The sequence below is a fragment of the Zosterops lateralis genome (genome assembly GCF_965231275.1).
Source record: "Zosterops lateralis genome assembly, chromosome: 6".
Taxonomy (NCBI): Eukaryota; Metazoa; Chordata; class Aves; order Passeriformes; family Zosteropidae; genus Zosterops; species Zosterops lateralis.
In genome coordinates this window covers 14,424,466-14,546,361 of record NC_139761.1, presented here as the reverse complement: position 1 = coordinate 14,546,361, position 121,896 = coordinate 14,424,466, and the positions used below count along the sequence as shown (strand labels likewise).

General features: G+C 42.0%; 2 protein-coding genes and 1 long non-coding RNA gene across 5 annotated transcripts; 1 reads left to right on the top strand and 2 right to left on the bottom strand.

Moving 5' to 3' along the window:
- Positions 1-11,971: 11,971 nt before the first annotated feature.
- SYNE3 (spectrin repeat containing nuclear envelope family member 3) lies at positions 11,972-77,529 on the bottom strand. 3 transcript variants are annotated; one of them, XM_083864500.1, is made up of 18 exons: positions 77,487-77,529; positions 56,574-56,731; positions 53,413-53,585; positions 52,679-52,988; positions 47,487-47,648; positions 46,431-46,775; positions 45,126-45,262; positions 43,055-43,202; positions 42,126-42,308; positions 41,738-41,881; positions 40,684-40,818; positions 39,555-39,716; positions 38,675-38,838; positions 37,653-37,779; positions 37,322-37,477; positions 36,482-36,631; positions 35,239-35,277; positions 11,972-22,957 (listed from the first exon to the last, which is right to left on the bottom strand). In XM_083864500.1, exons 2-18 carry the CDS (start codon positions 56,715-56,717, stop codon positions 22,760-22,762), a joined length of 2,877 nt encoding a protein of 958 aa, XP_083720626.1. In that variant the 5' UTR covers positions 56,718-56,731; positions 77,487-77,529; the 3' UTR covers positions 11,972-22,759. The 3 variants fall into 3 exon arrangements, with proteins under 3 accessions (XP_083720626.1, XP_083720625.1, XP_083720627.1); XM_083864499.1 differs by lacking the exon at positions 77,487-77,529 and adding an exon at positions 67,417-67,778; XM_083864501.1 differs by lacking the exon at positions 77,487-77,529 and adding an exon at positions 59,429-59,529.
- Positions 77,530-84,613: 7,084 nt separating this feature from the next.
- On the bottom strand, positions 84,614-86,518 carry LOC310910493. Its single transcript, XR_014590356.1, has 2 exons — positions 86,386-86,518; positions 84,614-84,744 (listed from the first exon to the last, which is right to left on the bottom strand). It is a non-coding gene; the product is annotated as an uncharacterized lncRNA (long non-coding RNA).
- Positions 86,519-87,653: 1,135 nt separating this feature from the next.
- Positions 87,654-95,216, top strand: GLRX5 (glutaredoxin 5). Its single transcript, XM_083864545.1, has 2 exons — positions 87,654-87,989; positions 93,836-95,216. Exons 1-2 carry the CDS (start codon positions 87,686-87,688, stop codon positions 94,012-94,014), a joined length of 483 nt encoding a protein of 160 aa, XP_083720671.1. The 5' UTR covers positions 87,654-87,685; the 3' UTR covers positions 94,015-95,216.
- Positions 95,217-121,896: the final 26,680 nt, after the last annotated feature.

Here is a 121,896-nt window from a genome sequence, read left to right as displayed (position 1 = left end):
AACAGCTGGGTTGAGGAGAGAGTATCAGAGAATCCACACAGGAAAGAGCCATTCTAAAGACTTTAACTGCAGGAAAAGTTTAGATCACAGTTAATGCTTTATTAGACATAAAAATCCACCAATCATTCAAGTTGTCTTTCCTGGATGAAGACCATATCCTGTGTGTAGTAAAAGGTAATCTGATTGAGCTTTTTTTGGTCTTGTGGACATTCATAAAGTCTTCGCTCACGAACACATGCTGCAGATTTAGGCTAATGCAGTTTTTTAAAAATAATCAACTACAAGATGCAAATTCATTTGAAAACAGGATCTGCTCCTTGTGATACTGATAGACATAGATACTTGCTTAGAAGTAGTTATAAAGCTCTTCTGTGGCATTTATTTTATCAGTACTCTAGAAAATATCAATAGATACTTTTAAATAGCCCTATTTTTGAGAGGGAGTATTTGTATTTTGGAACCAGAGGATTTGTCTCAGAACAATAAGACATTGATAGCAAAGAAATGAAGACAGTCCATATCAAGCAAGTCTACTGCCTTACCTTGGAAGACTATTTCTCCTTCAACATGAAGCTGTTTTCCAGGCCTAGAGAAAGGTGGAACTATCTCATGCTGCACTGTATTTTACCTCAGAAAAGGAAAACTAGGACACAGTGAGACTGATACCCTTGATTTGTCTGGAGTCTACAGGTGATCTGACTGAACCATTCCCAGGTCAGTAGTGAGACTGGAAAGACTCTGGGAGTCACATCTACAGAGACAAAGTTGCTGGGACATTACTAGTAGGGAAGAAGCTCATTAAAAAACCCCAAACATTTATTTTCCTATTTTGGGCACAAGAAGTATAACTTGAACTGAGGAAAAGAAATGAAAACACAAAGTGTAAATTCTTGATTTTTATGCTGTATTCAGATCAGCAGGGAGAACTCTGTGATGCATTGTTGGAGACTTGCTTGGCCCAATAAATCAGTGTTTCTTCAACATTTTGCCAGAAACCCTGCTCCTGCAGAAGCCATGGGGATTGCCTTTTAATTCCTTCAAGAGAGACAGATATCAGTTTTGTTTTGCCCATGGCTGGGGGAGATGCGGGTGCAGATGCAGCACGGGGGGCAGCAGGATTTGGCATCCTGGTGCCATATCAGGCATCTCCTTAGAGCACAAACTGCCCGTCTCTCTGGGGCAGCATTGGCTCCAAAGGGGTGCTGGGCTCAGGAAAAGCTCTCCTATGCCAAAAACTGGTTTTCTTGTGAAGGACCCATCACACCAGCTTGTCATTCTGAGCCCCTTGAACTGCCAGGTAACCCCCTGCAAGGTAGCCCATGGCTTCTCCTTGTTCCTCTGTGAGTGGGGACAGTGACACAATCCTTGAAGGCAGCCCATGGCTTCTCCTTGACCATCTGTAAGTGGGGACAGTGACACAATCCTTGAAGGGGATCTTCTCTCAACTATTCATGATTATTTCCAGGAACATAAGGAGCTAGACTTGGGTCACTCCAGGTTCTGCAAAAGAACTTTCTGGCCCCATCTGCAATAAGGAGTTAAGAACAGCCTTAATCATGCCAAAGCCAAATTATTTACTGAAGTGGACTGTTTGTCCACATCCAGCTTCATTTGTCCAGCATGTTGAGCAACATCCTTGACTTGTACTAAAACATACTCTGATTTTGCCCCCTTTCCATGTGTCGAAAGGATGGGTGGGAGTTGAGGGTGGAGCTGGGAAGAGCCATTAACTTCAGCCTGGTGATGACACTGGGCTTCTTACGCCAACAGAAGCATGAAACATCTAATGTGAGTACATGCAAAAGTTCAGCTTACTTTGTGTCAGAATTTGGGGAAACCACAAAATGACAAGGACAACATGACTTTCTCTGGAAGCATGGTGCTTGTGGGACAGCCATTTATGACCCTGGTGTGAATGTGGGGCACTCAGTATTTCAGCATGCTGGAGAGTTGATTGTAACTCACAGTTCCCAGCAAGAAGCATCTTTTCAAAAAATCAGAACATTTTCCAGCATTTCTTCAACTCTTTTATTGCAAATTCTGTTTCTTTTTTTTTAAATTTTCTTTTGTTGCAACCTGTAATTGTCTGATAGAAAATGTACCACACACGGATGGTTGGTATTCTGTTCATGGGGCTGAAATGCCTGAATGCTTTACAGCAACAATAAAAACCTGAGTACCATTATGACTGAATAAAATTTGGGACACAATAACAGTAGCAATTTAGATTTTTTTCTTAAATGAAAGCAAGTAGCTGTATTATTAAGAGTACAATTCCAATTTATGAGTTATTTTGAGCAAACAAAAGGCTCACTCTCTTAGCCAAAATAGTGGGTACTTGCTCGTTTTTAACAAAACCATAGTCTTCTATTATTGTATCACTAAGTATGATACAGCAAAGCAAAGCAAAGCAAAGCTCTCAAATCCAGGTTTTGACATCAGAGAACAACAGACTTACCTGAATTTGGGACTCTGAGACGCATTTATATTACTACTTTTTGCAGTGACCATTCCCACTGCATGGTCCTGTGGATGACCTGTTGGGATGGTCCATGGCCTTGCTGTAGTTGATGCCAATCAGCATCTTGTAGCTGGGCTAGAGGGAGGACTGCTCACAACTGTCCCTGAAGGTACTGGGGTGCACCTCCCCATTTCAGATTGCTTCTAGCATTTGGGTATTATTGTTATCATGAATTCTTGTTGTCTGATTTCAACCTGAAATTATTCCCTATCAAAGACCCAGGTTTCATGCTCTACAGTACAGCTGGCCAGGACGACTTTATCTAGGATGAATTTTTCAATTAGTTTCTAACTTTCTGAAGGGCTTGTCCTAAAAGCTCTACTTTCTTTTCATTGCTGATTTCTTGCAAAAAAAACACTTCAGATGGTGTGAATTAGAATAGCTCTGGAGAGACTTAGGCTCAAAAACTATTGTCTCATGCCTTCATGGCCTCCATGAAATTAACAGCAAACCTCAAATGTATTTTAGTGAGAGAAAGAGCAAGCCTAACACTTCCCTCACTGGGGAACAGGAAGGCAATTCTGAAAGAACTCTAAGTTTTGCTTACTGAAATAAATTTGACATGAACTACTGAATAAGCAGAGTACTATGACTAAAGGCATCCTGAAATGTGATAAGGGAGACAGAAGAGAACTTACTGCTTTTCAAAAGAGCACACTGGAACTACACAAGCAGAAAATGTATTACTTGATAATGGACACGCTTTTTGGCAGGAATATCTCATGAGTCTACAAGGTCATTTATGTTCTGCAATAGTTGCTTTATAACGAAGAGGGGGAAGAAAAGAGTAATTAGATCTCCATGCTTCAGGAAGGCAACAGATCCTTCTTTACTGGCAGATTTCAGATTCTTTTATCCTCTTGTGAGTGCCTAATATCCTCACATTTCTTTTATATTAAGATTCTTCTCCTCATCCCTTCCACCTTTTTTCTTACAGGGCAATGCACACAGAACTTTTATCTGCTTTTGTCTGAGCTAAGCAACTTGTTTTCATTTTTCTGTACTACTGACAGCTGTGCGTGACACTGCATGGTTTTGGAGTGCATGGAAAATGAGGACTCCATCCCACAGATTATCTGTGACACTCTCAAGAATTAAAGTAAACACTGTTTTGCTTTGCTATTTCAAACAAAGGAAGAAATAGCAGCTGGTTTTGGCTGGTTGAAACGAGGTTTTTCACGATGTAATGGAATTTAAACCCAAATGTTTCAGGCTGTGGTATAAAAGGGGCAGAGGAAATGGATCCTGCCACCTTCCCTTGGGGAGCATGCACAGCCTCGTGTGCATGCACACACATGTGCCCCAAAAGAGTTTCCCATAGCAACAGTGCAAATTAGAGATACAAACTAGGAACTCCATTGCATCCAAGGTCAGCACATGGGGCCTTTGAGGGAGGTCCTATCAGACATGTCCTCCAAACAGAAATCCTTAAAAAATCAGATAATCTCTTATTCTGCAGATCATAGTCCGTTCCCAGCTGCTGTCATTTTGCAGCCTTTTACTGAGTGAATGCCCAACACTCTGGAATTACCCATTTCTGGAAGGGATCTTCCCAGTACACAGACCTCAGGGACTTCTCTGCTTGTGAAACTGCCCAGCTTTTCTCACTGCTGCCCACCTGCCAGCCTCCTCGTGAGTGAGATGTGACACAAATGGGTTTAAAACCAGAAGTGATCCTTTTTCTGCCAGCTGCTGGCACTCTTACCTGCACTCATGTGAGCAGGGAATGAGCAGCATGGCATGCATGTCTGGCTGTGATTTTTGTTAGATTTTAGAGATATTTTAGGTGCCAGTAGGTAAGTTCTGGCTTTCTTCTCTCTCCAATATCAATAAATTTGCACTAATGCAAGAGCTGTCTGTGCTCTAACACAACTAGTGTCCATTTTTATGGAACCCAAGCTTTTCCTCAAGATAAGCAAATAAATCCAGGGCAATGTGCCATCCAGACAGCAATAACATGACACCTGTATTCATGGTAGCTACCTTGAGTTACCAGCTTGATACAACACACTCACTAGGGTGTTGACTTCTATTTTTCAAGGCTGGGAAGAAAGTGGTACCAAAGAAAACACTTACATTTCTCCTCCTGCTCATCCTCTCGACCTTGTTTTTGTCATGATAAATTAAACCCTTTTTGCTGTCCTGGGGGAATCACCCAGCAATGCACACATTAGCCATTCCCCTCCTGCAGGACCCATCTGCCAGCTCACAGGGTCATGCACTCTGCCATCTGAGGTGAGTACGAGACAGCAGTACCAAACACAACAGTAAATATTGTTGCACTGTGTCTGCTTCTTTCTAATTGCTGCATTTAGCTCTTCCCACAGCAAAACTAAGGTGATTGACTAGTGGTTAAAATGCTGTAAAAATAACTCAGACAAGGCGTGGCTTTTATCAAGGACAAATACAAACCATTTGTCACTGTCTGAAAGGGCACTGCACACAAGAGCGGGAATAGCTCTTATTAAAATCTGGTGCCAGGAAGACAGCTGTAGCCAAGAGTGCCCCTTCTGGGATGAAACCTTGTGCTTTTTGACTGCTCTGAAGCGAAAGAAGATACCCAGATTCTCCAGCTGACCTTCCAGCACAGCAGGCAGGCACTAGCAGTAGTTAACTACTTTCATACAGAAATTTACCCTGACTCTCCATCAAACCTTTCCCTCCAGCTTTCCTGAAAGTTTATCAGGTGCCCTCTGGAGAGGACTGTGCTGCTGGCAGGCAGTTGTGTTGCCCAGCACTGTCCAGGGTGGCTGGGGACAACCCAGGAGGCAGAGACACAGCGTGTGGGTGCCCTGTGGCAATGGGCGTGGGCAGAAGCCGATTTTGGTTGGTTTCTGCCTTCAGTACTGCACTGTCGAGGTAGTTTTGGAGGGAAAATGGTAAATGTAACTGGTGGTTAGAAGGATCCCTTGGTAGGGATGCCAAATGTCTGATGGAGATCACACTCACAGGTTCCCTGCCAGCCGGCCTGCACACGGGGCTGGGGCCAGCTGCTGTGCAGCCTCTGGCTCCTCTGCAGGGGACTGGGCATTCCCGTGTGCCAGCAGCACTTTTTCCCTGCCAGCTGCCGTAAGAGAGGTGGAGAGCCAAGCATAGCAAGAGAGTGAAAACGTGGAAGAAGATCAGTTTGGATCATTATCTATCTATCTATATATATATATCGGCATGCAAAAAAGCCTGTTGCAAAGACATAATTGCACTAACAAAAGCACATCTCAGCCAACATCTTAGTTCTCCACTGGAAAGTGAATTGTTGAAAAGATACAGTTCTGCTGGCATGTACCATGTCCTGTCACGGAATGTTTTGCCAGTATTGTATAAAAAAATACTCTCAGCATTGTGGGGCACTCTGCAGAGTATTTTATCTGCTAGAGATGAGAAGGTGTGAGCAAAAAAAAAATACAATCGTCATTTACTCCATCCCTAGTGAGCTGTGATGGTCAAGTTGAAAGCAGCAATGCAGCTGTATTAGCAGTATTTGGCTCACTCATCCCCAGGCAAGCACACTTGGCTAGCTTTGCTCAGCTGAGGAGCTGTGACTCCTTCTCCAGAGGCTGGAAGCTGTACTGTCAATGCTCAGCTCTTCCCCAGCCCTTGTTCACTTCAGGCTCCCCAGTGACCATGAGTCAGGCAAGGTGAGTGCATTTGCTAACCTTTGAAGAAGGAGGAAAATAAAGTGGTTGTGTGTGTCTTCTTCACTTCTGCACTGGCTCAGAAGAAAGATATTTGAGGGCCTCATGCATTAGGAGGAAAAAGTTGATGCTGGTTCCTACAGGTGCCGGGGGCTGCAGGTGAAGGGCTCAGTGCAGCACATCCCATAGATTTCAGACTGATGGCAAGGTAAGCTTCTCCTCCAGAGCCTTGCTCCTTCTCTTACCTTCACTTCTCTCTGCTCCAACAGAGCCACCTAATTACTGTGTGGTGGAGAACATTTTCCTCCCTCTGCCAGAACTCTTGATCAGATGTCTACAGAAAACAACTTTTAGAAGTTTGCAGCATTTCCCTCTTCTGCACAGTATCACTTTATGAAGAAACACACGAGCTGGTGCAGAATGAAGACCCTTCAGTGGGTACCAGCATGACCTGCAGAGTAAACATGAACCCTGCCAGCTGCCACGGACCAAACTCATTCCTGCTGCAGCTTCAGTGACATCCTTGGAATTACTCAAGGAGGAAATCTGATACTTACAGCTACATAACCAAATGTGGATGAGGATGTGTTACTAATTACAATTACTGAAAGTTAACAGCACTACAGAAATATTGAGAGTGCCCTATATAAAAAAAATATTTTTGTAGCAGCTAAAGTCATAAATGAATGTACTAATTTCAATTTAAAAGCAGAAGCCAAGGGTCTGTAAGTTTGCTGAGAGGCCTCTTGTGGTCTAACACAAATGAAGTAGGGGCTGCTGGCACTTGGAAAATAACAGATGAAGAAGAAAGGTAATTGCTAGTCCTGACCTGTCAGAGCTGCTCCTTTGTGCACCATGTCCAACTTCCCCTTACACTTCCAAGTTATCTACAGCAAATTTTCTTCCAAACTAAACAAAATCAGAGGCTTTTAGGAACTTAGAAATGTCTGCTTAATTTCAGTGTCGATAAGCCCCTGCTCCAACTCATTCTTAATGTATCAAAATTAAATGTTTTAAACATATTTATCTAGTTGCTATGGCTTTGCCTGGTGTGTCAGACACTTTATCCATCAAATATGACAATTGAATAATATTTTTACTTTTAGATATGGATCACAGATCCTTCTCATCGTACTATTCCCTTCCCCCTTTTCCCGAGTTTTGAACTCACTGGAAAATCTGTTCCATAATACAGTGGGTAAATGAGTTACAGTCACAGATGGCCTCTGGAGATTTCATACATGCTGCAATTCATTTATTTAGGAATGGAGGGGGGAAAAAAAAAGAGACCCTTGTCTTACGAGGGTATTATCAGAGACAGCAGCTCAGACACTGTAATGCTGCCTTGCACTCTGGATTCGACCCATTTCCTAAGCTTTTATGACTCGGCATTTACTATTCCTGGATTTGAAATTTTTAAAGACAAACGGCAAAATCCTCAATGAAAATGATAAAATGCAAGGAACTGTGGCCATTGCAATTTATTTTACAGTCCTGAGTGAAAGTATTGTATACTGTTGTAGAGAGATGCTCAAGAACAGCAATCTTCAGCCCTGGCAATAATATTTCAGCAAAAAGAACGTAATGCACAGATGACTGTTGAGAAGTAGTCAAACCTTGCAGTGGGCTTTGAGATCCTCATAAGGAAAATGCTAGAAGAAATATAATATAGAAACCAGTATATAATGTTACTGCTTGGGTGTCTTGTTCAGTGTAAGTCATAAAGCCTATTTGCAGGCAAGCATTAGGGTCAGGCCCCAAGACTCACTTCTGCCTCTGAATTCAGGCCAGCGATTATAGGAGAAAGGGATGGGGGGTTGATGCATCAGGCATTGGGGAAAAATTAATCCTGCAATAAATGCAAAGAATTTGCCTCAAGAGTGGATCAGACAAGCAGATTTCTGTTTATGCAATGATATAAAAATACTATGTGGTCAAATGTAGTGTGGTGTTTTAACCATCTGCACTGATACACTGCTGCTCCATTGCAGGGTCAGGCTGCAACAGGCTGAAAGAAGGGACCATTTATCTTTTCTTGATATTTACTCTGCTCTCATGAGACCCCATCTGGAGTCCTGTGTCCAGCTCTGGGGCCCCAGGATGCAGACCTTCTGGAGGGAGTCTAGACAGGGGACACAAAGATGATCTGAGAGCTGGAACACCTCTCCCATGAAAACAGGCTGACAGAGTTGGGGTTATTCAGCCTGGAGAAGAGAAGGCTCTAGGGAGACCTTTTAGCACTTTCCAGTACCTAAAGGGGGCTTATAAAAAGAGGGACAGGGACTTTTTATGTGGATAGAGAGCAACAGAATAAAAGGTAATGTTTTTAAACTGAATGAGGATAGATTAGATATTAGGAAGAAATTCTTTACTCTGAGTGTGGTGAGGTACTGGAAGAGGTTTCCCAGAGAAGTTGTGGATGCCTCATCCCTGAAAGTATTTAAGGTCAGACCAGATGGGCTTTTGAGCAACCTGGTCTAGTGGAAGGTGTGTCTGCTTATGGCAGGAACAAGGGCTGGATCGAAATGACCTTTAAAAGTCCCTACCAACCCAAACCATCCTATGATTCTATGAGTATGTAGCTCTTTCTGAGGGACGTTTCACACTTTCATCTCACCCTGCAATTAGGCCTCACAGCTGACACAGCCCACTGGGTGCTCTAATGAAGATATTTGTTCAAATGCCAGATAAACCAGCCAACACTGCCACTCGAGTGGAACAGAATCAGCCAAGAGGCCTCACTCTGTCCCTGGTGATACTTTGGGTTGGAAAGAAACCTTTCAAAACCTTCTTCCAGCATGTCCACAGACCTGAAGGGAGACTGCATATCCCCCAGGGAGACTCCTGACTCCCTCCCCACCTCTGCCCTGGGGATGAAGGTCCCTGTGTGGAGATGGGTCATCTACATCCATCCTTCTAGGACAGAGACAGGACCTGGTGCTGGAGATGCAGAGTGCCCACAGGAATGCCTTCACTCATCCACTTCAGTGGGAGTTTAGGGAACCAGGGGGTTAAAATGTGGGCTGAATCCTCCCAGGGCTGCCATCCCTCTCCTTGTAAAGAAGCAGCAATTTAACAGACTGGTTACCCTGAGGTTTAATGGATGGCTCTGGCTGCAGCGCTTGGGGACCCTCTGACAGGGCGCTGTGAAAGGGCAAAGGGGGACTAATAGCTGCTGTGTTTTCCAGCAGCCCCAGCCAGAGATAGCTCTGTATATAGCTGACAAGCAGTCAACGTCTGCTCCCTGTCTCTGTTTGCACTTCATCGAGTTATCTCCTTGCAAGCAAAGAAATCCCAGCTGATTGAACAGCACATTCATCATCTGGATTTCCCCCATATCTTTTCCTGTATCAATGGTGCCATAAAAAGCCCACCAGAAAAGTCAACGGAAATCTGCTCTATCTTCCATTAAAAGCTTTTGCAGAGATCTGAAGTAAAGAAACAAATCAAAACAAACCCCAAACTTTTTTTCCTCCCTGAAATGTCAATCAACGAACATTAAACAAAAAGATTAGTTCTGCTCTTATTTGTTTGTAAAACAAAAAGCATGAAATATTTAGCAGTATTGTAATGAGAAGCAGATGGGAATAATGCCGGCTTTCAAGGCCGCTGGTAACCACCTCCTTTTCATGCCGCGGCAGCAGCAGGACGAGGCAGGCAGCCCATTAGGACAATTTATGAACTGGACTTCCACAGAGGGAGTTCTAGCAAGAGGTCCACAGCTCGTACAGAGCAACCCTGATAACATCTGTTAGGGTTATTCATTGAAGAGGATTATATTACAATCCCTCTTAATACTACGAGTGCTACAGTAAAACCGGATGAACCTTCAGTTTCATTTGCTCCAGCAATATGTGTTTATCAGAGCATTTTTCTGAAGTTGGAAACCTGGGCTGCATTCATGGTATGTCACAGAATGAAGTTTAGAAAGCTTGAAATATTAGCCTAGAAAAAAACCCCCTCAGTCCCTGCTTTTAATCTCTCATGGCTGTATTGCTGAGCTTCTATGTGCAGCATCAACACACCATCAGCCTTTTTCCATAGAAAGCCACTCCCCATTAACTCTCCAGGGCTGAGATTGATTTTATTTAAATAGTTCTCACTCGCTAACCTTGCTCCATCCTTTATTTAAGACTTTGCTAATGATGTATTTTTTTCCCCTTAATTTACCTAAGCATATAATAAACGCTCACATCGGAAATGACCTCATTATACCAGCAAGGACTTTGTGCGGATACGATTTAGTGCACAGACATAAGGCAGAGAACTCTCTAAATGGAGAGTTTTTAAACATTCTGTAAAATCCCTGTTGACTACAAGCCAGATTCTTACTGCTGTAAATTGATTTAGTTCCAACAGCTTCAATGAAGCTACACTGATTTACTCCACTTGAGAGTCTTACCCTATTATTCTTATTTATTGAACTTGCCACCTTTTGCTGCTACAACCTAAACTTCCATCCTCTAGCAGCAGGGTTGCTATCTAAAACAGGTGTTTCTGCAGTAATATATGACTTAAGAGATTTATAACTACCTGGAGTATTTCATTGTCCTCTAAAAGTGTTTATAATAATTCTTGTTGACTGTCCCAACTCCCACCAATCAGCTGTAGAGTTGCTTGCAGGCTGAACCTGATCAACAAAATATTCATTCCCCATACCAGCATGAGCTATTTTATCTGTTCATAGGCACTTTTCCTCTCTGCTGGACAAAGGCCTTTCCTGGTCTCTGTGCAGTGTCTGGGACAAAATGAAGCCCCAAGTTTTTTTTGCTGGTTCCAGAAGAACAGGCTCGACACAAAGCAGGATACTTTCTGGCTCCACAAAAAACAAACTGCAAGATGAAAAAATGCATTGCAAAGGAAAAAAAAAACCTGTAAACCCAGAAATTTCTTTTGTGCACCAACTGTAGCCCTAGTGGGAATGTGACTGTCCCACCATAACAATCTGCTGTTCCTACAGCCCTGGGCTTGTTTTATCCTGTTTTCTCCTGGGAGGAATTCGGGCTGCTGCTCCAACCTTGACACAGCTATGATCAGCTGAGGTGTCTGCATTTGTACTTTTGGGGGTTTAGCAGGAGACAGCTCATAGGAACAGGATCACATGGTTCACATTCCTGAGAGAAGTCAAAGACCTGCATAAAGCCCTGTGTGTTCATAAAAGCCACAGGGAACCTAACCCACAGCTTCACCAAAAAATTGTAGTAGTTTTCTACCTGTCCAGAAATAACTGCCTGTGGAGCCTTTTGATATCAGGGGTACTGGCAGACTTTGTCTAATAACACAAGGGAAAGAAAGCAGCAATTACCTGGATGCTAATGAGAGTTGTGCATCCATACACACATGCTCTTCAGAGAGATCAGCAGAGTTTACACCAATAAACTGCTACCTCACTACATGTGATAGGTATTCAAACCCAAAGTTCACCAAGAAACTCTCTTTTGTCTTACCAGGTTTGGGACTGAGGAGAACCCCATAGAGAGTGTCAGGGGCAACACCATAAGAAATCATACTGAATCATAATATGATTTAGCAAATTCTCGTTTTCTTCAGGTCCAGCAGAATTATATTTAAATAACTTACACAAAAGCTAACATTTTCTGTTAAATCTCAAAGGACTAGAATGAAGTGGCTACATTTAGCACAGCCATCTTCCAGTGATATCTGAGCAGAGAGGTAGGCAGCAGCAAATCTTATCCTTGCTTCACTTGTTCTGGTTGTTTCTAGGTCAGCCCAAATACTCTGATGGTATAAAATGTGTATACGCCTCTGATGGCAGAGCAAAAATGTGTAACCACCACCCAAAATGATCTACTAGTCCTTAAAAAGAAATGCACATGTGTTTATTTACTGCATTATAACTGCAACATCAAATACAACTATATTTTCATTTCAAAAAAGGACACATGCAATAAAATACTCTGATTTTATAATCCAATTCAACACAGTTCATTGGTAACAGTGAAGCATCACAGAACAGGCAAGGGCTTGGGGTGATGAATTTCCAGACTCTTGATCCTACTTGCAAACAGCAAAACCACATCATATTTTATTTTTCATCGAGGGATAAACTTTTGGAATAATGTGGCTGGATCACAGAAGGCTCCAGCTGCCCCTTAACTCCCCTATGAGTCTTGAAGAATCAGATTTTTTTACTTGGGAAATATTATGCTTTGACAAGGATGAGGAATAGACAGTATTTTCCAAGCAGAGAGCAGAAATCCTTCCATGTTATACCACAGCTGAGGTACAAAACAAGGGTCTCTGCTTCACAGGTGCAAAGAAGCCAAGGCTGAGTTACTTTAACTATTGCTCTGAAGAATGAAATCAGGCCATTTTCTGCAATATTTCACTGCAGCTTTCCATTATGTTCATCTGCTCATGGGGCTTCAATCAATTTAATCTGGCATTTCAGCTATGGAATAAATCCACAATACACAGGAGGACTCCACAGCTCAGAAAAGAACACAAAAAGTTGTCCTGAAATAATCAAATCATAGCCTCTTAACTACTTAAAGGGCCCTGTTCTTCATTAGAAAAGGTCCTTATTCTATCACAGCTATTCACACATCTCAGACTCTTATTTTTAGTATTTTCCATGAAGTTTCATGGGACTAATTTTGAAATAAGGTTCTAAACTGTGTAAAGAAATTTACAGACTAAGGGCCCAAAGTGGTACCATTTCTAGCATAAACTCTCCTGACTTTCATCTGGGACTTTTTAGGCAGTGTGACGTAACAATGTCCAGCCTTTCAAAACAATGACCTGATTTCTTTCCGTACATCTTGCGTGGCATAACACTAAGGATGACTTAGCTCTAACAATTTACATAAAACATAAAGTCAGTCTTTTGATGCAGCTGTGTTTTTATAGAATTTCACAGAGTCAGTATACAGAAGCTTACAGCTTTTTGAGCTAATTCTAGCAAATAGGAGGATTTATCTATGAAAACAAAGAGTTCCAAAAGTACACGGAAATCTGTAGAGCAAAATATATATCTCTATATAATTTCCCAACACAAGCAATAGGCAGTTTAGAAAAATATGATTGTTACAGTCTTTCTGAACCAGAAAAGAAAGGATTTAAAAAATAAGTTCAGCTTTTCACAAAGCCATACTTTTAATAAGAAAATAGAGTGGTCCACATTTCCCTGAATAAGCCTGAAAGGTTAAAGAAAGGTCCAAGCAAAGCAAGGAGTCTGACTTGGACTTGATATCAGCTGTGATAACATGCACATGTACAGAAACAGCTGCTTGGCTCCAGTATTGTTTACCTTAGAAATGAGCCTAATTTATCACAATTGTATTCAAAAATCATAAATAACATGACAAAAGTGGAACTGGTCCCCGCAAGGCAAATAACTATTCATACAAGCAAAAAGTGACATCAATCCAGTTATTTTCTTGTGACAGTTAAAAGGTATTTTGTACCCAACTGTTACATTGTACAGCACATGTATAAACACAGATCATTGCAGACTTTGCTATCAGCTACTATACATAAACAAGAAGAGATGTTCATGCTGTAATTGCCTCTAAGGTTTTTGTTCTACTTGAATATTAACATTTACAAAAGCTGAGGTGGAGACCTAAATTCAAGCCAGGATTTCAACATGCAAAATGACAGGGTTCACAGGAAGGTTTTGTATCCTCTCCATTACTGACATTTGCAAGTGGATAGGAGCTCTGAAGAATTTTAAAACCATTCATAATATGAGTTTCTCTTGTGAACAGCCTTTGGTTTTCCCTGTGCCCACAAGCGGGTGATCTAACATGGGACATGCTGGTGAAATCTAGATTCACACCAATAAACCTCCTGTTAAAGAGAATTCACATTTGGGTTTCAGGTCACTTCTAAAAGAAGGTGGCAAAATGTACCTCAGATTAATTAAAAGCAGATAACAGTTTCATTGCAGAAACTTTGCTCCAGGCTGTTCTTAACAACTATTGAATTTATCAGTTAGAACTTCTTATTAATTCTGTTCAATGTGAGAGCAAATCCCTTCATTTTGTTGCAATTTGTGTGAAATAAATGGGATATTTACTCACCCTATATGGGAGTCTTAGCACATTTTTTTAAACTTTCTTCTAGCTTGAAACTAAACAAAAGCACAGGAACGGATGGAAGCAAGATTGATGGAGTGTTGGTGAAAGGATCCAAAACAGTTCAAAATCCAGGCTTATGAATTAAATTGAGCCCGAGACAGCCCACTGCTCTGAGGAGTGAGGACCCCTGTAAGAACACTGGACATGGGTTATATTGGCAGTAAACAGTGATGCAGCTTCTGGGTCTCCTACCACTTTTCAGTGTCAATGGAGAGTTATGTCTTATGAAAGGCAGTGACAGAAAAATGCAACACCTGTGTTATTGCTTGTGTAATTGCTTCACAGTGGTCCAGTACATTCAAGTAAAGAAATGGGAAGAAGGTATGCTGCTGAAAGGGAAGCTCTGACACTGGCCAGATAGAGTGTGCCCTCCTGGAATCACCTGATAAACTCAGTTAACACAAATTAAAAGGGGAAAAAACGTTGAAAGTCCAACTGATCAAAGGGAAAACATCTACTGAGGCAAAAATTACCATCAGGGTCTTGGAGCAAGACAAAGGTGTGTCTTTGCCTTCCAGTCAAGCCCATGTACAAAATGGAGGCTGGAGTTTGAGGACAGACACACACTCAGCAAATGAAACATCCAAACACCTTCAAGAAGAGCCAGTGTTCAAGCAATGCCTCCCAGGTTAAATTCTTACAGGGTTTGATCTGGGAATGTGATGGAAAAATCACCTTGGTGCTTTTCACCCTGAAGACTGAAACCCAAACTCAAAGCTTATTAGTTCTCATCAAAGCTCATTGAAACATGTACCTCTAAACTTTTCCAGCTTCCCTTTAAGACACGTTTTCTCTTAAGAGCTGCACTTAAAAGTTACATTGAAGTGGAATGTCACTTTTCTTTAAGTAGAACAATAATTATTGTTGGGAAAGATGGATGCTTCTACAAATTATGTTCCCCATCACATACATATACACACACACATATATATACACACATATATATACATACATATATGTATTTCATGGCAATGGAAAGTACCATACAGAGGCATTCATTCATATCTGCAGTGCAACAAAGTCTGTGGTGTTCAGTGCTTATTACACTTGACAAAAGAAATAACTTGATTTTGAAGATGGGAATCACTTCAGGAGGAATAACAGCTCCTACCCCCGAGTTCCAGGGGGAGGCCTCCCAGCAAAGTGCTGCCGAGGGCAGTTGCACTGCTCTCCAAACTCACCTCTCCCTTTTAACACACAGCTTTTCATGGAGCAAAAAGGAGCTAAAATAAATGGCTTGCTATAGGGTCTGATAAATGAGTTGTGAAATCAGTTTGTTAAAAGCGATCATTTTAGTTTTCTTTTTTTTTTTTTTTTTCCCCCAGGTCAAAAAAAAAGGGTTCTGGCTTATTTAGGGTCTATAACAACAACAGTGGAATACTCCTGGCAGCTCAAGGGCACAGAGCCTGGCTGAGCAGCACCTGGGAGCTCTCACCCCAGCAGTGACAATGTGAGGGTAAAAGAGCTGCAGCTGAACCCTCTGTGCTGACTGAGGGGCAATTTTCTGCACAGTAATTGGATTATACATCAAAACCTGCTTAGAGAGGAGAAGAGAAAAAGGCTCTGGGCAGGCTATGCTATGCTATTAGCGAGGCTTTCATTATTAATAACTGTTTGTTAAATGACACCCTCACACTCCTGTCTGCAGATGTGACTATTAAGGGCAGTCCCAGAGACAGAACTGAAGGCAGATGAGGGCAGGACATGGCCAGGAGACTTGGAAGAGATGGGCCAGGGCTAAAGTCCCTCCAGATTGTGATGAAGGCTGGTTTGACACAGGGGACAACAGAAACAGACAGAGCACCTGCAGGAGGAACTGCAAGGGAGGAAGAAATTTCTAGATTTTAAATTTACTGAAATTGGACCAGATATTTTGCTCTAGGTACTGAGGAAGAACAGCCACTGGAAACACTTCGGGTGATAGGAATGACCTAGGCTGTGGAAGAACTGCAATAGGAAAAGAATAAAGTACTGGGGTAATTTACTTTGGAAAGGAAGCAAAGCTGAATCTCCTCTGCTCTCATAAAAGAAAGAAAGAAAACATGGCCTGGAAAATGTAGTGCTGGTCTTTCTGCTTCCTTGGATTTAACACAAAGTGGCCAAAAGAACGAAAATCAAACCATCCCCACACAAAAAGCTTCTGATCCAAAACCAGTTCAGGGGAATACCTTTTTTACACAACTTGGAATAATGTGGAACTTGCTGATGTAAATGGCTCTGAAGCCAGAAAGCCACTAGCATTCAGTAAGGCACTGAATAGGCTTGCCCCCCAAATCCAGAAGACTAAAGACAACGCCTGACATTTACTTGAAAAGGAACAGAAAACCTCCCACTTCAGTTCTACAATGCATTTCTGCCTCCCGAGGATTGAACAGAGACCATCATGACTAGCTTTCTATCTATAACAGTATTTCCTGTATCTTTTCCTGGAGCACCAACACCCACTACCTACCATTAACCTGTCACTGAGGGGTTTTAATTTAGCAGTTTCTTCTGTATTTAATGAAAAGAAAAAAAAAAAAAAAAACCACTTCCAGGGCTCAAATCTCAGCTGGAGTGATTCACCCTGGGGGGAGCCTCCTTCCACAGTCAGGGACATGAAGCTGAACTGTGCTGACGGCCGCTGTCAAAATGTTGTCTGGCAGAGCAGGATGGCAAGTCCTTGTTCCTGTGTCATTAGTCCTGGACTGCTCTCATTCTGCCAGACCTACATGTTCCTCCCTTGCATCAGGATATCAGGCTGCCTTTGGAACAACTAATGTGTCCTGCTGCTCCCACTGGGATGAGGCACCTTAAGCTGTGCAGTTTCACCTTACTCACAATTACCAGGAGGAAGATTGTTATCTCACAGGTACAATGAGGTAAAATCTGGCATTTGCTGAAGCAGGTTAGGGAACAGAACTGCCATTCAGGCTACAGTTTGAACTGGTATATTCCTGATATATATTCCTTATTTTCCACATCTACTGATAACTCTCTGGTAGACACATATTCATATTTTAAATTGGATAGAAAAGAGATAATAAAAACTGAACTGTGTGACAGATTATTCCCTTCTGCTTTGTTGTTTTGTTTTTGTTTGGGTTTTTTTTAAATTCAAGAATCTTTGTTTTCTTTTACCATTTAACAGGTGCAACATGATCCCACAATTCTTAAATGGACAGGTACAAGTCAAAATGCCTTGTGCCTAAAGCATCCTGCAGTTACCCAATACCTACAACTAACCTGTTTATATTCCAGTATAACCAATAGATATCTTTTAAAAAATATGGCAAAAATAATAAGATTGATTTCTCAATGAATCATGTTGCCTGCCCCAGAAATATTATCTTTAGTATTTTAATAAACTGATTTCTGAGAGTTGCCAACTGCTGACAGATAAATTAATGCAATAAACTTGTAATGGCTCAGAGCAGGCCAGTGATCTGGGAATTGCTAAGAATATCCTGAACAGCCCCCAGAAATTCTGGCAGAAGCTGGTATAGGTTCTATGGACAAATTTGTTTCCAGCTGCAGTCTAGCAAATGATACTGTCCAAGGGGTGTAAAGTGCCCAAAAGCAGCTCTTACAGCCAGCTGGGTACATAACCTATGACTTGAAAGACATCTGTGATGCCTGGCAAAGACATGTTTATTGGAGGTTTTATACCAGTATTTCTTGAAAGGCAAAACTATTTTTCCTATGGTGGATAATTTAGTTTTAGTCTGTAATCTTTAGTTATTCCAAAAGGCTTTGTTTGGTCTGGGAACCTCTGTCACACAGCAGTTTTGGTTGGGCTTTTTTTCTAAAGAAAAGAGGACAACGTTTTCTCTTGTCGACACAAGTTAAAAGAATTATTGTACATTAATTCACTCTTCAAATCTCTTTAGTGCTAATGAGATGTCTATGCACATACATCAAAGTAAAATATTCCCTATTTAAAATTGAAAATTAGATCAGATGTAGCAAACTCCTGAGGTCTAGAGCAACTAAAGAGAAAATACTGTTTCTTCTGATGTGCAGAGAACACCATCTGTCTATCTAGGAATGGCCATGTTTTGGAGACATTTCTTCTCTGCAAGGTCTACAAATACTCCAACAAAAGGGATTAAGGAGAAGCATAAAGCCATTCTAAAAGCTGTCCAAATTATTCAGTGATCATTAGGTGGTTTTATTAGTTAGCCTAGTAGCTTTATTTACAGCCTCAAATGTTTGAGTTTCTAAGTCTCTCAGTCAGTACAAATAAAGTAGCACTTGGTAGAAATCATGACTGCTCTGGAGATCAAGCACTAGGAGAGGAATACAACATTTTTAATGTATGTGCTTAGAAGATGTTTTTCATACAGATATTTCTGGAGAGGGCATATAAAAATAATATTTAATACCATTTAAATTGCTGGCTGGAATCAGAGAAAGAGCTGTTAATAGACATGGGGCACAATAGCAATTTTCTACTTCAGTGTATTGCTGCCATGGAAAATTCTCAGGAAAGCATCAGGCTTCAAAATCAATTAAAGTTTACAAGTGAGGCTTGCTTTCATGCCAAAGATTGGGTTTGAAGTGTGCCTTAGGGTAATGTCTTACTGTAATGCATGGGCAATGGAGTGCAGGATTTTGCCTTCAGCACTGCAGGGTCATTAATGTGGTCAAGCAACTCCTGGGTCCAACAGTGCAGGCAAGAGCTTGGGCAGAGCTCTGTGAACAGGCTGGGTGTCTGCATGGAGTATAGGCCAGGTGCACAAACCACTCATAACTTCAGACATATTCATAAAACAGGTATGTTTTAGAGAGTTTTAGCACCCTTTGACTGTGGCTGCTAAAACCTGGATTGGAGCAAAACAGTAAAAGTCTTCAGTTGCAGACACATCCAGGGATCTGTGCATCCCATGTTCTGGCAAGCTAAGGCTTAAGGCAGTGGCCCCAGTGTGAACCTGAGCTATAACACATCTCAGTTACATGTGGATGTCAGAGATGTATGAGCTGGGGATTTTACAGGCACAAAAGTGAGCATATATGCACCAAATCATGTGCAAGCAAAGATGAGGAACTGGGTTCAAGATTTTAAGGACTGGTTTGGAAACAGGACGATTTAGTTTGTGTTTTGAGGAATCTGAGCTTTGTACAGTTTCCTGGAAGCTGGACTGAGCAGTTTGTTTTCATTACTCCAATTACTGACTTGATTAATATTTACACACGCTTCCAGGAATCAGTATCACAAGCTTTTTAGAAAAAAAACCCCAAAACAACACAAGAGAATAAAAAAGAAGTAAATTTCACATTTACATCTCAAGCTTACTTTTGTGATTTTTTTTTCTTTCCTTCTTTGCCAGAAAAATCTCATACCTGCCTTGGACAGGTGAGGTAAATGCCATTATGGAAGACTTAAACTGTTTTCAGTGATAGGAACAATAAAGTCCTGTGCTTTGGGTAGTTTTCATTGCAAAGAAGTAGAAATATTCATCACTTCTGTGAGATTTTCAGATTATTTAAGTTAATGAGAATGGATTGACTGAGATTTAAAGCAAAACTTTGCAAGATTACAGACAGGGGACATACAGAATAAACTGATTGCAAACCCAGCAGCAAAAGTGTGTTTCTAATTTAGTTTTCAGTTCTTGTTTTATAAATCTGCCACAAACTGAGACATCAAGGTGATGATGCAGTTCTTCTTGTAAGATCCTCAGTGCAGAATTTTTTTTCTCCCTGTTACACACTCCCATGGTGTCAAGTGCATTTGTGAACCCATACAAATCACCCAGATAGAAAGGCTTGGCAGAAAGAAATCTGATGCGAGATTTTGTGCTTTCATAGAAAAACCTTTTCTATTTCCCTACTGATTTCCATTTGCAGCTTTATTATTCCTCATTATTTTTACTTTCTCATTAGTATTTTACTTCCATCACCTGGAACAGCTCAGCAAAACCCAGAGAACTGCAATGTAGCTACGTCACAGAAAGGTGTGTGCACACCTACACACATCCACAACCACACAGAGCAGGTTTTGTTCCTGCCCCTCTTCTCCCACACTTCTTTTCTAAAGGAAGATTTAGTTTGACATGGAGGTGTGTGTGATGATTAACTCCTTGCTGGGCAGCTACAGGGGTTTCTTCCCTCAGGGCTCTGGCAGCAATTTTTAGAGGAATGTGCATGGCCCTTGCACAGCTAATCAGGAGAGGAGGAGATATGTCCTCTGCCACCAGAAAGAATGGTTGCAAAGAAGGAATTAATATGCCCCATTCTCTGACAAATTATAGCTCCTCTCCATCTGATTCCTTCATGAAAGAAATCACAGGCCTTCCTTCTCTTCCCAAAGTGCATGTCTTATTGCTCAGCATACATGGACTCTCCTCACCTTTCTGATTCCAGTCCCTCTTGCCTGCTCTGAGAGCTCTTCTGTTACCTCCTGTCAGTCAGCTTTTAACCCACATCAGCTCAGCTCCTGCTCCATGCTCCCCTTGCACTTTGACTGATATCTTCATCATCCCTGCTGTCTCTCCTTTAATTTCCACTCTTCTTTACACTTCTAGCAGAGTTTTGCCATTTTAATCCAACACTAGCAAAGCTGGTATAGTCAGAAACATTTTTAGGAGCAGGGTCAGAGTCCTGGTGGTGGAAGAGTCTCCTCAGAACACTGGTAGAAGCCCTGTTACTCACCCCATTTTAAACCTTGAAAACTGAAGAAAAGCTGTTTAATATGCTATAGTACCAATACTGTAGCAGGGAGGGGGAGCCAAAAAAGTTCTGAGATTTTTTTTCCTCCACAGAGCCTGTACTCTTGTCCTCTCTGTTAATTGTGACTGCTTTTCTAGGGCTTTACAAATTGATGGACACCTCTCCTCTCTATGTTTAGCTGCTCCTCTTTCACATTGCTTGCTTTCCTAATCCTGTGCCTAAATTGAGCTCTGTGCTGTTATGCCTCCTGATTCTACACAAGTTTGCTTCTTTAACAGAACTTTAATGATTTTATTAAATAAATGCCTTCCTCCTTCGGTCTGTCAGCTACAATATTATTTAGACCTTATGTGGAAAACAACACCAAGTACCCCATACTGATATGCAGAAGAGAAATTCCTCCTGAAATATAGCCAGGAGAGGGAAAGTAACTGTTTCTTCTGTTAATTTTTTTCCCCATGATTACTACTGTGGCTAAAACCATGCAAAAATAAGGGCTAGATCTCAGAAATGGCATAAGTTTTTAGAAATTACTTTTTCTCCCAGGAACTAATTAGGTAAAACAGCACTAAGAATGGCTTCATGAATCTGAAGTGAGAATTGCTTTTACATTAAAAGGCAATGTTAAAATGTACATTCAAAAATGTGATAAATCAGGCATAGGGTTAGGTAAATAGATTACAAGTTGCCATAATTTTACAGTTTGGATTAGATAAAAATCTATACTTGACTGTCTTTGATACAATCAGTTTACACAATTTCAATAAACCATTAATACAAAAGAATCCTAGGTAGGAATCTTGTTTCCAGGGTGGTATTATTAAAGTATTTCCAAGTTTTGCTTTACTGACACTGAGCCAGGCTGCATCCCACTATTCAGGCTTTATAGTCCGTTACCAAATGCCTCTTTATAAAGTAAAAAACCCAACAAACCAAACCACAAAACCCCATAGACACGAAAAAAAATAACAAAAACCCCACTCTTTTTTATAGACAAGATTGGTGATACAAGGTGTTGTTCAGTGCTCATAAATTTGTTCAGAAAATTATGACCTGATTTTAAAAGTTCTCTTGCTAGAGAGATGCTAAAAAAAATATATTCTGTTTTTTTTTTTTTTTTTTTTTCTAGCCTTCTTCCCACTGTATTCCACCTCTCCTGATTCAGGTGGGTTGGAGAATACAGTAATTGGAAAACTGGTAAAAAATAAGAACAAGAGCAGGTCCACCCCCACTCCTACTGAAGTCAGTAGAGATATTTCTGTTAGCTTCTGCAATCCCTGTATTGAGATACTGAAAAACCAGCTCAAGATTTCAAAGAGGATAGTCCAAATCTTCCTTGGGCTGAATGTCAACCACTGTATTCCAACATGATTCTACTGTGCCTGCTCTCCATTTCACACTCTGGTGGTGACCATATGTTCTCATACTTGCTCTGACTTCAGTTGTAAACAAAAATATGATTTTAAAAATCACCCAGAAAATCCCACAACAACACCATCCTTCAGTATTGCTTGCTGAAAGATGGCAGAAACATTGCAGAATTGTCCTTAAACAGATGATGAGTAGATGGTGGCTGTTAGTTTGACCACGGATATGCATTTTTTTATATATATATATATATATACATATACATACACAATCTCTATATACATATTATAAATACAATAATAAAAAATTGTAAAAATATTAATTTTGCTCAAATACCTGATTAGAGTGGATTAATCTTATGTTGCAATTATGTGATCTATCCAGTTGACATGATGGCCATGTTAGAAGCTCTAAAATCTACAACAGTGGCAATTAAAAACAAAGAGTCTGCACTTCTGCCGGTCACCTCGTGCCGCATCAAGAAATTACGTAGGAGGTGGGGCCTCGTATCTCAGCATCAGCTTGAAGGAGCGAGCGAAGTTGTTGGCCAGTGTGCAGCTGTGGGTCTCCTCTGCCAGGGGCAGGAGGAAGGCCAGGAGCAGGAGCAGCAGCAGGAGCAGTTGCAGTGGCAGCGCTGCCCGGCACACACGGTGCAGGTACGAGCACACGCCTCCAGAGCGCTTCTGCAAAACACAAACCAAAGAGCAGCTCAGAAGAATAAATTACTGGGGAGGTCTATTTCAAATACATCAAACTGCCAGGGAGAAGGTCAGAACAGCCCCTGTTATCCTTGGCCTAGGATCCAGCCTGGGTGCTGGGCACACTGAAGCTGACTGAAGTTAAATTATGTCTTTTAGGAGAATATTTCATTATTTTCAAGAACTCTCCCTGCTGGAAACTGTTGTTTTCTAGAAGGAAAACACTGCTGACTTTCTAGAAGAAAACGATTGCTTGCAAGCCCATTTTCCAGTTACAAAGTGGTGGTTACACATTCTCATGCCCAAGTCACTGACTGGTCCCCTCACAGCCACCACAGTGCACAAAAGGTCTGTGTTTGCTACTCTCCAGTCAGTAAAATGAGAGTTCTGGTGCCTGGAAGAGAGGAACAGCTTCTGCTCTCCTTCAGCACACAGGAACTTCATTTGCAGCTTATCCAGTTCCTAGTCACCTGCCCTCCAGCACCATGCATTGGCTTTGGGGTCTACAAGATTGGAGGTCAGAAAAAAGGCCCCACTGTGCAGTCTGCCTCAGTATACCTTATACCTTACCAGACCCAGCTTAAAACTGTATGTGATGCAAAAGAGTGATAGAAACATAACACTGATAGTGAAGGAGACATTAAAGCCACATCTATTCTTTGCAGCCCTGGGGGACACACATAAAGGAGTCCCATTGCACCTTTCTTTATGCTGGTGCAAACCTAGAGTAGCTCAGTTAACTTTATAAATTTGATCTGGTTTAGCATGACCAGGAGGGACTATAGCTATGGCTACAAAATTCAGAAAAGATTAATTAAGAAGGGAGATTTCCACTGGCAAGATTCCTGGGTAACTCCTGCCAATGAGCTGAACTGTGTGAGTTTCCAAAAAAAACCCAACCCTCTTGAAAAGAAATCTGATAAAAAGGGCTCAATAACCCACTTATTTCATCAAACGAGGATTTATACAACGAGCATAAATGCAGTGCTTAATCAGCTTCATTAGGTACCAGCCTACATCATAAATGTCAGCACAGAACATCCACTGAAATGGGACCCACATTTTCCACAAAAGGAAATTAATTTATTCAAGTCATAGGCAATATCAATCCTGCAGCAAAATTAGGGCTTCTGCCCACTATGAGGTGTTTAACAGGCAATGCCTTTGTCCCACTATAGCACTGTTGCCTTTTTTCCCAACCTGGAAATGAAACCTGAGATAATTTTAGCAAGAAGGTAATATAATGAACATAAATAGTCCATGGGAAACATCAGCAGAGAAGATACGGAGGAGATTGATGGTAGAAGAAAGTAATTATGCCTTTCACTATTTTTAATGATCTCTTCCACTGCTTTCTAAATTACTCAGTCCCTTGTAACTCCATATAAATGCTTACAGAATTAATTCAGAGGTAAATATACAGCTGCAGTTACACATCACAAGACAGTTGTGCTGCAAAATCCTTCTGTTGTAGTTGGTTTGCTTCCATTATATTGAATGGCTGATGAGATTTAATTATTGTGTCAGGCAGATGTAGAGGCAGCAGAGCAACATCTGCTTGCTCTATCATTTATGGCCCACAGTATCTGGGTTGTAATTTGTTCGCTGAGGCCAAAGAAAACTCAGATCCCTGGACACTGAAGTGTCAGTGGATAAAGTGTACATGCCAGGGTGTGAGTGGGACTGACTTAGTGCACCACTGGGCAAGATCCCTGGTACAGTGATTATTTACTCATGAAATCAAAGCTTCACCAACCTGGCTGCCTTGCAGATGTCATCTGCTCCTAATGTGACCTCAAAGTACAAGGCATAAGTAGCTGTACTAATGAGACTTTCCCTTCTCTAGTCTGGGCCTGAAATCTTTCTCCATGCCATGCCATGAAACAGCCACTTCTTGGTGTGTTCAGTGTAAACCAGTGCACAGTCATTCACAGCTCTGTTCTCATTGACCAAGATTTCTCATTCTTAATTCTCCATTGCATCCATAATATGCAGCAGTATGACAAATACATTTATCAGAGTATTCTAACTATAAGGAAAAAGACCAGAATCCATGAGCAAGTCTGTAGACTTTAACAGGTGTAACTTTGTCAGTGGAAGATCCAATTTGAGTTAATTCTGCATTGGGATAATTGAAACCATGCTCTTTGTCAGACCACTAAGCACAGTAAGTCTTAATGCTGATGTTGTTACAGGGTAGGATCCTGAGAGTGACTGCTCAATAGTTCATTACACCTGGAATTCTCAAAAATGTTCTCACAAACTCAAATTGGGACTTAGAAATCCACCTCTCACTGACATAGTTGTGAGGACCACCAGTCTTCCTAGCAACACCTAAAACTTTTGTTTTACTGCTGTGAATCCTTTAGAATTCGTTTTGAAAGCTACTTCAATCTGAAACTATTTTTTCATTGCCAGGCCAGCTGTAACACGTCTCTTCCCTCTTATGTCTTTCTGCCTATGAACTGGTGAGAAATGTGAATGTTTCCAGTTGTGCCTTGTCTCTGCTCCTGCCACAGCCCAGGGAGCAGGTATCTTATGGTCACTGTCACTGGTTTCCTATGATGACCACACTGCCAGTTAGCCACTAATATTTTTCCTACCCTGATTCTTCTACCAATCCAGCATTTGGTTCAGAGCAGTTCACTGACTCTGCCTTGATTTCTATAGCAAAGACTATTAATGCAACTCAAATAACATTTCAATCTCATCCTGTTTCTCAAAGTGCCTTGCTTTGAGAAGAAGCTGTAAAATTCTATTGCTTTTCACAACTCATCCTCCAGAAAGAATTAATGCAAAATGGATGTATTAACAAGCTCTCATTTGCTCTGCTTGGAGCTTTCTGCAGAGGAGGATACTCAGGCTAACCATAGCAGATCCTAGCATTAGAAAATCTATGGAGGGACAGTTACCTTGGGGTAGAACTTCAGAAAAGGAGAAATATTTTGTTTTAATCTGCTGCTTCTCTCCCATCTGCTTGCTGGGTTTATAGGTATTTGTGTTCAATGAACTTTTGTCTTTGATGCCAGCTTCTCTGTTTCGTTTGATCACACAGCAAGGTCAGAATCTTGTATTTTAGATTCCATTTGTTGTCATGGGAATGACTTAGCTACAGAAAACATGGTATTATGATGCCTCTGCAGGACTGAAAATGAGGCCCACACGAGCTGTGAGGGTTTGGTGTTTTCAGCAAATTTGCAATGATAAACCCTTAATAAATAAGGACCTCAACCTGCAAACACTGAAATCCACAGGAGATTTATCATTAATTTCAGTCTCTGCAGCAGGATTATGCACAGGAACAACTAAAAGTTAGGATCAGGAACTATTTGTCTGTGAAGGTCAGGTATCTTACAAATGGATTCATTACTTATATGCCCAAGTTGTTGTGACATGAAACCTATATTAGTTCCATTGTTTTGTGCTTGCTGGAACAATTGATGATTTTATTTTTTTTTATTTATTTTGTGGTAGTACTAAATCCATCACTATGACTGCTTCAGCCACTGCCCAGTAGAAACCATCACAACCTTCTGGGCAAGATATTGCACAAGTGAAACTTGCAGAACATTGATCCTCTCTTGACTGAGAGAAAAGGAGAGAGTGAAGACATGTAGAGAAACAACATAAAGACACCAAGGTCAGTAAAAAGGAGTCAAGTCCCAGATGAGAGGAGAATGAGGAGATGCCTTAGTCTTAGGCTGCAATTCTTTTGTAAGGCCATGGTGATGGGCTGTAATACACTAAAAATAGCCCTTTAATTCATGGAAACAGTATGGGGAGATGGAGTGCTCAATTGCAGATATGAGCAAAGGCATTCGTGCTGAAGCAAGTAAATGTTGAAGTAGCTGTGATCTCATGGGAAGCTTGAACAGAGAGAGGAAGATGAGAGCAATGAAGACCCTCTGCCCCCAGGGAAAGAAGAACTCTGTTCCCCAGAGATGATCTCAGATGAAGAGAACCTTTGCTTTTGAACAGCTCATCCTTAAAAATAGTACCCCATGAGTTTGACATAGCCCATGAATGCAGCTGTGGGGAGGCTGCATGAGATGGGAGGGACTTCACAAATGCAGACTTCTGGGCAGCTGTTACTCATGAAATTGAAGGCATGAGATTACTGTTTCTTGTAGAGAAGTCTCCATAACACAGGAAAAGAGACTCCTCCCTAAGTGAACTGATGAAAGACTATTTTAGAGATAGTAACTGACCTAAGTTTTGTCTCTGTACGTTGTCAGTGGGAAAGAAAAGCTTGTGGGGGAGGAGAAGTGTTCTAAAAGTTTTATTCTGATTCTTATTATTTTTCTCCTTTTCTTTCAGTTCTGTTTAAATAAAGTTTTCTTTTTACCCTTTAAAGTTGCGAGCCTGCTTTGCTCTTCTCCTAATCCTATCTTGCAGCAGAAAAGGAGTGATTCTAGTGGGTGCCCTGGCATTTGGCCAGTGCTCAACCCACCACATTATTTGGTGCATTGGCTGGGAAACTCAAACTGGAGAACCAAACCCACCACACTAATTTGGAATTTCCACCCAGTTTCAACCTGAAACTGCCACAAGGATAAAAAAGAATTGAAGGAGACACAGTAAATTTTAATAGGAAAGATGATACATGTGGAAAAAGCATGGAAAATTTGAGGCACTGAGTATGAAAAAAATAGCACTTCAATTTTAGTACGTCAAGATTTTTTTTAGATCTGTGATGTGAAAAAGAGATGCTTTCAGGATGTGGTGACCTGAGACCAAAGAGAAATTCAGGAGGCCAAGGTTCAAATCTCTGTTCTACTGGACTCAAAGTGATCAGAGTCCTGGAGTCAGGACACTTCCAACCCTTTAGCACATCATTCAGGATTAGCAAAGGAAAGCCTTTTCTAACACAGTTCCACCTTTGCAAGAGACAGTTTGAATATATCATTTCCATATGAGATGGAAGGTTGATGATGAGAAAGATGAGAAGGTTGGAACCACAACCCTTGCTGCACAGTGGAATTTCCCTTTCCCAATCACTCCAGCTACTGGCATCAGTACAGCTACCACCCAGCACCCACAGTGCCTGCAGTGCATGTGTCAGATACAGCATCCACTAAATATTCTGAAATCAAATCTTCCTCTGAGAAAAACTGGCAAAGCTCCAGTGAAGTCAACAGAATTTTAATTTCCACCATCTTAGAATAACAGCTGGAATACCTGGGTATGGAGCCAAAGTGTCAGAGACATTTTTGAAACACACATGGAAAAGGAATAGGTTGGCATTTAAAAAGAAAATATACTTTTAAAGTTCACCATCAAGAATAAATGTACTCCCCCTTCTCCCTCAAAATACAAGGACAAGCAAGGACTGTCAAGGGGTGGACGGCTGTGTTTTGTGTAATGCTAAATGCCTGCTTGCTCCAAATGAACTGCACTGGCTGTGAACATTCACATTTGTACATGATTCATCTTGGGGCGTTTGAATGACAAGCATCAGTTTAGATCTAGGGAGTCCTCAGAACTTAAATCTGTTTGCAGTTAATAACTCCTCACCAAATGCACCGTGAAAAATCACTTGGATGGGAAACAGCAGAAAAGCACTTTAGAACTTGCTATATAATATTCCTGTGTAAGTCGCTGAAGTGTTTTACTAAAAATCAGTGCCCCCCTTGGTTTGCTATTGACCACATTCCAGGATATAAGGAAACACACAGTTAATCTAGCTATTTGAGAGAGCAGAGCAATATAGCATCTTATACCAGCCTCATTAGCAGAGTTTTGCTGCTGCTTGTATGTCACCAGCGTGCTTGACAAAAATCATACCTGCACCACTGAGTCAGTGATCCAGCAGAGAAAAAATATTTAGTCTGGATTTATTCCTCTTACCTCAGAGTATTTCCTGAGAAATGCACTGCTGCCTGAAAACTCCTGCTCTACCTAGGGATAAAGAGACCAATGACTTGGTGTCCTACAGACATTACAGACACCAGCAGCCATTCCACTTTGTGTCAGGGCTGTACCCAGCCCAGTATCCTCTATTCTACAGCAGTTGGCACAGATGCATAAATAATTTCTCTTTAATACTCTCAGCCTCCAGCTACTTTCAGTTCAGGCAGTTTCCTGAGCCTGACAGGACTTGTTCATCTATTTAACATTCAGGGAATCTTTCTTCCAGATACTTGTCCAGTTTCCCCTTAAACCTACACAAACTGTACAGAGCCCTCAATATTCTTTAGCAAGGAGTTCCAGCTGGCACGAAGAACACATCCTTTATGTTAGCTTTGAACCTGGCTCCTAGTTCATTCTACAAGAAGAGATGAAACCCTAAGTTAAATGCCTAGGCAGGATCAATCCAGGCCCACCTCCACTGTGGGAAGGTCACAACATATTGGGCTTAAACTACAGCAACAGGAACAGAGGAAGAACTTCTTAACAGGAAGAATAGATAGGCCTTGGAAAGTATCACCTACATAGGATAAGGATTCTGCCACTTCATTATTCCTCTGAGAATAAATAGAGCTGCCAGGAAAGCTGCAACAGCTTGCCATATACATTCCTTTCATCCTGGATAGGGGTATGACTGGATAGGAGTATTAAGCATCACCACTTGTTTTGGTGAAGCAGCTGCCTTATCAGTGGCATTTTGCCTCCTAGAGGCCCTGTGTTTTTGCCACTTGAGATACCACTGGGTACTAACTCAGCTTTCACTCTCAGAGGCAGGTTATAGACAACAAGAAAAGATCAGTTCTAGGGGGATCACAGGCTGCTCTCTCAAACCAAAGCAAATTGTTTTTTTTACCTCAGTGTGAGATAGTTTGGAGCTGGCTGGGCTTCTCATCAGTTCCCAACTCAGAGCCATGAGTGTCTCTCTCCAAGATAAACAACACATTGCAAATCACAGCTGGCCTTTTCAAGAGGGAAATAATTTAGGGGAGTTGGATACTACTGTCACCACAGAACTGAGCATCCAACATGCTCTTGGGCAAAGCATAATTCCATAAACCATAGCAGGAACTAAGACCAGCCTCTGTTGATTAGAGGTTACGTGGCCTGTGCAAAAGGACAGTGAGACACGGAGTTCAGAACTGTATTTTCCTAAAAGCAAACACTGCCCAGGGTAGGCAACCAGCAGTGAGGAATGAGTAAGGGGGGCCTGGGACCCCACTGATCCCTGTGCTAACATTCTCCTTTGCATAAAGAGCTATCAGAATGAACCAGAATGCTGAAGAGAGGGTAACTGCAGTCATACAAGCAATTTTAGCTCTGACATTTTCCATCTTCAGATTGCTTGCCTTTGCAACCTTAATGTTCCTTTCAATTCTGAAGTGCATAAGCATATGCATGTAAATAGTTAAGTATACAGGCAAATTAAAGACTGTTTTCTTCCTTAGGGAAGATTCTGGAGTACTTCAACATGGCTGGGGGATAAGCTAGAATCTTTGATGGAGGCTTCATTTAAAAGAAACAGAAAACAAGGACCAGCCAGCAGTTCATATCTGAGGTTTCAGCAGCCACATATGGTGGATATTTCAGAATTTCTGCTGCAAAGTCACTTATAACTAAGCACTGCGTCATATACTACTGTGGCACACAAGGATGTATGAAGGTTAGCTTCTGTGTGCATATACACCATTACATGTTTCCATGAGAAGCATATCACAGCACAAGAGCTACAGCCTGATCTGTTAAAGTGGCCCTGATTTCTATAATTCTCCAGACCTAAGCAAGCAGAGGAAGACCTCAGTCTTCTGTATGAAGGAAGGCAGGAAAGTAAAACAACTTTTCCCAATTTCCAACTTCCACTCATCCTTGCAAGTTGAAATAAACTAATTAAAATAAGCATAGAAAGAATAAAGAATGAAAGAAAGACAAAATATTAGGAAACTTATAGAAGAAGTTACTGACATCAAGAGCTGGTTTATCATGTCAACAATGTACGTTTCCAGCTGCTTTGCCAGTGACTTCTCTCAAGTCAAGATCAAACTTTTCTTCTTTCAGCAGTCACATAATTTGAATATATTTGCATTTATTTAAATACTGTAAAAATGTGATGGCTTACTTTTAAATAAATAATAGGTATAAAAATCAGAGGTAATGATTAGAAGTGTTTTTCTTACAGTGCCTTTTAGAGTTGTGTTAAAAACATTTTTTCAGGTATATACTGAAAACTTGTTGCATTCTGCTATTGCTCAACAAATCTCTCCCTCTCTTTACCTTTCAGTTAAGACATAAAATTATATCTGCTGAGAAAATCATTCTAAACTATCTCCTAGGTGAAAATCTGCAAATACTTCACAACATGGCAGGCAGCTAAAGGACACATCTCTCTGCATAAAGCATGGAGCACAAACCACATGCCTAACTAATACCACATGAGCATGAGAAGAAAGTAAAAACCAGGTGTCCTGGGAAGCAGAATGTCACCTCCTTGCACCAGCAGAGAGCACTGGCAAGGCACAAGTGTGGCAGGACCAGATAAACAACAAACAAAAAGCCCCAGATACCTAACATTTGAGGACATTGTAATGTAAATTGGAAAACAACATGAAACCTACAGAAATAAGAGCACACAGGCAGGGAGTCTCACAGGTGCAGTAATGTGAAGAGAAGCTTGTGAGCCTGCTGGAAAAGAAAGGGGTTGCTGCTGCCGGGCTCAGCACACTTAACAGGGGCTCTGAGTTAGGAATGGGCAGTCAGGAGTTTTCTGGAGGTGGGGTGTTTGGGGGATTTTTTTTTAGTAAGTTTCCTTTCTGAGCAAACATCCCTATAGGGAGAAAATAAGTCTATCTGCTAATTTTTAATGCTAAGATACCCTTCTTCCTTTGTTTGGGTAATGGTATAATTCCTAAAACAGGTAAGCACAGGCATATAGGCAGAGTGATAAAAAAAAAAATAAGAGAGAGATACTATCTTTATCTATAAAAGAGGTATTGAAAACTGAGGAAAATACACTTTTTAGTAAGTCTTTCATTTTACTAAGACTGGAATTGTACAGATTTTGAGTGCGTAACACTGAGCAGGACTTGAGGAAAACAAATGGGCCACACAGTTTCAATAGAGAGGCAGCACTACCACAGGCACTAGCACAGAATGCTTTGCTTTTCTGCCAGGAGGAACTCCCATCATATCTGCACTTGGGCAGAGCAGACCACATTACTGTTTTCTTCCTGGCAAGCTGTGGCAGCTCTTGCTTTGCAGTTTCCTGAATGACTGCATTAATTTGATTGACTCCAGATCAATGGTGTCTCTAAATAAGATTAAATTACATGTTCCTTCTGTCTGTATGTTACAGCAGATTACTCTTAGCAGAATCTCAAAGGAAGCAATTAGCTGACCGCTGATGTAATGAATTCTAATTATTTTGTTTGTACAAACAATAAAGCCAGAGTGTTTGTTTAGCAAGGAATTGTAATTACTCTGAGCACTTGAGAAAATAAATCAAACAGCGCTACCTAGACCTGTAAATAATGAGCCTTCCACTTCCTATTTATGCTAAGAATGCTCATGGAATATTTTCAGGTAGCTGGGAGCCAACCTTTGAAAATAACATTTATCATAGTTATTATTGAGCACTTGCTTGATTATGTTCTTGAGTGTGCTAGGTACCTTGCAGAAATATCCATCTACATTGGCTGTCACTGGCACCTGCTAAAAATTCGCTGCAGCCAGTGCAATTTCCTGCAACTGTTTTTTGTTAATCAACAAGAAGTTGCTCACATCACAATCATTAGGCTGTTCTGCTCCTAAGGGCACCAGCGGCAGGGGAAAGTCCTCAGCAGTGGATGAATGATCAGAAAAAAACCACATTACTATACATGGAGCAGGCTTTGTTCTGTCCAACATTTGGCCATGTAGGCTAGAAATGGAATAAAATCAGAAGGCAATCGAATGAGAATGGTTACAGCTGGGTCTTCCCCTTCTCCATGCTGATCTGCTCCTGCTGCAAAATATTCACAGCTCAAACAGGAGAGACAAGCAGAGTCACTGGGGACCTTGTGCTGCAAAAAGCAGAGATCAGTCCAAAAATACCTCAACTTCTGCCACTTCTGCTGATTTTATGATTCAAGAGCACGAGGGAGCTGACAAATTAGATAACCTGATCCTATTTTATGCAAACTCACTGGTTTTTGCAAGCACAGTGATGCAGCCATCTGCACTTCCTGCAGACACCAACTCCTGAGATCAGCCATTCTCTTCAGGGTAGTCAGCTTCCTTTATCATAGCTTTGAAAAGATATTCATGCATACGGAAATATTTTGCTTAATCTTTCTTCCGTTTCTAGCCACATTTTAGATGCTAAATCTGAATTTAAAGTAAAAACTGCATAGCCTAGAATTCTGCAGTTGGCCTAGTTTTCCTCTTTTCTTAGGCCAAAAAGCGATATGCTCAAAAAGGATCAACATTATTTTCTGGCTCTCTTAAGGGGTGCTCAAAAATCTTATGGCAACACCATCTCACATCCTGATAAAACCTAAATGAAAAAAAAAAAAAAAAGACACTTCTGCTTCCAGCAGTTGGATTCTTGTTGCAGTGATACTGTTTAAATAGAGAATTAAAGCCCTGAGGTCAGCGAAACCTCACTGAAGTGAGCAGGGTATAAGTTACAGCAACATCTGTACTGGCTGAAGGGAAACTGCAAATCACTTGTTAGTGCAATGGGAGCCATTTCCCTCATGCTTATGAGCTATTTCAGTTCTTTCTTCAGTCCCTTCCACCCTGAGCTGTTTCTCTTTGTGCTCAGTAGCTATTAAAAACTCAGAGTGGGTTTTTTTTTTTGTGCTCTTGCTGTAAGCCTAATTGACAAATGTTTGCTGCCTGCCATTATGTTAAGCCAGTATCTTTGAAAATTAACTGAAGACTTTAGTCTAAGCCAGAGAATTTAAGGGTGAATAAATACCACGTACCCCAAGGCAGGTGAGGCAGATGAATTAAAAATGGCATCTAACTGTAGTGGAGACATGCTTATGCCTAAGGCTTTTGTTTTTCTCTACAAACTTGACCCAATCAAACAACACGAAATCAGAGAATTCCTTGGTCAGTCTTCTGGAATATCCCTGTGAGCCTCTTCTAGAGAAAAGAAGCACTACCAAATGTTTGGCTGCCTCTACACCAAGTATTAAAATGTCATACTGTTTTCCCAGCCTGAAAAATTCTGGTGACCTTACTGGATGAAACAATTAATACTGAGCCAGACAGGCAAGAACGGAAAGTCTTTGGGGGTCTTCAGGAAGGCTGAACTGCAGCCAAAACTATTGAGGAAAGTGTGAAAACTGCCTTAAAATTGTTCAGTACTTTGCTGGGTAAAAATACTGGAGCTGCTACTCCGCATTTGAGTATTAGAGAAATATCTCAGCAGAATGAGGAAAGTCTTGATTTCTAGCCATGCTTGACGTGCACCATACTGCACCCTTTAAATATTGGTCTCTTCTACAGAGGTGTTGCAACAGGAGAAATCAAGGCTTTGATTTACCTTAAAATGACTAAGTGATTATGATCCTGCAACACATTATTTATCCAATCTCCTTTGTGTTGGGAAATAAAGCCTTATTTTATTCCTTCTAAAAACAAATGGAAAGTGAGATGACAGTACAAAGTAGAACAGTGTCTATAAACAAAGCAAATTTTGACAGAAAAATTTGCTGACTCTATGAAAATGGGATAAGAAGTGCTGCTTGATTTAATAAAAAACTGGCAGTATTTTGTTTTCTTTTAGCTTCTCCTTATCATCTCCTGTACTGCTTCTGTTTCTTATGTCATCACTTCAAAAAGAAAATCCATCACAATAGGAATTCTATTGCTTAGAATAAGGATTTAATCTAATAGTATTAGACAAATCTCTTGACTTTCTCTGGCTTTCTGCATTAGAAAGAAGGTGGGCTGATTGATCCAAAGCATTTTTTTTTCAGAATTTTCTAAAGAATTTTAAGAAGTCCCATTTTCAAAATTATTTTAGGCACTTAACCGCTATATCATTAAGAGAGATATTTTGGCTCTTTTTTAGTCTCTTTTGAAAAATTAAATAAAATCATATAGCATATATGATATATATAAAAACTGAGTTCCCCTCCTCTCCCAGGAGATGGATATTTAGCTTCTAGAGATAGAGTAAGCCTAGTTCATAGCTCAAGAGTAAAAGCTCCGTATTACTTTTTTTCATTTAAATCTGGAGAAAATCAACAAGTTCTTTATGAGTAGCTCTTAATAAGCAAATTAATTTTAGGAATCTTTAGAAAAGTTTAAAATAATTTTCTGCAAAGTATCTGCTCAAACATTTTTTTTAGCTTAATAATAAGAAACTGTCTTGCCTTTCTGAATCTGTCTGGTTCCTCCAAAGATCCAGCACCCTGTTAAAGAAAAAAAAAAAAAAAAAAAAAAAAAAAAAAGAAAAAAAAAGAAGCATGAAGTTAAGATCCCAGAGGAGCCTGTAAATGAGTATTCATCACACAGGGACGTTTCTTTCAAATTCATGGTCACCTGGACAGAGTGAACCAGCAGGAGATTTTTTTAATGGGCTTTTTAACGACATTAGGCAGAAAGATGACATGTTTTTAAGTTCTTCACTACTTGAATCAGATGAGCAGTTCTCTCAGCAATAGCTTTGACTTTACTGACACCTATTGACTATGTTAATGCTTACAGAAGGTTTTGGTGATTACAATCAATGCCAAACACAGAAATATGCTCTTTATTAATAAAAGTCATGCTTACCTTCTATGTATTTTAAAGGATTCATGTTTAAAATAAACTTTGGTTCCCCAAGGCAGAAAATTTTAAAATGTCTCAAATTTCAGGTGTTCAAGTTTAGAAACCTTTGAAAGCACTTGTATATAGACAGTACCAAATGCAAACCTATAAATTCTAATCCTTTGATTACAGTGTCTTGAAGTTGCTCAGATAATGTGAGTAGTTAAGCTAGAAAAATATTAATTAATAATTATATATGTTTATGCTAAGAACATGGGAATATCTTTAGCATGCCCTGGAACATCTTATATGTGATGATGAATTCTGCCATCCTTAGCATGTCTTACAGAAACAACCTGGTAACTTCTTTAGTAATTTGCTTTCTGCATTAAAATGCCTCCTCTTTATTTCATTCCAAATCATTAGGCTATAAAGTTTCAAAAGAGACTAGGTCCTTCTGTGCACAGTCACTTTGATTCAGTTCAGTCAGTGACTATTCTGTCTCACAGCAGGAGACACAAATAATGAACAGTGAATATATTCTTACTGCAGGAACTGTCAAAAAATAACTCTATGGAGAATATTGTGTGGAGAAAGGGCAAAAAATAGAAATCCATGTGCCCAAAACCAGGCACATATCCAAAATATTCACACACAAACACCTCTCAGTTCCCAGCTGCATGAAGCTGCTGTTTGAAACTCCCATCTCAAGAAATATTTTGAGCATAGCTTAAAAAGGGAAAAAGCACACAACTTTAATTAAGCAGACACACATGTATGCTGTTGAAGTAAGACCAGCAATGTGAAGCAACCTGACAGAGCAATGGCAGAGCTCAGAGCTGTGGTCTGTGTGTTGTCACCTACCGGGGAAGTGATGGACTCTCTCAGCTTGGCTTTGTAGAGCATCCATTGGTACCGCAGCTCTTCCATGTCTTCAGAACTTCCAATGACAGGATGAAGATGAAGGAGGTCCTCAAAGAGACGCTGACCATGAGGCACACGAGACTGCAGCTCCTAAAAGACAAAGGTCAGCAGCAATTCAGGATTCAGGAAGGCCCCCTTTTTTAAAGTAGCATTTGAAAAAACAGTGGTTATATGATAGCACATTTATTTTTGTTATTGCTTTTTTGGCCTGAAATTATATGAAATTCACCTGCAGGACTCCTGTAGCCTTGGATATTTCTGTGTTTAGTATTTAACAAATCTAACAAATTGCCATGGCATTTGGCTATACTCAACAGGAAGAGTGAGACCAAATACTGATTTGATACTGATTTTAATCAGCTTCTTTTAATGAACACCTTTGCCATACCACACTGGAAATGTCCAGCCCAAGAGCTAAATGCCAGGTGGTCCCTTCCCTTCTGCTCTGGTTCTGGTAGACCTTTCTTAGTAGAAAGGATGAAATTTGTCCTAAATTCCTGAGCTTCATCTACTCATGAGTCTTGTAAAGCAGAGAGCATAGTGCTTGAATTTTTTTGTCTATTTGTTCTTGAGGATTTCTGGGATTTTTTTACGGGGTGGTGAGTTTTAGGTTGGTAGGTGGGGTGGTTTTGGGTTTTATTGTTGCTGGTTGTTTTTGGTGGTTTTTTGTTGTTGTTGTTTTTTGTTTGTTTGTTTGTTTTTTTTGTTTGTTTGTTTTTAATTCTGAAAGAATTTGCACTTATTGCAATATTTTTCTCCATTCACCCCCTGAAAACTAACCTCAAGCTTGCTATGGTGTGCCTTAATTTCCTCTGCAGAAGATGGAGTCCCAGCAAGAATTTTGGTCAGTTTGGTGTTTTCTCCTCGTAGCCATTCTTCAAAGTCATGTAGGAGCTTCAACTGGCTGCTTGTACTTTGCCCTTCTCCCATCTTCTCCTAGGATACAGAACAATAGGAACAAAAAAGCCCTTACTGTTATGTCAGACTTTTTTTCTGAAGGCCTGACTGTGAAATCTTAACCTCCAACTTTGTAGTCCACAATATCAGATGAAGGCAATGAAATTGTTCTTGTGAAGCCAATATGAAGGCAGACACAGAGTCCCCATCTCACCTGCTTATGGTTGGGATCAACATCAAAAAGGTGGAAAGCAGGCCTAGACATCCATCTGCTGTCCACAAATCCTCTTTTCTTCTTCTTGTCAGACACTGGTATGCTTAACTGCCACTTTTTAAGGAGGCTTGAAAACACAAAACCGGAGATATCATGCAGTGGACACCTACAATTTGACTGGGGCTATGGGAGAAGACAGCTCTGGGGAAACAGTACTATTGTTGTTATTATATCATTATTAATACTAATAAAACTATTACTATTGAAGTTATTCCCAACTGGAGTGTCTCACAGCTGCACCAAGACTCTAGGCCTAGCATTTCCAAGTGTTTTGTTTTCTTTTATTTAGGGGACTAAAAATATTACCTTGGCAATATAGCACTCTTTCTGGCTACAAGAGGCAGTGCAATCAAGCCTTCCTCAATCCTATAATTTAATTTTTGTGCCTGTTCTGACAGTATGTATGAATACAATCATACAGGCAGCACATCATTAAATATTAATACAGGCTAGCAGATATGAGCAGCATCTCAACACTACACAGTGGAGGCAAAATAAATTAAGTCTTCATTTCCCAGCTAAAGAGATTTTTAGCTCTGCTTATATTTCTGCAGGTTGGAAAAGGCACAAATCCCATTGCAGATACACCTTCCTTGGAGGCATCTCCAAGGAGAAGAGGAAGATGAGACAGAACAGCACAAGTCACCCAGTTTATGCCAAATTTACTCTGACACAGACTGGCAATACAAGAGTGAGCCAGGTCAGAAGACACTGCCTACTCCAACAGGAGGTAAAGGGAGATTCAAAGACACTGTGGTTCACAGAGTTTCAAAAAGGTTTTCTTAAGAGTAATGATTTTCAGTTTACAAACAATTAAATAAAATCCCATGTTGCTTCTAGCATTATGGTATGGCTCTTCTCTTTCACAGCAGAGAGCATAAAGCCTCAAGTGTGTCTGTTCTTATTGCAGTGAAGAGAACCCTGTGGAAAGGCCATAAAGGGAGACCTACATGAACACTTACCCAGTTGCCATCTCCTTCAGTGATTTCCATGACTCCTTCAGCTGATCCAGCTCTGCCTGGACGTGGGCAGTCTCCTCTGGAGAAGAAGTCTCCATGACCAACTGGCCATGAGCTTCCACAAGGTGCAGCTGGATCTCTTTATCTGGAAACTCAGCTAGCAATCTCTGAAATGCAAAGCCCTGACAATTACTCCCAGGTATCCTGGGTAAAACAGAGGCAATGTCAGACTGAAGGCCATGTTCAGTCCAGGACTATGCTGGTTCTGTTGGCACTAGCTAGAAGGTACCTAGCAGGGAAAAAAATATGCTGTGGATGCTTCCAAAGAGCCAACATAGGTCAAAGAGCTGATGGGAAAACTTTGAGGATGCAAGCTGTCAATGCATCTCCTTCCATAGCCTTCCCATGAAAGATTTTGGTCTCCCATATGAAGGCAACAGCTGCCAGCTAAGTATCCCACAAGAGTGAATTCAGCATGCAAAGTACTGCTACCCAGGGAAAAGCTGGCAGCTTTGGAACAGCTCAGTTCAACAAGTACAAGGCCAGCTAAAATGGCAGGAATGCTCAATATATTGATGAGTACACACAGGCAAAGGCAGGTTTTGTTCAGAGAGATCAGCTTGACAGGAACAGACCACCTATCCTTGGACATAACTTAATCCATCTCAACACTTCCTACTCATTTTCACTGCTCTTGTCTGTTGCATGGCCCCACATCCCACGACACAAGGCAAAGCAAAGAGGCAACAGCAATGAGCAGTTACTGAAGGAGAAACACACAACATTACTCTCCTAAACCAGGAAATCCTCACTAGAAATCCCTACTCTTAATGTCTAAATGTTGCTAAGTGAATAATTAACATCTTTAAGATGCTTTTCTCACCTCCAGGTCTTCCAGCCTGCCCTCAGCATTCTGGTCTCCATCAGCATCCTGGAAGGAGTCAATCTTCCCCCTGGTTACTGAGATCCACTGCTGGAGGTCAGATAGTTTGTCATTATACACCCAATGCTTCTGAATGTGGTCTTCACTCTGCTGGATCATCATCTACAAATGATAAAAATATGTCAGCAATGAAAGACAAAAAGCACTTTCTTTAGCAGCTCTAACACTATGATGGGCACAGAACCTCATGGGCAAAAAGGAAAAAAGCAGCTATTAATGGAAAACAGTAAACTCTATCTTTTTAGCATCAGTGGTGTGGAAAACACCTCCAAGCTCCTGCAGGCCTGAATTCAACCACACGGGGGGGTATTAAGAACTAGAATAGCTCCCTTCCTTCTCAGCTGAAAGAGAATAAAGAATGTCTGGGTTTTTTCTACCTCAGTCACTATCAAATACATCTTACACTCCATGAATCAGAAATTACTATACAGACTTCTTTGACAAAAGTTCAGTTCAGTGATAAATGGGATGATTGAGATTGAAACTAGAATTCCACAGTGCATGTTCTAGTAACAGTTCAACACACAAAATTTTATAGTGAACTATATAGCTACAGGAACTTTATGAGCTCTTCCTCTGAGATTGCTCTGGAGTTATGGGTATGTTTGCTACGGAGTTATAGGTATGTTTTCAGGCTACAAAATGCCTCAGGATAGAGAAAGTATTTATGCAGTCACAGCACTTTTCTCTCATTAACTTTTAGGTCACAAAGCCATAAAAACCCAAACCCTTTAGTACAAAACCCCTCTCCCATAATCTGTGAAGTGCAAGCACCACCACAATAATATAGGTTCTTTTGGTCAGAAATCTTAGGTGCACTCCGGAAATACTTTATACAGACATAAAATTTGTGTGGATGGCATCCTATCCCCAAGGGAAATCACATTAGAGATAATCAAGAAGCCTGAAAGAGTTATGAAAGTCGCAAGAATTCAGTGCCTTCTTCCCCTGAAATGAAAATATTTGTTGCTCAAAGCATGTAATGTCCTATGCTCAAAGATTTTTAAAAATGTTTTTAAACAGAAGCAACTGACAACTCCTCAGGCAACTAAAAACTTCCTGATGTTACCTCCAGTGATCTCTTCACGGCCTGAGAGTCAGATGAAAGTTGGTTCATTTCATGCCTGTGCGTGGTATTTGACTGAACAAGCTTCTCCAGCTCCTCCATGTGAATTGCAAGTTCTGCCAAGTCATCTTGGATCATCTGCAGAGGAAAAAACAGATTCCATGCTAGACATGGCACAGACTTTCACAAAACATACACCAAAAGGTAGCTCCATTTGACAGCTTGAGGACAAAAAACCCAGTAACAACCACTGTCATTAAGAAAACAAATTATTTCAATACGTAGGATTAAATGTTTCTGAAAAAAATAGTTGGATATCCTTTAGATGTTACTAGGAGATAATGAAGATAAGTTGCTGAGGAGTGCCAAAGAAACCAGGGTAAAACCAGCAAAGAACTGTGGTGATAACACCCCTGTGGTCACCAAGGATGAAGTGCCACAGTACAGCTGAACCATCACAGCTCACCATGGCAGTCATGTCCCCCCTCCCTTCTCCTCCTGCTCTCCTCTCCCAGATATGTAATCCCACTGTGTGCCTTGACTACGGCATGTTGGATCCTTTGCTGAAGCAGTTCAAAACACTAACCAAAAAATTATCATCTTTTTCTCTTCTTTTTTTTTTTCTTATTTTGGATAGCTGAATCAGCCCGTGGAGTAAATCCAGCAGTGTCACAGCCAAACGACAAGGTAAAGAGCAGAAAGAGGAGGATACAAAAGGAAGTAAAACAGTGGAAACTCTTTTGAGGAAGTTAACCTGAACCAATCTATCTTGTGCAGTTTCACTGCCAATGGGAAGTGTCAGGATATATTTTCTTTAGCAATTAAACCAGCTCAAGAAGGTACCACCAACAGCTTCCAACTCCTTCTTTCTTCCCTCAAGCTCAGTTTGCAGTGCTTCATCTGCACTGCTTTAATTTCATTCACTCATGCTATAAATGGGACCAAATGAAATTATCTAACACACAATTGTGGGGAAAGGTACAATGCTAATAAAATATGAATAAACAGGAAACACAGTTAGCTGGGGATAACACGACCAAACAACACTGTAATGTACCTGGAGTCTCTGGAGTTGTGTCTTTTTACCCAAGAGGTCAGGCTGTGGTTCCTTCTCCAGATCTAATTTGGCTTTGATGGCAGATAATTTCTTCTTCAATGGTGCAAAACCAGCATCAAAGTTCTCATGTTGCAATACCAAATTCTAGATGGAGAAATAAGAAAACAGGTCCATTATTCAACATATATCCCTTGGCATTATCTTTTGTCAATATCTGTTTGATATTCAGAACAAACACTGAGCTACATTATGCAACAGACCACAAATTTATTTGAATATTTGATCAACCTAGGAAAAGGGATTAGTACTAAATTTACACATAAAACTGGCTTAGTAAAGACTTGATCTTTGTCATAGGCAAAGACAGTATGTGGGTTTTGTAGCTCACCTGGAGTTTGCTCTTGCTTTGCAGCAGACTTCTGTGTAGAATTTCTCTCTCCTTTGAAGCTTCAGCTACTTCTTGAAGGAAAGATTCTGCTTTTTCCTCACCAAGGACATCATTTAGATAATCTTTCTTTAGCTGTAATGTCATCAACTTCTCTTTGAACTGGGAGCTTTCAGCTAGAGCAGCCTGAAGGAGAAAAGTTCTTCCAGTGAGATCATACCAAAAAAAAATTCATATAACCATATTATTCTCACACAAGTCACACAACCAAAGCAGTACGACAAAGTCAGGTAAAAACAGCATGCTGGCCCAACAAGGGGTAACAGAAGGTACCTGGACAGTGCCCAGTTAAAGGAAAAATCTTCCTGATAATGTTAGAGACACCAAGGCTGCATCCATTTTGTGAACAGAAAGAGAGGCAAGCTGTACTATGGAAAGAGTTGTCTGTGCAGAGGAGAGGCCTAAACAACCAACAGAAAGGACAGCTTGAATGCTCATCCTGAGGATAAATTCCATCCCTGTTCACAGACACATTTACTCTGGAGATCACAGGGATGACAAAGTAACAAACACACTTTGCTGGGCACATGCACAAATTGTGCATTTTAATCCCATGTCTATGTCACCACATAATTCTTTATAAGAGTCCACAGACCTCCCATCCAGGGAGATCTGAGCTAATGCTAGACAATACTATCACCATTGTTAAAGATATCTAGCACTTTATGCAGCCTACTCAGCTGACAACTCCAGTTAACCAAATGGAGAGCAGAAAATAAGACAATGTGCTACAGCTGGAGCTAAGTAAAGACCTCCATCCCTACTGTGGTTTTTCCTGCCACACTGGCAGGACCTTCCAGCTGCTGCTGCTTGGCAGCTGTATACAGGCTTGGTCAAACTTGTATTTCTGAACTTAGCAACAGCTTTGCTACCTCGATGTGAGCCAGTTCTGGCTCTGGAGTCTCCAGAAGCATCTGGACTGATGGCTTCCACTGTTCAAAACTTTGCAGAGGATTTTGGATGAGTCTCCTCAGTCGGGTTTCTGTATCAGTGCTCATTTTAGAAGCCTTGCCTCTAACACTGTAAGGATAAAGTGACAACCAAGAGAAGGATTATGAAGAAATCCAATCCCAAACATTCTATTCTTCAAGGCATGAATTAGCACAATACTCGGGTGTAAGCCATACACAACACAAAAGCCTCAGTCTGTTTTACTGCCTGAGCCTGGTGTTGCATACCAACAGCTGCTCTGTCAGTCACAGACATCTGACAAAACTTTATTTAGATGCCTTAGGACACATTTGTCTTTTGTGCAACTGTGTATCAGGAACTACTTTGCTTTTCTAGTAGCCAGCAGTCTTCCCTTTTATGTGATCTGTCACCAGTGTGATTTAACAAATCATATTATCAGACCAGTCTCACTGACTGATAGGAGGAACAAGTCAAGAGTGTCTAGAATGTAACTACAGTTGCCTGTAAAAAACAAGGTTTTGTTTCTTTAAAAAATTACATTAAAAAGCCTTTGTTAACCTTATGTTAACACAAAAAGTGAAAAATACATTTTTATTTCAGATACAATTCTCTTAAATTTTGCAGAACCACTAATACAATTTTTTTTAAATTTATATTAGTACATAGAGATGATTCTGATACAAGTTTTGTATTTATGTATATGTATTTACATACATATACAGCTCTATTATTGGAAAAAAATTAAATCAGTAAACCTTTGATGACTATCCAGGCTTCTCTGAAAAAGGCTTATCCCAAGCACAGCCGAGTGACAAGGCCCAGCAGTGACACACCCCATGCAGCTGCCTCCTGTTTTTCTCAGCTTGCCTGACCTCCCAGTTTGCAGAATTCTGCCTCATGTGGCAAAATGCAGCCCAAACTTTATGTTCATAGGAGAACAGTATCTTGCCAACCCACAAGACAGGCAGGGAAGAGCAATGCCAAACAGGATCAATACTGCCTTTCTACAAAACCAGAAACAACAACCTTACCTGTGCCACTGGGCCGTGACAGGGCGAAACAAAGGCAAGTTTGCAGAGGCCAAAATCTCCACAAATAGAAAGTTCTGACTTTACATGTCCTCTGCCATTTGCTCTGCGGCCCCTGCCAGGCTCAGTGGGAAGCTGCCAGACTTCCCAAAGAAGCTGTAGAGAGAAGCTGGCAAAGGAATAGCTGCCATTTTCTACTCAGAGGCAAGTCCCCTGCCTTCCTTGCTCCTCTTTCAACATTGCTTACTTGCTAGCTTTTATACTTAAATTCTTTCCCACAATTACCTATAACCCTTCCAGCAGGACAGCATACTGTGCACAGAGGGAAACAAGCTGGGATACAGGAAAAGAACTGACCTTCTTTTTTCCCTTAAAAAAATGATCCTTTCTTCTAGTTTGCAAAATTTGCTGCAGCTTCTTTACTTCCTGATTCCAGGCAGCCTGGAAACGGAAATACTGAAGTCTGGGAGAGGCTAAACTTTCAGAGTTTCCAACCCAAGGCAAGTTGAAAACAGGAACATGCACATAAGCTGCCAGGAGAAGGGGAATAAACTCTGCCAAATAATTGCTAAGGCTGGTGAGTCACTGCAACAGACTCAACAAGGGAGGGCCATAATTCTTCTGAACCGTTTACTACCACAGCTCCTGTCCTGATTTTCTAGTTGCTGGCATGAAAGGCAAGCAAAATACATAAATTATTATCATAAAATGCTAATTAGATCAAACTAACTGCCAACAATCTAATTTTCTTCAAACCATGCACAATATTAATGATGTAAGATCATTGCTTGAGAATGACCAGGAGCTTCCAGCTCCTAGCAAACGGCTAAAATTACAGCTTTACTGAAACACAGAGGCGGATGTAATTTGCAAAAGTTTGTTGGTTTTTTTTTACCCATCACCTACAATTGGATGGCATATCACTTTTTTCTTAGGCTCCTGACAACCCCTGAGAGAAGATTTCCCTCACCTGCCCACCACCATAATCAAGACTTCCCAGTACCTTTGATACTGTTGTATTGCAGAGACAACACTGTCAGCGTGTGGCTGCACATCCTGGGAAAACCGTAGCAGTTCCTTAAGCTGAGCCTTCAGCCTCTCAATCTTTGACTCTTCTGCAGCCAGAGCTGCTCTTGTTGCCTTAATTATAAAAATAGTTAACAGATCACACCTTATGTAGTGTCTGGCATAGGAAATGAAGAAGTATGGCTGTGTCTCAGGGTATGCACAAATCCCCTTTCAGTGGCCTTTTTCCTGGTTATAAGGAATATGGTCTTTGCAAAGACAGAAAACATTCTCAGCAACAGTTTTTTTTTTCCAGCAGGCTCTCTCTCCTCCTCTCACACTGCCCAGCCTCTGCAGGGTTCACTGTTTGAACAGAGTGAATCACAAACAGGACTGGCTTCAGTCACTGATTGCAGTATATAACATGAGCTGCATTTTTGGAGCAGCCTTAACAGCATCTGTTTCCCTGAAAGATCTTTCTCACAGACTCACATATAGAGAATGTTAATTCTAGGGTGACTCAGGGAAACAAAAACAATAAAAACCCATGCAAATGGAGCTGGATTAAACCAGTCTAAATTTTTTGGATCCTTTTTGCATATACTTTTCCCAGTTAGTCCTGCATAGTTCTAGACATGCAAACAGCAATGAAAGGCATTTTGCAAACACACAATAAATGCAAAACCAACCCTCGAGAGGAAACGAGTAGTAAAGATTCTTATCTACTTAATGCGTGACAAATTTTTTGCACTCATTTTTGCAGCAGAATGGTTTTGGTGTAAATACTGGACTGTTACAATCTTAGGACTTCTTGTACTGTGATGTGTCCGCTAGTTAAGGAAGAGAGGTACCCATCTTACAGAAATGAAGGATATGATATAGCAATGGTCTTATCAAATACCTCAGAAATATGTGTGGTCTTACCAAATACCTCAGAAATATGTCTGTGAATGTATTTGTGTCTGTGTATTTGTATATACAGTGAGGTATTAATTTCCTGCTTCTTTTTAAGTGGAGCAAATTGTGTTTGCTTTGTATTGTGCTCTTTTTGCATATGATCCCTTTGAACTCTAGGCACAAACTCCAGCACATCCTCCAACCCTGCTCCTTCTGTGCAGCATAAGATGAAGGTTGGGGCAGTTGATTCCATTGTTGACAGTCACATTTTCCTCAGTGTGTTTCACACACACTCATACTCTTTCCTTATTATCTCTAACCAATGGGACAGGCATCTGCTGGATGTGACTATGCATGTTCAGTCTACGGCTGCACTTGATCCTCCAGACAAAGCGTAACAACTTACATTGCACTTTCTCCACAGAGCTACAAACTCATCTTCAGTCTTTTCCCCTTCCCCAGGGTCCAGATCATTTTCAAGTCTCTGTAGATCTTTTTTCAGCTTCTGGATGTCTGCTTCTAATTGTCTGGCTTGGGACTCATAGGCACTTTCAGACTGTTGGATCTTGAGCCATCTCTCCTCCTCCTCACTACTCCGCAGTTTCAACTGCTCCAAGGCTTTTCTTAGCTCTTCAAGTTCATCCTTCAGTCTTGCAGATCCAAGTGGAGAGGTATTCTGAACCACCTCTGCACACTGATTTTCAAGGTGCTTCCATTTCTTTCCACCACTCCTAATGTCTTTGGCAATTTCCTGCAAAAAGAAATTTAATAAAGATTATCTGCAGGAATGGGAAGCTGAGGAAAAAGCTGAAATCAGTAGGAAAAAAGACCACCTCTTCTTGTGTATGTATTTTAGTTTTCACTTCTTATTTCAAAAATGTCTTTTTTCAAGTGACCAGGGTTAGTCATTTGACTGCCTTCTGAGTAATACTAATTGCCATTGATTCTGAAAATACTGGTTTTCATTAATGCTTATTAAGTGAGATCCCTGACAAAGAGAACTGGAGCTGCAGGCACTAGACATATATTAATAGCTGGATCTCAGAGGCTTTAAGCTAAACATTAAAAGCATTGGCACCAAAATAAAGGATATTGTTCTCAAGACTGGTATTTTCATTACCAGCTTTAAACTCTCAAAAACTATGAACTTCAGGATCTATTGGATCACGTTTACCAAATTTGATTTATTTAAACAAGACTGTCAAAGAATCACATAACTGTTGGAGATCTGGCTTTAAGAAATACAAACCAGACCAGTTTGTGACTCATACTGGAAGAGCCACATGCACAAACAGTTTCAGGACCTCACACAACTCATCTGCCCATGCCCATGCTAAAATCACCATCTATTTTCTATGTGTAATTCTTTTCTCAAAGACACCCATGTATGGTTTGAGCGACACATATGGGCATGAAAAACACAGAATCCTAATTCCTTGTAAGAGCTCTATTGTTCAAGGACCTTCAGTGCCTTTAGCTTGTCCTCTGCTGAAGACTTAGTTGCTTCTCCAATGCAGCAGTTTAATCTCTCTGTGACACCATTCAGCCATGATTGAAATTGGTGGACACTGGCGCTGTACTGCTCATGTTCCTTGGTTATCATTTCAAGCAGTTTCACTCTGTTCTGTAACAAGAGACATCAGAAGTGGTGAGGACTGTGCTTATCTGGCTCTTTTTCCTTTACACTGTAACCCACAATTTATAAACAAGACTCCCTTTTCACGAGCCCCGATAACACTTGGCCTCCACAGGAATTCAAAGTTTACCTCGAGAAACAGAACACAAAAGTACACAAAGACTTGTTCCTGTCTGGATTTTACTGCAGGCTCTCAATGTCTAAGTCTCCAAAAATACAAACTGCAAGGCCCTGCCAGATGTATTTATGGCTTTCCAAACCTTCCTACTCTCTCATTCAAAAAAGAAAAGAGACAGACATTTGTTTCTGGTTTTCACTTTGAGAGACAAGCAGTTATGTTCCTCCTGTGGGTTAAAAATAAAGATGAGCACATCTTCCTTATCTCTCAAAATGAAAATAAAAGAGAATGCACTACAGGCATGAAAATGGTTTTAAATCACTCATTATTTAAGCAGACTGCATGGAAAATGACCATCACCTTCAACTGTGTAGCCTTGTACTTTTTGTACTTACTTAGTAGGTCACAAACTATTCTGTGGTGGTATCACAGACTCTGGAAACAAATTCAAGCCAATGGAAAGCAGGCTTCATTTTTCAAGTTACTCCCTGTGCACCCTATAACCATCAATCCCAGAATTTACAAGGGCCTGCACGTCATGAGTTGCTGCCTGCTGATCCAGTCTGGCACTCCTCACAAGTCAGAGTCACCTTAGCTCATACTAGCCTTGTTTGCCAGCCCAAGTTCAGGCCTTTTTTATTTTGACACAAATCACCTGCTCTGTTGTTTCACTAGGATAATCTTCAACCTAAATATTATCTTCTGCAAAACCAGAGTGATTTTTTCTTGCCCTTCTCCAGTCGGCATGGAGACCAATTGAGGTACACTGTGGTTACATTAGATTAAAAAAAAAACATGCCTTGTGCAATCCATTTAGTGCTTGCAGCACCCTTGAAAGCACCCCTTGCTCTCACAGACAATGGGCCAAATTTCATTTTGTGTAATACAGGACACATCACTGGCCTCTGAGCAGCTGTCCTCCACAGCAAGTAGAATGACAGCTGCAAAGGTGGGTAGAGCTGAAAAGTCCGCTTTGCATTTCCCTTGTCCCTGTGAGGCTCTGGACAGGTCCCCACACCTGCCAACCTGCCTGAGGTGGCAGTGAGCCATCTCCATTCTGTCAGCCTGTTCTCCAGCCAGGCCAACAGGATCCCTCGTGTGCTGGGGGTGGCAGTCCCTGTGGGACTTTGCCCTTCACCTTTGGGACAGGTTATGCCCATGGTGCACTACAAAGCCACCACCCTGCAAGTGCAGCACCTCCAGTCTGTTTTTCACACTGTCACTTCAGTCTCTGCTGACTTTTGCAGAGCGACTCCCTTCAAGTTAGTTGACTTGCTGTGAGACAAAATAATTACAGCTAAGGGACAGTTGTTTCCCATGGAGGACGAAATGCTGCCCAGTTATTAGAGCACAACCTTTAATAGCACCAGCCATACACAGGTTTGGATAAACCCAAAAGGTAGAGTTATGACTGCAGAGTTCTGTGGCCAAGATGTATCCAGTAGAACACCTCACTTGCTAAATCCCTGTGTGTCAATTCTCAGATCTGCAGAGGCTAAACAATTCATCCTCCGACCTCTGGTCAAGGACCTGAAGAAAACAACCTTATAGCAGTGTAAAAGGGCCACACATCAAAGTGAATCAAGTCAGGCCAAGCTTATTGACTCTAGGAAATTAGATTAATTTGTTTTACTGGCAGAAGCTCCAAAAGGCATAAATCGTGATAACACAGCAGAGATGTTATTAAGCTCAAAAATCTTAGGCTGATATACAGAGGTTTCAAAAGGAAGTCAAAACAACCTACCCTTGGCAAGCTAAAACAAAGGCATAAGGAGTTTGGGTGCACTGCTGGTCTGTGAGGTCAAGGAATAGATGCCAGATCTGGACAGACTCTGCTAGTTGTCAGACAAGTCTTGCAAAGAGCTGGCTCAGCCCTCCTCCAACAAAGAGATCAAGCAGGAAAACTTTCCAGTGATGCAAAATAAGGTATCACTTGCTCCTGTTAGGTTAGCTGTTTGGGGAGCAGCACAGTGTGAAATGCAACATCCACATTCACTAGACTAACCTGAGGAGACATGAAGCAAGGACACGGCCCTGCAAAGAGTGAGAGCACAGCAAAAGAATGGGTTTGCCTTGGGCTGCAGAGAAAGGGATGTGTCCGGGCAGAATATGCCCAGCCCTGGGTACTCAAGAAAGGTGGACAGAGGCTTAGGAAGCCCTCTCCCCTAAGCTCCCTTCACAGTCAGTGAAGGCAAATGAGCCTCTTCTGGAAGGCAGTCTGGAATACATAAGGAGGTTCCTACTTAAATCCCTCTGTAGAGTCTCAAGGAGAGTATAGAAAGCTCCTGTAGCCCTTCCTGGTGCTTTTAGTCTTACCCTTGGGGTGCCTGAGCAAATTATTGTAAGTATCTATGTTTCAGAAACCTAGATCTATGTTTCTGAAATCTAGGTTAACAGAAACAACATGGACTGAAAATAATTTGATGTGCTCAGAAGTATTTAACATATTTCCTAAATATCAACATCCTGAATATCATAACTTTTCTTATCATCTTCAATCATTGTTTATGCTAAAACACACAACTATTTATTTCCTGGGCAAAGGAAAACATGTAGGAAATGGCTGCCACATCTAAAAATATTTCTGTCAACATAATTAAAAGATATGCTTTTAAAATTGGAGAATGTTAAAGAGACATCTTATCACGAATTAAAAAAAAAAAAAAAAAAAACAAAACACCTCCCACCATTTGCTCATACCAGAGAAGCAGTATCACATTTAAGATACACTGTTCAAGACCCTGCCTTCTGATAGAGCTGGACAACTGTACAGGGTCTAAAAATGCTTTTCAAACACCAGTGTAATCTACAAACACCAGCGAGCCTCTTCTGCTCAGCCATTCAGCTGGCATCTGTAAGTCACATATAGTCTGGCCTCTCATCATGTGAGGGGCCAGGGCAATCCCCTTACAACTCCTGCGTCTCTTTCATTCACTCCTCCTGCCCATTGGAAGAGGTGGCAGGGTTTCTCTAACAAGTGTTATACTTTCCAACACAATTCCCAAGGTGCCTGTAACCTTGGCATTAGATAATAAATCCCTCATTTACTTCAGCTGCAAAATCCAAGGCTTTCCAACTCCCTTCTTTGTTCCATACCTCCTGAAAGAGGGATTTCTTAGCTGGATTCTCTCACTCCATCCTTCTACGAAATGTGGTATTTATAACCAATGCCAAAGAAAAGCTTTTTCTAGAGTCTCAGTTGGCTGGAAACATAAAGACATATTTTGTCTAACTAGTATGAGCCACTTCCTGATCTCATTTACACCAGCACATATCCAAGCTGGTTAGAGAAATCACACTATGTAAAATCAGTCTCAGAGAGGTCACATTCTGGTTTTGAGTATTCAAATTACTTGTTTGAAAGAACAGCTTTATTAAAATAACTAATGACTGTCTTCGGCTTCAAAACCAAAGACAATTTTGGTGAGGAGGGAGTGAATGATAATTTTAAATGGCAATCTAGACAGACAACACCTCAATTCCCAGGAACCTCTTATTTGTATATGCAGATGCCTTGTAATCAAGCAATCTACCTTTAAAAATAAATAATCAGTGTTGAGGCCCAAGTCTGCGGGTGGTTTCTCTGTGGCAGCTGCAGCTACAGAATTTCCAAACATAGTCTAGATTTTGGAGAGACATTAGCAGTAGTTGTATATTTATGGCTAGAAAATATCTGAAACTTCATGCTCCCAAAAGATGGCAACTTAGGGGCTTTTTGTCACTTTTGGGGCTTGGGATATTCTACTTCAAAAGAGAAAATGTATCTATGGAGCAAGTAGGGCAATGGAACAACCATTCCAATGCTGTTGTTCTTCCAGTGTGATCTTAAGTTAACTTTGTACAAAGGCATCCAGGGAGGGAAAGCATCCATCACTGTCAGGCTCCAGTTCTGGACTGGTGTGTAGGTGTGGGAATTAACAGAAGGCAGCATTATAACAGAGGCAGACAGCAGAAGCAATGTAATGAAAATGGTTTCTATTTGCACCAGGTAATTCCAGCCTACAAAATTCCTGGAAGTCAGTATGAGCAAAAATTAGGCTTTAATTTCTACATTTGGTATAGATGTGTCTATATATATATATATATATTTAAAATATCCCTTCGAGTGTTTCTGTCGATTAGGTTAGTAAAAAATTGAGTTGTTCTGCCCTCCACAGATGTCTGCCCCTTTGCCAGGGTCTAATCCTGTCTTTATTTGAGTTTTAGAAGTGAAAAGTACAAGCATTCCCTGGAATCTTTACTCAGAAATGGGTGAAAGGAAATCACTGGTACTGAAAGATGAAGCAGGATGTCTTACACCAGCCCATCTAACAATTAGTCAAGCTGTAAGATTAAGATTGGGTAAGAATCAGTATCTCTGTGCACGAAAGTCTTTCAGATAGTGGAACTGACCACTGAGCCAAGTGTTGGGCCAGAGCTGACTGCCACCGCTGTGTTTCCCACTTTTGCAGGCAGGGAGGGCAGATCTGGGTTTCAACTAATGCTGCTTCCTCCAGCAAGGCTGTGCCCATGTAAAATTCCCTGGCTCCTGGAATGGGTGCTCTACCTCTGGTTATACATGAACCACTAATATGCTGAAAGATGAGGAACAACTCAAACTTTATACAGAGATGACCTAAAGCAATATTCACTAGGTCACAGGAAGGAGCCTGCAGTTACTTTACAGCAACACACTATAAAGCACCATGTAAGAGCACGCCAATTAACATCACCCCAGGACAACAGCTCATCTTGGGACTTGACAATTGTTTCAAACAGTCCACTGACTGAAAGGACAGGAGTCCTCAGCTCTGCACCCTTTTGTAATCCTACCAGGTAAGCCCCAGCACTCAAGGAGCAAGTAGCAAACACCACCATAGATTGGAGGAATTTGAACACCTCCCACTCTTTATAAGTGTACCTGAGCTTCTTGTCTGATTCCTTCATATTCCACCCTCATTTTCTTCTGAGCATCCTCATCAACGCTGGGGTCACCTATTCTGCTGAACAGTGAAGCAGCTTCCTCCAGCAGCGTTTCCAGCAGGACTGACTGATTTAGGACATCATTCTGCAAAATCTGAGCATGGCTCAGCTGCCACTGCTTCTCCTTTAAGCCAAGCTGCAACTCAATGTCAGGCTCCAAGGTCACCCTCATGTTGTGAATCCATGTGTAAAACTCATCTTGGGCTTTCAGGTACTCACTCCAGTGCAGCCAGACCCACTCAATGCGGCTGTTGGGGAGAGCAAAGAGGAGTTAGAGGAAATGATGATGGGAGCAGTGGAGAACAGCAACATCAAAAGGCCTTCAAAACAGTGCACAAGGTTCTCAGCAATTTTAACATGCTCTGACTTCACAGGATTTGGATTCATGTCCCAGGTCCTCGCTGCTTTGGGGAGGAAATATTCTGTATTTCCCATGCCTGACCAAACTCATCGTTCCAAACCATGAGGTGAGTGGGCCAGGTTGTGAAGGCAGAGCACTGAGGTCTGACTGATCCTCTCTCCCCACACAGTACCCAAAATGCTCATGGGACTGGGATTAGCAGGGAATTGCTATCTACAATCCAGGCAGCAGAGAGAAGCAGGAAGCACTTTATGAAAGCACTAGAGGAAACAGCTGCCTCAACACACCCAAGAGTATATTTGTCTTCTTACCTGTGGCAATGAGTAATGTATATGGCTGTCTCTTCCCATAAGGCTTTAATGTCCTTTAGTTTAGAGAGCACCTCATGCTTCTTGTCCTCACTGATGCTGCGAAGAGCAGCATCTGCCTTTACAAGAATCAAGTCCATTTTCAAGCTGCCTTCTGGTTCCAGGGCACGTATTTTCTATGAGAAAAAAAGAATGGTACTGAAAGCATGGAATGAAAACAAGGATAGTTGACGAAATGTAAACTTTGTTTTTACCCAGGAATCTTGAACTCACAGAATCATTTAGGCTGGAAAAGACCCCCATGATCATCAGTTGTTAACATTACATTACCATGGGATGGAAACGTTTCTGTACAACGGACAATTAACCCTTCCCACCCAACTCCTTCCTGCAGTTTCTCCTAAAATGGAAATAGGAACATTTTTTTCAGACATGTTTATTCTTTAACATCCTAAAAGACTGAATTTAATTTAGAACCACACAGCAGCTGAAAAACATTTAAGTTAGCTACAAAAAACAGACCATCCTGTATGAAATGCCTGTGGCTGTGTTTCCACTGCTGCTATAAGGTTACAGCACTGTGTTGCTACAGGCCAGCTGTTCTCCCCCACCTGCCAAGCACAAAGAGGCAAGCTCCACAGGCTATACTGCATCCTCTCAATTTTAAGCTATACTATCAGAAATCATGAAGCATATTAAAAAGGTTTCCTAGTGCAAATAAAAGTTGGCTTAGAAAAGAAGCCAAGAGAAATTAACTAGTGGAATTTTCTGCCTGCTACCAAATTTTGCTTTGACCCTGAATTGCTAAGTTATGAATTGGTGAAAATGTGTGTCTTACACAAACAGAAATGCCAGGAACTGAAAATGGAATAATGTAATTTTAAGTATCCAGAGATGGAAAAATCAGCACAAGTTCTGTACAATTTAACAGATTAATTATCCCCCAATTTGGATGCCAGCTTTCAACATTTCTCTATCCAAACTTCTGATAGTATCAAATTAGCTTTTCTTGCTGCTCTTCCATAAACTCTTGGCAAATTGCAGGCTTTCCAGTTTGAAGAAAAAGGCTTCTACAATGAAAACACCAAGATTTTCAAAATCAGCGATTACTTTGGTTAAATTAGTCCTATGGGATTTGATCATGTCAATTGCTGCAAAGGTGTGATAAGTTAAAAGCCTTTGGATCTCCAGTCTCTCATTCTGGGAAAAGCAAAGCCTGTTCTTTTGGCATGTAGGCAGCACACCTGCATGTGATGTCTCCAGTTGTTTGGAGAAATTATTTACTAAGAAAGGTGTGATTAATAGAATCCAGAGAAGCAGGGCAAAGGGCAGGGTAAAGCAAGAAAATACAAACTATCATCCAATAGGTGAAGTGTAGGAGTAAAGCTGTATTCTAAAACTGATATTTTTCCAGCAATTAGAAGCAAACAGCTGGAGAGAAAACAGTGGCTGTACAGTCATTTTTCTTTTTCAAATCTGTTTTTAACATGATTTGTCTCACTGGCTGACATTTTCATTAACAAATTAACAGAAAATAAACCACAGGAAGGAAGCATGAAAAAAACCTGGCAAACCAGGTGTAAAAAAGGAACTGAAAACTGATCACTGGATTTCAAAACAGCCAATAGGTGAAGCAGTGAGCACATCATCAGGACATCCGAGCTGGAGACAGAAGCCAGGCCCAGAAAGGAGGCAGGATGAAGAAGCAGGAGGTGGTTAAGGTACACACACAGGAAGAAGGAACTTGTTAATCTTTAGAATGATGAATCTCCAAAGTCGGAGTTCAGAGAAACTCCTAACATGACTTTTTGCATGTTACAGACCTCCTCTAAAGCCAACAGGAGTAAAAAGGCTTCAGCAGTTCAGGCCATGTCACATCAGCACAAATCTCTAGACCTTATAACTTCTTATCTCTGCCATGAATGTTCCCCCATTGCCAAACTATCACTCTTCTACTCGAGCTCCCGTGTTTCTTGTGTGTTTCTTCAGACTGTACACATCAGTTTCCCATACAAAAGAAAAGGGTGAAAATAATTTACAGTCAGAAAAATAAAATTATAGACCAAGATAAAATGCATCAGAGATTTTTATGACTGACATGCAAGTCTAGCCACCATCCATCACTCCATGAACATCCATCACTCCAGAGGCAAGATCCATCCTCCAATAAACCACAGTTAAGGAAAAAAGGCTGAAGACATCACTGTAATCTACCTTATCATCCACGTAAGCCTTCAACATGTTTTGTTAAACTTCAGAAGAGGCAGGCCAAATATAAGTAGACACACAAAAGGAGAGACTTTGGAATAAATAACAATGGGAAAGATCTTGCCATTTAAATTAAAGAATAGATTTCTTGGAATTAAAGGTAATAAAAGTATAAAAACAGTTTCAATGTTCGTCATAGAAATATCACCACTCCCTCTAATCATGAATGGTATAAATGGGACAAACAGGAGTGTTTCCTTCTCTGAGATTACAAGACCTAGATAACATCTAATGAAACTGAAGTTAATGAATGTGAAATTGCTGTAAGAGAGCAGGCATAATCTGCAACAGGATCTCTGTGAGAAGAGTTATACAACAGATTAAGTAAAACCAGGAAAAAATGAGAACTTTTTCCTTTTCACTAAATGGATCATAAAGGGGATCTGTAAACTCTGTTATTGTCAGGGTTATGGAAAAGGACAAAGGAATTATTCTAAAGCAGCCCATTACCAGGACACTGAAATCTTTTTCTATGAGTGCCAGAGTCCTGGAGGGGATGGAACCCTAACGTGATCTGATTCTCTTATAGTACATGCTGATCGTCTGCACATTACTATGGTAATTGCAAGCAGCAATCAAACTGTTCCAGGCTTGAGGAGACTGTAAACATTTTAACCTGCCAAACTTGCTGCTAGTGTTCCAAATCAATCTGAAAAGTTTGGAAGCCTGTGAAAGCAAATTGCCATCCTCTTTTCCTACATCTGTAAACAATTTGCAAATAGAAAATTTTAAAAGAATACTGATGTGATCCCATCCACCCAGGCCTAATTCTCCAAACAAGCAGGGGCAGCTGACAATGGAAATGTCAAATGGAAAACTCCTGAGCTCACAGCAGTAACTGCTGTAACAATGGCAGCAGTGAGAGCCACCCCCAAATTCCACAGCTCTTCCCTTACCTCAGTCTCTCTGAGTCTGGCTTCTAGGGCAGATCGAGGTCCTTTGGTGTTGTCATTGATCCTCAGTCTCTCCTGGATGGCCTTCATCCAGGCTTCTGCATTCTCCACACTACTGTCAAATTCATCCTGTAGCTGCTGAGTCATCGCATTTGCAGAAGCTGAAAGGACAGGAAACAGGGAGGTAAGCAGGTTTTGGGTAAGACCTGAACAGCAATGAAAGGCAATCCAAGGAGCAAGGGAGAAAAGCTGATGATGTTGTGTCTTTCCCTTTGAACAGTAACACCAAAAACTGCAGCAGTACTGCTGTTCAGTTGAGCAGAGAACATATTCACACTGCAGCTTTCCCAAATGAAAGCATACCAGGAAACAAAAAGAAGGTGGAGAACTGTGGGAGGCTCCAAGTAAACAGACTTAATTCAAAGCTTTTAAATGAGATTAATTTGGTGTTTGTGGTGTATTCCAGATTAGCTACACCAAACACAAACACCTTCTGCTTCTTTCCAGAGTCGTGTCAGTGTAAAACTCTCCCAATGCCCTTCCAGGCTCATGTACTGAGCACCTGACACCACACTAACAAAGTACTTTGACACATGCTTAACTCAGAGGTGTATAAACTGCTCTTGTAGAGGTGTTAAAACTGCTGAGAACAGGATCAGATGCTTAGACTGTTCAGTTAACTTTTGCTGAGACCATGCAGAGGTTACCTGAATGCACATGCAGTGTGTCTGGGATACACAGAGAACGGGAATTGGCCAGACTGCCAAGACAAACCACAAACAAGCATTCACAGGGGATTATCAACCCTGGTGGATGTCTTCTTTTGCCACCTCTTTTACTCCATACCAGGCTCCAAGCTTTTAATTTTCCTCTCCCCCTCTCCTGTTGCCCATTCCCAATCAGCAGGAACGTATGATGCTTGGTTGCTCTGTTGATGTCTCTGTTTAGAGCACAAGCTCTCCACTGCACAGACAGCCTCCTTTGTGCCTGTACAATAGAGCAGAGCCATCCTAGGCTCACCCCTAGGACTGCAGGACTAAACTTGACTAATAAGGACGAGCCATAACAAAGTACCCTGTAGGTCAGCTCCACTGAAGTGAACAGAACGAGAGCCACAGACATTCAATGGCTTTGGATCACGTCCTACAACTACTGCCAGCCAAGCAGCCAGTGTTTTGTGGAAAATGAAATATTCTTCCTCTTTGTTATTCATCACTGAGAGATTTTTTTCAGCAAAGTTTGAGACTTAATTACTGAACCCAAGTTTGTTATGCAGAATTCAGTTCCAAAGAACCCCTCAGTTTCCACGAAATGATCCATGTGGAACAAAGTGCTCAGTGTGAGAGCAGAGCACAGCTCCTGGTGGAGCTGGACCAATGGTGTTTTGCAACCACCACAGCTCTCAGCAGCTCAGTCTTTAAAAGGGAGAGCCACTCTTTTGCTCACAAGCAGCAAGCTCCCCACCATCCTGCCAATGTTCCTTTCCACGAGGTAAAAGGATTCATGCAATATTAGAGGTCCTTCCCTGCAGCTCCCAGTGAGTTTTCTTCCACATTAGACCAGAGGAAACAAAATGTCAGCATTCACAATGGTCTGAATTGCTGCTTCCCAGCTGTCAGCAGGCTTTCTACTCAACAGGTCCCATAACAGGACTAAAGAAAACCACCCATGGGGACAGCTGGTTAGAGGATGGGGTCAGACCTCCATGTGCAGACCAGCAGAGCTGCATTTGCATGAAGGAGGGAATTCCTCCCCAAGTGAGACCTGTCAAACAGGACAGAATTTAAGGCTGTAGCTCTCAGAACTAGAGAGTAGCTTTAAAAAGAGTGACCTCACCTTGAAAAGTTAAAAAAAAAAAAACACCAAACAGGATGTACTGGATTTAGCAAGGGTGATGTGGCATGGGGCAGCTACTCCCTCTCTCAAATAAAAAAAAGTATGACAGGATATATAATTAAAGCTAAAATCATTGACTTACATGGCAAGAGTCCTAAAGATGAAGCCAGCTAATAAAGTAATGTTTTTCTCAGTGGATTGCTAGATAGCTGTGTCCTTCTCCAACTATGACTGGTTCAGAACTGACATTTCTGAACTACAATAATCCAGTTCTTGGAAAAGAGTATGTATCTCATGGCAGCTGAGACACCAACTCATTTTCACATTAATATTTCTCACTGTATCTAGTAGTTGTAGAGGAACTGTCCCCTAAAACTCCCCTTGTTACACACATACATACATTTATTTCTAGGCAGTTTCTGAATGCTCAAGTATGAGCTGTGGTGATTCCAAGTCATGCTATTGTGAAACAAAAATTCCCAGTGCATTTGCTGGGTAGACTCCGACAAGAAGTGGCATTCATTTCCTTGGAGAGGTTTCTATTCCTGGCAACATCCATATCATATTTAAAATTGGCTTCAGTACTCCAGTCATGGAGTAGCCAATACAGAACATAATGTTATCCTAGTCCTATTTTTTACAAGAAGTTGAGGGCAATCTAACATGGTTAAGAAGCAGTGGAAACCTACTGTCTTCCAATAGGAAGAAAACCCCACTCACACTCTGCCCTCATGCTGCTGCTCTCTGAGCACAAGGAATTTCTGTCAAAACCTCACAGTAACACAGCCCTCCCCCAACCCACATACAGCCAATCCATGTAAGCATTAAGGAAGCCATAAAAAAAAAAGTTATTTCAATATTAAGATCACCAGTTGCAAAAGAAGAGAAACACTGCTACTCCAACTGCAGGCATAAAACATCATGGATTGATTTTGACCAAGCAATTCCTGTAACTAGCACTACAAGGATAATTAAATTTAGCATGGACTCAACGCCCAGGTGGATTTCATAGTAGTTATAACCTGCAATATATGTTGTGGATTTGGGCTGCCTTTTGAGACCTCCAGTCCTCCCTTGGTGCAGGGCAGCCAGATGATGGCTGAAGCAATCAGCTACAGCACCAGACCTTTTGTTCTGGAACCCTTCCCAAGCACTAACAGCACGATTTGTATCTGCAGGTAGAAGTATGATCTCTGCCTTACTGGAGGAAGAACAACTGCTGTCTATTTCAGACAAGAAACTGAAATCTTTAACTCCTTTGCAAGTTCTTCTAAAGCTGGGACTAATGATTAGTGGATAAAAGTTAACCAAACAATGGCATTCACCCCATTTCTGTTGCACCATTGGAACTAAAAGATTGAGCAATACTTCTGGAGATGAAATTGAGCAATACTTCTGGACCCTGATCAGTACAAAAAGGACGAAAGAGACATAGTGGTTCCTGGAACAGAGCTCAGCTATAGAGCTGTGCAAAGCCATCATTCACACACCAACCTGTAACAGGAGCAGATCATTAGGGACACCTGTACAGTGCTGCAACAGCCCCTATCCCAGGCTCAGTCTCAGGAACCCACTGTGCCAAGGAAAGTCTTCCCTTAATCACTGGTGAGATCCTTTGAGCAATTTGTACCAAACTGTTTTTCTCACAGTTATTTCCAAATGCATCCAGCTGCTCAAAACTGCTTTCCACTTAATGCCACTTGAATCACTGTATTAATTCATACTGTGGAAAGCGCATTTACACTGTAGAAATCACTTGGCATCTCTATACATGTTACTAAATGAGGGCAGTAACTATACATAAGAAATTCCCGCATAGATAATGACATGCTGAGCAAAACCAACTTTTGTTTGTCCAGATGCAGTAATAGTTTCTTGGTAGAGGTAATGAAGAAGCATATATCAGGGTGTTAAACAGAACTGACTCAGGACAGCTCCTGCAGTATATCCAAGGTTACAGAAAGCACATTTTAGGAACAGGAAAACGCAAGACAGATTGTCTGCAGAAACTTGTAGCTGAACTTCTGCCACAACACAACTCTTCCCACCTTCTCTGAATCACCCTCCATGACCCCAAGAACACCATTTGCCAGTGTCTGGGTAGGCACACACGTTTCAGTGCCACAGAGGGATGACACCTCAGCCCCTGCCCAGCTCTGCCAGACCCAATGGACATCCACAGCACAACTAGAGCTTGCACTGTTTTGTCTGAGGCTCAGTTCCATGCACGGGATATCTGTACCTTTGGAAGAAGGAAAGGTGAACACCTGACACAGCACACACTTGTCTCAAGTCAGCATCACTCCTCTCCCCGCTCTCTCATCCAAGCACAAAACCATTTAGCAAGGAGGGAAGTCAGATTACTGCAGCCAACCACCTCTTCCCCAAACCCTGGAGGAGAAGGGGCAGCTGGAGGGATGCTGGAGGGCACACATACTGTATCCCCAGCTCACCCACAGACTGAATACCCCAACATGAATTAATGAGATCCAAAGCAGCAGCAAGCTGAGTTTTGCTTTTGAAATCTGCTCCAATTGTGCTGGGCTGGGCTGAAGAGAAGCAGAGGCAGCTGTGATGGTCTTGGAGCCATCTTGCGGAAAGAGCAGATAAATGATTAGCTGATTGCTCTGCATTATAGCTCTGGGAGCCATGGACATGTCTGGGTTTCCACTGCAGACCCTGATACAGACACAGACAGAGTCACCCCTCATGGGACCCACCTGGCACTCGCTGGGCCAAATCTCTCTGAGCAGTTCTTCCCTAAGTACAGCCACTGCAGAAGCCATGCTAGTGCATCTAATAACTCTTCTGGGACATTGCAAGATTTACTTATTTAATATGTGTAATACCCTACTGAGAGCTTTTAAAATTATTTTGCAAGTCCAGTGTCTTTTTCTTAGGATTATCCTATTATTTTGCAATATTTCCTAATGTACTATTTTCTCTCTGCCAGTCATATTGGGGTTCAGTTATTTTTTAAAATTTAAATCTCTTAAAACGTTTCTTACAACCACTCCCATTTTACACATTCTTTTAAACCCTACATTTATAGAACACAGGCTTTTAAATGGTTTCAATATGTCTTGGATTCTTATATTCATGTACTACTTGACCAGTTTCCAGAACCAGTTCTTACAAAAATAAAAGTACAAAAATGCTCCAGGAAAATTCTAACCACTCACCATCAGGGAGACTATTTTCCAATTACTGAAATACTTCAGACTTTTCATAACTCTTTTCATTTGGTTCTGGGATTGAATGTGAAAAAAAGAAAAAGGATTTAAAAAAAGCCCACTGAAGTGTATCAAATTTTAGGCAAACGTATGAGAGTGGAAGCAATTTTGGTTCTGGGAATTGTATCTGGGATAATTTAGTAACTTTTCAGCTCCCCTAGATACTATAAAGAGAGCTCTGAGGAGGTGCAGAGCTGGGAGCTCTGTCTGCCCACTTCAGATTGGAGCAGAGGTCAGGAGTTGGCACAGACCACAGAGCACTGACCCTTGCCTTTCCAAAGCTGAATACTCTTGGTCTACTCCAGGAGGAGCTGCTGTGAATTTTGAATCCCACCACCCCTACCAACCTTCCTGAAAGCCTCAAGGACAGCAGCTGCGCCCATGGAGAGCCCAGTTAAACTGCCCGAGTAGGTGCAGAAACTCTCAAGGCTTCAAAGAAAAGGTGTCGGTATTTCCAGTGGCTCCGAACATAATCCTATCACCTTGGCCATCTTCCAACACAGCCATCTCCTGTGCCAGTGGCAGTGAATGTTTATGGCAGTCAGTAATTGTTTGCCCTAATTAACAAGCTAGACTCTGAATAGGCTTTTTGGAATAAACACATCCATATTCTCATTACAAGCATCCCCTTCAACCAAGGAATGCAACATTCTGAGTACTCACAGCACTCATCCATATCATAGCCTCTTCCTCTCCCTTACAAAACAATCCACGGGAAATCCATGGCTAATGCAAGGTGTTCTGCCACAACGTGATCACACCTGATAATATTCACTTTTTTACCAAAAACTGAAAACCAGAGACATGTTTTGTGCAGGCTCTCAAAAAAATGCCTGATTTTTTTTCAGCCATTTGTTTAAAACTAATTTCAGACTTTGGTGAGAGCCAGTACAAGTGGGATATATTTTTGTTTCCTAAGACTGCTGGGGAAAATATATAATTCCCAGGTCTAAAAAGCCATTTCCTTAAAAGAAGGCACTGAAATTTAAAAATAGTTTTATAGCCAAATGGAATCATAGCATACAAGTAAGAATTGGGTCCTGGGGCCATCTTCCCTTCTAGGGAATGATAATCAATAAATCTGATCACAGCATTTTTATTTTTTATTTCAATCTTCAAGTAATTTGAAAATTAAAAGAGTAAGTGAGGACTCTTAATTACAAACCTCTCCCCATTCCATACACTCCACACACAAACTGCTGCATTTCCAGGTCACTCTAGGAGACAGGTTGGTCTATCATGATTCCATTAGAGAAGTAAAATGCAGGGTTTAGTTCTGGTCTACAACTCTTTTTACCATCAAGGAGACAGAGTATCTGTATTAGACAGCTGTCTGGTTTAGATTTTGCTTTTCTATCCCCACATTATTGAGGTATAAACAATCTTCAGAGCATTTATTCATTCAGTCCTCCTGGGAAGTAAGACTATCCTATCCCTTTTACAGATAACAACTCGGGTTCAAAGGCACTTAGTTTCTTGCCTCTAAGCAGTAAGGAAATACTTGAAAGGACAAGAACAAAGTCGAAGATTCTGTTAATAAACGCTGCAGAGGGTGATTTTCAGCCTTTTCTAATCTGTACCACTTCAAGTGTCACTGCTGAGGTGCAGATATCTTTTTAGTGACTTCAAACTTAATGACAAGAGCCTTCATTTTCCTAGTTACCATTCACAGACACTTTAGTCTGGGAAATCACAGGTTAAACACCTCTGCTCTACAACTTCAGCAAAGATTCTTCAGGTCCAGGGAATCTGATGAGGAGATTACCCTAAAGATATCTGTGAGTTTGTCAGCAATCTACATCTTGAGCAGCTGGGGAAAAGTTCCCAAGTAGTATTGGTTTCAGCTTTTGCCAGCTCCCTAAGTTTCACCATCAGTCAGCCAACAAAAAAAGCCCTGCAAGCCAACAGCATTAGTTTCACAGTCTCTGGAGACTAGAATTTATGTATTCAATGATCTCCCACTTGTCCTCACAGACTGTATGATCCCCTAGTACTGGGTGCTAGTCTGATATACTGACCAATAAATCTCTGTGGGATCTGCCCCTTGGCTAGAGAACAATTCAGAGTGAATAACATATCTGATAAACCATTCCTCTTTTGCTGGTCATATTGTTGCGTGACAACCTAATTTTCTCAAAGGTGTGGTTATCTCTATTTGCCAAATATACTTTGCAAATTAGTTCTGCTCTGCAGACTATTCCCAAGTAACTTATCCTGGCAATCCTTAATACTCCAGCTGTGCTGCTTAGCTTTGGTTTGGCACCACAACCCTAATGAGAAATTGCCCATCTTCCCTGGCTAGCTGGGAACAGCTCTCCTTGTTTGTGTGCAGCTTGTCACATGGCAGCTCCCAAGGGCCAGAGCCATAAGCAGGACTCCAGAGTGTTAAGCCACACACGATGAGTGTGCTGTCACAGCACCTTTGGTGAGCAGAGGTGCCCTACAGTTAAAAGGATAATACCTCTGTCCAAAAGAGATTACAGAGGACAATTTGGAGGGGTTTGGCAATGAAAGCAAGGCATCAGTGTGTACTTAGGGACATGGAGTGATGGAGGGAAGAAAAGCCTGTCAGAGCCTTTAGCTGCATTGCCACTGCTTTGCGCAAGCTGCAGTGCTCCCACCACCCATGCCCTCCACTCACCTCTTGGAACCAGAGATACTCAGAGACCCTCAAGCTCAGCTGGAGCATGTGGCCTCAGCACGGGCTGGATCTCATGCCAGGAAAGAGGATTCACTGCACTGAACCACAGGCTGCCAGGGGGACACCCTGGGGTAGGAGCCCTGAGAATCCATGGGGAGTCAGTGTGAGAGAGGGGCACTTCCAGGCAAGGAACCATACCAGAGGTGGGATAATTCACCTTCTTCAGGAATCCCGTGTTTTGAAGCAGCCTACAGTTGTAATATGGATGCTCAGGGCTACAGGATGTCAGTCTGTCTGCAAGTCTGTATTCTTTCCTATTCCGCATCACTGTTTCCACATTTGGATCTGGGGGGTTTTTACACGTGAAATTTTTTCCCCTTACAAGAGCAATGTAATTTTTTTTTTTTTACTATCATATGACTATTTCCCCTCTGAGTGTGTAACTTGGAGCACTAAGCACACGGCTTTTAAACTGATAAATCTTTATAGTCAAGTATATACCGGAAATATTTCTTAGAAACAAAGTCACTTGCAAGTACTTTGCAAGTATGCTCTAAGAGCACAGGTCTTTTGTCCCATTTAAAACAGCTGAAGGACTAACTCTCCAAAACAACATTTCTCAGATATATCTTCCAAAACATTATCAGTTCAGCTATGCTAATGATATATTAATACAGTGAAAGTGAGACTTATGGAATTGAAAAAAAAGTAGCAAGTAGGACAATACTAATTTTAGATACTAAAGCTGTTGATTAAGAGTTATTTTCTTGGGATCAAATCATATGGCTATGGAAAAATCAGCAGATTTTAATTTGCATGGAATAGAAAGATCTGTTTACATAAAGAAAGAGAAAAATGACCCCTGAAAGAGATAACACTTGAAATGCTGTCAAGAACACACGGGAGGCTTTACCTAAACAGTAAATAGCTATACCTAAACAGTCAGCACTCTGTACATAATTAAAAGTAGTATTTGCATTAATCTGATAATGCCAGGCTTTATATTGCAAAACAGCACTGGTTTGTGTTCAGAGAAACCCACAGGCAAACAAGGCCTGCCTGTGTCTCAAACAAAATACACAATTAAAACCACCAGCAACCTCATCCCCAAGCTCAGAAACAAAGTAGACCACTGCAAAATGCTGGTTATAAATTAATTTCAAGCGGTTGAGAACATTCTTGGAATTGAATTAAACAGGCTGCATTCTCGTGACTCATTTTTGCCTGAACTATTGCAGTTTCCACGTCTCCGTCACCCTCCCACAGGGCGAGCCGGCCAGGCAGTGTGGGTTAAAGAGCACAGCCACATCTGGTTTGAGCTGCAGGGAGAGCACGGCCACATCTGGCTTGGGCTGCCCAGACCCCTCTGGCCAGCTGAGAACCGCCCAGCACCACCACGGCTCCGGCACTCTGATGGCTCAGGACTCCACAGCAGGGAGGAAGGAAGAACGTCTTTTTAGCAGTCCTTTATGCCTGATCTGGGACTGAAGTCCTGTCGTCTACAAACCCAGAGGAGATGGGAACCTCCTCCTACTGAGCTTCATCAAACCGCAAGCAAAGAGTAAAATGGCAGCAGGAGCCTGCAGTGAGGCACAGTTGTCAGCAGTCATCCATCCCACCGTGAGGAGGACCAGAGTTATTTACAGCTGTGACCACAGATAATTACAGTGCTGAGCAGCACTAGTAAAGCCAATGCTTCTTCTTCTCACACGTATCATCCACGAGCAACTGACTTTTAGAAATGAAGTACTACGAGAAACCAGAGCTCTTTTATTCCCTGCAAACATCTGAAGAGATCAGGCAGCTCCGTTCCATTCGGACGCCAAGGGGGCCTCAGGGTGTGCTGCTTCTCAGCAAGCTTGAAAATTCCACCCTAAATATTATGGGACATATCCCTGGGGCTGCCAGAGAGCTAACACAGAGATACATTTAGAGCAACAGGGGTCTACATCAGCCAAGGATTTGTACAAACACACACTGGGAGACATAGCACTGCCTATTCTCATGTACTTGAAAGAAGGAAAAGGTATAGAGCTATAGATTTGTTTAACCCAAGTAATATATAATTCTTCTACGAGGAGTAATAGACACCATGGCACAAACTCAACTTTGGTCTAAAAGAAATAAAAGTATCTCCCCAGTAGTCTCCAAGCTATCTTCTAAAGATAATACAAATACTTGCTGTATTTAAAGGCATTTCCTATCACTGAATTTTTTCTCCACTATTTCCCTTGCAATTTACAGATCAGGGCTCAGCAGCTAACTTGCAAAAGGTTGATTCGTAAAACAGGAGAAGCCAGTTATCTTCCTGAAGGGAAATATGTCCAGCTCTGATGAGGACAATTGCTGAAGCACCACAGAGCAGAGCCTCTGATGACCTTGTTTGGGTTCAGTGAGCACAACACAAGCAACAGTGTTTGTGCAAACTATGCTCCCTAGTTAAAAAATAAATCTGAATTTCTTTAGTTCCCTTCCTTACCTATTGCATACCCCCAGGTCATGCTTCAACAGTTATATATGTAACCTTAAACCCATGCTTCAGGGAAGGGATCTCAGCAGTCCCAGTTTAGCAAACATTTTGGGGCTGTAAAAGCTGGTATCATGTCTTGAGCACCAGCCACACTCCCAGCTCCCAACAGACTCTCTCTAACTTCACCGACTGTCCCTTATCTCCAACCCTTCTGGTGCACACTACAGTAGGAATATTTTGGCTTCCTTTCTCCTGCCTCATCAAGGAGTTCCCCATCCTTGCCTGCTGCTCACAAAACAATTTATCAGGCCTCATTGCATTGGGCCCTCCCAGCCTGTGGTGCTGGCAGCAGGCAGGAGGGGAGGCGTGGGCTTGCTCTTGAGAAAAGCGCGCGAATGGGCTGATCTTGGCACCCTTCACCAGCTGGGAGCTGCCAGAACCCTCTGTCATGGCTCTCCTGCATTTCTATTTCCCCTTCTCACTAGAATTCAAATCCTTGAAATTTCAAGGCATTTGATATCTTTAACATTTCCACGTCTCTGGAAAATTTGATGCAAAGCAGAAAATGAGTGCAAAAGTTCTTAGGAGCCAAAGGATACAGACATACTGCCTGTCACAACCATCTCACTACGTTATGAAATAAAAGTAACCTTGTAATAATCTTACCAAAATCCTGGGAAATCTGGTAAAAAGGGTAGGTAAAAGTCTGTGGTGATTCCATCAAAGTTCCCTGATGGGTTCCCAGCCTGGCCTCCACTGAGCGTTAGAACAGCAATCCGGCACAGTTGGCAGCACAAGCAAGTCTGGCACGAAGAGAAACCAGTGGCTTCCTCCTCACTAATGCAGGAGGAAGCACAGGACTTCCTCTCTGCCTCCTTCCGTGCTGCAGAAGTGAAAGAGGCGATGGCAATCCAGAGATATATCAGTGCAGAGAAAAAAATTAAAAAAAGAAAGAAAAGAAACCCCAAGCAGGGCATGCTGCCGCTGTTTAAAACGTAGGTGAGATTTAAATAGCAATAATCCCCAGAAACTATCTAGTTCAGGTCATCAACTAACAAGCTGGTTAATTCCTGTAAGGATTAATGCTTGAAATTATTATGCCTGACAGATGTTTGCTGAATGGGAACTAGTCAAGAATACACAGGATGAAGACCATCAAGAAGTAAAAGTGCAGACAAGTACGTCAGAGCTGCGATTTTAGGTATCATTATTTCGTGCTCTAACATAATAATAATTTTCCTTATCTTCCACTACTTTTTTTGACTCTCAAGGTCTCTAGCAGGAAATTCCCTTCACAGACTGACACACTAATCTAGATTCTGCTCTCAGTTACAATAATGCGAGACAAAAAGGAGGTTAGCTGATATTTTCAGGAAATACCTCTGCTGCACAATATAGCTGAATGGAATATACTTTGTAAGCATTAGCTGTCCCTCACAATGCAGCACATGATGAATTCTCCTAATTCCCCAAAACTACAGGAAAATATAAAGCAGCATTCTCCCTTGATAATTAGGATCCTGCTAGATACGCTTGCTTTTAGACATTCAGTAAAACCCACCAGTTTGGTCTATCTACCCCACTACCATTTGCATCATCCTAATGGTGTGGATCTAAAACACTCCAGGATCAAAAAATCCAAAGTCCATAAGGCCAACAATCTCTCAACTTTTTAAGCTGCTGTATGTCATACTTTATACTATGCTGAGCAGCATTTCTAGAATTACAACTAATATGGAGCAGAGGTGGAGAAATCAGTGAAAGAAAGCCAATCAAACAGAATTTTGTTTAAAAAAACCCAAGAGACAGAAGAGGAGGAACATCTTAAGAGTTAGCAATGCTGACTGTACCTCTAGAGAGGGAACTGATATACCAGCTATTTTCCAACTGTCTTGTTAGCCTTTTGCTAACGTGAATAGTCCTTAGAACTACATGAATATCTCAAAACACATAAACATGCAAACTAAACTATACAATGCCTAGGGGGTGTAAACTGGACATTGGTCCACTTATCTGAAAAGTCAAATCAGTTGTTTTAGAATTGTGTTTTTTGAATGGCGGAGTTTAAAATGCCTATAAGTGAACCCCTTTGCCACTTTTTCCTTGTTCTCTCTCTCTCTTGTGGTATATCCATAGTCACTGCAAGTTTGCCACAGTCCTGATTAAAAAAAAAAATAATTAAAAAGCACTGAAACGAGTAGTCTGAGGAAGCAGAACATATGTGGCTAACATCAGCTATGCAGCTTCTAAAACAAGGTAAGAATCAGTCTCTTTGGATGACTAATCTAGAAGGCAAAGGAGCTCCCCTGGTGAGTGCAGACAGCCACAAGCTAGAGGCAGCAATGAGAGGATCAAATCAGCAGTGAAAAATGCAGCATTCCCCAGAAAACTTTCTGTAAGTTAGTATCACAACGTATTTAAAATATATAAATACCACATTACCACTTGAGCATAATTCCCTTTAGGGTGGACTTGATTTTATATATTGCCATATTTTTAAAGGAAACCAGGTTCAGCAAAATATTCCAAATGCCTCCACAACATCTGACCTGCCATTCCCTTCTTTCCCATACAAAGAAGTCTATTTTCTGTTTCAGGGAGGGATGGAACTGCTTTTCCCACTCTTGTGGCCAACTATCATTTCTGTTATGGTAATGGAAAGCATTCGAATGGCCCCTTCTCTGGGTTGACAAGTCCAAGTTCAAACATGGATTCAGTTACATCTGTAACTGTGGTAACATCTGCTGTAGCTGTAACTCTTGTAACACATCTGGTGGGTGATCTTAGATTACCTGCCAGCCCGTGGCCACTGCCAAGGAAACATTTCTGCAAAGCCAGTGCAGCCCACAGAGTTAAATGACTACACTGCCCCACTGATTAATCTACTGTAAGTGATACCCAGGGCAGGCTGGCCTCATGGCCCACTAACAGTCTGCATCTTCAAGCAGGCAGTGCTGTATTTGTCCTCTAACTGCTCAGGAGACAGACACTGTCACCCCAGCAGGGTTGCAAGGGTTGTAAATTATTAAGTGTTTTCTGAGCCCTGACAAAGAGCTATGAAACCCCTCAGATAGGGAACAGAACAGCAGTATAAAATTTTTTTCCTCAACCATATCAATTGTGTTACATATTCTTACTGCTTTGCAGACCATATTTCTAACTATATTTTAGTTGTGAATTAGAATAACTTTGGTGTAAAAGGACTGTCAGTGCAAGTGCTTCTCACCAAAGAGTCTGGGTTGGAATTGCTGTGAAAGGACTTTTCAGAAAAGAAACACATCAAGCAATCAGGTTGTCCTAAGTATTGGGCTTGGAGGTATTGGCAGGGAAATCACACACAGGTGTCAAGCTCTTGATCTCTCTGGTTTTACGAAGTTTCGCTCTGTGTAAATAATGAATCATTATGAAGAACCTAATCATTATACACAGCCTAATGATTCAGGTGTCCTTCCTGGCAAGCTGAGCATCTTAAAGCTCTGGCTTAGGTCATCATTATGCTCTGTTCCATTCAGCAAGGAAAAACAAAACAACAAAAAAAAAAGGATTCTGATTTACCAGTTAACTCAACCCACACACCAAACCAAACTCTGAAAAATGTCAGATCTGACCTGAGGAAGACTGGTCCCCAGGTCAGAGGACCAAAAGAACCAAAAGGTTCCAAAAGAACCAAGAAGTGAGTTAGCTGCAGATACAGGTGCTTAACTGAGAAAAGCATCTATTTACAAATCCCCAAACTAAGGTGTAACCTGCTAGTAGCAATAACAGCACTTCACAAATACCTGTGATAGTTGACATAGGAAGGGCACTATAGAAAACAATTACCTGCAGAGCACTGAAGCACATCCAGGTAGATTCCTCAGCACTGACTAACTACAACTATTCAACAATAAAAGGAATTTTAAAAAAAGGGGGATGGGTGGAGGTGTGACATTTTAAGTATTGGGATTAAACATGTCGACATAATTACTTATAGAAATGGTTTTTATTAACACCTTCAGGTCTTTCATCAGACAGCAAACACTACTTCACTCTGCAGATCAGAATGATAGCACCAGCCCTCCTCCATCATGAGGTATTCACAGAACCACAAACGGCTGAGCTTGGAAGGGACCACTAGAAACCATCTCATCCTACCTCCCTGCTCAGTCTGGGTCTCTTAGTAAAGAATATTACTCAGGATGGTGTCCAGATGGCTTCTGAGTCTCTCCAAAGGAGACTCTACAGCCTCTCTAGGCAACCTATATTATCACAATGTGCAACAGCTGGACAAGCAAAGACCTGAGGGGAGAAATAAAGTAATGCTGAAGGCAAAAATACCTTTAGGGTTGCTGGTAGCTCCATCCCAAACAGGAATTTCTCTTGTAGAAAAAAACAAATAAAACAAAACAAACTAACCAAAATAACACCCTCTCAAAACAAACAAACAAAAAACAAACAAAAAACCCCAAACAAACAAAAAAACCCAACCCATAGATGCTTGAAATATTTTCCTTTATGTTAGGCTGCAGCCATTTTCTGTAGATTGGCATTTCACACCAGCAGCAAAAATAATGGAGTCGACTGGTTTATAATCTGAGAAGATGAGGGACAATCCCAGGCTCTGGTAAAGCCAAGGGCAATACTGTCACAGAGCCAAGATTTTTACCCTGACTCCTGTGAACTTAAAAGACAAGGCAACAAGTAAATTTTTCCTTGGGTGCTCTCTTAATCTGGAGATCTAAATTAATGCACGTCTGTGGTGTTTACTGAGCCAGTGTTATTAGCCAGTGTCAAAGTCTTGTACTTCACACAAAGCCTGTGCTTAACCTGCTGCACCTATAGACCAATTCTGCTGACTTACATAAGAAAAACATCACCTACATTTGCCAGCTGCTGTCATCTGCCATTCATATAACCACTACCGATGACTTGAGTGCTCATGCAAAGACTCTTGCATGAAAAAAAAAAAAAAAAATCAGTCATCTGAGCTAAAGGAAATGCACAGCCTGGGGAAGAACTGACAGCTTCAGAACTGACAGAAATTATTTCTTTCATTTAGTCACAGAAACTTTAAGGCAGGAGTATATTTTCTCACATGACCCTGTCTCTGCACCTACCTGACTTGAAAATGCAGTGGGTACATCAATGCTTGTGCACTTTCCACCTTCAGCTTCCCAGAACTCCTTCAGGCTGCACCAACAGCAAGGTACAGAGCCTGGATAAAGACCAGCTGTTACATCCCTCAAACTACTCCTCAGTCAGCAACAACACATGTTTTTATGACACAATTGCCTCATTATAATGGCAGGAAAATAACACAAGCATGTAATGCTTTAAATAACATATCATTTCTGTGTGAGATGGAGATAAAACGCAGCCAAAAGTAACCCCTACACTTTTTTCGCAGTTTAATTTATTATTGTTGTTGTGTCAGTCCAGATGAGTGAGTAGGCAAGTCAGTGTGTGAGATTATCTTTTAGGGTGAAAACTCCAATCTTGGTTTTTAAATAAAACCATGTACCCAAGTCCACTGTGGGTGGTTTACTGTCACACCTGTGACACCCTCCCACCTGGTACCTACAACACAGCTGCCACACACACCACGTGTACCCTCTGGGATAAGATATTAGTGTCCCATTTCACAGATGAAGACACTGGTGCTCTCAACAGCATCTGTCTCTCAAATTCAGCCTTTGACAGACCCAACAACACACAAAGCATCCAACATCACTGGCCCCATTTTAAACCTCTGACTGTACATGCTCCTTTCAAGATCACAGAGCAAACTTGTGGCAAGTCACATTAAGGGAGATTTAGACTGGACGTTAGGAAGCACTTCCTGCCTAACAGGGTGTTCAAACATTGCAATAGAGAGAGGTGGTCAATGCCTCAAGCCTGTCAGTGTCTGAGGCATTCAGTGCCCTTAATAATGTGCTTTAACTTTTGCTCAGCCTCGGAGTGGACAGGCAGTTGCACCAGGCGCTTGTTGTAGGTCCCTTCTATTCTTATTATAATCATAACCACAAGGGGAGCAGCACGTAGCCTTATGTAAAGTGTGTCTAGGATTCCCTGGTGACAGGCACTATATTTACTACGTAGAACAGTAAGTTCCCCAGCACAAGCTATCCCACGTGGGGCTCTCATTCAGCTTGTGCTCCCAAGTATTACTGTCACGTTTCTCAAAAGGTTTTCTGCATAGCACAGCTGTAACAGCAGCTATTTCACCTTTCAATGCCACTAAATAAACTCAAATCAAGAACAAAACAAACAAGCCACAGCTTAATACTTGAATTCCAAACAAATTACAATCTCCCGGTTCTCCCAGTTTCCTGCTATCCCTTAACTTCTTCCAGAATGCTTTTTTATGCACCTGTTCAGTGATAACCCAAGGCTGAGACTGCCCTGTAATACTCAGTCTGTTACAGTCAAGGCAGAAATTCCCTTGAAATTCCTTGATATGAAGGACTTCATATAAAGTCCATGTCTTTTGTTTAAGTGTAACATAGAAAAGAAGCTTGTAACAGCAGAGCCATTAAAAGTCAGTTCTGTCTAAGGGGAAGAAACGTTTCCACACCCCCCTGAAATCAATGCACTTCCCTTGAAATACAATTAAGCTGTGTGCACAGACAGAGACATCAAATATTGCTTGTTAGCTTGATATGGGGTGTCACCACCCCAGCCAGACCTACCATTCCTTCCTCAGCATTGAGGTGGGGCCACTTCAGATACCTGAAGTTAAATACCCCAGGGCTCTATTCTCTGAGCAGTTTTTCGGTCATTCAGCTAGTACCATCCTGTGATGCAATTTATCAACAATACAGGAACATATGATAACCAACATTTCATGCTACTTTAAGTCCATAAAGCAGTGAATCCACAGCAATGTCTAACAGACAGCATGTTGCAGAGTCATCAGTCCCTGTGGAAGGCAAGGACTGACTTGGAGCTCCAGCTCTGCAGAAGAGTGTGTAAGGACAATCCTTCTGTAAGGATCTCCACTTTCAGTTTAAAAGACTCCATTTCCTCAATACTTAAACTGTTATGCCCTCAACAAACACTGGAAAACAAACGAGAAGAATAAACTTTCAAACAAAAAAAACGAGACTGTGTTTAAGTTCATGCTGACAACACTGCAGCTAGTCATGGGAGTATTATAAGAAAAGTCTGCATATGCCAATATCAGCCTCAGGCAATAAAACTGTATTTCAGACCAAAATGCAAAATTTAAGGCTGTGACATTTGGGCCCTATAACTAATCAATACCAGGCTGTTTTGAACTTTAAACACTGCATTTGATGGCAACTGATGACACAATGACACTTTTCAGTTTTTCTCGTTCATTTCAGACTATTTTAACCAATATTAACTAAAGACACTAAATTCCCATCATTCAGTTGTTTGCAAAGCAGACTAGCACAATCAAAAGGGACCCTGACCACCTGTTTTGCATGTTTTAATTTCACGGAATTGCAGCCTGAAGAAGCTGAAACATTACTGATCATCAGTAAGCACAACCCTAAAAGATATTTTCCTTCAAGAGAATAGTATTCCACTTACTGCAGTCCAGAGACAGTGAGAAGGTTTTCAGCCAGATTCTAAGAGGTATTGAAGGACCTGGTATTTATTCCTGTTGATCTCAGGTGCCTAATACCTTTGTCTTCATATAGAAAACATGCCAAGCAAAAAACTCCCTTGCCAGTTACATCCTCTGTTAACATTCCCAGAGCTCAAGAATTTTTTCTGCTACAATGTGTTTTTCTCCTTTCACATGCCTGAATTACCAGGATTCACACTTGGCCCACATTGCTTAGGTGGACATACGCAATCCAGTTATAAGGGGACCCCTTCTAAGGACACCATTGCACCTGTCTCTATGGCAAAATAAGTTTGAGAGGACACGTCAAAGCTGTGCCAGAAAACCCCATCTGCAGCTGACAAGGACTAACAATTAAGAAAAACCAAATCAAAACAGAAATCCAGTATCTTGTCATTGCTACAAATGATCTGGGATTTGTCCTGCCAGAACACATTATTTTGAGTCAGGATGAATGGTTACTGGTTTTGCTTGGTTTCATGGGAATTAGGCTTATATGATGGCAGTCTTGAAACTGTTGGCCAATTTTGTCAAAATAAAATAAATAAAGACACTAGCTGAGATCACAGGCCTTCTGTACTTGTGCAAATGTGTGCCTGGCAGAACAAAGGCAGGAGCTGTGCCCTGGAGATGCAGGGATGTAAAAACAAAGCACTCTGTGACCAGGCCAACTTAGGAAACCAGATCCACAGACCTCTGTTCCTTGGTTGATTAAAAGTATACGCTGAACTGTACCAAGAATTTATGGTCCCATGTGCAAAATGCAATGTATCATATCTGTGTTATTTGTATTCTTTGAAGTTTTAAGGGAGATGCCAGTTTAGGGGCATTTACTCAGAAAATCCTTCTCCCCTTCTCTTTACAGCTTCATTTGCACCAAACACATTATTGCCAAAGGGAGGCTGTCAAATATGAATGTATCACTCAGTCACTGAGCTAAAAACTTGGGAAAACTAGCAAGTGTCTGATTTTAGACTTGCTTTTCCCTGTTGGCCTGTTTCTACAAAATTTGCAGGAACTTAATTACCTTGGAGCTGTTCTCCTTATGTCATACTTGGCTGAAACTGGGAAATGGCAAAAAAAATATTACATAAGGGACACATACCAAGACTCATGTGTTTACATATATTAAGTGATGGCAAAAAACCTTGTTTCCAACAGCTGCCAATTACCTTTCTGAAGCTGCAATGCAGGTGTGGAGCATCCCCTCAGGGAGTGGAATTGCTCTCCAAAGTCATGTGCATGCAGGTACAGCCACATTCTGAGGCCAAGCATCCACAAGTGTATACAATAGCTTTGATTTGTAAGCCACAGGTAAGTGGAGTAGCACAAAAAATGGCTTATTCCCAAAGAAAAGCAAGACACCCTTTTCAATGAGGTTAGTGCACAAAGGCCACACAGAGGACATATGTGCCAGGAACAGACCTGGAGGTATGGTACAAGATGAGAGGGAAAAGGGGGGCAGTGGAATATGGCTGATGGGAAGAACTAGAACCATCAGAAGAAATACAACAAGAGGCAAGCACCACAATACCACACCTTGAATGGTAGCTAATCCTGTTCTCCTTGGGAATCTGAAGGGACTCTGGATCTGATGATTCACAAACAAAATGGAAACAGCATTGGGTGTAGGGGAAAGCTGTTTTCATAGAGGGACCATCAGCATTGTCAGACTCCATTTCCTGACAACTGTGACTCACCAAAAGATGTTTGTTTCTTGTGGAACAAAAAGTCACCACAGGACTGAGTGCAATAAGTTACATTTCCTTGAGATCCAACTGGCTCACACATTTGGCAGCCACAGAGACTGTGCCAAGCTGATGTGCATTTCAGCAACTGCAGATTTGAGACACTTCCAGGAAAAGAAGGAAAACACTTGAAGGCAACCAATCAGCTCTTAAAGTTTTGTGGCATTTTTTAAATTCTTTTCCCAGAAAACAAGCACTACTTGTACAAAGATTTTCAGATGACATGCACCACGCCAAGGGCTGAAAAGTAACATCCAAAACTAGCAGCAAGGAAGTGGCCAGAGCAGCATAGTGATTTTAATTTTCAGGAATGATTCAAGACAGCCAGATTTGAGGCAAAGGAGAAGACAGGCATCCTTGCTCTGATGAACTTGCAAAATAAAGCAGTGTCTTGCAACCCTAATTTTCACAATTAGTAATACATACATGCACGATTCCTGCAAATTTCAGTCTGTTAACCTATTTGAGTAGGTCTATTTCTACAAATAAAATTTTCTTGGACAAAGATCTAAACTCACACAAGGCCAAGCCAATAAGGATGTGCAAATAAAAGAGATGGCAGAAAACAGTGTATGAAAAACCAAAGCCTTAGTACACCCTGGGGTGTGGGGGAACTTTACATATAGAAGTTACACAGAATGTAAGTTGCTCTTATAATAGAAAAACTGGGAAACTTTCTGTTTAGGGAGAAAATGCGAGACAATGTCAGACCCCCTTAAAGGGACTCAGAGCCAAGCTCGGATCTGTCCAATGGGTTTGAAGGGGAGAGAAGTGGGAACGGAGAAGAGGAACAAGGACCTTGCAAAACCGCAGTAGAGTCCTGGCAGTGGGGACATACAGATGAAGAAATGTGACAGTAACGCTGAGCAACCGCCTTTGGCCAGAGCCTGACACCTATCTGAGGGAGAAAAGTTACAGAATGCAGCTGAGTGCTGAACCGGGCTGGCGCTCGTCCGCAGATGCGATTTTCTGAAGGAAGCTAAATAAAAGGCTTTACCCGTTTAGCGTATATTCCACAGGGAGACACGCTGCAGTTACCGCAGCTCCGATACTGCGCGGACCGGGAGCGGACGGGGAGCTCTAAAGGAGCTGTCCTGGCAAGGACGAGCCCCGCCGGCGGCGCCGCTTGCCCCGTTACAGGGGCGGCCCAGCGGGGCCGAGCGGGCACGGGGCTGTCCCGGCGGGTTTTCCCCGGCGTGCCGAGCAACAGGAGGCGGGTCTGGAGCCGGGCGGGCTGACAGCGACCCCGCCGAGCCCGTGTGCCCCGAGCCGCGCTCCCGCCGGCGGCACGGACCGGACGGGACGGGACGGGACAGTGCAGTCCCAGGCGCCGCCGCCTCGTCGCTTCTCCCTCCCGCAGCCCCCCAGTACCCGCGACAGGCCCCGAGCGGCGCAGCAGGGCCCGTCCCACTCACCGCCGCGGCACCGCCGCCGCCGCCTCCCCCGCGGGCAGCCCCGGGGCCGCGCTGCCGCCGCTCCCCCGCCGCCTGCGGCCGCTCGGGCTCTGCCTCAGCCTCCCCGGGGCCGCCCGGCTCCGGCCCCGCCGCTCGGGGGCTGCGCGGAGGGCCCGCCCTCGGCGGCGCGGCCCGGCCCGGCCCGGCCCGGCGGGCGGTGTTATGTAACCCGGGCCCGCCCCGCCAGCGCCGCCGAGCCCCCGCCGAGGGCAGCGGGCCGGGCTGGCCCTGCGCGGCGGCAGCGCCAGGTGAGCACCGCGCTCTGCTGTTTTTAGCAGCAGGAGAGGAGAAGCTGAGTTTCCCCCAGTGTCGCGTTCCGGGGGACTCGGAGCTCGGGGAGACACCGAACACCGGGCGAGGAGCCCCGGGCGGTCCCTGCACGGGCCGGCAGCGCCAGCGGTCCCTGTCAGCACGTGGGGAAGGCTCCAGTGATTCCTGTGAATGGGCAGCCGGCACTCCGCAGTCACACGTGCATGAAACAGCCCCAGCTCGCCACTGGCACTGCCAGCAGGAATTCATCTGCATGCATGAAGTGGTATTTTAGGAAAAAAAAAAAAATCAACGAAAACTAAGGAAACAAAACCAGTTTCCATTGGAGTACTGATTCAGGTACAAAGTCTACTGTGTGTGCTCAATTATGGAAGAAAAACAAGCGAAAGGAGCAGCAGTGGAGGTGCATTGCTAGCCAGAGCGTCGGTTCTGTAGCCCAGTGAGAGAAGAGTCATTAACATCTTGTGCTCCATCTGCAGCATCAGAAAGTTGTAATCATATGAGGGCCTATGTACAGAGCCACTGGGAGGGAAGGAGGAAAGAATGAACAGCTTCTTCATATTTGAACAATAATGTAAACAAACTGAATGAGCTTGTGAAAAGCTTGTATTTCATAAAGCACTAAACCATCCTCTTTGGCAGGGGTTATATTGCTGCCCTCTGTTGCTGGGAATTTGGACAGCTCATTTGCCTCACGAGCAGAAATTTGTGATAAAAATCTCTGATTACACCTAACAGTTCTGTGGCCAAGAGCCTCGAGATACATAGTTCAAAAGTGAAGAAAGAGTGAGCTCCCCAGTTGTGCGAGCAGCAGGGGACAACAGCTCTCTAAGCTGGGTGGGTTGGCTGACTCACACCAGTGTTCTCTGCCCACAGCCAGCAAGGTATTCTGCCATCCATGTGCCAACACACTCTTAACTGGAATAGCTCTGTATTTATATTGCTCCCAAAGCATCAGGAATCCCTATCCCTCACCAGCAGTGGCAAAGGTCACAGGAAATTCTGTCAGAACTTTATGGCAAGGAGTGCAGCTTTACAGCTGGTTCTGACCTTGAAGCTTCGACTGCCCACAGTGCATACTGTAAGGGTACAATTTAGGGTGACTATGACCTTTTAAATTCTCACTGAGAGGGCAACTGAATGCTGTAATCTCTTTGTGTTTCTGGGCAAAGTTAGATGTTTCTTTCATCTAACTTGGAAAACAATTTATTTGGTAGTTTGGCATTGATAGACTATTTACTTGGAGGAAGTTCATAAAGACAGTGTGTAAAATTGAATCTATGCCTATGCCACTGCCCCTGCCCATGGTAATTCAGTGCTGACTATCTCTCAATGACCTTTGGAATAGCGTGAGGAAATGGATACAATCCAAAGGGGTTGCATTCCAAAGGAATGTGTCTAGAATAGGTAGATGACAGAGAATATAAAATCTTACTCGCGAATTTGTCTTAAGAAAGCAGGCTCAGTTATCATGGTGAGTAGACGAATTACTGTTACTGACAGTGATTAATTCCTTAGGAAACCACCCCCTAAGAAGTTACTTTGCATACCTAGACCTTTTAAACCCCTGTATTCAGAAAGCTTGCTGGTGGGGGACAATACATCACTGTATCTAAAAATTGCTTGAATGAAGCTCCCCTTGTGCATTTCCCCATGTGGAGGCTTTCATGGCTCTGATTTTACTCCCTCAAACAGTTTGCACATGCTGAGTTAAAAAAATCCCTACGCATAGGCAAACAGCAGGCATTAAGTAAATGAGCATTCAGTGCATTATCCAAACAATAAAAAGCTGCCCACAAACCACACCTAAATGACAGAGGAGAGGTTAGAATGACTGCAAGCAGTGCGGAAGGGTGGAGGGGCTTCTGAAAAGGAAAGAATTGCAGCCCTAGCTCTCTTTCTTTGGAAGAAAGGATTATATTTTTAGAAGCAGTTAGCCCAGCCTATAAACCAAACCGCAAGTATTTAGTCAGTGAATATATAGCATTTTCAGGCATTTCCTGTGATGAACAGAATGCCCAAGAGACTGGGTGGAAAGCACCAAATGCTACAAATGTAACAATGGTGTTGGCATGGTTTACTACAGGAGGGCTTCCATGATGTCTGTAGGGTATCTGAGAACCACTTAAAATGCTGCAGGGTAGCTGCTCTCTCTCATTAGCATAACACACCCATTTATTCATGCTCATAACTGATGACAAACTAGTATTACAAGATATTAGGATGTTTTCCTTTATGTTTGCTTGGGTACAGCAATACAAAATTGTTATTCAAACAATGAGTCACATACCAGTCAGGGTGGGAGGGACAGCATTTGTTGGCAGAGTAACATTTCTGTGCAGGATACCAGTGACATGTCTTAAGCATGACAGGCTTCAATATTGGAGCTTCTCAGAATTTTGTGTTGTTTTCTAGCTACTAGACATTGCACACTGCTTGACAGAGAGATGTTGTGGGTGGTGGGGGGAGTTGCTACACAAGAACTCTTTCCTCAGTGAGCAATCAAGAACTATAAACTGAAAATGCTCATGCCAAAGCAAAATATCCTCAGGAGCACTAGGCCAAGGACCACACTGGCAAACCAGGCTAACTTCCTGTGTTTTATTCACCTAGAGACCACATGGACTTAAACCCAGCATTTCACATTCTCCCTGCTGCATATGCTGGACTCTACCTTTTGTCTAATTTGACTCCATACCTGAGCACACACTGACTACTTCCACTGGGAAGTGAGACTATGTGCTACTGGATCAGTTCTGACACCCTGTCACTTTAACACTACAACCAATGTTTTTGTTGCATTAAGTTTGGCAGAAAAATAACACCCCTTTCAAATCTTCTGTGTCCAATTCCACTGGATGAGGTTTTCTTCCTTACTACTCTCCACAAATGTTTTGGTTTTTTTTAAACTACAGAAGTTGCCAACAACTAGTTTAAGAAAATATTCTCTGAAGTCCTCTGAAGAGAGAGCAAAGACAACTGTTGATATATGACATTCCATAATTAAAATTATTCCTTGGTTCTCTCCCCACCACAAATACAGTTTTGTTATACCAATTTCCCCGAGACTCAGTAGTCTGGAGCTACACTCTCATCTTTATCAGTCTCCCTTTTCCTAGACACGACAGGTTTGTAGAGCAATTTGTTTAGATCTAGTCTTTTAAGGGATGGGAAACACATGCTGCACCAAACAACTGTTGTATGCCAGTGTTTAAAAGACTGTCAGGTCTAGGAAGTCTTTAGTTTTACTTTCCTCCTTCCATGGCACACAGACCTTAAATCATTCACCACAGTAGTTAAGCATAAAACACAGCATAGATCTACTTACTCTAATTGTCTCAAGCTAAAATACAGTGACAGAAAGCAGCTGTGAGGGCATACTTTTGTCTCCTCCTGTCTCCCAGGACTAGCAAGGATGGAAAAGACCAAAAGGGCTACTGATAAGAAAGGGAGTCCAAGGATGATTCAGAGTGATCTGAGCATCACTGTGACAAGGAAACTGATTGTTCTGAAACTCAGAGCTTTTTCCCAGGCTGAAAATGCTTTTGTTTGTCTGTTTAAAATTAAGTCAAACCGATTATAAAGCAGGCCTTTATAGGAGACCAAGAACTGCTACAATTAAATGACACTCAACTTTCAGGGCCAAGTTCTTTATCCTGCAAGTTACTAGTTATGTCCAGGCTGGGGAGCAATCTCAGCTGCAGTAGATATTAGCAAGGGAAGAAGGCTACTCTGAAGTAGTAAAAGGAAACACTTAAACTACTGCAGGATGGAAACTTCAATCATTGAATTGCAAGAAATTAACTTAAAGGGAAGCATTAGAAAGCACACAATTATTTTAAAGGAAATTTAGGAAAGATGCATATGCTTGCATTTGTGGAGAAGCTGCCTGTCCCGTGAAAGAACTGCTTGCCCTCTAAAGCACATAGTTAATAATTATCCCCCCAAAAAACCTGTTTGCGTGATGGAGTTATGAGCAATAAAACCACTGCATGTGCACAGTGAGAGTAATGAAAATCACTGTATCTATATGGAGCATATGGAGCATGGAAATATTCTTTGAAAAGTCAGATTTTCAAAATATACACATTTTTGTACTTCAAAAACAGAGTAAAAACATTTTAGAACATCAATCCTCCCCCCCCCCCCCCCCCCCAAAATCCCTCATCTGTATATTGTTATTTCTGGTTTTACAAGTTTTTAATTAACTGCAGCAATCTAAAAATTCAAGCTTCTGGGCCCCCTTTAAGAATTTGCATTTTTACCTCCCACAAGAGATACTTTGACTCTGTTCTTCAACTCTGAGTATACACATTACAAATTCAAGTATGCCCAACACACCCACTCCTCCTCTTCCATTTTAAGTTTCTGCTCCATGTTTGGGTCTGATTTTCTTCACATCACATAAAAACTCTGCAGACCAAATGATAGAATATAGTCTTACTGTACTCATGCACACTTTTAACATGACACTTTTATATGACATCAATATCTGTGGTCAGCAGGCAGGGATTTAAAGCACAGCAAGTTCCAAGCACCTGCTGATTTCACAAACACACATTCCTAGAAAAAATGAAAGACTAAAGGGTGTGCAGAGAAAGAATCTTTATTGAAATATTGTAGTACCAAGCTTAAAAACTCTTTAAGATATTAAAAGACCCTTATCACTAAGATTCTTCATACCAATTCCTCCTACTTTACTAATACAGTGATGTGTGCAAAACTCTTGAATTTTTACTTGAGGAAATAGCTCATAGAGATGAGACTCAGATGTGATGACATGCTTGGTACTGTCTGTCTTCTGCCTCAGAGGAGATCAAATGGCCAGTGCTATTTATTAAAGCTGAGTTTTTGTAACGAGATGGATTCCTCAAAATTACATGGCAAAATACTGTCATTAAAAATGTGTGTATATATATAGGAGAGGTAAGGTAATTCAGAAGTGCTGAACAAGAAGGGATGTAACCACTAAGGCACCACGCAATCAGCCCTGCCCTTGTACCAGTGTGTAACTCCAGGCTCACCCAGACCGAAGCTGGCAGGGCCCCCTCGTGGTCACGACACACACGATAATCACAGGTGCTCTTGTGCCTCACTGCACCTGCACGTTTTTAAAATAAACTGTGCCAATGAAAACACCCCTGTCACCGCTGCTGTGACAGAGCGTGCCTGCAGACCTTAACTGGGGCACAAGAATCTTTCTTACAGGCAGTGAGTGCCCTGGGGTTTTCCCAGCCTTACTAAAGGCCAAGACACTTCCAGCAAATTACAATTGTACAAATTACCATCCCAGAGACCAAGACCCTGTTTCTGTGACACTGGACAGAAGTGAGCACACAGGAAGCAAAGAATAGGACATGCATATGGTTGCAATCCCATTGCCTAGCCTTCTATGGCTCAGGACTTGATACCTGGCAGATCAATTATTTTCTTGAGCTTGCCCAGTCTTTTTTTTCTAAGGCCCATCAAAGATTTTAGCACTCCTAACTCCTGGAAGAGAAGAGGCAAAAGGTGTTCTCATTAGAGGTATTTTTCAGTTCTGCATGGAAATAGATGCATATAAAATTATGCTTTCTCCATAATAATGAAAGACTCAAGAACCAGTACCATCTGCAAATCAGAAACAAGGATCTAACAGATTTTCCTATGCCAGAACAGTTGCAAGCAACTTGCCTATCCCAAAGAATAAATCTGCTCCTCTATTACAGAGGTCATACTACTTGGCCTTGCTTCAGGACAGTGTCACAACTCACAAAGCTCAGTGAGAAGAGTCATACGGTGATATCAGTGTCATTAAGAAATAAACTAAGTCTAACAAATGCCTCATTTAAAAGTCTACATTCATGCCTGAACATGATCTTCCATTCTATTTGGTAAATGTGGGGCCCAGACATTTCTCCTTGGATGATTATCATGACCCCTCTCTGCCAATGATATCTTTACACAGTTTAAATCAAAAAACTGCCTTAGGTAATGTTTATTTTGTAAATATTCTTCACCTCTCTCATTTATGAAATGGACTGTTGTATTTTAAGGCTAATGCAAACCCCCTCTTAGGAATATGCCATAAATCCATGGATACTATTTAATTATCTATCCAGTTCAGAAACAAACTTGCTTATAGACTATCAGGTTAGATCCAAAATAGGAACTTAGGTACAGTTCAGATTCCAAAATGTCTATTTCCCTATAAAACTCCTACAGCATTTCTATGTTTCTGCTGTTTGTTGCACAACTTTTTAAAACTAGTACATTTCCATAATAACCAAGAGCTTTTCACAGATGTGTCTTCAGTGTTCCCAATTTAGGCAGCCCAGAATTCTAAGTACATTTTAAGCATTCATAATGCTCTCAAAACTGAGGGTATGTTGGTGCTGCCAGATGTTATCATGATGGTACACTGAGATTATTTACCTGGCATGCAAAAACAGCTGGAGTTGAAGATATCCCACTTAAAAACTCCAATAAACAAAAAGCCCCCCCACCTAAATAGAGTTCAATTGTTAGGGCACAACAAGGGACTTCATTTTCAGTCACTATCACAACTCAGAATGACAGAGATATCGGACTTGAACATGAAGATGTGTCCTGTTCTGATAAGCTGAAAAGAGACTTTTCTTTCTCACTAGCTAACTTAGCCCTCCCCTTTTTAAAAACAAATAAAAACCATTTTGCTGGCAGTATCATTCCTGGATGTCCACCCCCTTGTACACCATGTGAGAACAAACCACAAATTTATAGCTCATAATTCTGTTTTGCAGCAGAATGCCTGAAGTTAACTCAGTTTATGACTGACTGTGAGTATTTAAACCCTGCAGTTTGAATACTGGTGCTTTTATTAGTGTTTTCAAAATGAGGTGATAGGTCTTCTAACAGGAACATCAGCAAAATGTCAGGAGTCTCATGGAAATCCCATTAATATTTCTTCTGAACAGATGATTTAAATTATCTGGAAAACACAAGAAGTTTCACTTAGACTAACAGAAGAAGATGGGACCTGGTGACATAATTATCCGTTTCTAGAGTGTACATGGACAAATTATCAGTAGGTAAAAGTGTTTTTCCTCTAATTGAGTGCTGCATATTGCATAATCCAAAAGCATTTCAGCATACTAAATATTTTATTAAAGAGCATTCTGTTAAGCTTAGTATCTCATAGGCTGATCTCATAAAACTACAGTGAGTACAAATTCAGTGTTTCTATTTAACCTAGTACACAAGACTTCTAAGAAGCTTTCCAGCATTTTATAGCAGTTTCTTCAGTGTTCAGCAGACTTTACTCTATTTGCTAAACAATATCAAACTGCAAAATTGCTCTTACTGTTGGTAGATCAATAATGACACGGGAAAAGTCATTATCTCCGTGGCAACAGAGTGGCATCTGTTGGAGGAATATTGCGCATGTCGCTGCCGCGCTCTGGCAGCCCTGCCTCGGCTTCCTCCTGCTGCTGCTCTCTCTGCAAGCCTGGTATGCCCAGGGTACCAACAACCAGGGGCACCTCTTGGACTACAGAGGATTAAACTACACCTATGGTTACATGATTTATGGAAGAATAGATTCTCACAAGGGTTTATGACACTTGACTCTGATGTCTTTTTTGTTACTTAGAAATAGCTAGGACAAAATTCAGGAAGGTAAATACCACAGTATTCTGTTCATAGCCCAACATTTCATTGGAAGAAAACATTTAGTTGTCTTTAAGAATAAAAAGATACCTTTCTTGTCAATCAATTTTTATTTAATTCCACTTTGACTTCCCAGGATTAAAAGTGGCAGGAGTATTTATATTTGATCGAAATGAAAAAGAGATCACTTGGGATATTTCATTTAATGCTTCTTATGGCTTTGTATATTGAAACAGTCCAACAAATAGGAAAACATAGTTTTGCTCTGCATAAATTACTGCAGTTCCATCTAGTACATACAGGACACTTTTTTTTTTCATACTGCACAACCTTCACTATGCTACTTATAACAGAAAGAAAACAGTCCTCTGTGTCTTGATCACCATGGCTGAGCCTGGCTTGTGATGTTTTGTTGAAAGCAAAACACACCAACTCACAAAACACATGGAGCAACACAACATATGAACTTTGCCGTCCGATTAAACATGGAAAGTATTTCCTCATAAATAAATCTGCTTTTAAATACTGCAGCAACACTGTTCTTATTCATAATTCATATGGGATGACAAAGGGCAAATTTGCAACAATTCCCTTTAGAATCTGTTCTTATTAAACTTAAATAAAAGGCAACAGAAGCGATGTTGAGGGTGGCTTCAAAAAAATTAAAACAAAGTCGTCACTCAAGCATCAGTCGGATTCCACTAAATACAAGAATTAGGCAAGCACTCTTCTGAAAGTTGAAAACAAGCTGGTCTTATTTGCAAAGCTCTCACAAGAACAGAACTGGATGGTAAAAGTTCTTTTCCTTAAAAATGTAAATAAGACAAATAGTCATTAACATACCGAAAGTCCAGATGCTACAGCTGCACTATAAATTGCTACTCAAAATACATAGTGACTTGTTATTTGTGATAGACTGTATTTCAGTAAAGAGGAAAACTATTCAACATTTTCTTCTACTTACAGGATGAGCCCTGCTGCTTTAGGAGATGGCTACGCTCTGCGCCAAGTTCTTGGAAAGCATACGGCATCTGCCCAGGAGACCAAGCAAAACTGGCTGCACAGACGGCCGTCTGCAGGACACGCTCCGAATCCAGCACTCCTCTGGCTAACATGAGGCAGCTCTGCCCTCCTCCAGCACCGACTGCACCATCCTTTTGCGCAGGCAGCCGGCCAGCCCAGCCTTGCTCTCATTTTCCCATCCCGCTGCTACCCCTGGCAGCCGCTCGGGTGACAGGTCAGGCCGTGCAAAACCACCCGGGTCTCCCCTCTCAGCACCAAACCCGACCGAGCAAAGCACGCTGCCTTCTCAGGGACAAACCGCCCGCTTTAGCCCATCAAAAACCAACCAAACCCGGGGAACTGAAGGCAATCAGATCAGTCCCCGGACATGGCCAAAGCCAGGAAGGAGACAGCCCCACGCAGCTCTTTGCCAGCTGCCCCCATACAGCCTCCGCCGCCTACGGGGACAGGAGGTGCCGACCGAACGGCGCTGCCCGCCCGAGAGCGGCCTCCCCGCGGCCACTGGCGCCCTGGGCCCGCTTCAGCACCGCGGCTTCGCCCCGCACAGCCGGAGACGCTCCAGCGCAGCGGCTCCATCAGCCCCTTCTCCACGGATTTCCCCTGACCCTCAGACAGCCCCGGCCTGGGGGGCTCCACCACAGCCTGTACCACCAAAGGGCCGGCAGGATAAATCCAGAGCCCGCCCGAGGGCCGGCGGCGCCGGCACGGCCCGGGGGTCTTCGAGGGCCCCCAGACCGGTAGGGAGAGACTGAGCACAGCAGCGGTCCCCGGGCTCGGCCCTCCCGCGGAGCCGACGGTGGGGTCGCGGTGGGAAGCGCAGAGCGGCCCGTCCATCCTGGGGATGGCGCCGGGCCCGGGCAGGAGGAGCAGCGGCACCTCACGCGTGCGGCCGCTACCCGGAAGCGGAAAGAGCCTCTCGCCAATCGCCCGCCCGAGCATCCGAGAAAAGCCCCCCCCCCCGGGGCAGCCTGGCCAATCACGTCCGCGTAGGGGGCGGAATTAACCCATCCACGTCGGATTGACAGGTCTATCTCCCAATGCAGCCGCAGCGGCTCCGTTCTCTCCACTAGGAAAGCGAAGCCACCCCAGGGTTGCTGGGCGGGACAAGTCCCGCTGTATCTCAGCGCTATTGGCTGTGGTTGCTGATTGGCTGGTCCCTGCGCCTATGCGGGGGAAGCTCTCCGGCGGCCCGTCGCGCCGTGCGCCAATGGGTGGGCGGTGCGGGCCGGTGCGGCGGGGCGATGAGAGCGGCGGTGCGCACCGGGTGGCGGATCGGGGCCGCCGCCGCCGCTCTGCGGGGCCGGGCCGGGCGCCCGCTCAGCCAGGCGGCCGGGGAGAGCGGCGGGGCTGAGGGCGGCGGCGGCTCGGGGTCGCGGGAGGCGGTGGAGCGGCTGGTGCGGGAGCACCCGGTGGTGGTGTTCATGAAGGGCAGCCCGGCGCAGCCGCTCTGCGGCTTCAGCAACGCCGTGGTGCAGATCCTGCGGCTGCACGGCGTGGAGGATTACCGCGCCCACGACGTGCTGCAGGACCCCGACCTCCGCCAAGGTCAGCGCCGGGCCGGGCCGGGGTCACCTCTGGGTGCGCCTCCCCGGGGCCTGTGCAGCCCAGGCCGGCTCCCGGCGGGGCAGAGCCGGGCCGGTCCCTGTGGGCAGCGCCCCCGGGAGCTGCCGGGAGCTCGGGCTTGTCTGAACGCCCCTGACCTCGGGCGCTGTGGGGCGGCCCCTGCCCGCCTGTCCCACCTGTAACTTGCCTCTTCTTGCTTTCTTGGGTGGGCTGGGTTGGGCTCTGTTCTTTTTTAACGGAGGGGAGAAGGTCAGAGGAGCTGGGGAAGGATCTGGATCATGTCCTGTGGGGAGCGGCTGGGGGAGTTTAGCGGTGTTAAAGCTGGAGGAGGGCCGTGGTGCAGGGCACGGGTGACCTTATTACCGTACTACAAAATACAAAAGGAGGTTTAGCCCGGTAGGGATCGGCCTTTTCTCTCAGGCAGCAAGCGGCATGACAAGAGGACAGTCGTTAGTTGTGCCAGGGGAGTTTTAAATTCGATACCACGAGGAATTTATTCACAGGAAGGGTGATTAGGCACGGGGATGGGCTGCCCAGGGAGGTGTTGGAGTCACCGGCCCTGCAGGAGTTTAAGGAAAGACTGGACGTGCCACATGGTGTTCACTCATGGGTTGGACTCGATGATCTCAGAGGTTAACTAATTCTAATTAATTCTGTGGTTCTGTGTGGGTGTTAGTAGAACTAGAAGTGTATCACGGAGATGTGCCATTGAGGTTGCTGCCCAGACGCCCTGGTTTGGTTTTTGTGACCCTCCCCGCGTTCAGGAGGTGTGAGTTATCAGCACAGCACAGCTGTGTGTGCAGGGTGATGCTTGGAGGTTGGGCTCTTCGTGCCACGCTGCCTTGCCTGATTCAGAGAAACACAGACCCCCGAAATATTTCCTTATCAGCTTTTGTCTTCCCTGTGAACAGTATGGTGGAATTTCACGTATGGCTTGGACTCATACTACTTGGTTCCCAGCTGGTACTGCCTGCTGGGATTCTCTTGATAAAGTACAAATTTATGCTAATCATTTGCACAAGACATACTCTGTAATAGTTTCACCATTACTGCACAAGTGGTAGTAGCTATTCTCTATGAGGTTTTGTTGCCAGTTGTGGAAAGCTAGTAATCAGTTCTGGTAATGCTTTTCATCTTTCCCTCTTCAATATGCATAGCTGACTGTTGAGGTTCTATGTGGTTATTTGAGAAAGTTAAAAATAAATAAATATATATATACAAGTACATAGTAATTAATTACTTAGTAATTAGTTTTGTAGGTGTGTGGCATTAACAGTTCTTGCCCAGAAAACATTAAAATGTGCTGTAAAGCCACATGCTGGCATGTATCAGGTGACTTTGTTCTCCTTTCTTTGTTTTTGGTGTCATCTGACTAACTCAGTTTTTCATTAGCTCTTAGCCAGAAGGCTGATTTTTCTAGTCCTTGTTTGCTTTTCAATTCACAACTATAATAATTGGTATGGTGTAAAAGCTTATACTGGAATACTGGAATTTCTGTGTAATGACATCTTTTGTTAATGAAGGTTGTTTTTTTCAAGTACATCTTCCTCTGCCTTTGCAAGTGAACAAATAATGGTAATTTTCTAAACTTTTTTTACATAACTAAATTTATTAATTGTACAGTTTACTAGAACAAACTTGTATCTCTTCTTACAACTCATAAACTAAAAAGTAGGAAACAGAACCGTGGAATCAAACCATTTCACTTTTGGTTGAGGAGGCTTTTCTGAGCTTCTGAATGGGGAGTGCATTTATAAGTTATAATCTCGGAGCATTTGACCATGTGAATAGGTAGTAGTTTATTTTGTGTAACTTAAATTTTTTCTCCACATGATCTCAGGCTTGTGCTAGGTAATGAGAGAGGTTATTGCCCTCCTGGCTACCAGAGCTGTAAATTGAAATTAGTGTCTTGATCCAGCCCCCCAGTGTCTAAGGTACATAGAATGCAGTTACGGAGTGTACCCTTGCACAATATCCTGCTGGTTCTCAGGTGCGTAAAGAAGTTGTTCTGTTCCTTTCCATGCACCAGCTTTGATGCCTGTCCAACTGTTCAGAGGGCCAGCTCAGCTTATTAACTGGATCACTGGGCCTGCAAGTTGTAGTAGCAGCACTGTGAGCTGAGTGCCAGAGCCAGCATGAAGAACAGAGCCGTGAAGAGTTGGGGAACCACACAGCTGTTTTCAAGGGCAGCAGAATTCTTGTTCTGCTTCAACTGTATTACCTACTGCACCCTAAAAAGCCAGGATGTGCCTGCATCTGTGTGTGGCAGTCTCTGGCAGAGGAGAGGACAGGGCTGCTCAAAGTTGTAGTTCTCTAAGTTGCCAACTGTATTTCAGCAGTGACTGCCTGGAGGCCAGGATCTGGCCTCGAGTGCCAAACAGTGAGATCTGCAGCATGTGAGCCTTTCCTAGGCTCTCTCTGTGAATGTAATCTGCACTGCATGCATGGGGGCCAGTGGAACCTTTAGCTGTGAAAGTATCACATCAGCAAAAGACTGATCTGCAAGGAGATTGCTGTATGAGGGCTGGCCACCAGCTTTGTGTTCATCTGAACCTAACTTCAATCTTTGAATATATGTCTGCTTATACATTTGCAGTAGAGGCAGGCTGTTGGAGAATTCAGGCATGTCTGGATTGCTTGTTGGCTTCTTGCCTGTATCTATTGAAACACCTTTTTTTTTAGCTAGTTATAGTTCAGTTGGTGAAATGTTCCCTGTGCTAAAATATGGCAAGCTGTGAAGCTAGAACAACTCCTCTGCTTGCCTCTTCACCTAAAAACTCAGATCTGTGAAACTGAAGTTGTTGGTGATCTTCATGTGATCTGTCTGAGCTTGAGCTGAAGATACACTTCCCTGACACAAATCCTTCCTTATCAAAGCTGGTTTAAGAGTCCTTGGCACTCTTTTGGGCTCCATGGCAATTCAGGTTTCTCTAAGTTGACTCTCAGCTGATGGACACTGTTAGACTGGTTCCAGTCACTGAGGCAGAGAAGTTTGGGATTACATACTGGAAAATTGGTGGTTTAAACTGTTGGGGTAGTTTATTTTCATTGTTGTCTCTACATTAACTGAGCATGAGATGCTGCCAAGCAGGTGTTCTTGAGCCTTTCTCCCACCCTTGGCTAGCCTTCCCTCAGTAAAGCTTGTATCAGTGCTAATGGTACTCAGGCTTTGGAATAGGCTGCACAGGGAGGTGTTGGAATCGCCATCCCTGGAAGTGTTTAAAAGGCATGTGGATATGACACTTTGGGGTATGGTTTACTGGTAAATGATGGTGCCAAGTTAACAGTTGGATTCTATGATCTTAGAGGTCTTTTCCAACCTTCATGATTCTGTGATGTCCATGAAAACGTGTTGCTTTTCTGGAGCAAGTATGGTAGGAATGAGTGTTGTTTGAGGCAGTTCTTTGATGTGGCCTGTCCTTCATTAGTGCTAATGCTGCCATGAGGGGCTGAGAATTGGTAGCTGGAGCTAGTGTGAGGGCTGGGAGTGTGCTGGGTACCTGTTTCAGTAGCTCTTTGCACCAATCCTGGTTTCACAGTTACCTTAAATGTGCTACCACAGCTATCAGACTGAACTCCTGACCTGTGAGTGTGTTTTTCCAGAGTAAACAGGTTCACAGCAGAAGCTGCAGCTTCTGAAGTACAGAAAAGAACCAGTCTGCAGAGGGGGGAGATGGAGATCCCTTGAGATGTCCAAAAGAATCATCACAAACATGCACTCTGAATGCAGCAAGTGTTGCCCAGGGTAACTTGCCTTAACACCACTGCAGCAGTGTCAGAAACTGCACTGAGGGGAGGCTTGGCCAGTGCAGGGAGCATTCAGCCTGTGACCTGGGAGAGCCCCAGCACAGAGGCATTTAAAGCAGCTTGTCCAGCATGTGAAATGCAGCACACAGAGCACATGAGCCTGATGGTATTTTTATTTTTATCTGAAGCTGGATAGGTCCTTGAAAGTACTATCAGTGCTTGTATGTGTGTGCAGTTGGGTCCTTGAAGAAAATGTTTCTGTGAAAGAATTATTGATGTAAACATTGCCTTGGAATGCTCGTTAGCAGTAGGGTTGTTACGCAGAGCCCTCGGTTCTCAATTCATGTTTAGCATTGCAGTATCTTAAGAAAAATGAGCCCTATTTCATATCTGCTGTGGCTCTTTGGCCAGAGTCATCCTTAATTGTGGAACACAGTTTTTCATTGAGACTTTGATGGGTTAAAAGATATTTAGGACAGTTTAAGCAGTTTTGACTACTCCAAGGCCAAAGAGCATTTTAGAAAAGTATTGCTAAGTGCAAGTTGACATCAAAGCTTAAAATAGTTCTGGAAACTAAGGAAAAAGTTACAAGTGGTGATGGTGGAGGTTAGATGGTTATGTGTTCCCTTTGGCCTTGATTTATATGCTAAACTTTCTAGTTTTGGGCTTACAAAGCATTGGTTGTCCATGCACAAAATCTAAAGTCAGAATAAAATCTCTCAGCTGACAGTAGTGGTTAGGAACACTTAGTCACAGCAATCTTTTTTTCTAGGTTACTATTCTTTTATTGGATATTTTAAGCATGTCATATTTTGCTAAGGGGAATTACTAGCTATATTGCATCTTTTATAGATTAAAGTAATAATCCCACTGTATATTTTTGCACATATACATATTTATTAAAAAAAAGAAAGTGGTTTACACTCCAATAAAGCAAGCATAATTTCCTGATTTTTTTTTTTTTTATTTTTTTACCTCAAGTGTTTTGGGTTTTGCTCTTTTAGTCTCTAGAGACTAAAATGTTTTCTAAGGGGAAAACAAGTTCTCTTGTGTTCTCAGCTACTCAGGTCTAATATTTGTTGGTGGGGGGTTGGCTTCCAAGGCGAGTGGGCTCTGATGTTTTGAAAAGGTACCTCTGTAGGCTTAAGTTTGCTTTATGGGCTTTCATGCCTTTGGCAGAAAAATTCCAGTTACTGCATGTTGAAAATACATAAAAATGTTGAATTCAAAACTTGTCATCTAATCAAATGCTTGTGGTTGTGTTATAAAAACAGGCAGCAGTAGGTTTTAGTTATTTTCTCTGCCATAGAAATAATGGCTTTGTGTGAAGGGTCATTTAAAAAGTGACAAATTAGATACAAAGATTCTTCTGTGTAATTTTTTTGTGTGATATCTAAGTGCAAGCTGGTTTCAGTGTGTATCTGCTGATCAGTTTGTATTTTTGGGTGGTCTTAAATTTGCCTTCTGTGAAGTATACTTTTAAACTTTAATTCTCTACTTCATAATTGTGACTTGAGCTGTGTTTTGTCAAATTACTACTTTTAAAGGCTCTTCAGCCTTCGTGCCCCTCCCATGAGCTGTAACATCTGGCATTGAAAGATAAAGCAATTTGAAATTCATAAGGCCTCTACAGGAGCAAATGTATCTTGCAGTTGAAATTGCAGGAATAAGTGTAACTGTATGAGTTTAGTATATTTTAAAGTCCCTCTGGGAAACATAACAGAAAGTAATCAGTTCTCAATGTTTTTCAATATTTCTCATTTCTGTAATTGATTGGAAGAGTCATGTTTTCTTGTTGGGAGTAAAAAGAGATGCCGTGTTTTTCCAGTTCCTGCTTAAAGTCAGTATAGGAGCTGACTCCATATCTTTCAACCCACATCTTTGAGTTGGGGTGAGAAACAAACTTAACTAACATAGGGTTTTTTCTGATAGTGCTCCTGTTACAAAGATATTTTTTTGCCTTTATAGGAAAGAAATTTGAATATCAATGGCAGAGTCAGGTGGAGGCAATGCATTCCTTTTAAAATACCATTCTATTAAGAGAGAAGGGAAACCTCTAACAATTTTTTTTTCTTATGCAGGAATAAAAAACTACTCCAACTGGCCTACCATCCCACAAGTGTACCTCAATGGTGAATTTGTTGGTGGCTGTGATATACTCCTCCAGATGCATCAGAATGGAGATCTTGTAGAAGAGCTGAAGAAACTAGGAATCCGTTCAGCGCTTCTGGATGCAGAGAAAGACCAAGAGAAAAAGTAAAATAAGAAAAAAAAGATGCTGTGACAGGAGTAAAGCAAATCTTTGATGAGAACTTGTTACCCATAAAGCCTTACATACTTTAGGTCGAGGAAAGCATCTGTTTGAACTGACACTAAGTGAATGTCTCTTAGCTCATGGTAAATGTAGTGATCTGGTATTTTGATTTATGGGTATTGTGAGAATTTGAGTATAACCACTGCACTGTAAAGCAAACATTTGTGAAAATCTGTGTTTTAAAAAAGATCACTTCTAAAAGCGCTCTTCTTCATTGAGGTGGGAGTAAACCAAAAGAACTAATAATATTTTTATGGATTTTACATGTGTGCTTCTCTGTTCTTTGATACATGAACCTATACAAACAGCATTTGCATTCCCTTGCTTCTCTTGAAAAAGCATTAAGTAATAGTGCATCTGTTTTTCTGTTTAACTCCTGGTGATGAGACTTCCTGAGAGCCTGTAAAACCTGTGTAATCACATACAATATAGGAGAAAAACAGTTTTCCAACAATATAGGAGAAAAAAGATTATATGAGAGTGCATGAAATATACTTTTATTCCAACGGGTAAAAATAAAGAGAACTTGTACAAAAACATGTATAGTGGTCATTATTACTTTGTAACTTTCTGATGGCTTTTAAAACTGCTAAGAATTGTGCCTAAATATTTTATAAAACCTTTTCTACCTCTTGCAAAACAGCTTTTACCCCTGCTTATATACTTTGTGTATGGCAGTTCTGTGTCAGTACTAAAATGTGGGAATTGTTTGAGGCTTCAGTATTCTAGCTTGAAATAGTACAGGAGAATACTTAGTTATTACTGTAATCTTGTATTATTTGCTTGTTATCTTTTTATATTTGTTGTGTTTCCAAGTGTTTTCTCCTGACTCATGTGCTCAGGAGAATATAGTCTTTAAACATGGGATTTACAGATTAAATGTTGATGTGGGTAAGATGAGTGCAGCAGAGAGGTTACTGAATAGATAAATATTTATTTGTGGAAAGTCTCTGAAGTGTTCAGTACCTAACTAACCACATTTCTCTAAATAAAAAAGTTATATTAACCAGTGTAGCTTCAGCTCTATGGCAATACTGCTAAGGTTAAAAGCTAACCAAGCTATTTTTAAATGCAGTTTAGTTAATATAAACCAGTCTGCATGTGAATTAGGCAAATGGTTGGAAATAAACAGTTTTACGTTGATTGTCTACAGTAGTTGCTCTTTATTTTAAATGTCTAATGAAACTATTACTACTTTTGATTTGAAGCCTAAGACATTTTCCACTACACAGGATATAAAATGTGTTCTGGAAAAAGAAGAAATTATAAATGGTCAGTGAAAGACAAGAACAGGACTGGAACCTGTAGACTGGAGACATTTAATGCAAGTTCTGGTTCTAAATCTCTCCTGCCCACTTGAGCAAGCAGTGGAGAAACTATACTAGAACATTCTGCACAGGATTTGCCAAACATAACAGTGATTGCTGTATAGTTGTGATGCAGTCAGGGTCAGCAGGATTAAATACAGTGTCTGTTATGTGTATTCACTTGGTCACCACAGCAGGTCTGTGGGTGTCACTGTATGACCATGTGTAGGAGGGGGTTCCACTTGGGGCACTCACTTGTGGCTGTAAGGCAGGGAGGTGTGAGTGCAAGATTTTTCTGTTCATGTGCCACATCACATCACACAAGGCTTAAAGTATCGATGAGGGTCTGTTCTGAGCATTTAAATTCAGATTAAACGAACTTTCTCATGGCCAATCGCAAGTAGTTTTTGCCATTCTGAATATAAAACAATGTTTAGAAAAAAAAATTTAAAATCTTTGGTTATTGGTGTCGACCTATTGAAATGAATGTACCCAGTAAACAAAAAGGTAATGAAGAAAATTTAATTATTTTCTGCTTCAATATTTAACTTAGTCTGATTACTAAATAAATCAATTTTAAAAAATTCCTCAAATCTGCTGTTTCATAGCTCTCTAGTTTTTTTGCACAAGCTGAATATTAGTAACATCTGCCAGCAATTTAACATAAAGGGAACTTCAGGTAGTCTTTATGCAGCAAATCTTTCCTCCCAGCATGAGTTCCTGCTTTTAAATGCCATGGAAGTTTTTCTACTTTCTCTACTTTCTTTCCCTCATTAGATTTTAATTACTTGATTTAACCTTTGCGTAACATACATAGTATTGTTTATATCAATCTCTACCTGACTGGAACATGTTATTGAGCAAGTAAAAGCAACAGTGATTCCATAAAGTATGTGTGACAAAGCCACAGTGGGGAAGGAAATTGGGACTTCTGCCTGCATTCCCGTGCAAGCCATACATTTCCAGCCAATGTGTGCATGAGCAGTTGTTCTACATTTATGAAAACAACCATGTTAAACCAGCTGCAATAAAAAAAATTACCATTTACTTAAACTATAAACTTCAGATGCTTACAAAGAGCTTTATGTTGTTGTTGGTTGAGAGTATTTTCCCCAAGAAACGAGTTCTGGAGGATCATTTTAGAAGATGGGCAGTATTGTGCAGTCTGCTCATCATCCTCTGCTGTCCCTCAAATTAGAGGCAAAAGGGAGCATGTGCTTCCAATCCCAAAGGGATGCCACAGATAAACCATTTTTTTTGAGGAAAATCCCATGCCTCCCTTGAGAGATTCACACCTGCTTTTCTCATGCTCTTAGGAGGAGAAGGCAACTGATAATACTGGAGCATGGGGTGACAACCAGTGAGTGCTGAGCTAGTGCTGGGGGGGCTGGTGCCAGCTGGAAGGATCCATGAGGAATCTTTGGTCAAGAAGGAGGATGTGACAGGTTCTGTGGAGGAAAGGGTTACTTTTTTTCTCTCAGGAGGAGCAGCTTGTCACAAGAGGTGAGGGAGGGGATGGGGGAAGCTGCTACAGCTCTTTGTTCTTCCTGTGTTCCTCTGCCCTAAAATGAAGACCCAAGAGGTAACGGTGGTCAAGAGCGTGCCTTGGGAAGGCCGACTGAAGTTCCTGAGCACAGCCAACAGCAAAAATGGGGACCTGCCCCTGCCATCTTTGGTGAAGAAAGAGGCAAAACTGCCTGGTCTGGAGCTGGGTCTGGAGCTGTGGTAAGGATAGGGCAGGCGGCAGGGCTGTGCAGGTGCGTGTCCACCTGCAGGGCTTCTATGGATCACGATTGGGTGTGTGGAGCTGCCAGTCCCATTCCTGCTCTTTGTGTTCTTGTGTGTTGTGCCAGGCAGGAATTCCAGCTGGCTGCTCCTCTGGTGGGATGCTGCTGGATCCATCTTGGTTGGATTGCCCTGCTGAGAGCCTAGAGTGAGATACTTGTGAATGCATGTAAACTTATGTGGGATTGTTATTCTATTATGGGGTTGTAGTATGAGTGTTAGCCAAACTGGAAACCATAACCATAATTATTTACATTTTATTGTGAGGGTGCCCTTGGTGTTGCTGCTGTGCTAAAAGGCTGAACTGAGAGAATCAATCTATCCACCATATCATAAATTAAGATAATCTTTTGTATGTGCTAGCAGTTCACATCTCTTAGATAAGAAACAAGGTGCTTTGGTTTAAGCAAATGAGATTGTTCATATTCCAAAGCTGATCTACTGTCTTAAACCTTCACCAAAACGGAGTATAAGGTTTCTTTGCTCTTCTTGGACTGGTCCTGGTGAGGAGCAGAAGGAAGCAGGTTGCAAACACTGTTATGGTGCTGCTAATTTTGTGTTGGGAGCATTAAAATCAATTAACACAAAAGTTGTTTTCCTGAGAAAACAGCTGTTAACACTCAGTGCATATTAACGGATTACATGGCAAGTATTTCTCAGCAAGTGTGTTTCTCAGCCCTAATTTTGCTAGCAAACATTTGGACATGGTCAATATTCTTCATTGCTTGTCTGCTCTGAAAAAATACATGATCTAAATGCCCTGAAATACTTGAGTGCCTTTATTTTAGGTATGACAAACATGTAGGCTTATTTTCATGTTCTCACTAAGTTCTCTGGTTTTCTTTAAAAAGTAGGCTATAAATATTTGGCAGGACTTTTCTGAGAGTCTGTCAATACTAACAAAGTGCATAGAAAACAACCAAGCTTGAGGACATGAAATCAAAGAATTGTACCAAGGAAAATAGCTCTTGAACCGTCACCAAGAATACCAGTAAGACACTGGCAGTGCCTGCATCCAAGAAGGGCAATATTAAAAAGCAGAGCTGGCAGCCTGATCAATAAATCCCTGTTTAATTTGATTTGCATGTCCCTTCTGCAAAAATCAGATCTTCTTACACAGAGTTGTTCAATATCCATATTACAGAACAGTGGTAGAAAAAAAAGAGTCATTAGTTACAAGATACATGTCACCTGTGAGTTACGGAATCTGTGAGCAAAGGTGGATAGACAGTAAGGAAAGGTAAAGAGAGTGGAAAGGGTTTGGATTGTTAATGGTGCTGGGTGGTAGGTCAAGCTTGTTTTCTGGCTGAAAGAGTTGAGATGAACACACTGCTCTGGAAAGGGCTGTGGTTCATTATCTGGTTTTGGCTTTCTCTTTGTGATGCTGCATTAATAGCTCTGTCAAAGCAGTGCTGTCTCTGATGTGACCTGATCATGGCTATAGAAAGTCCTCACTGATTTAAACACTTGAGGCCTTCCCTGGAAGCACCAAGGGACAGCAGGTTTTAGTTACACAAATAGGACTATAATGGCTAAGTGGGTTCAGGTTTTATTTTCAACAATTTTTTTTCAATCATCCAGCTTCTTGTTATGCCTTGTTCTCTGAACTAAGGGAGTAGGCCAGGAGCAAAAGGTTTTAGTTAGAAAGACCATGGTACTTCACAAAATCCATGGTAGTCATAGGGTGTAACTGAGCTGAATGCACAGCGCTGTATGTAATCAACAAGCATTTCTATCTTCCCAGTTTTGAGGATCACATCTTAATTGGACCATAGAAATATTGGCAGAACAGCAGGCTGCTTATACTCCCCTTTCAGCAGCAATTTTCGATTACTTCAAAGATGTTCTCCATGAAGACTGGGTACATATATAAATCTTTACAGCTCAGGAAGTGAACAGATATAGGGCTGGTATTCAAGAATGTCTTGTACTGCTCACTTAAAAAAACCCCCAAAAAACCAAATTCTAGAATTCTTCAGTATTTCATTTATTTACTCATCCATCTGTGATACTTACGAGAGACAAGCAATGAGATGTGAAAGAAAACATTTGCAAAAATCTTGATAGCTCCTGAAAGGAAAGCAAAGGCGCTAAGGGCGCTGCTGGCAGAGGAAAGGCGCGGGGGGTCCCCCGGGGGATGCTCTGGGGGAGCTGCCGGCAGCCGGCCGGGCCACCCAGGAGATGGTGCTGTTGGACCGGGGAAGCGGCACAGCCCTGACCCAGAAGCATCTTTCAATGCGGTCCTCCCCGTTTCCCATCTGTGTAGCACGTTACTCTTTGGGGTTTACCCGTTTTCTTTCGGGAGCGGGCGGTGTCGGTGTTCCCGGGGCGCGGTCCCGGCGCCCCGGGTGGCGATGACGGCAGCGCCTGAAGGCGATGCTTTTCGCCGGGACTGCGTGGCTGCCGAGGTGGTAACGCCGAGACGGGGAGCAGCTTCACAGCTCGCTGCCCTCACCGGAGCCACCGCCTGAGCAGCGCCGTGCCCCAGCCGGGCGCTCTCCGTGCCCCGGCAGCCCCGCTCGCCCCGGGGGCTGCTCGGGGACCCGCCGCCTTCCCTGCGCCATCCTCGGCCCGGCCCGGCCCGTCCCGTCCCGCCACACGTGCCTGGCCCAGGTAAGCGCCGGGGGCGCGCCCGGGATGCGCGGGGCGAGCGCGGGGCGAATGCGGGGCGAATGCGGGGCGAATGTGGGGTGAATGCAGGGTGAATGCGGGGGGAATGCGGGGTGAATGCGGGTGCGGGGCTCCCGGGACCCCCCGCCCGTGTCCCGGCACACGAGGCGCTGCCCTCCCGCCGGCACCTGTGCGCCCGCTGAGTGCCCGGGTCTGCGGGAGGTTCAGCGCGGGAAGATTGGAGGCGGCAAAAGGGGGATTTGGGGTTCTTTCGGTCCAGAGTGTCTCAGCAGAGTAAGGGGTCAGAGGGTTGTGGTGATGTTTTCTGTCAATTTACGGTTTTATTGGCATCCTCTCATCTCATTTGGTTCAGGGGCTTCAAATCTGGGCAGAAAAGATCGGCAGGAACTGGAAGAGGTTAGTGGGTGCCCTGGGAGTGACTGTAGCAACGTGAAGTCACCAGACTGGGGACTTGAAGAATATTTAATGGAAGGGAACATTAAAGGCCTTTCCCCAGTTGCAGGAGGGTTTCTGTCTCTGAGTATGTCTGCATGTCTAACCAGGCAGTGACCAGGGTTTTATACGTGATATAAATCTCTTTCCCCAGTTCTTCAGTCTGAGATCTTTCCTATCTGAATGAGTACAACCAAAAGAAGATCTTTCTACATGCAGGCAGAGGTGCCAAAAGCAAACCTCCTGCAGGTGTCTGGGTGGGTTACAAGGCCTCCCTAGTTGCAGCCACCATTGCTTGCCATGAGTGACCCATTTTGGGTTGGTTGCACTCATTTCTCTGTGGCTGAAGTGAACATGGCCAGTGGTGGAGGGGAAGTGGCTGGTGAGGAAGGGGCCATCAGAGAGAGGAAGGCCTAACCTCCTCTGGAGTAGAACCACTGGGGAGGCCAGTGGTGTAAGGATTTGAGGATTATTTCAGTTTTGCTGCATTTCTATTCCTCTCTTTTTAAATCATTAACAGCAATTCAATGGCTGGTGGTAGGATTCTATTTTATTTTCCTTAACAATAAATGATTTAAAGCTCAGCTGACATTTTGTGGGGGCTTTTGCTATATGAGTAATGATTTGGCATGAGCTGAGTAGGGAAGCAATTGAGAAACTCTGCTGTCCAGTCATGTTTAGGTGTGTCAGCAGAAGGAAACCAGAAGAAAAATACTAAAGAACAGCAATTCAGAAAGGAGTATAACAAGCACAAAGCAAGCCTGTTCAAATTCTTTTGCTTTTCATGTGAACTTGAGGTACAGTTCAGCTCACTCTGCCAAACATCTGTCAAGTTTTCAGGCAGGAGCTGGATGTTCCTTGGGCCTGAGGAGTGAGTGCTCTGAGCAGGAGATGGCTCAGGGCTCAGGCCACAACTTTAACATTGTCCCAACACATCTCTGTCTCAGAAAGATAAGTTCTTGCCACATATTGAAGATGAGTCTCAGCAGACACCACACAGTAAGTTACACATTTGTTTTAAGGACCATTTTGCACTGAGCTCATGGATAAAATAAAGTGCTTAGGATCAGCACGCTGAGTCAAACCTAGGAGACCTCTTTGCTCTGAGACCCCAAACACCAAGCTGCAGTGTCAGGCCTCCTTTCACCCCAGAAGTTTTGCCGCTCTTTCTGGGCCAGGAGCCCTGTCCCAACAAGTGGAAGGGTGTGCCCTCTTCCCTCCTAGTCCCCTGCCAGGTGGCCAAGTGCTTCATTTGAGATGGGCAATGATGGCTTGATCTCCCTCCCATGCAGCCTTCCCATGTCTGGAAGGAACTACTCTAATCACTGCAGTATTGCAGACAAGCAGTTTCCAACACCATTTGTTACTGGTATGGATTACACACCCCAGGTTTGCCAGATACTGTCCAATTACTGCCTTTGGAAAGTATTTTAAAAAGGCTAAGTGTCTTTTTTCCCAGCTTGGGCCAGAGCCATAAGTCAGTATGTAATTTCAGATCAAAATGCCACCTTTTTTAGGTGCCTACATCCTGATATCCTGATTTTTGGTTCTTAATCAATATGCAGGAAGGAATTCAGGACAAGATTGCATCTGTAGCTGCGAGCAGACATATTAATGTAATATAGTCATGTAGCTTAGTGGGAAATTAAGTACAAAAAAGTGACTGAAATTTCAGAGCATCTGAGTTTTGGTTGTGTTGAGAGGATTTGTCACAAAAGCTCCTGAGGGAAGAGTAGAGGAAGATGCCATGAATTCCACTTAAGAACAATAATAGAGTCTGGAGGGCATGTATGTTGCCAACAACAGTAATACTGGACAAACAAAGAGGAAATCAGTACAACTGTGTGTCAGAGAACTCTTCCAAATCTGAAAATCTAACCTTAGTTTTCCGATACATTGGTTTATTAATTAGTGAAAAGACTAGATGAAAGGGAAATAAAAAGGAAGTATGGTGGACTGCAAAATACTAAAGTTATAAAATAAGAATGCTTCAGGTTTGTCAGTCAGAAGAGTTGGAATAATTAGCTGGTAGTTCAGAAGCCGGATCACCGAAGATTAAAGGCAGAAATTAAAGAAGATAAAGACATTGCTGAGAATCTAAATGATTTGTTTGCAGCACTCTTCAGCACAGAGAATATCAGAGTGATACCTACTGGGACTTGCTCCTTTCTGGTAATCAAGATGTGTCAGAAGGAAGAGCTGGAACAAATCGATAATTTAAAAAGCAGCAAATCATCAGCTCCAGATGGTACATTGAAAAGTTTTGAAGGAGCTTAGTATGAAATAGCTGATCTGCAGCAAAAATATGCCTTCCTTAATTAAAAACAGCTATTTTGCTGCAGAAGTGGAAGGTAACAGTTGTATCTAGAGTTGAACATAGGACTGAGATAATCTGAGGAAGCACACACTCTCTATACCCAGATATACACTTCTGTTTTATAAGCTAGTTGAAGACAGAATATAAAGTAGGAAAAAAAAAAAAAAAAGAAAAATGATAGTATCTAAAGAGCAAGGTTTCTGCAGGAAAGAGTCATGCCTCATCATTAATCTGTTTTAACTCCAACTGGGACATGCTCATAATGGGCAAATAAGAAGGAACCTCTGTAATTTAGATAAACCTCGAAGGACCTTTGGCCTAGGCAGGATGCTGTGAAACAAAAAGAGGGGAGCTCGCTGCAAATCTCTTGTCTGATGAGGCTGTGCATGTCCAAAGGAGCCCTGACCACCTTGGCATCTCCATCCTGCATCAGGCCTGTGACTTGCTCCTGCTCTGTGTTATCCCACCCATGTCATGATTTCAAGCCCCACTTTCAGCTGTCCTGGGAGGTGAGGAACCAATGAGGGACTGAGTGATCCATTTCCAGCCTCTGAGAAAGATCAGCAGAGGTTGTTTCTGTATGTCTGTCAGGCTCACGGGTCTGAAAAGGTGAACACTCTTGAGAAAGCTTACACACTGCTTTTAAAATTTAAGTCCTACAGAGGATGAAGAGGTTGCTGTGGGGAATTGCAGGAGGCCAGAAACTAGGAGCTGAGGAGCATCAGTGGCAGCTGTGGTGGGAAGCTCTTTCTGTGGGTAGCACCAAGGTAGCATCTGTGTGGTAAAGGTATTCATGGGGAAAGAAAAATATGAACAAAAAGTTCAAGACCCTCCAAATTATTAGGTAAAGGCAGGGGCTGGCTGGCAGGATGCTTTTTACTACTGTCACTCACTGGAAGCAGGTCTAGTACAGTTTTAAAAAAATTAAAGAAGGAATTTGCTTATAGCAAAATAGAAAATGAATATGACAAGGCATCTAATTTCAGAAGAAGAAATAAGAGGGAATGTATTAATTTTCCCTCCCAATGCTATGCGTGAATTAATTAGATACAATATCGCTGTCAACATTGTTTAACAACAACCCTGTATGTTTATAGTGAATACTCTGGATGCAATGAGAGGAAAATCCATACCTCTTGCCTTAGAGGGAATCCATAAAAATCCATACCTTTACTCTTAAAAACTAGGTTTTTCCTAGCTTAATCTTATGCAAATTGGGACCATTTGTGGACTCCTTATCGTGTTCTTCGTTCCCACATCCTGCTTCAAAGGTATTTCCCTGCTTCTGTTCTGTCAGTGAAGGTTGACAAACTGACAATGCCACTGGGAAAAAAATTTCAGTAGGATTTTGTGCAATACCTTAAAAACCCAAACAATCAACCACTGGATCTTTAACAAGCATTTCACGTTCAGAACCTTTGTTAATACAAATGTACAGTTTTTGTCAACTTCAACCAGAGGTTCTTTGCTCTTTTTAGGCAGACAACAGAACTACTGCCTCTTTCTTTCTCATTTGTTTTTGCCTGTCAGTCCTTCTCTACTTCTCCTGATCTCTTCTATGTATTCTTCCCTCAGTCCTAGAGTCTTCCCTTCCTTGCCTCCCTCTCACAGGTATGTGATGCTGCTGTTGCTCATCTTCTTCTATACCTGCTCCTGCCTCCTCACAGCCTTGTCAGCTCACAGCTGTACCAACTCTGGTGCCCAGCCAGAGTCAATTATGCCAGCAGAGCTAATTAGAAGGCACGAGATGCCTTGCCTCATTCTTGAGATTTGTACAGCTCACCATCACAGTGTGCTCTGCTGATTGGGAAGTACTGATTTATAGTAACAAAAATTACAACAAAAAAACAAATTCAAAGGCCTCTGGAATAATCCTGCTGCTTTTCTCTTTGCTCTGTTCTGTGCAATTATTTTCATATTAATAACCACTAGTATACAGCACTTCTAGGATTTTGCTGGGTATTTGGTGGGGGACAGCATCAGCCAGGAAATGCCTAGAGAAGTGCTGTGTTTATGGATGACAAACTAGGCTGTAGATTTTAGAAAGACTGTGTTTTGCCTTTTCCTTTAAATTTTCTTATGCAGTCGCATAAGGGAGGAAAGGATGGTGCAGAGGTGCCCAGGACACTTTTAAATTAGCTAATTTAGATGCAAAGTCAGTTTTGCCACGGCAGCATGGAGCAGAGCAGCATGGCTGATTCACTCAGCTCCCCAACAGTCCCGAGGGTCCCACTGCTCAGCTTTCTCAATGCTCTTTTCTGCAAGAAGTCTCCCCTCTCGGATGCCATGGGATGCTGTGGCTCATGTCATCACACAGTAATTCAGCTGCTGGATGTGACAGTTTGCTGATGTACAGGCTTGTGGGCTTTTCCAGATCCACAGCAGAGTGGAATGGCTAACGCTTCGGGGTCAGTAGGTTTGGGTCCTTTCTTTCCATTTATGAAAACACCCATAACTGTCAAAGCTCAAGAGAACCAAGACCCTACAAAAAACCTGAACCACTTGCACATCAATGCCATCAGCAAATGTTTCTTTGAGCTGGTTTTCATGTCTGAGGCTCAGACCAACATGCAGTGATCTTGTTATTTCTACATCAGCAGAATAGCAGACAGCTCTGACATTTCTTCCCTTACCCAAAACTACTTTGGGCTAGATAAAACAATAAGATCTCAGTGATGGCTGCCCAGAGCAGTTCTCAAAACCACTTTATTCATCATTAAGACAAAGAAAATTGTCTTCAGTTGCAGCACTATGGAATAGGAAATAGAGATTATAGAGTCTTGGAGAAAAGCTCTGTGTTAATTATTGTTAATGTCTTGTGAACTCCTCTAAGATGTCCAAGATGTAATTGTTCATCTAGGCTCTATCTAGCAGAAAAATACATATATGTTTTCTGATCATCCTGCCAGCATAAGGCAAATTGTAACTAAACAGTTTGTGGTTACTTTTTTATTCCTGTCCCTTTCCCTCAAGGCTAAAGGGTGTTTAGTCTGGTGGATAAGTTGTTTTTCATTTTTACCTCACAAAAAAGCAGTAATAGGAGAGTGAGACTTCAAATCCCACGTTGAGGAGAATTTACTATATAGTTTTCTGTTTGGAGAAGCCAAAGTTAAAAGAAAAATGAAATAAATTTTTTCTCAGACGAGGGATATAATTTTGTCTGGTCAGCTATAGTGAGTTTGTTTTCCTGAACTGCTGAGTTCAGCTGGAACTTTAGGTGCTTGGTCTCTTTGAAAATCAGGCCTGGGGCTTCCAAATCCAGGCAAAGGGCCATGGTGGTTTATATAGTAACTCTGGCACAGAGGATGAAATAGAGCCTCTCTCTTTCAGAGGGACCTTCTTACTTCAAGGACTTCAGGGACTATGAGTATTGAACCCTTGCTGTTTAAAGTCCTTTCTGCTTTGAGGTATTCCACCAGGGACTGCAGTCTCCAAGTTCTGCACAAAATGATGCAGTCCCAAATAGGACACTGAGCCCCCTCTAGATTATTATCTGACACTATTATTTTTTCTTGTGGAGATCATAAAGAAGACACGATTAAGCCCTTCAACATCTTTTCTAAAAAGTACTGGGAGCTATTATCCTGAGAATATGACAGGAACCTCTCATAAACAAACCTTGAGGTTTATTAGGTAAGCAAATCCATATTTCACTGTAGTGTAGTGGGGTTAAAGCTTCATTCTGTTCACTGTCCTGCTTTGATTGGAATTTCAAATGCTAAATCTAATCTGACTGCTGTAATTTTAACTCCTGGTTTTTGTATGCCTACTTCTAGTTGACCATGCTATGTTGCCATCTTGCTTTTTTGTTTTGAATGTGTCCATTTAGATCTTCTGAAAAGAAGTTTACTCTATTCTGGTGTGCAGAACTTTCCCAGAGAGTCCCAGAGATTGATTTCTGGGGACTTGACTTTGAGATCACATCCTGGAGGATGGTGGCGTTGAACTATAATTGGTTTCTCAGAGTTGATTTTCTCCTCTTATTAGTTCACAGAGCAGATGAGTGATTCACTCACTTAACTCCAGATTGGTTCATGAGATTGAAGAGCCTGTCCTTGCACTCATAATTTAAACATCTCCTACCATTTCTTTATAAACAGCCAGTAGAATGATACTAAGTTTGAACCCAAAGTACTAATTTTCTTTACCACAGTGAAGCACAGCTCAGAGCATCCAGAGTCTGGTGTGGCTGTTAGGAAAATGTGCTGTTCCAAACATGCTGCTTTTGTTGATATGCCTCATAATAACACAAGTCTGTATGCTTTCTGATGAAATTCAAAGAGGCATTTACATTTCTCCTCTGCTTGTAATTAGTGCAGAGCAGACAAGAGGAGACCCTGACCTTTTACATCAGTTTGTACGGGGGGCTGTGGTCATGATGCCAGAGCAGGAATTGTAAGACTCTTTAAGCTTTGTTAATGACCCTGCTGGAGACGCTTCCTCCAGGGCTCAGGTTCTGTTCCGCTTATATCAATGACTTAACCTAATTTTTTTAATCAGTGAGCTAACACTAATTAACCCAGAGAGCAGGGTTTGTCCTTGAGCCTGTTTCTGCAGTGCCAATGACAAGTGACCAGAAACATGAGGGTTGCTTGTGCTGGCTGTGTGTCCTCCTTTGGAATATGGGGATATATGTAAGTGGTGGGATACACATGCTGAAAAGCACTTTGCTGTGGTGTTGCTATGTCCCAGCCAGTGTGTAAAACCTGGTTAGGCAAACTGCATGGAGTTGTCTACATGTGAAATGGCTGTCCTTGGTCTGTAGTCAGTGATGGTTGGTCAGTCCTGCCAGAGTGGACCAGAGAGGTGTCCAAGCATCAGGGGCTCAGTTCAATTGCTTAAACGTACATGCCATTTGAGTGCCCTGGAGTAAGTGGGACATCCCCAGAGAGCTGGAGATTTAGCACAGGGCTTTTGCTGTCCTGGAGGCAGGTGACATCAGACACCTCCACACAGTCAAACCTAATTTTCTGCCTGAGGGTAGGCTGAAATGCTCTCTAGGGTCTGCTCACTGTATCTGTAAACTATCCCAGTGACTGCAACCTCCACACAGCACTCACATGTAGACACCTGGATGGCAGCACCTTCACCTCCAGCTGCATCCAGTCCCTTATGGCTGAAGATACAGGTCTGGCTTCCAGAGACATTTACAGTTAAATATGTAGGTAAACAGCTCCAGAGGGCAAGGCATTCAGCCTATTTTTACTAGCAATAGGAGCAAAAGAAGTGCCTTCTGAAAATGGCTTTCATAAAACTGGCTGCAGAGGGAAACTAGGCATGTAGCTGTTTAACTTTCAGGTTAAGAAAGTGAAAAGCATCCCACCTTTAGATGAGATGTGATCCTTTTAACTCCACTGACCCAGAAACAGTTTTCTCCAGTTACCTGCAGGAAAGGCCATACAGGAGACACAGTAATGATATTCTGAACCTCAGGAGCATCTCAAATCTTTCTGAACTTTGCAAAATGATGTTGACTCAAAGATAGTTGAGTTAGAACTGAGCTATGTACAAGCTAAGAACTAACTGTTTTTTCCTTTATCCAGATAATACTTTGCACCTTTGCAGCCCAAAAGATCTATGGAAATAAGCATAGTTTCTCACTCTCTTTCCCTGGAAAATTTGAGTCTTCATCACCTGGGTGGTGTTTTCTTACCCCTTTCTCCTATTTTCATTCTTTTTGAAAGATAAAAAGACCACAATTTCACTTGGGTTGTTCTGGGAGGCATACAAACCATGATGGCTGCTGTGGGATTCACTGGAGAAGTTTAGTGTGGGAGTAATGGCATTTTCAAATTAAGGCTGGCTGACCCAGATGCTCTTTATAGAGGTATCTCATTTAGAAGCTTAAGTGAATTATATGGTCAAAGTTTTAAAAGGAGATGTGAGGGGGGAAACTGGGACAACTAAAAAAGTGCAGCAACAGTGAAAGTCTGAGAAATGCAATAGGGTTTGTATAAATCCACAATTCATCACCCTGGGGACATTTGAAAGTGGAAGTAATTGTAGAAAAGTAAAAGGTAAGTCTTCAATGGATGTTGACTAAGTTAATTCCAGTGGGATTAATTTTACTTACATCAGTGAGAATCCAACTCTCACCAGTGTGAGTTGATGGCTCTGATGAGAAGGTAATAGCATCAACTGGATATATCATTAAACAATATTATTTTGCCTCTATAATTGTCAAAAATCTCATATTTTGCAGCTGTTTTGATTAGGTGTAGTTTTTTATGTGTATCTAGGTGGTGTAAATGACTGAAGCTTTGAACAGAGTCCACTTATTTATTCTTTATTGCCATATATATACACACATATCTATATCTATATAGAAAAACGCGTATTTATATATCAGGTAGAGTCCACAGAGGTATTGGGATGAAAGAGCTAAGCAGATCTTGGCAGTGAGCAGTTTCCTCATGATCACTATTCTGTGCTTAGATCCCTCCAGAGGGGCATGTGCATTTGTTTGGATTTCGAAGGAGATCGAGCAACAAAAGGACACTGACAATTCAATGTGTGTTTCATGTGGTGCCTTTTTTCTAAAGATCCTTAATGACCTTACAAAGTGTAATGAAGGGAGGGTCAAAACAAATGTGATGCCAGGAGCAGTACCAAGGTGCTGCAGTCCAATATGGGCAGGGGATTTGCTCAGGAGCCCTGTGGCAAAAGCAGGAACGGAGTTGAGATCCCTGGATCTCATCTCTCCACAAAGACAAGGCTCCCTGAGGCAGCCACCCACACACTCCAGGTTTCCCTTCACACATGCTGGCTGCTGCAGTCAGGAGTGCCGCATAAAGCTATTACCAAGGTTTGCTCTGTGCAAACAAACTGCAATGCCATCACTACTTGATCTGCTGGGTTGGTAGGGTACGACTGCTGCATGAGCCCAGGGGTGAACTCCACTCCACTGGGGCCAGCCAGCTGCTGCACTCTTGTTCATTTGAGGAATCCTCTCCTGCTGGATGCCATGTGCTCTTGGGAGAGGCCCTGGCACCCTGTGGTCAGCCATACCTAGTGATGGACCCAGCTGTGTTCCCTGTCTCTAATTTGTCAGGACCCGGAGCTTGGAACAGAGGTTATTTTGATGGATGAGTAGTATCCAGTGTTCTTTGGGGAAACACCTGGAAGGGTGTCACAGCCTAGAGAAGCTGCTAAATGCAAGTGCCCAGAGGAAGGTGACAGGGATACTTTTGGCATCCTGAAGTGGGAGATAACTTAAACAGGTTTTGCAATGTAATTGAAAGTGTGATGCTTCAAGTGAATTCCTCCATCCATGTGCCTCCCTCAGCTCAGCTCTCTGTACTTCTTTATTTCTTTGAACCAGTACCAATATCTCTTGCTTGCAAATTTTCCTAGGCAAAATTTGATTAAGATAACCAGAAATCAACGACCTCGGTCTTCACATCCACTTCTACCACTTCTTGTGATTGTTTGAGTTGATTTTTACCCTCCCTTTGCTCCTCCAGATGCTGTCACAGCTTTAAGTCAGTACAAAACTTAGACAACCTCACCAGTCAGTCATCCTGCCTCAGGGCAGCAGGTGCCTCAGCAGGTGTTATTTGCTGGAAGGAGAGATTTCACTTGGCTTAGGCTGATGGGAAGAACAGCTGATGTTGGCAGTGGGATGGGAAGAAAATTATGGTCCCATGCACAACGGGGTTGGCTAATGCTATTACTAGAAAATGTCCCTCTATTGGAATTCATCTGACAAGTGAACCCACCTTCACTATTAGTTTGGATCACGACAGGGAAAGAAATTCTCCTATATAGAAGACACTTCTTGTCCTTTGCTTATGTAAGTCAGAGCTATAGCTTCTGGGCTCTCACTGAATGCCTCTTTTTCTCTGTACTTTTCCAGCTCATTTGATGCAGTTTTGAATTGTGGGTTGTTGGGGTTTTTTAAAAAAGGTTTTTTAAAAAAGATATATTAATTACACAAATGCTTGGTGGAGAGCAATGTTCATGTCAAAAGGTTTAAGCTTTGGGTTTAATTTGGATGAATGCCTGAAATTTAGCTCTGAACCAGTGGCAGTCTTTGAATTTATAAATACTAATATCCACCTGAGATTCTGGTCCAAAGCAAGAGCAAGACTTTTATTCTGTTCAGGTTCCTCATCTCTGCTTATCACTATAGCAAATTAGGCCTTTTCAGGCAAGCAACAAGTGGTATGACTAACAACCTTGTAGTGCTTGTTCTTTCTTCCCAGCAGTTTCAGTGAGAACAGCCAAGGACTTGGCCATTCCAGCCAAGGACTTAAAAAAAAGTTTGATATTTTTGAGGACTCACGCAAATTTTAATAAAAATTATTTTTGTTCAGGAGTTTGCCTGCTCTTGGCTGGCCCAGATTAACCAACTACAGGGAACAGGTTCAGGATCCTTCCCATTCCCCAAAACTGCAGGGTGAGTGAGAGTCTACAACAAGTATTTAACCACAGAAGTCAGTTCTTGGGAACAGAGTGATCAAATAAGATAAACTGGAGTGATAAATCAGCTGAAGGCATGACAATAGGATAAGAATAACACTTTAGTTAGGATAAAATTGTAGAAGTTAAAATGTTCATGCATTTAAAAATTAGGAATTTATGTTTTCTTGCTGTCTTGTATAGGATTTAGAAATGACATTGAACAGGTAAGTGAAACCTGGATTTAGGATTTTGTATATGATAAAATTAGGTAACTCAGCAGGGATTTTTTTCTGACTAATTGGTAGGACTGTAGGTGGAAATGTCTGAGGTATTGTGTGCTGTGTAAGCAGGCACGTCTGCTTACTGAGCTCACTCTTCCCCGAAATCATGTTCTGATATGTGTTTGCTGATTCCTGTTCCAACACAGATAAAGTCCTGCTGCAATCTCTTGGTAACAGGCTGTCTGGGTGGACTTGGGAATTTTTACCTTATGGTAAAGTAGGAAATATCACCAAGGCAGGGCGTTTTATGCTAGTTGGAGGATTCTGTTTTCAGTGTAAAGAAAGACTGATGTCTTGTCAAAATGTCACCTTCGTGACTCCCCTACACACTTGGTCTGAGCACAGGGCTGAAGGTACCCAGCTGTTCTGTAGTCTGCAGGAGCTCTACTTCCACCTGCTAAAGGTGAGCAGAATGGGGAACTTCTTCTCTTAGCCACTCATCATTGAATACTGTTATTATTTAATACTTGTATTGAATCTCAGATAATTGCTAAAGTGCTGAACTGCTGTCTCAATTTATCCACATGCAATTAATAATATTGATCACCCTACACTGACCTTGAGAGTTAATAACTGTTTTTTCCCTTAGTTTCCCTTGATGAATGGTGCTTTCTACATGCCAACTTATAATTTTGTCAAGGTGTCAGATCCCAGGGTCTGATCCTGCAGACACTGAAATGCAGACAGTGCTATCTGCAATTTTTTTTTTCTTGAGACCAATAAGAATATTTATGTCTAGGCTGAGAAAAAGAGGTACTTCTTTATTTTCAGGATTTTGTCTGAGGGAAGCCTATACAAATATTTGTGTAATAGCCAAATTACTTGAAATCTGTGTAGGACACCTACACAAAGATTTGAGGCTCCGAAAGTCAGGCCTTATTTTCTTCATCAAATAATTAGGTGGTTCTTTTCTTCATCTAATGATAAAGTGTTTCTGTTCTTCCTAAAAAATCCTTGCCCAAAGTAAACACCCTGGTTAAGACACAGAGAGATAATTGAGGCAATTTATTTGTCTCATCTCTTTTGGAGAGACCTTTAGAAGTCTTTTTGCTCTAGGTAATCAGAACAACATCTTTTTCCCAATTACCATGAACAAACTGAAGAATTTATTTGTGGTTATCTTTTACTAATAGGCTCCTCTGCTTACCTAATTCTCATCTTACTAGTATTATCTGATAATGAATCAACTGTACTGCTCCTGTTTTGTATGACATTTTTTTCTTAGGCTCGTGCTGCCCAATGTGCCTTTTTGCTTGTGGATATCCCTCTGCTGAGATCCCTAACAGAGGGATCAGAACCACTACAGGCCTGGAAACAGAATGTAGCAAAAAAGGGTTCTGCTAAAGTCTCTGAAATATTTTTATTCTCTGCTGCAGAGAAAATCAAACAGATCTGGAATGTGTGAAGTGGCACTCCCAACCCAGAGCTTGGCATCACTGAGGGAAGCTTTGCAGTGCTGTATTATCCAAGAGACACACAGGGAGGGAGTTAGGGGGAAGAAATCCGCCTCCACATCGGTTTTCTCACATCAGCACTAACACTCACTGGTGGAGCAGTATGTGGGAACGGTGTGTGATAATTTCAGTGCTCCTTCTGCAGAGCAAATGGAGCACATTGTTCCATAACAGGCACCACTCAGCACTTCAGCACTGACTTACCTTCCCCACAGACACAAAGAACTGCCCTCTTCCTTTGGACAAAAGGCATCATCTGAAGACACCTTATCTTTGTAAAAAGCATCTTGACAAACTCTTCAAACACTGCCTCTTCCCTGCATTTGTACTTTAACTCCCTCCCCATTACATCCTCAGCTAAAGCAGATTATTGAAAAATCCATTTAAAAAATGCAGCAGTTTTATACTGAAAGATATCTAGAGGGCAGCAAATCCAGAGGGAAATCTCATCCTTCAGTGCAAACGAAACCTCCTCTTTTATTTAATTTCTGAAAAAGCAAACACAGAGTTACGTAAAGCTTTTTTTTCTTTTCTCTCTCTCTCCACAAAGCAGCAAGAATAATAAGATATCTCTATAAGGCTGAAATATAATCATACCTGGGAGCAAATTTTTAATTTGAATAAAGCTTACAGTAGTGGGCAAAGCCTCTAAGTTCAGGTGTGAGTTATGAAGAAACTGCTCGGCCATCCATAATCCCATTTGAAAGCAAGTGTATTTTTAAAGTATTGCTGAGTGACATGGAATACTCCTGAGTGCTTGTTGTGAAGTATATATTTAATTTACTATTAAGATTGTTATTGATTGCAATTTCGTTTTCCTTCATGTTTGGTTCAAATTGTTGTTGGCCAAACAGCAGCTGGGTTCCATTTAACTGTTGGCAATGGAAATCAAGGCTTCTGTAATGTCTTGCTTTATTGCATACTGCCTTCTTCAGCACATTTTGACACCCTTTGAGAAGTGTTTCTGCAATTACCCTTCCTAAATTTCATCACCAACAGTTGATGTATACAGTAATAGGGATGTTGGAAACCCCTATCTCTTGTCCCTAATTTCTTATGTTTGGCACTTGAAGTTTGGAACTTGGCCATCAAGCATTCTCATGCTTAAAAGAAAGAAGAAAGTTTAAAAATAGCCACTCTAATGGTTTGAGGTTTTAACTCAGTTTTTGAAACTTTTCACTTTAATTGTGCATGAAAAAATGGCATCTACATGTTGCAAGACACAAGTAGAGGCGAATCTGTGCAGCTTTTTGTGGATGCTGTCAGTAACCATACTTGGGAGTATTAGTGTCTAAATGTCATAAGGGGCATCTCCCATTCCCCACTTTCTGAAATTGCAAAATGGGGTTAATGAACTGATGTCCATTGGTGTGATGTTTACTTTTATGTTTACTGATGAAAAATGTGGTCTGAGAGTGAGTGATTCTTCTGGTCAAGGGGCAACATATTTGCATTGAAACAGGATAGGATGTATGCAGGACAGAGGAAGATTGGGACGGTATGATGACTTTTTTTGCTGGAGACTATGCCTGAAATAAGAAGTATTTATGTGGTATCTGATAGCATTTAAGGCAAAGGCCATACAAGAACACAGGCAATTTCCTGCTAATTGCTTTTCTTATGATGTACAACTCCTTTTTCTGCCTCATACATGTGGTGATTTTGCACAGCTAGTATTACATTAGCATTGAAATATCAGGGAATTTTTGCCACTAGAATAGTCAGTTGTTACTGAACACGCAAAATGCATCACCTTCCTTATTATATCTGCTATTTCTGAACATCTCTGTGTTTCCTCTGCAGGAAGGGAAGATACTCTTTCTTCCTCCGTCTTCATTAGAGTGTTCCTTTTGGCTGGGGGAATTGTTTGTAAGGTGGCCACTGGGTGTTTTTTCTAAAGCAGCTGCAGGTTGTGAGGTGCTGGTTCAGAGTGATGTACTGCCAAAGGCAGCTGACCTCTGCTGTTAAGGGTCATAGAATGGGTAGGGTTGGAAGGGATATTAAAGGTCATCCAACCCCAACTCCTCTGCCATGGGGGATCCTGTTGGCCTTCAGGGCTGCATTTAATAGCAATATATGACTGCTTTTTATTTGTTTGTTTGTTTGGTATTGTGTGTATCCTGCCCTGTGAGTAGTGGGTATATCTGGGCCATGAGAGGTTAAACTCTTTTGGACTCCTTTGGTTGCTCAGAACACTCTCACTGCCCTGGGCTTCCTAGATGAAATATAAACACCATTTACATCTACTTAAAATCTGAATTGCACTTGAAATTTCTGTTCAGTCCAGTGGTGAATGTAGCTACTGTTAAATTGCTCCATTAACTATAAAGCAAAGTTTAATCTGCTGTGTTTTACTTTTGTAAAATGCTTCTAAGCATTGGTAATGTTCCTTTTCATTGTTTTCCTTTGACTTTATAGAAAACTGAAAACTTTTTTCCAATTAAAAAAACCAAAAAAACCAAACAACATAAAAAGTATTTAAATACCCATGGAAGAAACGCAAAGTTTCAAAAAAGAGAGAAGAAAGGAGGAGCATTATCAGGTAGAATTAAGAGGAACAACACTGGAGCAACTTGTTGTTTTGCCTTTTTGTTTCCAAAGGAAAATGGTGGTCAAAGAGCTTGGTCGAAGAGACCCACTAAGCAGATTACCTCAACTACTTGTGGAAAAGACTACAAATGCAATCCAGAAAGGCAACTTTTTTTTTTTTTTTTTTTTTTTTTTTTTTTTTTTTTTTTTATTCAGATAGAATTTTTCAGCTTCTAACATGGAGTTAATTGCCTCTTTTTTTTTTCTCCTTTCTTCTTCTCCTTTGCATAGGTTTAGTCATCCTTGAGGGCAGCTGCTCCAAGTATACAGCAATTGCCAGATGATTACCTCTTTAATGTTTTCACTGAGTACTTTGCTGGTTAACCTCCTTAACTGGAGAGCTGCTTATTGTTATTTATGTCTTGTCAGCATAGAGGTTCATTAGGCATCGGTAAATGACATGTTTTCATATCTGCTGACACTAGAAACGCAATATGATCAATTGCAAATTGACTTCAGTGCAGCAATAGAGTGCATTTAACACACATCAGTGGATCATTTGTACAAGCAGAGCTCGAATTTTTATGGCTGTTTATGTCTCTCTAATACCCAAGTATAAATTCTCCCCAGCCAAGCGATTCTTAGTGAAACCAAATGCAAAACTGTCCAATAAGTGACCGTGTATCCCAGGCTGGGTCTCAGCACAGGAAGGTTTTGGCTGGCAAGAAGCTGAAAGTAATGAAACAGCCCTGCTTGCCTCAGCTGTGCCAGGAGGCGCAGATGGGCTGGGGCACCTCTTGTGAGCATTCCCCTGCCTCAGGCAGCACCAGGGACAGCTCCCCAGAGCATTTCCTCACTTGCTGGCTTGCCACTGCCTCAGGAGGGGAACACTGGGTCCTGCCCACAGCCCAGGGAAGCTCTGGAGATGGCTTTTTGTGATGCCCAAAAGCTGAGCTGATGACATCTCTGTGTCCAGGTCCTGTGGGGCAAGGGATGTCAATGATGGGGAGTCAAGAGCTTCCAGTGTCCCATTGTCGGTGGTCTTTTATTGCTCTGCTGCTCACGCTCCTGGCAAGGGAGCTGAGCTCACACTAGTTTGGGTCCAAAGTGCTGCCTTCTGGTGTTACTGCAGCAGCAGTTTTTGAGGGAGCTGACGTTTCTTTTAGTGGCTCAAGACCATTGTTAAACTGACAACCTTGGGGCCAGAGGGCAGGGCCCTGAAATCTGTCCTGCTGCACAGGGGGATAGAGCATCCACTGCAATAGCACTGTCAGACACTGGGGATCTCCTGTGCTTCTCTCCTGTGCTGGGGTAGTGAACTTCCTTATCAGAGCTTGGATCTCCTCTCTAGGATGAGCTCTGACCCCATGCCAAAGGCCACTAAACAGTCACTGTATCCCTTCAGGTTGTCTCTGCCCAAAACTGTACATTCACTTACATTTGGCTGCTTGTCCCTCACTGGAGCACAGGTTCTCCATCTTGTTTCCTTCTGACCAAAATTTCTAGGAACTACTGATGTGGTTCTGAGACTCTTGCCTGTACCAGTGTGCTTGGATTGGAGCAGGTCACCTTCACAGACACCTCTAAATTTCTAGACTTCTATTTTCTGAAATTTGTCTGAATGGCAGAGGTAAAATGTTCAGCTCTGCAAATCCAGGCTGATTACATGGTAAAGTTTTGCCTTCAGAGCTAGGAAAAGCATATAGTTATCTTTATTAAAACAAAACAAAGCAAACCCAACAACAAAAAAACTCCATAACCCCAAAAGGAAAAGAGAAAAAGCTTACTGAGGAAAGGTTTTCATTACAAAGCATCAGGTTTCAATTTAACAAAACACTAAAATAAAAGAAAACCATGAATGCAAGCAGCAGCTCTGGGAGCATTCAGTGCTGATTTACTATGCCAGGACATATCTCCTGTAGAGTTAGATTATTATTTTTCTCTACTGTTCTGTCACACATTGTTTCATGTCTGAGATTCCTCACTAGTAACTGAGCAAAGACAGAAAGGATTTACTCGCATTAAATCCATTATTTTATGTACTGGAGAAAACAAAAAACCAAATGCTTGCATTGAAATCTCTTTGGGAAGAAAGTAAGATCTTACATTGTTTTAATTGGGGTAGCTTTGGCAATTTACAATCTATTCATAAGTGAAAATATTTTGACATTCATTTGGAGTATCTGACTCTTAGCTTATGCTTTTCTTCTGTTGGAATATTTGCAATATGCTCATGGCCTTATACGGTACAATAACTTTCTTGTTTTGTCTTAGGAAAATGAAATTAAACTTCAGATTGTCTTTTCTGTATAGAAAAGATAGGAGCTTCTGATCTAATCTGTTTGATTGGTGACCTTCCTGATGAAAACTGTCATCTTCCTTGTTATACTTATTTTCACTAAATATCCAGAGCCATATTTGCTCATGGGCAGCTGAAGTACTGGTTGTGTTTGCTCACTGTTGGTTGGAACATGTGAAACAGCCTTGTTTCAGCACTATGAATAACAGAATGCTGAATTAATATTATGGCCCTCTAACAAAATTGCTTTGATGTAAGATTCCAGTATCTTTATTTTGTTACAAAGCCATAATACTTGTTTAGCATTCTGTTATTCATTGGCTGAGATGATATTGATGGATTTACTAGAAGTCCAGCTATGGAGTTCATGCTGGGGTAGAGTTAGAAAAATTAAGGCAAATTTCAGTCCAAGTTTAAGACTATAAGGTGGAGCAGATGGCAGAGCTGTTATTTCAGTCTTTGCTATCAACATGCTGATTGTCCCTGCATTTTTTCCCCAACTTTGTTGGTTTTTATCACAGTGCAAGGCCGGATCCTGCCCTGGGGAAACCTGCAGTGTACTGAAGCACAGGCTGTAAACTGTGTCTTAATAAGATGTATTTTAAAAACAGACCACTTGTTGGTCAAAAAATATGAATTTTTGTTTAAGGAAATCAATTATAAACTTGACAAAGGAAAGATGGAGAAGAAGTGGACTAAGAGAGGTTTGAGTGTCCAAGCACAGTGTGGTGATTCCACTAAAAGCTTGATAATTTAACCAAACTCTGCTTGTGCACACAAGTAAGTATGAACAACAATCGAAAGGAAAGAAGAAAGAACAACTGCTCTGTGTGCCTTCAGATAGCACATACATTCCTTATAAAATTCACCTGGAGCCATAGTATATAAAATATGGTATGCACTAAGCCAGTAATAAACAATTTAAGATCATGCAAAAGTTCTACCATTTCTGTTTTGCTTCTTAAAATCAATTAAAATGTAATTTTATTTCAAGAACATTGAAGGATAATTTACAGAGAAATGTAACTCTGGATGATGATGCCTACTAACAACAAAATGCAAGAAAACAAGATCCCAGAGCTCTTCAGAATGATCTCTTAAAATCTACTGGAGACATGTTGGGGTCAGACTTTCTCAGAGGCACTGTAGTCTCCATTTCTTCCATTTCTGGCTGTCCAAATAGTAATGCCAGACTGTAAGTCATAGAAATGGTTTTCCTCCAGGCTGCAAGACACAGAAATGCTTTTCCTCCAGGCTGCCTCAAGACTGCAGGCGCTCTGCAGGCAGAGGAAACTGCCTCTGACATCCTCTGAACATGGTGGTCTAGCAAAGGGGTGGGGGCAGAGATGTGTCACTGCCCAGCTTGCTGTGTGTGTTCAGAGGCTGCTGCCCATCCCAGAATTATAGCCAGGACCACTGGCCCAGGAGGATGTGGAGCTGGAGCCAAGGCTGTGGAGAAGGCTGTAGTCCTGCTCTGCATGGCTCCTCTGGTTTTGATAGACAGGGATCTGAATATTAATGTTACACATAGATGCAAAGATGAGGACAAAAATTGACCAGAAATACCAAAAGGACCAGTATTTCATTAAGGAGGATAGATTTATTGACTGTCTAGACTGAAGCTAGTTTTGTATTCACACTTTAAAACTTTTAATTAAGGTTTACACTTATACTGTCTAGCCATTCCCAGGTTAGTTTTCTGAAAACATTAACCTTGACATTTTGACAACTTTTTTCCTTTCATTTAGTCTCTCATTTAAAATTGTTTTCATTGTCTGTGGTTTAGTGATTCCCTTGGTCCGCTTACACAACCAAGCCCTTTGAAGAGTGACAGCTCAGCATGCCCAGTGGCAGCTCCCAGCACAGTGTTTAATTCTCATTTCAAGCTGAGCAGTGGAGCTCTACCTCTGTGCCACTGCACCACCAGCATCACACTGGGTTTTGCAGGCAGAGGGGTGAAATTTGCCTCCACACCTGCACAGTGCACCTGTGAGAACAACATCCTGGTGCCTTCACAGCTTGCGGGACCCAGGGGCCTGCAGAGAATGTGGGGCTCTCCCTCACCTTTGTGCCCTGGCAAGAAGCTCCTGCTGTCCCTCCATCACATGCACACACAGGTCCTGTGCCTCCCAAGGCAGTCTGTTTCTCTTCTGCATGAGACGCCCTAAGCAGGTCCCAGTAGCTTCTGTCACATGTTGGGATCAAGAAGTACAGCATGCAAAGATGCCTGATAGTGCCACAAGTTGATTTGAAAAGTCCAAGCTCAGCAGTGTTGTATCAGGAAATGCCCTAAGTCACCTGAGAACTTACTGCAGGACATACTGAAACCTTTCTGCCCTACCTCTCCAAAGATATTTAGGCAGAAATGTACCTAAACTATGTGTGTTTACAGTGATGGAGGGAGGTGCTGTGAAAGTCATACAGGAATGTTTCCATGGCTCATACCAGTAAATAAGCTCTTAAATTTTACTGATGTATTTCTTCTCAGCTGCTTTTCTCTGAAAAGCTGCTGTGGTTATTAACTCATTGGAGCTCACAGGGGATGAGGCAAGACATTTGGATGTTAATGGCAGCATTCTGATAGACAAGTAGAGGGAGAGAGAAGTTGTAACATCTCTCCCCAGGGAGACAGGAGGACACATCAACTCTTCAGAAAGGAATAACCCTCACCTCTGCATATCTTTCTTTAAGACTGCATTGTGTTGGGGAATTTCAATCCCACTGACTGCATAGGAGAAACTGGTTTTTCAAATTTACTGGAAGAAAGGAAAATGAAGGGTTTTGTTGTTTGGAACAACAGAGGAAAAATAGTAAGATGGCATAGTTCAGACCAAGCTCCTGTGGAAGGAAGGAAATGTTGGTGAAAGAAATTTCCAGAGAACAGAAGTGCCTGCAGGGAAGTAGGAATGTAAATAGTGTGGTTGTGCCCAACCTTTCCTCTAAAAGATTCCTGCATGTCCTCCTGCTTCTTTTTCAAGTATTGTCCAGCATGTTGTTGACTGGATAAACTGAATGCACTCTCTAGTTCCACTTGTAGGAATTCAAGATCAGAGCACTGAGTCACTTGCTCTTACCAAAGGTGACTTTCTAACTCAAGTGTGGATCAGAAACTAAGAATGTTGACATTTTACAAAGTAGGGCTACCCAAAATGTGAGAGATTCTGCCTCATGTAAGGCCAAGGGGAAAAGAAGGCTGGGACTGCATTTTTAATACTGTTTGGGAATCCAGGTTCCCAAGACAGGCAACGCACATCCCTGTGAGCACGGGGGAACAGTGAGGAGAGTGCCTGACCCTGTGTCACCACTTCCCTGCTGGAGATGCTGACAACATGTTTACAGCAGGAACACAGTCCCTGCTCCCACAGTGGGGTGAGGCAACGGGGACCTGAGGAACCAAACAAACACTGCTCTTACTCCTGAATAGCAAATGCATCTCTCTGTTTGCATAAAGTAAGCATCTGAGGATTAACTGGAAAAGGATAACTGTGGGATTTTGGTGTTGGAATTAGGGTTTAGAGAAATCTGATGAAGCAAGTAGTGTACAGGGCTTGACATAAAATAGGCCTGGCAATGAAACTGATAAGAGAAAAACCCTTGAGAATCCCAGAATAGAAATCCTCATTGATCTCTTCTGGCGCTGAGAAAGAAAAATGAAGGTCTACAGATTGACAAGCTCTATGTGAGGAAAAAAAATAGATTGCACCGAGGTGATAATCCCAAATCAAAAGCAGTTCAGAAGAAAGAGAAGTGTCTAAGCCTTTTTGTTTATAACTGATCTTTACAATCATGGATGTTATTCCCTTAGGACATAACTGTATTGATTATTCCAAAAATTAAATTTAAAAGGAAAAAAAACTCAACCCAGGAGAACATATACACTGAGTTATTAATAAATTGTTTTCCTCGCCATGCAAAGAAAGAAAAGACTGCCCAAACCCATCTTCATTAATTTTGTAGCATCCTAAGGCAATGCCCTGTGTCAGAAATGTAAATATTTTCCTCAGAGGAAAATATTTTTTAATCACTCTGAAGATTAGTGGTACTGATTTACCATTAACAATTTTTTTATTAACAGTTTATTAATCTTAGAAAAATCTGTTTTCTTACATTAGTTTTCTCACTTCACCTACATTAGATTGCAAAATCTGGTCCAGCAAACTATCTTTTCAACACATTTGACCCTCACTGATAAGAATATTGATTTTGTTTTAGGGAACCTGGCCTGGCATTTAAGTCTACAGTATTTGAGTCCCTTCTCTGACACAAACCTTATGTATGAATTTAAAGCTTTAATTTTTTGGGACTCATTTTCCTTTTTGTAAAATATGATTTTTGAGAAGAGACTTCCCCAGCTTCATCCTTCTAATAGCTGGATTTCTTCTTCTAGTTT

What these genes read in the sequence shown, in the direction of transcription:
- SYNE3 (XM_083864499.1), bottom strand. Translation starts at nt 67,471, where the DNA reads ATGGAATCACCACAGACTTTTACCTACCCTTTTTACCAGATTTCCCAG. An exon ending in CCAGACTCAGAGAGACTGAG is followed by an intron (nt 53,586 to 56,573) that starts GTAAGGGAAGAG and finishes TTTTTCTCATAG; the next exon opens with AAAATACGTGCCCTGGAACC. An exon ending in AACCAGACAGATTCAGAAAG is followed by an intron (nt 22,958 to 35,238) that starts GCAAGACAGTTT and finishes TGTGTTTTGCAG; the next exon opens with AAGCGCTCTGGAGGCGTGTG.
- GLRX5 (XM_083864545.1), top strand. Translation starts at nt 87,686, where the DNA reads ATGAGAGCGGCGGTGCGCACCGGGTGGCGGATCGGGGCCGCCGCCGCC. An exon ending in GGACCCCGACCTCCGCCAAG is followed by an intron (nt 87,990 to 93,835) that starts GTCAGCGCCGGG and finishes TTTCTTATGCAG; the next exon opens with GAATAAAAAACTACTCCAAC.